The sequence below is a fragment of the Lygodium microphyllum genome, chromosome 25 (assembly GCF_053477565.2).
Source record: "Lygodium microphyllum isolate KBCC chromosome 25, Lygodium_microphyllum_v1.1.10, whole genome shotgun sequence".
NCBI classification, from domain to species: Eukaryota; Viridiplantae; Streptophyta; class Polypodiopsida; order Schizaeales; family Lygodiaceae; genus Lygodium; species Lygodium microphyllum.
Window position 1 is genome coordinate 6411092 of NC_141159.1, and position 144179 is coordinate 6555270.

General features: G+C 40.4%; 1 protein-coding gene across 2 annotated transcripts; it reads right to left on the reverse strand.

Annotated features, from left to right (window-relative positions):
- Nucleotides 1–9738: 9738 nt before the first annotated feature.
- LOC148013871 (uncharacterized) lies at nucleotides 9739–95485 on the reverse strand. Of its 2 annotated transcripts, XM_087666381.1 has the most exons (14): nucleotides 95210–95485; nucleotides 92763–92840; nucleotides 92605–92659; nucleotides 74047–74116; nucleotides 73774–73894; nucleotides 48398–48528; nucleotides 48200–48298; nucleotides 48058–48120; nucleotides 22690–22828; nucleotides 11247–11431; nucleotides 11030–11147; nucleotides 10677–10766; nucleotides 10484–10588; nucleotides 9739–10398 (listed from the first exon to the last, which is right to left on the reverse strand). In XM_087666381.1, exons 1-14 carry the CDS (start codon nucleotides 95393–95395, stop codon nucleotides 10213–10215), a joined length of 1626 nt encoding a protein of 541 aa, XP_087522507.1. In that variant the 5' UTR covers nucleotides 95396–95485; the 3' UTR covers nucleotides 9739–10212. The 2 variants fall into 2 exon arrangements, with proteins under 2 accessions (XP_087522507.1, XP_087522508.1); XM_087666382.1 differs by lacking the exon at nucleotides 48058–48120 and having other exon boundaries at nucleotides 9739–10401.
- Nucleotides 95486–144179: the final 48694 nt, after the last annotated feature.

Here is a 144179-nt window from a genome sequence, read left to right on the forward strand (position 1 = left end):
AACTCTTATTCAAGTTTAGTAATGAGATTTTGAGAAACCATAATTACAATTATCAAGATACTTCCCATCCAACCACTAGAGATTAGGGGCCTAAAATCCAATATGGCTTCCATTGGATAATGTATGCACACTAGTAGCGCATTCTTCAACACCTCCCCTTGTTGTTGCTAACATGGACTTTATCCAACCATTTGTTACCTAAGAATGCAAGGTCACCCCTTAATGCTTTCATAGCCTCTAGCCAAATAATATCACTAGGGTGTATTTGATTTCAAGAAAAGATTATCTAATGCCCTCCACTTTTCATATATATTTTTGTGGAATTCAATGATGTATTGATTCAATGGCTATAGTATATGTGCTGAGACCTTCTACATTCATCTTGTGTAAGTTTCCCCTTATTCTAACAACATATTTTTATCGTGATAACTAGTTCGGCCACATAATTTACAATTGATTTTGTTTTTGGCTCTATAGGAAGTTCTCTTTTTTTAGAGTACACACTTGCACTTAAAGAACTATGTGGATGAAGAACCATTTCTCTCCTTGAGATTTTCCTCCTACACATTTCCTATGTAAATTATATCCTCCTTTGTATGTAGGATATTTCTCAAAATGATCACAACTTGTTCAAACCGTTTATCATTTTTATCTAAACTATTTAGAAAGGGAAAGGTACAATTTCAAGGTCTTGAATTGAAATAATTTGTAAAGTTCATAAGGATACTTGATATTATGTAGTGCAACAATCTTCCATCAAAGCCTCCAATATTCCATGGGAGAGATCGACTAAGTCTCTCAGACCAACATGGCTCCATGGATCATGCCTATCTCTTATGTTGGATAGTGTATACTTTGTCATGTCTCATCACTGTAATTTTTGTAGCCTCTTGAAGAGATGGAAACTCCATGGATTCTAAAGAATCATTTGAATCTGTGCCAAACTCCTCCCTCCCTCCCTCCCTCCCTCGATCTACTGAGTAACTAGATCCATCTCTCTCCCTGGGAATCTCTCCATCCCTTGTGAGTATTAAGGACTCGAGAAACAAACTAATTGGTGGAGGCCTCAACTACGAGATCCATCTCGAGTGTTCTAGGTGCGCCCATCACTACCTCACAAGGTTGAGGGGTGTGAGCTAGCTACTCCATCCCATGGTGGGCATTGCTTATGGGATTTCCATGGGCTCATGAGGTTTGGAGGAGAGCCCTTAGGATAGTGTTTCATGGCACTACAAATCCTATGCTTACTACGTGGTGTGGGGGACAATTGCACGGGTCCCTGAGACAGATGCCCAACTTGTGGGTATGAGGACGTAGTGGGGTGTCAAGCTTATCTTCTCTTGGGGTAGCTTGTGAGTAGGACTTTAGTGCCAAATTTCTAACAGATAATGTGGACTCAGGAACTCCATATTAGAGAATTTGGGAATTTCTCAAGTCCCAATTTCAAATAAGTGATAAATATTTGACCACATGGCTAAATCTTGATCCATATTTGAAAGTGGGATTTGGGAAGGTAGCTTATATATAGTATTTAGGGTAGACTCCACCTTTAAGTAAGACAACAAGATTTGACCATGTGGTCAAATAATAAAGGTATTGGGGGTTCCCGAGAAGTGCATGGAAATTCCCAAATTCCGTAATATAGTGTTCAAGGGCATTTTCACAAATGGGAGCTCATAGCTAGCATTATTGCTTGGTACATATGGACAACTAGATGTAGCCATACTTCTTAGGGATATTGATAGAATTTTTACTTTTCTCTATAAAAAAAAGATGTGGTACAACATATCTCGAAAAAAACATCCCAATTTTCCAGGGTTTGGTCTTCTTGACATAAAATGGATCATTAGATCCTCCCAATTGATATTATAAGACATGTAAGATAATACATCTCAAGCAAATCATCCCAGGTTTCCAAGATTTGGCCTTCTTTACATGATCTGCAATGTAATGTAGCACATCACTTTATACTTCCTATGCAATCAGAACAAGGATGTTGCTATTTCTTTTTCATAAATCTACACTTTTTATGATTTTAGAATTCTCTTGATTTTCTGCTCAACTATTTCTATGTCTTTGTTGAGATCCCCTTAGTATTTGGAACAAATTCAAGGTCATTTCTAATTAAGATTCATCGATTTTAATGATGCAATAAACGTCAACACATTGAAAACCTCCAAGGACTAGGTCTTTTCCATGTGTGGATAATCTTGTGGAGTTAGTTTAAGAGAAGGCCCAAAAAAAATTTATTTGTTGCAATTCCCTAGATTTCTCTAAGCTATCGTGGAACCTTGTTTGTACATTAAAATCTTACATAGGTATGGACAATGCCTTGCTATAAACTGACTCAACTACTCGATGAAGAGTATGTATTTCATGAAATAACCAAGACTGCTATAAGATGGGATGATTAATGAGAGCTCTCTAGTTCACTAAATGAGTGATTTAAAAAATGAATATTAGGATGAACCTTTGGTCTACAATGAGAGATACTTTGATTTGATGAGAAAACCCAAGGATTAAATAAAGCAATTACTATTGGTGCATGTCAATATTGCAAGCTATGTTTGTTAATAATTAGTTGGAGTGACTAAACATAAACCTAGAGTAAGTGACATACAATTAGGCAAGATGATACCAAAAGATTGAGAGAAAAAGAAGCATTATTTTTATAATTCAAGAGTACCTCTTTACAAAGACAAAACACATCCATGCAGTCCAAAAAATACCTTGCAAAATTCTATGCCTAATTTCCCTTTCGAATCATGCAATTTCCCATATTCTTTGACCTTCTATGTGGTTGCAAATGCTCTAAATTCAGGTAGCTTAAGAATCAATTCATTATTGGACTTGCATTAAATTTGATTATCCCCAATTATGTTACAACATTGTACTATGTTACATTACACTTGCATTGACAATGTGTGCACTCTAACATCCATTTTCTAACATTGTGGTGGCTTAGTAAATGTAGAATGCCTTCTTTGCCACTAGATTAGGACAACTTTAGCATTTTGCAAGCTTCATTCATCTACATGTCACATGTTTATACATCAATATTTATTCATATATGTCTTCAAGAGAAAGAGTTACATAATTTTGCAACAATAAATGTGAGTGTAAGAGTGAGATAGAAGATGATAATCACATGACCTAGAGTAAAGAAGCAACCTTTTTATTATTCAAGGGCTCAACTTGTAGAGGCAAAGATACATACTTATAGGTTTGGGAAGCATGCCACAAATTTCCCAAAGTTATTCCCCTTTCTACGAGCCATTTATCACCAAAGTTCCTAGAAGGACTACTTGAGGTTGAGTTAGTTTACTAATTTTAGTTCAAACATTTTTTTCTAATAAGGAGCTCCTCAAACATCAATGCCTATAACCAAAATGCCATAAAAGAAAACATGGTGGAGATCATTTTAGTGGGCTCCTTGTTGTCAAGGTTTTCTTGAAGCCCAAGTTAGGTTACTACTTAGAATTGAGAATGATTCAAAATTCACGTTACCTTTTCTTAAGTAAGAAGATGCTTATTATTGATGTCTTTGACCATAACATGGTACAACAAAGAGTGCAAATTTTGAAATGCTTAGTTGCCTTGGATTTTGGTTGCGGTCTACAACATGGTATTGTTTAAGGGATGTATTCACAGGATGGATATGAAATGGTATATTTTATACATAAAAAATTCATATATAAGTGCTTTCTAAATTAGGCTTTAAACACATATGATAGGAAGGGCTTACAAATACTAACCTCTAAAGAATATCTCTAGGGTTTGATGTAATTTTTTGCGTGATTTTTCCATTTTCTCTTTTCGTGAATATTATTTTTCTCTTTTTTCAAGATATGTTTACTAGAATACAAGGGCTAGTAACTTCCTCATTCAAGAAATAGCTCTAGAGAAATAATCATTATAGTTTAAGGTCTCTATAGTACATACACTCATCCCAAGAATGATACCTTTCATTGGAACATGAGATTGCAAACAAGTGTGTGCTTGAAAGAGATGCAAAGAATGCTCAAATACAATGCAATTTAAAATAGTGACTTTTTTTGGCACTTTATTATAATTTTAAGAGTTGAGTCCATGATACTATGGACCTTAGAAGATTGTCAAGTGCTTAGGAAAGCAAACTTATAACTTGGAATTGCCCCTACACCTTAAGATTCATGACATATTCTATGTGAGCATGCTTAAGCCCTATGCACTTAGTCCCAATCATGTACTTACTAGTGAGCCTACTTAACCTCTATGTACCGAGTCCCACTCATGTTCTAAAAATAATGAGATAATTTTAGGGACTACTTAAGGTCCCGTAGAGATCTAGCTTGATAAGATATTAAAAGTTGAAGAAAAGTCTCTTAGAAATACGATAACCAATGAATATTTAGTTCAATGGAGGGACTACCTAGAAGAGCATGCTTGGTAGGTAGAAGAGTCTATTGTTAAGAAAGAACACTCTCGATATAATGACATCTCAATTTCTTTAAGGGAGAGAATATGTAATGTTTCCACATTATTTAATAACATCTTCACACCTTTCACCAATATATCTTATCCATCATGGAAAAAATACTTGAAATTATTAAGGATTACAATAAAAATGCATTTGTTGATCAAATTGATAATACTTGATATGTTTGATGCACTCTTGGTGAAAACCAAGCTCTTTATCTTGCACGAAAATAACTAAATTTGACTCTAGTACATGTGTCATGAGACTCAAGAGGGTAGGTAAGTCCACTTGATCCATTAGTTACATTAATTTAGTTTCATTATTCATTTAAGGTTCAACTAATTAAAATGGCTTACACAATATCAAATAAAAGACAAGCTTGGTATGTTAGGAGCCAATATAGAATATGGCTGTATTATAGAATAAAATTAATGAACAAAAGTGTTAATTAACATTGGTGTAAACATTGTAAGTTAGATGTAATTATAGGAATTAGAGAGGAGAGACACATAGTGACGCCCACATTAACATGTTAGCTTAACTAGGATATGCTTGTATACATAGTATGGGATGGTTGGAATATTGCTTTGTAATACTAGTTACAATCATGATAAAAAAGGATGAAGAGGTGAGTTGTCCACTATGTTATCCAAGAGATGGGGAAAGGGCTTATGATTATAAGATGATCCATGCATAGAAACATTTAATAAAGAATCTTGTGGAAATACGAATGATAACCAACTCATAAAAACATAGGATGAAGCTAGCGAGGAAGAGTGGATAGGAATATGCATTTTTCTATGAAGTGAAAATGCATATTTAAGAGAGATTTATATGAGTTAAGAAAATAGATAATTTAGTCCAAATATGAAGGGATGGCATATCATGTATAATAAGATTATATTAATTTCTAAAATGTCCAATTGGTCGAGCCAATAACGCTAGGTGTTTCTTTGTGCTTAGATAATTTTCACTATCCTAAGTGAGGGTAGGATTGTTACTTCCTAAAAACTAAGACCGTTAGGTGTTTTAGTTGATAGATTGAATGTATGTAAAGGCATGAAGTGAATATTTTGGAAGGTTTGTTTGGGTTGTATTTTAGAATCACTATTCTTTCATAAATTCTAATTATGGCACTAAAAATGTTTCTAGTTCCCCACATCACATGCGATACTAAACGTGCCTCAAGTTCACAAGTCATGCAACTAGAAAGATTTTTTTTAAAAAAAAACTACTCTATACATAGGCCAAAGGTCAAGTGGTGATCAATGCTAGCATAATGATGCAACTTTCCTTATGGCATACAAGGAGCTCAACAACGTTATGAGCCAAACAATCCTTATGGTTCTTAGAATGAAATCAATGATGTTTTCATTGCTTAGGAGTGATGGAAGACCTATTCTAGATGAGTTTAGTTTTAGAATCAAATGGGGAAAGGAGTCTACATCTTGGAAGGAGGTCATAAATAAAGCGGACGTAAGGAAAGGATGATTGATGCTTTTTGTTATAGACAGGAAAGGTGAAATGAATATCTTGTAAAAGGATTAATCAAGAAAGCTATTTTTACATGTTTCATAGGAAAGGTGAAATGACTATCTCATAAAATGATTAATTAAGGAAGCTATTTTTACATGTTTCATAGTGTAATACCATGCCCTGTTGAGGTAACAAATGCTAATGTGTGTGTTGGGCAAAGAGTGGGTGAATAAAATCCTAATGATTGTGTTGTACAAATGGGTGGAACCAATAGGTCTTGTAAACTTCTAGTAATGTAGAAAAAAAAGACTAGGAACAATGAGTAGAACCTTGAATGGACTAGGTTAGGGGAATTAGCTGTGACTATACCTATCAATAGGAAAGGAAGTCTCATATCGATAGGGCCACACTCTCTATGAACCAAGTGTAGATATAATTTTTGTGTGTGAACCTGTCAAACCTAAATATATACTATTCTCGACTTTAGATGCATATGCTAAGTTGGTGCCAAACTATATCCATTGGTAAGGTGATTCAAGTTTACAATTTTTCCGAGTAGAACGTTGAATGGACTATTTTAGGGGAATTAGGTGTAATTATGCCTCTATACTTCATAAGGCTATACTCTCTACTATAAGCAAAGTGTAGATTTGATTGTCATGTTTGAGCACACTCTAGTCCTAAAGAAATAACGTTTTTTATATTAGATAGCATATATAGACCATAAACTAATGCTAGGTTATATCCATAGGTAGGTCCATTTAAGTTTCCACACTTTGTGTGGGGTAGAGCTAGTGACCCTTATCAAGACTTTTGACTAAGTGCTTACATGTATCCAGATACTATTATGAAGGTAGTAGAACTCGATTGGCTCCTCAAATTATTACATGAGATTTCCCTTGGTATGCATACACACGCCTAGGCAAGGATGCTTTTTCAACAAAAGAATGTGTATAAACTAATATAGAGATAAAGGTTTTCGCATTAGAGGAAGGGTCACCCACCTCATCACAACACCTAAGATATAGCATGATGATGGAAGAGCTCTAAGTAACGTATCAAAATAGTGTATCAATATATCCGAAAGTATACGATGGGAGGTTCCCCTTGCTATTTATATAAACAACTATGCAAGTATACTCCTTTAATACCTAGAGCAAAGAATAAAGCTCTTGTAGGGCTAATAGAATCACAATAGGGCTTGGAGAATGCTCCAAAAGAGAGGGCTTCCCAACTTGATCATGACACTTGTGGTATACATATGCTAAAGCTCAATAAAATATGCTATCACCACATGCACCACACTTAATAAAACCTAATTCAATAGATAACACCCTTTTTATACTAAAGAGAATCACCCATGCCATTGATAGACTACAAAGTCAAGTACAGTCTAGGACTAGAATGGCTTAATAAAATGAGAACTTCTCACATACTTGGAAATACATTAGATCTAGTTTTGATATTCTAAATAAGGTCATTTATGAGAGGTTCTCATCAAAAGTTGGACTATTTATACTAGTGCCATTTTTGAAAAGTAGAGATGCAATGATCCCTTATGACTACTTAGACCATTATGATATGCACACATTCACAAAGCTATAGAAGAAGATGAATTTCAAAGGGGATACAATCAAATGCCTAGAGAAGACAAAGAGTGAAATCCTCCCCCCTCTTTCTCTTTCAAGGTTTTCTATTTGATAACTTAGAAAATAAAAAAATTGTGACATGGAAAGAGGATCATTGTTTGCCTAAAATCTATGGCTCAACTATTGAGCATAAGCTATCTATTGCCCAAAGGATTGGGTGCTATCTACTAGATTAATTAATAATCATTGTTTTGCCTAAGAGCTATGACTCAACTTTTGCACAAAGCTACAAGACAAGATGGTTTTCAAAAGGGATATGATCAAGCTATAGAGGAGACTATGAGTCAAGTCCTACCCCTTTTCTCTTGCAAGGTTTTCTTTTTTAAGACTTAGAAAATAAACAAAATTTTAAAATGGGAGAAAGATTTAATGTGACTTTGTAGATTTGCATTATTTCTTTGACACTATATCATGATCCAAGATCATTAGGAAACTACGACACATCAATATATTGGAGAAGCTAAGTAAAGAATATATGAGTTATCTATCCATTGTAAGAAAGAGCGACATGTAGAGTGGACACACTAGGAGGGTTATTAAAGAGAGTGAACATCAACATTGGGGCAAAACATGGATGCTTGTTGTCTATGGGACATCACACTACCCAAAAAATGAGTGACATGTAAAACAAGTCCACCAAAAGGGATTTTAGATTGATCGACCAACACCATTGGTTTGAAGCAAGGATGCTTATTATCATGCACTTTGTGTGGTCTCTTTATCGATGAGACATTAGATAATGTAAGTAGATTGGAATACCCTAATGGAAGCTTTGGCAAATGATATTACTCATCTTAGAACCTTGTAGGGGTTTGATGCAATACTTGGATGCCCTACAAATCTCTCAATGGACCTTGGAAAGACCAAAGTTATAGTGTTCAACAAAGGGGCTTGTGTGATTAGTTTAGAGCACCAACTTACGTTTGATAGAGAAGCAATTGAGATTGTCATGTGCAATATTTGATGTGAGATTCAAATATTCTACTCCTCCATGTAAGGAGTTGCAAAGTTTAGGCTAACATGAGATTTTATAGTACTAGGTACACTTGAGAGACAATATGAACATGTACAATTTCATAAGCGACATTATTGGCTTTTTCACAAGTCAATCACATTGGCATTTCTATATGGAATTGAAATTTGAGAGTCTAGTCTGTACTATACTAGAAGAAAGCTAGTTAGAACACATGATAGATAAAAAAAGATTCTATAATAGCATAGATGACTTGTAACATACCACTTAATAAGGCATTCAAGTATGAAAAAAGGACTTAGTGGAATCACTTATTGCTTTAGGGTTTATTGATACTCCATGACTAACCTAACTCTCAACTAGATTGCCCTTTATCCATGTGTAACCATCTCTCTTTGCCTACTTCACTCTATGTCCAAGCATGCATGTAAACAAAGAAAAGCACTCAAAATGACTACTAGTTATGATAATAGCATAGATGACTTGTAACATACCACTTAATAAGGCATTCAAGTCTGAAAAAAGGACTTAGTAAACCACGTATTGCTTTAGGGGTTATTGATACTCCATGACTCACCTAACTCTAAACTAGATTGCCCTTTATCCATGTGTATCCATCTCTCTTTGCCTACTTCACTCTATGTCCAAGCATGCATGTAAAACAAAGAAAAGGGCTCAAAATGGCATATAGTTAACCTTAGTATCCACTAATATAGTCATCTTGGATGGAGAGAAGCATTTTGATGGTCTCTTGATCCATGGAACAAGCTCGAATAGACTCCTTTTGATCCATGGAACAAGCTCTAATTAAATCCTCTCAATCCTTCTTACACGTCCCACTTATCGGCACTCTCAAGCAATCAAGAGAGAAGAAAAAGAAGAAAGAATACTCTAGATAGCAAGAGGATAAATTCTCACGCATTCTCACACATTCTCACCACACTTCATTAAGCACTCACATTTTAGTATGTCATAGAACATTAAAATCCTCACATGTTGCAAAAGGATATTCAACATATCTTTAAATTGCATAGCGTGATTTTTGAAATCATCTTAAATAGAGATTCCAAATTTACAAAGTAACTTTTGGCATTCTTTATTGTAGAACTTGGAAATCACTTTGAAGTTCTCTTCATCTTTTCGTCCTCAAACTATTGGTGAAATAGAAGTGGTGAATCTTAATCTCTTGTATATATTCAAAGCTTATGTTAATGAGCATAAGTCGTAATGCGATAAATATATTCCATTCACGGAGTTTGACATAGTATTCTTTAAACCCCTATTAATATACAACATTTAAAAAACCATGAAAACCATATTCATATTCTACCTATGGCTTCAACAATACACTCTCACCCTCAGGGTCTAGGGTAGAGCTATCTACCTATGAAAACCATATTCATATTCTACCTATGGCTTCAACAATACACTCTCACCCTCAGGGTCTAGGGTAGAGCTATCTATCAAGGCTTTCAAGTGCCCAATTCATGGTGCATTTCAGCAAACGACGTCTGGAAATCTACTGCTATGTTTTTATATGATCATTCTGTCTCTGCTGAAAAATATAGGCAACCTTCATACGTCAATGCATAGATAGCAAAACAAAATGATAAACTTTTGTCCAATGAGCACAGAAACATCCTATCATGTGTACATCAAGTATTTGTCAGCAACTCAAGAAGCTTCATCTGCCGGTCTGCAAGCTTGGTCATCTCGCAATCTAACTGCACGCCATCATGGCTGATGGAACTGTTTTGTTTTGATGGCAGCATATTGGAACCATCAGCTAGTTCCTTTGCCTGTGTCATTGAACCTTCACACGTTGAACGACTCCCTTTGCCCTGCTGTATCAATATGGGTTCAGGTTTGAATCTTGAATAATTGACGAATCATGTAGAGTGAGGATTGGGCATGCAAAAACATTACTTTGGAATGGATAACTGGTTTTTCTTTACAGCCTTGAAGATGTGCCTTCAATCTGTTGTAATCAGCTGTTATCGTTGCCAAGACTTTGTAACTCTGTTTCATTTTCTGATCAAAGAGTGAGAACAGGTCAGAAGTCCGGAAATCTGAAACTTAACGGGGTGAGTAGAATGAGGCACTTGCGTTCTCTTCTAACCTTTTTCAAGAGTTGATTTTTGGTGGCAGCCTTTGCAACTTTCTCTTCAGCACTCCTGAGCCTTTCATCTTTCTCCATTTCACATTTTATCTATTCCAACAACATGTAATCGAAAGACACATGGTCATCAACAACCTCATTGAAAACAAAGTTCATGCACTCACTGTACTCTTCACAAGGGCAGCCGCAAAGAACTTCACTGCTCCAACATGACACCCTAATGTAATCGAATGCTTCTGATCCCAAGAAGGGATAGGAAGGGTTGAAGACATTCGAATGTCAGTGCGTTAACATGGACCACCTTAGTACCTGCTGCAGAAGAAAACTCAAAAAATCAAGATTATAAACATTACCTGGCACTCGTTCAGCTTCCACAAGTAGTTGTTTTCATCATCCTTCCGAAGTGCCAGAAGTTTAGCAATGTCTTGTTCAGCTTCTGCTAACCTCTGTTGTAGCTGCTCATTCACACATCTACCAAGTGAGTAGATGAACTTGTCAGCCGCTTCAGAGGGATTGTACTATGACCGACTTCGAAGTAGAGTATTTAACTACGAGTTCTGTTTCCATAACCTGCAACTATCAGCATCCTGTTGGTATGCATATGCGTTCTGCAATGCAGCCTGTAGTTGCGCACGGAGTCCAGCAGCTTCGGCATGTACCTCTGTAGCTTCTCTTTGTGATTGCAAGGTTGTCTCTTTGATCAACTTGCATTCTTCCCTGATGTAACGGAGGTCCTCCTGGAGTGCAATGTTTTCCTGTCCAGAAAGTCAATTGGTAGAGTGAGTAAGTCAGTCACGCCAACGAACTTTAAATGGTTGTTTGTTCTATGCATTTTAAGGCACTCCTTGTGCTACTTTGTGAGGGTGGATGTGACGAACTGTTGTCCCATTCTTCTTTGGGCCAGAAAAGAAAAGGAAAAGGGAGCGTGCAATAGCCCACTTGGTGAAGAGCCCAGCATTAGGGATGTTTCTCTTTCTGGATTAGTAAGAAGGCCTTCCCACGCAATGGCTTTGTTAGCCTGTATGCATATAGTGCCCCTTCTTTTGCACATCTGCACAAGTAAACTATGCTCCTCTTTCTTTTCCTTACAGGGCAAAGTTACAAGCAGAAAGCATAGTTTCTATATTCCCTACTAAACTTGGCCATGTGTGAAGACCCCTCTAAATGGTTGGGATTTAGACTCTTCAGTTAAAAACCTAATCTAACCTTTAATTAACCTTTATTGAGCTGACTTTTTAATTGGTCCGATACCTGGGTATTCACAACATAAAGAATGAATATGGTCCCATCCCCCCCGTGCGCTGCCAGGGGGATGATATGTTGCAAGGGAAAAGGACTACTAGGTGAAACTTTGATAGAATACATCTAGGGGTTGTGCACCTTAAGAATGTCGACTTGTCCAACAAAGTGTGAGAAGTTCAGTATACCTAGACATGAAGCCCTCTAGGATTGTGCTATGTCGTAAGTCTCAAGTTTGGGAGATTCTCATACTAGATGTGGTCTATTCGGATGCTGAAGGTTATCTAAAGTTCTCATTAATAGTTGGGTTGTAGCATAAACTTATCACTTAAATGGTGTTTGGTTCTCGCTATTCGTCTCCCATCTACTACTCAATCGACTGCCACCTTTCCTTTTTTGAAACAATCATTATCAAACCAACAAAAAAGAAAAAAGTTCATTGTGGTTCCATCCACCTTTGCAAGAATTGGTAGGCCACTCGGCAGCCAAGGTGCACCCTTTGTCCGATGCCCTAGCCTCTCTAGGTGACTACTTTGACTCTCTCGGTAAGATAATTGCCTCTATAGCCTTGGTAGGCCACTGGGCAAAGCCACTATGCACCCTTTGTCCGATGCCCTGGCTACTTTGGGGTGGGATGCCTTGGGGTAAAAACACATAAAAACCAAAACCACTCGTATAAATTTTGGTTGGCCTTCCTTTCTAGCTTAATTTTTGAGCCTGAGATGGGGTATTGAGCTAACATAAGCATCACATGCTGAGTTAGTCACTTAAATAGTCCCAAAAATGCTTAATTAATGAAAACCCTAAATTGCTACGCAATTGAGAGAGTTTTTAAAATGGTGCTGTGGTACAAGGTCCCAAAACTTTCTATAAATAGACATGTTGTTCTCCATTCATTCTCAATCTCGTTTTTGTAGGTTTCAAGACCTCTAGCTTCATTGCCCACACCCCTTTGCAAAGGACATCTCATCCAAAGTTACCCATTGTTGTCTATATCAGTCTGGTGCCTGCTTCCATGGTCCAACCTGTTTGTTCTCTCTTTCTAGCCATTGCCTTGCTGATCCAGCCACACAATTGCTATGCTTGCTTCCTAGCGACCCCTCTCCAGAGTTGGCAACTACTTCTGGACCACTTTCTACTACTGGCAATCATCCAAACACTGTTGCCTTCCTATTTTTGCTATCACTTGGCTAGAAGGACCACATCAGCATTTGCATTTTTAATCTTTTGTTGCCACCTAGGCTGATCTCCACCTCTAGGTACTTACATTTGCAGCTTTTCTCTCTCCTCACTACCTGTCTGCATCAGATCCAGCTTCCATAGCTGCCTTTGTTGGTGTTTGACTCTCGAAGGCTGCCTTTTGCTATGTTTTGGGATCTATTAGGAGACAATACTTTCTCTCGCTTAGCACCTTTGCCTTTTTCCTCAAGACGAGTTCGGGGTACAATTTTCATTCTTGCATGGCTTATTTGCTGCATGAGTGTTGTATATTCAATATTCAGTCATTCATTTGAATTTCATTGTGTTCATTGTCTCCGAGTTATCCTAATCCTAACTGTATTCTATTGAGTTTATGCATTGTCATATGCTTTCATTTATGTTTTTGCATTATAAACATCATTGCATAAAAGTGCATTTTTCATCACTTGTACAAAGAGAGACATGCATGCTTTGGGTTTGTAGGGTGGGATTGTTTCTCAAGGAGAGATCACTAGACACTTGGGTTTGTTGGGTTTGACACACGCCTATGCTCACAGAGGAGTGTTGGTGATCTACATTGGGACACTGGGGCACTTTTTACACGCCTTACGAGAGATTTTTTTTCCTAGTTATATTATTTTCTATTTTATGTGTCTATGTTACACAATTCAGTCACTTATCATGTTTTACACCTTTCTGGTGTGAACGCACATTAGCAACCCTAAGGTCTAAGGGTTGTACTTTGTACTTTCATTGCACTCTTTGGAATTGCATTGGGAGTCATGTTATGTCTTCACTCTTACTCACTCTACTATCAACTATGTACTCTCAGCTGAGAGCTTCCATCTCCATCCTCACATTTGGTATCAGAGCTACGGGCTCGCACAGTTCATCTCAGCCTCTCGGAGATCTCAATCAATTCCAGTTTCACCCACTACCATCGGCTTGTAAACTCTATCCCAACCTGCTGTTGCTCGTACAGACCTCCAGCACCATCAGCGTTGCCTCTGCCCACCCGCCACCAGTCTTCAGCAGCGCCGCCCTGCTGCCAGTTGCTGTCACCGTCCAGCAGACGCCAGCACCGCCTCCGCCTACAGCAGCTCCTGCCCTAGTCCACTAGCCACTAGTGCAGCACCCCCGTCCTGGTCCCGCTGGCCACCAATGCAGTAGTCACTGCTTGTAGGCCTGCCACCTGCAGCACTGTCCTCTATACAACCTGCTCGCCACCTCTGCCAGCATCAGTGCCTCCTACTCCACTAGATCTATTGGCTCTCACAGCCAGCATTAGAGGTAAAGGAGACACTCATTCATTTTTTATTCAAAAATTTGAAATACACAAAGGAGCTTTTGCCCAAGAAGTTCATTTCCACTCCTAGAAGTGTCTTGGATACACTCATTGCAGAAATTTCTTGGGAAGCAAGTCAGAAAATTTGGGGCTTTTGGGTATTGAGCAGACATTGGCACGTGTACTACAGGTTCAATCTGAAATAGACTGAAATTGTGCATTTTGGATAGCAAAATTTTGGGGTTTTTGCATTGGTTGTATTACTGAGCAATGTTTGTGCATTGGATAGTGTGTATATTGGACAATTGTGATCAACTGTGACACAGATTTGCTAATTACAGCTTGGTGCATGCTGTAATTTCTGTGAATTTCCAAATTTCCATGTTGTTTTAGCTTTGGTTCTTGCTTTTGTCTTCTTTGAAACAATGACATTTACCATGGCCAATCAAGGACAGAATGATTTATTCATATATGTATCCAAGGAGGATAGATTGGATGGCAATAACTATTCTTTATGGTCCTTCATGAATGAAGAATGTGCAGATTGCAAAAAATCTTTTGGATTCTGTTAGTGGTGAGGAAGTCCGTCTTGGAGTTGTGGCTCTTGCAACACCTCCCCCAGGAGGATGTGATCAAAGACTCGCTCCGGCTCAGCCACTTTCCCAAAGATTAGCAGCACAAAAGGCTTGGGACACATGGGATGCTCAAGCATCGTCACTGATTGCATTGGCAATTCAACGGTCTATAATCCCACATATATGGTCTGTAGCTTTTTCATGAGAAGCATGGCTTACACTTGAGCAAAAGTTCATTGGAAAAAATGAGACACGCATCTTTTTCTTAAAAAAAGAGCTTGAGAATGTGAAGATGGTTGAAGGTGATGCCATGCAAGATCATCTTAACAAAATTCAAGACTTGTGTGAGCAGTTAATGAATGTAGATGAGTATTATTCTGATGCACAAATGACCTCTACTATGAATTCCTTGCCACCCTCTTATTTGGCCTTTCACATAGCCTTAAATCTCACCATGAGAATTTCTCCACAACCACTTTCTTCAATTGGTTAGTTTGCTCCTAAAAGAACAGCAAACAAGAAAGAACAGTTGGGTGGATGTTATAGCCTCTAAAAAGGCTCTTCTGGTGAGATAGAAGGGCAAGGACAACCATTCTAGAAATGCTCTGCAGAATTTTGGAAGTTCGGGTACTTCACAGATCAACAAGAAAGAGGAGGGCATACAAGCCAAGCAAGTGCCATTATTGTAAAAAGCCAAGTCACTACATCATGGAATGTAAGAAGCACATTGCCAAGGAGAAGGAGGAGTTAGAAATATCTGTTTCCGATGAACTTTCTACTGCTATAGAGTTCGCGTCTTTTGTTATAGACCGTGACTATTGTTTTTACACTTGTAGTTATGACTCTTCTTGGACCGATAGAGCATTTAGCTCTATTGAGGATGCTAGCACTTGGTTCTTTGACAATGGTGCTTCTAAGCACATTACGTCCTACAGGGATTTGTCTTTCTTTGTTGTTACAGCTCTTGTTGGCAAGTCTATGCAATGTGCCAACAATGCATCTTACCTTATTAGAGCTGTTGGGGAGATTGTCTTGAAAGCCATCGATGGATCTACTTTCTGTTTACAAGATGCATTATATGTACTAAGGATAACGAAGAATTTGTTGTCCATTTCTTCTTTAGGAAATTGTGGTATGCAGGCCACATTTGATGATGACAAATGCATGGTCAAGGGTAAAGAATTCTTGACTTTGGTTTGATTGGCACCTTACATCATGGACTCTATGAGTTAGATGTCTATTCGATTGATCAATCAGTTTATTTAGCATCTACTTTTACTCGTGCTATGTCACAGGCAGAGTTGTGCATGTTCGCATGGAACATGTTAACTATGGCAGTTTGATACTTATGCAGCACTCAAATGCTAGATGGCTTAGCTCTCATGGAGAGACCTCTTGAGCATATTTGTGAGGGATGCATTTTGGGAAAAATGCATTAATTCTTGTTTCCTTATGATGTTGCTTTTAAGGCAACAACCAAATTACAAATTGTGCATTTGGATGTATGTGGACCTATGTAGACAAAGTCATTGGGTGGATGTTATTATTTTGTCATTTTCATTGATGACTTTACTCGTTTTTTTTTTAATCTACTCATTGGTGAAAAAGTTAGAGGTGTATGATGCATTTTTGGCTTTTGTTGCACTTATTGAAAATCAATCTAGGTGAAGGATTAAGATTCTCCATTTAAACCGAGGGGGGGAATACATTTCTTTCTTGTTAAACAATTTAGACTGAGGGGGGAATGCATATCTTCCTTGTTAAACAATTATTTGAATTAGAAAGGCATTGTCCATCAGTATACTATTGCATATACTCCACAACAAAATGCAGAAAGAAAGAATTGGTCACTCATGGAAATGGCCAGATATATGCTAAAAGCTAAGAATATGCTACATGGTTTTTGGATGGAATTAGTTATGTGTGCTTGTCATGTTTTGAATAGGTGCCTTACCAAGGCATTGAAAAATGTCACGCTTTTGAGGCTTAGAATAGCCAAAAACCTTCAATTGGCCAATTTCATACTTTTGGGTATCTTGCATATGCTCATATTCCCGAAGTACTAAGAAAAAAATTGGACAACAAGGGTGTCAAATGCATTTTTGTAATAGGGTACAATAGTGAGAGCAAAGGATACAGATTGTATGATCCTATTTCCAAGAAAGTCTTTGTTAGTAGGGATGTGATTTTTGATGAAAAACAAAATTTTCCCTTGCTGGTTTTGATACATATAAGGTTGCCAATGATATGTTTTAAATGAACAAAATGTTCAGCTAGCTACTCCATTGAGCAATGCAGAAATTCAGCCTATGGCTAATTTGAATATTCAGCAAGATGCTGAATTTGAGGTTTAGTAGGAGCTTGTACATAATCAAGAAGCTAGGTAGATTCCTAGATGGTACTTGCAGACTATGAAAGATAGTCATTTGGATGCTCCTATTGCTAGTCGTACTAGAAGACAAGCCTGTTTGCATGATCATGCTAATACAATGGAGTTGTTATGGCAACACATACACTTGATGATGAGGAGCCTGATTTTTTTGAGGATGCACAATAGAGTGTGCATTGGATGGTAGCAATGCAAGCTGAATTTCATTCTATCACAAGGAATCAAACATGGGATTTAGTGACATTGCTTATTGGGAAGAAAGTCATTGATACCAAGTAGGTCTATAGGCTGAAAAGGAATGCAGACAGATCCATTGACAAGTGTAAGGCTACATTTTTACATGGGGAACTTCAAGACGAAGTGTATGTACAATAGCCCATTGGTTTTGTAGTTGAGGGATCCGAACAATTGGTATGCAAGCTGAAAAAGCTTTGTATGGTTAAAGCAAGCTCCACGAGCTTGGTATTCAAAAATTGATGCCTTTTTACTCAGCCAAGGGTTCATTAACAGCCCATCAAAGTCTACTCTTTACTATGCAAAGAGGGGGGATCCTTGGTTATTTGTCTTTATGTAAATGATCTTATGCTCACACGGACACATGCTGATGAGATTTCAACATTCAAGAAAAATTTGCAACAAACTTTTGAAATGTTAGATTTGGGGCCTTTGCATTACTATTTGGGCATTCAGCTCATTCATGATGCTAGAGGCATTGGATTATCACAGTTCAGATATATTGGTAGATTCCTTGAGAGATTTGGCTTCCAAGATTGCGAGCCAGTCAGCACACCGATGCACACTAGACTCAAGCTATCTTTGCATAATGATAGTGATTTGTTTGACATCCATACATATGCGTCTATGTTATACAATTCGGTCACTTATCGCGTTTTACACCTTTCGGGTGTGAACGCACATTAACAATCCTAAGGTCTAAGGGTTGTACTTTGTACTTTCATTACACTCTTTGAAATTGCATTGGGAGTCGTGCTGTGTCTTCACTCTCACTCACTCTACTGTCAATTGTGTACTCTTAGGTGAGAACTTCCATCTCCATCCTCACAGGGTTATCCCATCGAGGTGGACGTGACCCCTCTGGCATTGCTCAATTAGATGTGTTCATGGGTTTATAACAAGTTTACGTATTGGAACTCTCAATGCTAGCCTCTACATGTGTGACTCAAAGTTACAGAGATAGTGATGACAAGTGTGATCTCCTATTTCTTACCTTTGCTTCCTTGGACACAAAAGTCATTACAAGAATTGGTGCAGCACATCCGCTTTATGATATGTAAGAACCAGGGAAATCACTTAGGTCAGGTATGGGTCTCTTGGCAACTTGTTACATGCCAAAGGATTTGGGTGATGCCGCCTTATTGGATGTTAAGTTTCATATGATAGCTTTGTCAATGGCCTTAAATAGAGTCCTTATGTGAGCAGCTCATTCTTGGGAAGACATTGCTAGGGATTTTATTGAGGAAATTGGCATATCAATGGTCGCACTAGAATCCATGCCTCCTAGTGGCATGCCTTGCATTGGACTCAAAAGACCACAGTCTGTTCCGCCTTCATACATGATTGCTTCTTGCTAGGAGATCTTTCAATTCACTATTTGGAATCCCCCCGACCCTAGAAAGGAGGCTAATTCATTGCAAGCTGAGGTTTTGGCCACATCTAGGTTGCTTGATTGTCTTAATAAGCACATGAAATGCATAAGTGTAATAGGATGGCATGACTGGGTTTGAGAATTGTACAAGATGCTGTCATTCTTGGTCAACCTTGGGCTTATTCTTTCCATGGTATCCGTCGATAACTTTCACATTCCTTGGGATTATAGGCTGATTTGGACCAGCTTGGAGGAACGTCTTTGGTGGTGTTCACCTTTGCCTACATTTAACCTTCATCCCCATGGCTGGACTAGGCTTTTGTACAATGGGATGATCTCTTGAAACAATCAGCCAATGCAGATGGTTAAGGAGAGATGGGTGATTGAAAAAGCAAATAACGTTTGGTTTTGGTCAAGATAGTAAATAAAGTTTGGTTTTGCTAAAGATAGTTGTGGAGGTCTAAGCTTCCTTAGTAGGGGAAAGCTTTCTATGGTGGTCTCTTATTGGGGGTCTCCCCATAGGGGGTATGTTGCACAGTTGCAAGATCTCTCCAATGGTAGTGTGTCTTCTATACTAGATGTGATGAGACTCCTGTTTATCTTTCTATTTCTTGCCCAATTGCTAGACGAGTCTGGGTTTACATTTCTTGAGCATGAACTTCAGTGTAATGATTGCATACAATCATCCATTCTTAAGTTTTGGCCCTCCATGGTCACTTTACAGTTGGAACATCCTTGTCTTTTTCATTTTCTATGTTCGATTGGTCTTTGGCACATGTGGCTGACACACAATGCATTTATTTTTTATTACGCCTCAGGTATTTGTGGTCATGTGGGTTGTGTTTGAGGATTGTTATTATGGCAAGTTGGTTCCATGGTTTCAACTGATGTGTTCTTTAGAGAGCTGGCTGTTTAATGAATGGATATCATTTGCACCACCCAATAGAGGAGAGAGCCATGCTGGAATTTTACCTCCCTTTTGGAGCTGTTGACGTTGTCCAAATTTCCATCGGAGTAATAGCTTGAGAGGGGTCGCACAAATGTTTTTACGACTGCCATGTTGGATTGCAGTAATTATTATTCTGCACATCAGCATGGAGTCTCAGCATTTAAATGTCATCCATTGCTCTGAAAGATGGGGGAATGGAGTGCACTTGGGAATGGGCCCCAGAGTGCCCACCAAGCATGCAGGTAGTGTGCAAGGTGGATCCATAGGTAGGGATGGGCTGACTAGGCAGGGGTATGGTAGTTGTATGAGTAGCCCATGGTGGAGGTGGATGGGAACACGTGGAGTAGAAGATGGAAATCCCTGCGTAGGTGTAACCCAAGGTAAGTGGGATGACGCACCATAAGCCGAGGATGGAATCCCCTATGTCTGAGTGGTCATGTGAGAGGTGAATCTGGGGGTAGTGAGGGGGATGCCCATCACATCCATCCCAAGTGCTATGGGTGTGCTTAGGCAGGGGCATGGTAGTTGTATGAGTAGCCCATGGTGGAGGTGGATGGGAACACGTGGAGTAGAAGATGGAAATCCCTGCGTAGGTGTAACCCAAGGTAAGTGGACTGACGCACCATAAGCCGAGGATGGAATCCCCTACGTCTGAGTAGTCATGTGAGAGGGGGTAGTGAGGGGGATGCCCATCACAACCATCCCAAGTGCTATGGGTGTGCTCATTTGTAGAAAGGTGAGAGGCACTGTGTTAAAGGGTGGCATTCCCTCTGACGAAGTACCATGGTGCAAAGAGGTAGAGAATGGGAAAGAGAAGAAGGTGCTAGGAGCGAAGATGGAAGATCCAACCCTTAGTGTGTGAAGCAGATGTGGAGTGTAATCCAAGATTTCGAAAGAATGAAGAGAGATGATCAAGGGTGGAGGTAGAAGAGGGTGGGATGGGAGGGAAGTGAGAAGTGTATGTTACATGCTCAAATGAAACAAAAGCTATAGATGTACTTGAATTCTGTCAGCTGTGAGCCCCCTCTATTAAAGTTTACATACGCAAAGCCATCCGGATCCTGCACCTCAAAAGAAGAAACATGCGAGGGTTTTGATTCATTCAACTCAAAAGGGTTGTACGAACTTGACACTGGACCTGACTGAAATGATGAAGATGGATCGCCAGACGCTCCAAATGCCGTAAGTTCTCCTTAATCGAAGAGGTGGCCAACCTCACCAACCGGTCCAAATGTGGTAGCAAAGCTTGTAGGAGGGATGTAAACATTACTGTACTTGTTGTGATAGTACTCCTCAAAGTCCTCCTTTGTCATGTTAGTGAAATTTGAAATAGGAGTAGAAAAAGAAGGTGAAGGTGAAAGTGGAGTGTTGTCCTCCTCATTGAGTCCATAATGCCGTCTCAAGGCCTCTAGTGATGGAGAAGCCTGATAGGACATCATAGGAATTGGAGAAGGTGTCTGGGACATTGTGATTCGATTACGAGTCGTATTGTGTGCCTCGCACAAAGACTAGCTCTCCAAAATATCCGCAGGATACTCTTTACAAGAGCACCGGCTCTAATACCATGTGAAGAAAACTGCTAGGGTTTGCACTAAGGAAACACAGAGTGTATGACCACGATAGAAACACAAAGAGACAAATACAGACATAGAAAGTAAAACTCAAACCCTAAATGCAAAAATGTCGAATAGTGAAACCATCATCAGAGAGACGCAAGAAATGACTCCTGTACAACTCCATCCTCGATCCTAGAGGGAGTGGTGGATGGATCCATGTCCTTGTTGTCTCAATCCTCAAGATATCAGCTCTAATCACCTAGTTCAACTCTGATCGGCTGAGAGAAAGTGTAGGGCAGTCAGGGCTATAAACCAAAGGTGGAAGACGGTCAATATCCAAACCATATAGGCTCATCCAAATAGCCATCTACGAAAACCAACACTTATTCTCGCCTCCTGCTGCTAGTTTTCTAGATGAGGTTAGTGCCAATCTAGAGTATCTATGGCATGGAAGTTCCCATAGTCTGTGCCAAAAGGTCACTGCCTTGAAGAGTGCCTCCGTAACTATAGATGTTGCCCCTACCTCTGCTCTGACAATGGGATGTGGGGTGGAGGGCTTACTCCTAATCATGCATGCTATCATCATGATCAGTGGCCTTTCCATGCTATCCCAACCATCATAATAATCCCTCTCTACTCCAATTTGATCAGTGAGTGGGCTAAGACACCTATGGTACAAGCTGCAACCCCATACATCTGCTCCATATAGTAATGTAGCTGTGACTACGGTGTCAAACAACCAGAGTTTGGTGCGGGGCTCATGGAACTGTATGTGAGCACATTGACTCTCAAGTGCCCCTAGTGCTGCGTATCCACATGCCAGACGTGCCTCTGATGCCCCTCTCAATGAAAAACGTGGGCTAGAGAAGGGGACTCCCAAGTAGACATATTCCCTCACATGCCCCAATATGTCTCCCCCAAATGTGAACTAGTACATAGATCTAGTCACCCATGCTGCTGAAGTATTGAAAACCATGGTTTTGGTCTTCCCAAGGTTCACCGAGAGAGAGAGAGAGAGAGAGAGAGAGAGAGAGAGAGCCCAACCCCCACCGCAAAAACCCAAAAACAAGAAAAAGCCAATAACAATATACCTTCTGCAAAGATCAGTATGCACATCACACATTGAATCTGCACCATCCACTATTAAATGAATGCACCTATATCAACATCTTATCTTTACATCCTTATGGAACAACACTGCTTTAATTTCAAACCTTTTTCAAACATTCAACTGTCTCTGCATGTCTTAATTCAGCATCTTCAGTTGCTTGCTCCATTGCAGTGAGCATGGCATGCAAATCTGCCACCTCACCCCTTAAAGATTTACACATTTCTTCGTATTTTGTATTCTCCCTGAAAGGCAAACATTTGTGAAGAAAATCTGTGGATTAACAATATCTGTAAACCGCAGATAGAAATCAATGAGTATTTGATTGGTTTTTGCAAAGGATGCATTGCACATTTTCCTTTCCAAGAAAAACAATTCTATTAAAAACCAAACATTACTTAGGTTAAGTACAAGCTGTTAATGAAAACAAATAAATATGTTCTCTGTAGGGAGCATGTCTAGTACAGAGTTAGTCTGGCAGTCTATAATGCCAACTATATATGAAGTCCAAAGATAGAAGCCTATTTCCTCCTCATATGCTTGAACAGCCCTATAATCTGACTCTGCCTCTGATGGTGTGAAGGCTCTCTTTTTATATATGAGTGTCTCGAAATCTGTAATATGCTGCTGAACTGTGGCCTCACTGCATTTTCTTGTCCCTTTCTACCAAGCAGCAGTCCACTTTGCCTGAGGAAATTCAGAGTGTGTATACTCATCTGCTGACTAGTGATGTGATAATATATGCTCTCTGAAAATCACATAGCCGCATGCAGGCCCTCTGTCTGTAACCAATGTTACTGTTCCTAGGTTAGAATCATCACTCCATGAGTTGCCTGCAAAACTCAGAACCTCTAGGACAATCTCAAATGCAATGTCTCTGAGTTTCCTCAACTAGTATACAGCTCCAGCAAGCTATTGGCGTTCTACAATAATCCAGCGAGGTGCCTATTGCCAGATTCCTAAGTGAGATAAGCCAAAGAAAGCCAACATCTTTTTACATCTAATGTCCTCTAGCTTCCTCCAAAACTCTGAGAACAAAGGCTGATTAATGACCTGGTTATATCTATGCTGAAAAGCATTTGGAGTCACACAGATCCTGCTCATCTGATCCTCCTCTGCAGTCTAGTTGTGTACTGAAAGTTTGAAATGTCAGGCATGAAGTTCATACAGCATAGAGACAGGGAACGCCCGTTCCGGCACATAGGAACGGATTAACGCATTCCGAGGGGTTCGGGCCAAGGAAACGCTGGCGAAACGTTCCAGCCCATTTCTTGGCCTGTTCCCTCCCGTTCCAGGTCCGTTCCCTGGCCGTTCCAGGTCCGTTCCTTGTCTGGAACGGCCGTTCCAGCTCAAGAGTTTTTTAGTTTTTTTAATTTTTAACTTTTAACTTTTTTTTTCTGTTGTCGCCCGCGCTGCCTCGAACTGCCCGCGTGTCGCCCGTTTCGCGCCCGTTTGTCTGGACTCTATCGCCCGTTTCGCCTCGCCCACGTCTGTCCTCGCCTATGTCGCTGCACTCCCATTTCGCGCCCGTCTGTCCTCGAGGCTCGCCTACGTCGCTGCGCTCCCGTCTGTCCGTCGCCTGCGCCCGTTCGCCTGCGCCTGTTTCGCCTACGTCGCTTGCGCCTGTCCGCCCAGTCCGCCGAGTACCCAGTCCGCTTGCCGACTATCCCATCCCACTCTGCCTGCTCCGCCTGCCCTGCCGACTGTCCCCGCCCACTTCGCCTGCTCCGCCTGCCCTTCCGACTGTCCCGCCGACTATCTCGCCTGCCCCGCCTACCCCCACTGCCTAGGCCCTACTCCCACCTGCTCTCGGGACTCGTCTACCTCTCCCGACTATCTCGTGACTTCTCCCCGGGATCAGGTGAAGTCTCAAGGTCCGAGGATCATTATCTCGATTCTCAAATTTGTCATTGTCCCAAATTTGGGAGCTGAAAATGCGCCAAATTTTGGGGCATTTTCAGCAAGGAATTGCAGGCTCGAATGCCCCAAAATTGGGGCATTTTGAGTCTGTCATTGCCCCAAGTTTGGGAGCTGAAAATACTCCAAATTTTGGGGCATTTTCAGCAAGGGAATGTTCAATGCAGGCTAGAATGCCCCAAATTTGTGGCATTTTCAATAAAAGGAATGCAAGCTGGCATTTTTAGCATTGCTAAAAATTTAACACACACATGTTGAAATTTTGGCTGCAAATTTTTGCAATTTTATTGAACTTTATTGATTATTTGTCACTTTTATATAGATGGCAGCATTGACATCTATGGGATCTTCATCATCCTTAGCAGGTACTTTGTCAACAACTGGACGAAGTCGAAGCACTACTTGGTCATGGTGGGATGAGGTAGATGCAGGGGTGCCATTGAGAGGTGGAGGGGCTCGCCCTTGGAAATGCAAACTTTGCCCTTATGCTCGCACTAGTGGGGCTGATAAAGTGAGAGCCCATCTTCTACATGAGGAGGGGAAAGAGGTGCGTTTTTGCACCAATGTATCAATTGAGAAAAGGCAGGAGTTACTTGACCGCATAGCCACATCTATGGGGAATTCACATGCCAGGAGGACGCCAAATATAGCAGTGGATCCAACAACATGGACTCCAAGACCAGCAGGGCATGGTGCTTCATGCAGAAGACCACCAGGATTAGTGGCTACGCAACCTTCTCGTGGGCCATCAATGGCAACAGGTCGTGGTGCTAAACAGAGTTCATTGCACACTTCATGGGAACCAAAGAAAAAAGAGGAAACAGATGCAGCAGTGGCATGCTTTTTTTACCATGACCATATTGCATTCAAATCAGCCAGGTCACCTTATTTTTTAAATATGGTGACAAAGATTGCAGAGTATGGACCCACATATAAGTCCCCTTCATCAGAAACTATCAGGACTACATTGCTTCAAAAGGAGAAAGTAGCCATAGAGATTGCAACAGCAAATATTCGCAATCAATGGGTAAGAAATGGAGTGACATTGATAGCAGATGGATGGAGTGACACACACCATAGGTCCATACATGGTATTGTTGCATATTCTCGTGGAGATGTATACTTCATTGGTAGTCATGATGCTTCAGAGACTGGAAAGAGTGCAGATGTATTGGCATCCGAGTGGTGCGAGGCAGTGCAGGCTGTTGGGGCAGAAAATGTAGTGCAGTTTGTGGCAGATGGTGAACCTACAAACAGGGCAGCAGGAAACATTTTAATAGCAATGTATCCACATATCACCTTTAGTCCATGTATGGCGCATTGCTTGAATAACTTATTGAAGGATATTGGGGACTTGCCATGGATTGCATCTCTTGTTGCGAAAGACAACAAGATTATCACATTTATATGTAATCATCAGTACTTGTATGTTGAGTTTCGCAAGAGAAGTGACAAAGAACTTACTCGGATACACGATTTGCATATAACTTTCTTATGCTTGATCGATTGCACTATTGCAAAGATGCAATTAGGGAGCTATTTGCTAGTGATGAGTATGAAAATTGGACTAGGGCTGCCACTGCTACTGCTGTGTTATGTAATGCATATGTTTCTGATAGAGATTTTTGGGATGAGGTTAATCGCACCAACCAAATGGTTGATCCTATTATGCACATGTTGAGGCTTGCAGATGGCATGGATCCATGCATTGGGAAGATCTATGAAAGTATGGATCGCATGATTGAGAGGTTGGAGAGTTTGGAATCAAATGCAGATAGGTATGAGCAAATCAAGGAGTTATGCATCAGCAGATGGAATGAGTATGACTCTCCTATGCATGCTGCAGCATATGTGCTTGATCCTGAGTTTCAAGGAAAGATGCAAGAAAGAGACCTTGAGGTGGCCAAGGCTTGGAACACATTGCTTGCAAGGCTTTATCCTAGCCGTGAAATGCAATGCAAAATTAAAAATCAGCTCTCTGTATATCGACAAACATTAGGGATGTTTGGTACAAAGGATGCACTAGAGGACAGGACAAATATTGGGGCTGCTTTATGGTGGGAGGACTATGGGGCAGAAGCTCCAGAGTTGCAGAGTTTGGCTATTCGTATTCTTAGCCAAACAATTAGCTCTTCTTGTTTAGAGCAACTATGGAGCTCCTTCAATCACATTCACTCAAAGAAGAGAAATCGTCTTGGTACAATGAAGACGAATGACCTAGTTTATGTGAGCTCCAATCTTCGCTTGCCAGCTCGTACATCAGTTGCAAAGGCTGATTCTTTTATATGTTGGGAAAAAGATGACGATGATGATGATGGTGATGATGATGGGCAGGATGTTGTTCAGCAGGATGAGCATTCAGGCACAGTGGAGCCATCTTCCATGAATCAGAGCACTTAGTAGCTAGCCTTTTGGAACTTTAGAGTATTGACTTGGAAATTGGAGCTCTTGTAACTTGGATCTTTACTATTTAGGCTTTAAAGTTTACTGTTTAGTGCATATTTTGTGTTTTTGCAATGCACACTTATTGCCAGTTGGACTTATGCAACATTGTTGATTACAGTGTTGAATTATGAATGCGACAATCCATTGCTGGTTACAATGTTTTGAATCCTTATTATTGTTGAAAGTTGAAACTTGATTATTATGTCTCTAGAGTCTAATTTCATGAATTATAATTCATGGTTGATAATAGATATGATCTGTCTCTCTAGATTCTAAGACTAGTGTTGACTCTCTCTCTCTAGAGGATATATATGTACATCACAAATACAATGGTTGTGTAAACAACCAATCCGGTGGGCTGTAATGCCAAACCATATAAGGGGCAGCCATATGAGGGGCAATATGGAAGAAAGCGCCTGAATTCCATGTCCACAGAAAAGCCTCTCTTCTCTTCCTCCGCGTCTTAGAGTTGCCTTGCATCCTCTCCCATCTCCTGTGAAGAGTGTGAATCATCTTTATCCAGATCCTTGATAGAGTCTCTGCTGTGGATACATCCAGAAGGTCAATAGCGTGGCTGCATCTCGCAGTCCAAATCAGGACCAGGGATTGCACTCCTAGCAGCCTCCTCCAAATAAAAAGGGGTCTTCTATATGTACTCCAATTGGTGCTTCCTGCTTCTTGCTGTGGTTCTGGATTCTTGCTCCATGTCTTGCCTAATGGCGACCATTGCACTTCTAGATTGCTCTTACCCATGCCCAGAGTTCCAATTCAATGGCTATGATCTTTGGACTCCTTAACAACTTCCTAACATTCCTTTCCCCTTTCTTGAATCTGGTACTAGGTATGGCTAAGAGTCCTATAGTTTTTGTTGACGATATTTTTGGAATCTAAATGACTCCGTGTATCTAACGCTACTTAAATCTGGTCTAGGGATGAACATCACCTCTTGATTGCCAGCATGTTTGGGTCAATTTTGTGCCATAGGCGCTCTGGCTTACCAGTCGACTCCTACTTCTTTGGGATGTCATCATCACCTCCCTCCGTCTCTTTGTTTTTGCTTTTCCTCATGGAGATTCCTGATCATATGGCATCCCTTGTTGCATCAATCACTACCTTTCCTGCCTTCCCAGTGCTAGCGGGTCACTTTTCTCAAAAAAGTGCACTTGGTGTCTCCTCAGTTTTCTCTGTTCTACTGCAATAGGAATTTGTGTGGCAATTGAAGCTGGCCTTAGCTAACAGGACACAGCAATGAGCTGTGGCCATTCATCCTTGACAAGGAGTTCCACGTGGCAAATCCTGGTGTCCAGTGATTTCCCGCTGCTTCATGTATCAAGTTCTGTGCTTAGCTTCTCACTGTGCTTTAAGGGCAGTTGTTCTTACAGATGCAGATGGAGAAGATTATTGTAGTTGCCCATCAAAGTGAATTGATGCTCTTGCCAGTTTTTAAAGGCTGTGTACAAAGTGTCCACTAATTCAAGCAAGTTCTTTGTTTGATCTGACCTTGCAGTCAAATCTGCCTCTCACAGTGTCTCCTTAAGCATCTTCATGTTCTCCACCATTTCCCTGCACAAAGTCCTATTCTGCACTAAAAACACACACTGTCTTCTGCATCTGCTGGCTTTAGGATGGCTAAGAATAAGGGTGAAAACAAGATGGGTAGGTCCTCTGGTTTTGGCAGCTACAGCATACAGAAGTGGAAGGCTGTTGCGGAATTGACTCATGATTTCCAACATAGAAACATAAGAGGAGGGATGAGAATGGAGTTGGGACTGACAAACTCAAGTAAGGTGGATGGAGGGATGGAACAGCATGTACAAAATGTGAAGACAAGATCTACAACTATTCATATTGTTTTTGAAGGCATCATATAAGGATGAGCATTTCAACTTTTAAAAAATGAATGTTTGAGTGTACATTATAAAATAAAATCTGAATATGTATATGCCAAACCCTTCTCCATCCTAGATTGGCGGAAGCATCCCTTGGCCATCCATTTGTTAGAGGCAAGATAAGGGACATCCCCCAATTTGAGACCGTGAAACCAGCCGTCCTTCCGTGGATAGGTGGTAAATCCCTGATTACAACTTAATTACAGTAGCAAACAATAAATGCAAATCTGAAAAATACAAATTTACCTACTAATCTTGGACAATGCACACCCGATTGGCCCCAAAATTGGCACCCCTTTCAGTATTTCTTTAGCTTTAGTGAAGAACAAGTTGATTTACAATGGGGTTCTCCCAATCCCCTTCGCAATCCAAACTCCCCTTGCTGTCCAAAGTGACCAGCAGGCCTTCAATCTGATTTGCCCCTTGATTTAGGCACTTAATTGGCCTTCACCCACTTCATAGACAATGGAAATGCCCCAAATTCAATGGCTGGCTAGTCCACCAGAATTTAGCTGAAATTCACTTTCAACCCTGAAAAATCCAAGTCTTGGAGCTTCCATTTCTGGGAGGCTTTGTGAAGCTACTACTAAACCCTTGTTTCTGTTATAAAGTAGGGCTTACAACAGAGAAATTTGCAATTTCTCAACCTCCAAGGGTCCAAATGTTGAGATCTTGGGAGCAAGGCTGTGAAATTACTGGGAGATGAGAAAGAAAGCTATAGAGAGAAAAAATCTAGAGTTTTGTCACGAAGAATGACTGAAAATCAGTCAAATGCAGTTACTACGGTGCCCAGAAAAATAATCTGACTGGCCAATAATTAAATTGGCTAGGTATCTTCCACTCCCAACCTTTAATTATTGAAAATTAATCTAATAATTATTTCGGTGCCCAAAAAAATAATCTGATTGGCCAATAATCTTCCACTCCCGAGTCTCTCTATGCCATCTTTGACCATTAGATCGACATTAGGTACCATTAAACGCCACATCTCTAGTATCACCAATTGACACTTATGGCCAAATGAATGACCTAGGCCAACAATTGATACCAAATACCACCAAGTACATGTGCAACATAACTTATAGCAACTTTTGCCTTTGACATCCCGTGATTTTTTGGAGTCCCGAGCTTGTAAATTTACTCTAACCCCAGTTGCACCTCACATGTGCAATATTTACTTAATCATGTAATTAAAAATTAATCCACATATTAAGTGAGGTTTCAAAAATACACGTCATCATGACAGAGCCCCCACCCAGTTGTGGATCCAAATCCTCACCGTCGCAACTCTCAAAACATCGGCCTTGATGACTAAATCCAGGTCAGGTTAAGGGCGGGGGGGGGGGGGAGGTGTGAGAGGTGTATTAGCTGAATCCATTGTATCTGGTCATATCAAATGGCCTAGAGTGCTATGCCCCTCCTAAGATGCCTTTCTCAGGACTGTGCATGTACTAATTTGCCCTGCACACAGAGAAAGAAAAGAAAGAAAGATCTATTGATGTCTCTAAAAGGCCAAAGTGGCCTATGAGACCATAATCAATATAACTAGTATCATCATCTCTCATCAGATAAGAAGAAATAAAATGTATATGTAAGTTTACATGGTATATTGGAGAGAGAGAGAGAGAGAGACGATGGTGAGAAGCTCATGAGGCTGCCGCAAGGGTTTCTGCCCTATCCACTGTCTTGGGACTGACTGTCCCCCACCCCTGAACTGCTGTGACCTGCCCGTCTGCTGCTTCTGCCCACCCTGGGGTGCCTGCCCTGCCTATGTCGGGGGCTGCCCTGCCGCACTCCCTGTTCTGGAGGCTGCCCTGCCTGTTTTGGAGGACTGTTACCTGTGAGTAGCCTGCTCTCTTCATCGTCTGCACTGCATGTGAGCTAGAGGAGTCTTCTGCCCTGCACGTTGTCAGAAAACCATGACCTAGGGCTATCTGTCCAGGCTGTGCAGTTCTATGCAGGCTGAGCAGGCCTGTCTTGATCGTTCACAGGTCCCGTGTGGGATCTATATCAAACAGGACAAGACATTAGAAGTGTGAGAACAGACCTGCAGCTCGACAATATTTTCTGGAGAACCCATTTTGCATATTGAGTGGCCCAAGGAGGAGACAGAAAAGGGAGTTCAGTGCTGCCATCTGATCTGTGACAAATATGTCCAAGCTAAGCACTGCTTTTATCGACTCAGTTGTGGAGGCTTTGGGACCCGATTCAGATGATGAGAAACAGGAAAAATGGTTCCCTGTACTGGGATGGAGGTCCCTTTTTCTGGGGCTCTACCCAGTCCCGATGCAGGGCCACCAATTGAATGCAGAAAACATGCCTCTGATGCTTTGATGGAAGAAGCTAATGAAGTGATTCTTTGTGATGTGGTCAAGCTTTGGTGTGCTTCTTGCACTTTTGTCTTCTTGTCTCTATTCTATCTCATTTTTGCATCATGGCTTACAGCCACACTGCACCTTGTAATCTTATACTCTTTTCGTAAGAATTATAGTTGGGGGGGTGGGGGGGAGGGGTGTTTGGTGGTGGGGGGGTTGTGGGTGTGGAGGAGGATATTGAACGATGGCCAAGAAGATGCTGCCATCTGCTCATCCGTGTCTGGCGCTGCCTTCCTTGTGACCGGTGACATCCCCGAGGGCTCACGGACCTAGGTGGCCTGCAGTCTTGCCCATCCACTATCCCCTGCACAACGCTGCCATGCTTCTGCAGGGCCACACACACAGCCTGCACACTGTTCCTGTGCCTGGTCCTTGTGTGCATGCAATCGCCTGTCTTTGCAAAGAAAAAGAGAACAGGACAGTGCATGAACATCTACCATAAGATGCAGCCTTGCAAAGAAAAAGAGAACAAGACAGTGCACGAATGTCTGTCATAAGACGCAGCCTTGCAAGAATCACCTTTTTTTTAATGCTGCTGAAACCAACCTTCCTTCTATGGATGGGTGGTAATTCCCTGATTACAACTTACTTACGGCAGCAATATTTATTACAAAACTAAGAAATGCAAATTAACTCACAATCTTGGACAATGGACACCCTGTTGGCCCCAAAACTGGCGCCCCTATTCGGTACTTCTTTCACTTAATTGAAATAGGAGTTGATGTACAATGGGATTTTTCCAATTCCTTTTGGTATTCCAACTCTCCTTGCTGTCCAAAATGACCAGTAAGTCTTTAATTTGATTTGTCCCTTGATTCGGACAATCAATTGGCCTTCACTTGTTTTGATAGAGATGGAAAATGCCCCAAATTCATTGATTTGCCTGTCCCTCTACTTGAATTTGACTAAAAATAACTTTACCCTTGTTGAATCCAAATCTTGGAGCTTCCAATTTTTTGGCATGCTTCTCGAGGTTGCTGCTGCTAAACCCTAATTTCTACTCTGTAGATTAGGGTTTACAATAGAGAAATCTGAAATTTCTCAGCCTTTGGTGATCTCAAAGCTGTAATCTTTGGAGCAAGGTTGTAGAAAGGCTAGGAGATGAGAGGGAATGCTGAGGAGAGAGAAAATTCAGACTTTCTGTTTGTGAAGAACTAAAGAAAATTAGTCATTTATTATTGTTGTCCTGTCAAGCAATTGTGAAAGCTGTCACCTACAACTTAGGATCACCAGATAGACTACTATCCCATTCTATATGCTATCATCTACACCAAAAGGAGCTTGGGCTCCTGTCACCTGCTCCTAGAGGTCTCCAAAAATTACTATCACTTCCATAGGACTGATTCTTGGTAGCTGCAAATCACATTAGCAACCTCTCATTACTCTGTAACAGCCTCTTTCTCTCTCAAATGGTTGGAATAGACTTCATCAGCCTCTAAAAACGTTTTTCCCATTTGCATGGGCAAGTTTTGCCAAGTGCCAGCCTTCTAATCCCATTTTTAGCATTTTTCAATCTATTAAATATTAATTTTTAGTCTTTAAATATTGAAAATTGGGTGTGGTCGGTTGGTCAAGCGCCAAACGGGCGATACGGGAGCAAGTTTGACTGGCAGGAGACTAGTCTTGGTCAACGCTAGGACAAGCCCACTTTCTTTTTCTCCAATTTTCTTTAATTTCTTTCATTTTTCATTCTCCCCTTTGCCAGGCATTCACACGCACAAGCACAATGTGCAATTTTGACCAAGAAAATTGGAGCTTTTCCCGGATTTGGACACTTCAACGCAGAACAAGACAATCTGACTTAGAAATTACACATTTGTACATTTGCCCGAGAAATTTTGGGGCTTTTCACATTTTAGTGGAATTTCTTCAATTTCACAGAAATCTGTGCACTCCAGACCTAAGAAAATTGGGGCTTTTGCAAAATCCCCTCAATTTTTGCAACAAATGTTAGGTATATGCACTTGGGTATATGTATTGATGCAATCCGGACGGATTTCCTTCTGAAAATTTGGGGCTTTTGATCAAATTTGTCACATTTGTGCCCAGGAATGCTTTTGGAGCAGAAATTGTAGTGAAATTTTAGGGATTTCACAAGTAATTGGTGCCTTGGTCTCCAAATGGGTCAGTAATTGCTTGAGGAGTGCAGCAACAGACACTCTCTAATTCTGAAAATCTGTTTGTAGATCTAAAATTTCTGCAATCTTGGAATTTTCGTTGCTGGTCGGTACTTGTAGTGTACGGTGGTTACTTATATGACATTTGGGCCAGCCTACAAAGAAGAGCAATGTGAAAATAGAAGAGGTAAATGTAGTCACTCATGAAATTGACAATGATAATGATGTACTTTCTACTTCTTCTTTTAGTGCACATGCATTGATTGTTGATTCTAAGGATGACATGCACACTTGGATACTTGGGTTTACGTGCATCCTTTTATGTCACACCACATCATGAGCGGTTTTTTGACTACAATGGTGGTACACATGGTGTTGTCCACTTGGGGAATAACTATACATGTAAAATTACATGCATTGGCAGTGTGAAACTGGAATTTCAGCATGGCTCCGTGTTTGTTTTGTATTATGTGAGACGTGTACCTCAGCTCTAGAAGAGCTTGATAAGTACAGGGCAGCTAGATGATGAAGGCTATCACACGACCTTTGGGGATAGCAAATGGAAAATTTGTAAGGGCTCTCATATTGTTGGGTCCAAAAGTGATACTTTGTATCCTTTGCATGTATCTAGTGTGCGTGACCATGTAGTTGCTATAATCGAGCAGCCAAGTGTTTCTTTGTGGTAGAGCTAGTTGGGACACATGAGTCAAACTGGAATGAAAGTACTTTCTTGCTTGGGTTATTTACCGTTTTTGAGGTATGCTGATTTTGAACAGTGTGATCATTGTATTTATGGTAAACATGCTGAAACGTCACATAAAAAATCTCTTTCTCTAAAGTCTTCACCCTTAGAGTTGGTACATTTAAATGTATGTCAAATGCCATGATTAGCTTTAGGGAAAAAAAAGTATTTCATTACCTTTGTTGATGATGCCACATGCAAAGTATGGGTTTATCCAATCCATCACAAATACGAGGCCTTAGATAAATTTAAAAATTTCCTGGAACTTGCTGAAAATCAGACCAGCAAGACATTAAAGTGTCTTCACTGTGACAATGATGGGGAATATGTGTCCAAAGACTTTCAGGAGTTTTGTGATAGCAAAGGGATTAAAAGAGAACTCATCACTCGTAATCCATCCCAAAATGGTATTGCAGAGCATATGAAGAGGACCATTCAAGACAAGGTCTATACAATATTGTCGCATACTGCTTTGCCTCATGGATTTTGGGCAAAGGTTGTTATGGCAGCCGTACACTTGATTAATCGATCACCAAATAGGTCTTTGGAAGGAAAAGTCTCTCAAGAAGCGTGGTTGGGCAAGCCACCTTCATATGCTCACTTAAGAGAGTTTGGCTATGAGGCCTTTGTGTACATTCACAAGGAAAAATGCAACAAACTTGAGCCAAAGTCCTGTAAATGTATTTTCCTAGGATATGGTGATGAAGGTGAGATGGGGTATCGATTATGGGATCTGAGAAAAGAATAGTGTGCAGCAATGATGTTATCTTCCGGGAAGATCACATGCACAAACAGCCCGAAAAGATAGAGGAGGTCAAAAGGGTTGTATTCCGGGAGGATGTATCGATTGGATAGCAAAAAATGCCATTAGACAGCAACAAATACCTGCTGTAAGTGTCCCTGAAAATGCAGGGAATGATGCTGAAAATGATTAGCAAGATCTTGCCCATGATGTACCACAAATTCAGCAAGAACAGATGCCTTTGGAACAACCAAAACCGGCTGTACAGCATGTTGAACCTGCATAACAGCAAGCTGTTAATGCAGATTTGCAAGCTAAACATCCAGTAAATCTTGACCATTGCGTCGGTAGGTCGACCAAAGTGCAAAGACAGGCAGATAGGTTTGTTCCTGGTGTCAATAATGGGGCTGATTATGTCCTATTGACCGATTGTGGTGAGCCATCATGCTTCTAGGAAGCAATGGACAGAAAAGATAGTAAGAAAAGGCTATGTTGTCAGAGATGGAATCTCTCATGAAAAATGGCACTTGGAATTTAGTGCATTTGCCTAAAGGACAGAAGGTGCTACCATGCAAATGGGTTTACAAAATGAATGTCACTTCTCATTCTTTGCCAAAGTACAAGGCATGACTAGTTGCTAAAGGGTACAAGCAAGAACATGGAATTCATTTTGATGAAATATTTTCTCTTGTAGTCAAAATGACTAGGTTGCAAACCATCTTGGTCTTAGTTGTATCTGAAGATATGGAGCTTATACAGATGGATGTGAGAACCGCTTTCTTACATGGTGATCTACATAAGGAGATCTATATGCAACAACCCGAGGATTTTACTGCATACAGGAAATAGCACATGGTATGTAAGCTCAACAAGAGTTTGTATGGGCTGAAGTAGGCACCACGAGAATGGTATCATAAATTTGATACATTTATGCAATCTCAGGGATTTCATCGCTCTCAAGTCGATCATTGCTTATACACCAAGAAGGCAGATGGCAGCCTTATTCTCTTGGTTTTGTATGTGGATGACATGCTGATTGCAGGCAAGGATGTTCATGCCCTAGACTCCTTGAAGCAAGTTTACACAATAGCTTTGATATGAAGGACCTTGGTGAGGCCAATCACATTCTTGGCATGCGTATACTTAGAAATAGATTGAAGGGTCTTCTTTATTTGTCACGGCAAGAGTATGTCACTAAGGTTTTGTAGTGTTTCAATATGGAGGGGAAAAAACCATTGGTATACCATTGCCTCCATATGTGAAAGTTAGTGTAGATGACAACCCTACATCTGATGATGGAAACGCTGAAATGGCCAAGATACCTTATGCTTCAGCTATTGGTAGCTTGATGTATGCTATGGTTGCTACACGTCCTGACATGGCATTTGTAGTGGGAGTGGTTAGCAAATACATGGCATATCCTGGAAAAAAGCATTGGGAAGTAGTGAAGGTATCATGAGATACCTTAAGGCACAAAGGATTTCTGTATTTGCTTTGATAAGCAGAAGTCATCTATTGTTGGCTTCATGGATGTAGACTATGATGGTCATCCTAATTGCAGGAAATCTACTTCAGGATATGTGTTCACATTCATAGGTAGAGCAATCTCTTGGATATCTAGGCTGCAGAAGTGTGTTGCATTGTCTGCATGCAAAGAAGCTTTATGGCTTTCACGCTTAGTGAGAGAGCTTGATATTACAAAGGTTCCTATCCTCCATTGTGACAATCAAAGTAATATCATGCTAGCACGAAATCGTGTCTTTCACGCAAAGACAAAGCACATACAAGTGAAGTATCATTACATTAGGGATGTACTTGACAACAAGAGCATTAAACTTGTCAAGGTACATACAGATAATAACCCTACAGACCTTCTTACGAAGGGTCTTCCAGTAGAGCGGTTTGCTCATTGCCGCTAGATGATAGGGGTTGGATAGTATATGTGTATTTCACCTTTGTACATACATAGACCTAGCTTATTCTTTTCTCTACCTTTCGGTGGGAGGTTGTTGGGAATAAAGGCTCATCGTGCATTTTACGGTGTTTGGGTGTAAATGCACCCTTACACTCTTGTACTTTATATATTATCTAAGCCTAAAGTGGTACACCCGTCATTGTATCAAATATTGATTGTGTCGTGCTCTCTCTCTTGCTGCTCACTCTTTCTACTCTTCTTTTCTGCACTCAGTCTGCATAGCACTCAGTCTCGATCCTAGCTAGGCTATCTTTCTTCATGGATCGGATTCCCAAGCCCACCAAGATCCATCAATGGCTGACCTCTATTCTTCAAATTGACTATGTGGAGGGGATCTTTGCTGGTGGTCCATGTGGATTTTATGAGGTCCTGCTTCTCTCTACTTCGGCCCAAGATTTCCTTATCCAAAAGCAGCCCCTCTTCTTCAAGAAACAGTTAGTGCACATTGTCTCATGGTGTACACTATCCAATATGGTTGGAAGTGGAGAATTGTCCAGCCATCTATTGGGTCCTTCTCAAGGATGCAATGGCTGCCAAAGGTCATGTGTTGGTACCCCTCAATTTGAAGGCAGCCAACAAAAACATACTATGCATATTGTGGGACACTACCAAGAAGCAACCCAATTGGTTGCGTCTCAGTTGCACAAGCATGTGGCTTCTCTGGTTCCGACTTAAGTGGGGTACTTTTGCTGGCCATTGTTTCTCCTATGGCCAACTAGGTCACTTCATGGCTGAGTGTCTAAATTGCAAAATGCCACTACACATGGCTCCCCATTTTGCTAAGCAACAGATCATTCAGCCCAATCAGCAGTCCAAAGGCAAGCAAGTTGCTGCTCCTTCAAATTTGGAAACACAGATTCGTCACTCTAAGGGAAAAGCTAATGAGACTTCTTTGCCTGCAATGATTGCTGAACCTTCTTCTTCAAAGGACCCCCTTCACACTTATTTGTGTCGTCAAGACAAATCCTCGGATGCACCTGCTCACATTCCCACTATTGCCAAGGACCCACCGCCCCCTCTAGAGCAATAGCAACAACAACAATCAACTCAACCATCCTTGCACACCTCTGAGCCTCTAAGCTCAGCTGGCTTTTGATGCTGCTAGTAGAGCCATTACCCCATGGGATTGCAAGTGTCCTCCTCGCGGGCTGACCACCAAAGGGTCAATCCTTTTTGCAGTGTTGGGAAACTTCTTTGAAGATGGTGTACTAGAGACATTGGTAGTGAAGGCCCAAGCTCACATGAAAAAATCTCACCAAGACCCTTGATCCTTTGTGCCTGTCTAGTCCCAAGATGCCTTTTGCTCTCGTCTTCTGCTCCACTAAATCCATTGTATTTGGTTCACACATGATGGCTTAGAGCCACCTTGCACTTGGTAATCTTAATATCTTGTACCTTCTTTCATAATTGATATAATTACTCATTATGAGAGAGAGAGAGAGAGAGAGAGAGAGAGAGAGAGAGAGATGAAATGATATATTAACATTTGCAAAGGGACCAAAATGACCCATGAGACCATGAGTTACATCTTAGAATTTGCCAATTCTATGGGCAATGCCCAGTGTTTCAGTCTTTAGTTCTTTTTCAATTCTTAGTGTGAACACAACTAAAGTTATAAGTTGTCACCACTCTTAGAGTTAGCAGTGAGTATACTCTACTCTTTTATTTTAGCACACTCATTGTCTCTCTTTTCTCTCGTCCATAGCTGGCTGTCATTTTCCAACATTTGGTATCAGAGCAAGGTTCTACAAGTGGATTCAATTCAGGCACTGTCAGCCAGTGCCGCCCCACCTAGGGTCTTGTTACTATTAACCAGCTCTGTGCCTAAGGAAGAGAAGGACGAGCTGCTGTTGTTTTCAGCCTGCACGTAGCCCTACACACCCCAAGGAGCTACTGTTTTGGAGGAGCTGCTGCTGTTTTCAGCTCTATCCCTTATTTTCTCACCTCTATTCGCCATATTCTTAGTCTTGCCTACGATTTGTGCAAACCCTAATTTTCAAATTTGGGATTTTTTTGAAATTTTTGCAATTTTCCATCCATTTTGGCTATCTGTTTCTGAATATCAGCTCATGTTGCCCAAAATTTGGGGCTTTGTCAATTTTTGCTCCTAGAGTTTAAATCGACAACCAATTTGAAGAAATTTCACAATGTCTTTGATATCCCTGCCAAAAATGTTGGGACTTTTGCTCGATTTTTGCAGTCCCACATGCGAATCTTCATTGAAAATGCTAACATTGCACAATTTCATCAGTATCTCTGCAAGAAATTTAGGGCTTTTTGTCCTAGAGGCTTTGGCACACATCATGAGGCAAATTCTAGTTGCTATTCACTGTTGCCATGCACCCCGAGGTGACATTGTTGTAAAAATTCAAGCTGTAAGGTATAAATTTCTTTAATTTCTTTAAAGTTTTAGGAAGAAATTTGGAGCTTTTGCCCGACACGCATTCCAAGGCAACAAACAAGCAGTACATTAGCATTTAATTGCTGTTACAATCAAATTGAGCAAAAAAATTTGGAAAATTCAAGCTTGGTAAGAATCGGCATCAAGTTGTTGTAATTTGTACTTTTGAGGGCACGCATTACGAGGCAGGTGTGGTACAACAATGCATTGCTGTTATTTCTTGGCTCAGTGTTGATTTGGATCAAATTTGGCACACTTTTGCATTTGTGTGACAATTTGGTACTTGTTGTATAATCCCAAGGGGATTTTTGGTATTCTAAGGAGTACAATCTATACTTCAGTAGAGAAGTATTTAGTTGCAGATTTTTGTCCATTACTAATAGCATGGTATGTCCGGGGACTAATGATCAGAGCAACATCCTTGGTGTTCTCATTCAGGAGGACAAAATTGATGGATCAAACTACCCATTGTGGAGTTTTATGGTCCGCAACCTTCTTGTAGCAAAGAACTTAAGGGACTATGTTATAGGTGATTTGCAGCGACTAGGAGGTCTTACACCTCAAACACCTCAGCGTAATGCTAGAGGACAAGCTGCAGGTGTTGCTGCCCCTCCTCCCCCTCTTACTGAGTATCAGAGGAGATGGGACTCAAAAGATGCACATGCACTTTCTTTGATTGCCTTATCAATGAAAAGATCGATCATTCCACACATCAAAACTTGTAAGATCTCAAAATCAACATGAGATATACTTGAGCGTATGTTTGCAACACATAAGGAGACCAAATATCTTATCTCCATAGAGAGTTGGCCAATGTGAACATGGATGCCGGAGCATGACAAATCACCTTACATACAAGATTTGTTCAAGCAGTTGCTCAATGTGGATGAAGTCATTTAGGATGTTGAATTGGTAAACATCACACTGAACTATCTTTCAGAGTTATATCTTGGTCTCCGCATCTCTTTGATGTTGTCTTTGGGGGGGCGGGGGGCGCTGGGGATGGAGGCAACAACCCCTTATATTTGTGGAGTTGGAAAGCCTCTTGTTGCAAGAGAAACATACTCCAAAGAATGTTACATTGCGTTCAGGAGATGTAGCTATGCTTTCCAAGTTTAAAGGCAAAGGAAAAGTCAAGCAAAGTGCAAAAAATCAGCAAAATTGTGATACTGGACAGTCATCAAATAAAGCTGTCCAAGACATAAAAGAGTCTAAAAAGAAGGAAAAATATCATTATTGCAAGAAGCCAGGTCACTATATTGATGAATGCCATAAGAGATTATCCAAAGAAAAGTAAAATGACTCCTATTTGGCTGTTCAAGAGACATCAGCCAACAAATCTATTGATGGTGATGCTTTAGCCAACTTTGTGGAGCAGGACTATGCATTTCCGACTTGTAGTTATGATTCTTCAATGGTTGATTCAGCATTTCATGCTACTGAAATGAAACAAACATGGTATTTTGATAGTGAAGCTTCAAAGCACATCACTTCTAGGAACTATTTGTTTTCCTTTTTGCATTCAGCCCTTGCTCTGGGAAGCGTGTTACATGTGCGAACAGCAGCAGTTATGATGTTTGCAGTATTGAGACAATCACTATTACTGTTGCAGATGGTTCTGACTTCATGCTTCTAGATGTCTTGTTTGTGCTTGGCATTACAAAGAACTTGTTGTCTATCTTTGCTTTTAACAAGCATGGCTTTTAGGTCATCTTTGAGGATGACAAATGCACTGTTAGAGACAAGGATATGGATTATGCACTCAGACTATTTGGGACCCTATAGAAGGATTTGTTTTTGTTGGATACCTATGGTGCACAGTCTCATGATGCTTTGGTAGTCACTACTCTATAGCCCACTATGCAAAATGCAAAGCTATGGCATGCTTGCTATGGACATATGAGTTTTGGGAGTTTAATGACGCTTCAGCGGTGTCATGTGGTAGATGCATTGCCTCTAGTGGAGACTCCACCTCCTCATGCATGTAAGGGATGTATTATGGGCAAGATGCACAGATTTGCCTTCAAAAAGGATGGTGCAATGCGTACTATCCAGAAATTGCAACTTATTCATTCTGATGTTTGTGGTCCCATAAGGACATGTGCACTTGGAGGTTATCTTTACTTTGTTACATTTATTAATGACTACTCTCCATATACATGGGTGCAAAATCTAATGTGTTTATGTATTTTAAGCATCTTGTTGTAAAGCTTGAGGCTAAAACTAGCTTGAAAATGCAAACTCTTCGCACAGATAGAGAGGGGAGCACATGTCTCGTGCTTTTAAGACATATTTGCTTGATCATGGCATCACACATCAAGCCACTGTTAGAATGACTCCTCAGTAGAATGGTGTTGCTAAAAGGAAGAATCACACTCTTATGGAAATGACTCGTTATATGCTCAAAAGCAAGAGGTTGCCTCATAAATTTTGGTTAGAAGGCCTTCAATGTGCAAATCATGTGTTGAATCATGCACCCACTAAGGCACTAAAGATGATCACCCCATTTGAAGCTTGGCATGGCAAGAAACCCAAGGTTGACTACTTTCAGGTGTTTGGTTGCCTAGCCTATGCACATGTTCCAAAAGAGCTTCATGGGAAGCTTGTTGACGAGGCTGTAAAATGCATATTTATTGGCTATAATTCAGAAAGCAAGGGCTATCACTTGTATGACCCATGCACAAAGAAAGTTTTTGTCAATAGTGAAAGGTGAGAAGGATCGAAGCTTGCTTGGAAGAGCTATAGCGGAAGAGCAAGAGCAAGAAAGAAAGAGAGACCAAATGGAAACTCCAACAGTCACAATGTGTGACTGGGCCTTCCTTTATTCAAACTGTCACTGAAATAATAAAGAATAAAGTGACGGTGACGGGTACCCGCCACCTGCAATGTGCAGTGGCGGATACTATCAGTGTAGTAATACACGGGCGGTTAGGCAGAGGCGCCTTTACCCCCAACAACCTCCCACTTAAAGGGTAAATTTGCCCCAATGAGTGAAAAAAAAAAAAGATAGTACAATGTATACATGTATAATATGATGAGAAAAAATGTCATCTCATCCAATGCCCATCAATTTCCTGAGGAAGGCAAAGTGCTGAGAAGTGAGGCTTTTCGTGAGCAGATCTGCAAGATTTTCGTCAGTAGAGATCTTGACAAGGTCAATAGACTTGTCCTCCATGACCCCATGTATGAAGTGATACCTCACCTCAATGTATTTCATCTTTACATAGAAGACCGGATTCTTGGCTAGCTGAATAGCACTCATAGAATCCGAATGCAGCATAGGTATAGAATCAATTCCAAGGTCATGAACCAAACGGACCAACCATATGGCCTCCTTGCAAGCCTCAGAGGCTATAACATACTCCGCCTCAATGCTTTTTGTAACTCCTCCGTGTCTTATGCTACTTTGAAAAAAACTTCTACGTGCTTGTTAGTGAGATTTTTCCATGCCTTGGCTATTATAAGTTGCTAGGGGTCCTTTTTCCTTCACAAAGTAAGGCCCATGGATATGAAGGATATGCTACAAATACAAGAGAGTAATAATCATTTTATACCATTGAAATTTTTATCAAAGAAAACTTAGATTAAATATTCTCTCTTACCAAATAAAATGTAATATTCTTTTCTCCCCAGGCCTTCTTTATTGCTTGAATAAGATTTGTAATCAAATATTTGAACTCTTTTGGATATTTACATGCTGTCTTTTGTTGCTTGAGGAGCTTCACAAAGACATCAAGGTGTCTCCAAACCTCCATCCTTAGAAATGTAAGTTTTAGTGTGCTTACAATATTTATCATTATCCCACAAAACTCTCTCAAATACTCCCAAGTAATGCTCACCTATTTTCTTGTATGATTTCCTAAAAAGCATTTGGCTTTTGAGCCTCCCATTGAGACATCAACCATAGAGAGCCATACACTTCTCGACCCTGGACATCCAAGAGAGAGCACCTCCAGCATAGGTGAATACATAGCCAGAAGTGGACTTCCTACTATCTGCATGTCCTGCATAATCGGAGTCGGTGTACCCCACAACTCTTGTATCTTGGCTGCCATAGCAAATACACATATCTGTTGTGCCTTTCAGGTATCTCATGATACCCTTCACGGCATCCCAATGTTTCTTGCCAGGTGTAGCCATATAGCATGCCACAACACCAATTGCAAAGGCAATATCTGGATGAGTGGCTATCATGCATACATCAAACTGCCCAAAGCTGATGCATAAGGGACCTTAGCCATCTTGACCCTCTTCTGCTCATTTGTCATCAGACTGTCTGTAGACGATCGGCATGTGAGATCTTTACATAAGAAGGTAATGGACAGCCAATAGGCTTCACGTCCTACATGCGGAAATACTCAAGGACTTTATGAATGTACTCCCTTTGTGAGAGGTAGAGTAGTCCCTGATGCTTGTCGTGCTTAATGTGCATACCAAGAATGTGAGAGGCCTGTCCCAAATCCTTTATCTCAAAGCTCTTGCCTTCTTCGTGTAAAGACACGAATCCATAGCACTCCTGCTTTATCACTGTGATTGCATAAAGGCATAAAACTTATGATACCACTCCCTAGGTGCATGCTTCAAGCCATAAAGACTTTTCTTCAACTTGCACGCTAAGTGCTCATTGCCAGGTTCTGCAAGCCCTTGAACTGCTCCATTTAAATCTCATCATGCAAATCCCCATGCAAGAATGCAGTCTTGACAAATTTTATACATGTCTAAGTCAAGTTGCGCGACTAAGGCCAAAATCAAGCATAGGGTGGTCATTTTGACCATAGGAGAAAAGACTTCATCAAAGTTAACTCCATGCTCCTGTTTAAAACCCTTAGCAACAAGTGTTGCCTTATAAGCCGACTTGGGGTGTCCAGGGGTACTTTTTAGCTTGTACACCCATTTGCATAGCAAAGCCTTCTTATTGTGAGGCAGTGCAACCAAATCCCAAGTCATATTCTTATGCAAGGAGTCTATCTCAGACTGCATAGCCCTCTCCTAGGAGTAACTGTCACCCTTACGTATAGCCTCATCATAGGTGAGTGGTTTTCTTGCATTTATAACCAAGATATAATGCATCGAGTGCTCAAATCTATCAAGTGGACGTCTAGCTCTAGTAGACTGTCTCACTGTAGGCTCTGCTGCCTATCCAATATCCTGGCCATGTATACCAACTGCTACTGCAAGTTGTCCAACTGGCTATGCATGAGCACATGGCTCCTCTTGGAATATAACCCTGCGTATCTCTACCACCTTCTTAAGCTACCTATGCATATTGTCTTCATGGAAGACTACATCATGGCTGCAGATGACTTTCTGTGCTTATGGATTCCAGAGACGGTAACCCATCTCACCTACATCTCCAGAGCCAAGGAAAATGCATTTGACACTCTTAGGATCTGACTTAGTCTGCTAGTCCTTGGACACATGGCAGAATGTCTCACATCCAAAGACATGTAGATACGCATAATTCAATTCACCCAAAATCAACATGGTATCATCGTGTCATAGTCACAATATGTGGATAAGCTATTATAAAGGTTTAATATGCAAGATTGCAAACTTATGTGCACTCCTATGAAGCCCGGCTTAAAGCTATCTATGCATGATGGTGAAGAGATATCTGATGATGCAATTTACAGCTAGGCTATTGGTTGTCTTATTTATCTTTGCAACACACGCCCTAACATTCAGTATGCAGTATCTCGAGTGAGCAAGTATATGCATAGTCCACGGACTATACATTGGCAAGTTGTTAAGCAGATCTTCACATACTTGTAAGATACTCAATCACATCCATTATTATTTCCCAAGGAGGAGACTTGCAATTACATGCTCACAGTAATTCAAATTGGGCTGGTGATGTAGACACTAGGCAGTCTACTAGTGGACACTGTTTCTTTCTGGGCTGTTCATGCATTTCATGGCTAAGCAAGAAACAACCTACAATGGCTACCTCGTCCTGTAAGGCTAAGTACAGGGCAGCCTTCACGGCAATAGTGGAATGTGTATGGTTGCGTAGATTGTTGGCTGATCTACATTTACCATTGAAGGGTCCTACACCCATTCTTTCTAACAGTCAGAGTGCTATTACAGTGGCACAAAATCCTGTGTTTCATGCTCGTACAAAACATATTGAGGTGCATTACCATTATGTCAAAGAGAGATGCTATGCACGAGAGATTAACTTGATGCATGTTTCTACACAGGAAAATGTTGTAGACATTTTCACCAGGGCACTACCCCGTGAGAAGTCTGAGGCTTTTCGCAAGTCCTTAAACTTGCTACCCCAATGTTTTAGTCTTTAGTTCTTTTTCTATTCTTAGTGTGAACACAACTAAAGTTATGAGTTGTGTCACCACTCTTAGAGTTAGAGTTGAGTTAGTTAACTCTAGTTGAGTTACAGCTATGTCTATCTTAGACCTATCTTGTACCTTTTATTCTCATTCTTTCAGTTCAGCAAGTACACTCTACTCTTTTGCTTCAGCACACTCTCATTGTCTCTCTTTTCTCTCCTCCATAACTGGCTTTCATTTTCCAACATTACAATCATTTATATAATGGTACAATTGTCTAGAAAGAACAGTAAAGCAAAATGTAATAAACAATACAAGGAGACTAAAAGCTAGAAGTAAGGAGAACTCTAATTAAGAAGTAAAGAGCTCTAGTTGACACAATCTCATGGGGATGTAGATGGCCTAGCTCTAGCCTGGGCAGTATTTGCCTATGGAAATGTAGTCAGACACCCATGTTGGGATCTATGACAATTGGATCCGCTAAGCTAGACACCTCGACTAATCAATATCCCTCGCATATATATAGATGATTGAAACTGTGACTATGCTGAAACTCTTGAGTCTCTCCCACAAAGAAATCTATAACCGACCTCTAGGTGGGACCCCGACTTCCTAGAACAGCTATACTCCTAAGGAGCGAATCCCGAAATCATCGTATCTCCTGGAAGAAGAGACCAAGGCACTACTAGTCAGTGAAATCCATGACTCTAGATAGTGGCCCAAACCCATATCTATATAGACAGTGGAAACGGCTTCGGATCTTGTAGTATATTGAGCATTGGCAAACATAGTGCTCCTCTATCTTTGACTCTAGCTCACAGATCTAGCATATGCACTCTTCTTGTAGTATGGATCTGTATATCTACCAATCTCAATCTCTAACTGGTATGAAGAGGTACACAATTGACCAATAACACATCTAATACCATGTGAGAGGTGGGTGTCCATGTATCTTGGCCAAACAATAAATCCATCATCTATAGTATGGAGAAGATACTCTCTATAGAAAGCCATCTTCGTCCCTAACTCTTGTATTGGTGCCAACCATGTCCTCCTAATGTCTAGCTGGGTGAGATCCATCTTGATAACCCTGCCTATCTCTAAGCCACCCAAGGCAAGCGATGGTGCATCAAGTGAGTACTGGAACGGGGGTAGCTTGTCCATGCTAAAGCTATGTAAATCAAACCAAGCTAACATCTATGCCCCTCCTTGGCAAGCTATCAAGAGGACTCAAAAGTCAGTGGTGTATATCTATGTCTGGGTAGATCCCATAGGCTGTGTATATATGTGATCCCATAGCCTTTTATGAGAGAGAGATCATCCTCTTCTCACTCATAGGATTCCAATGCTTTCCAAGATCCATGAATGATTACACTTCATCTTGCAAGGGGATTGTATGGAAAAAATCTTTGTTGGCCCACAAGGCTTTTATAAGGTAATGCTCAAATTGACAAGATATCAAGATGTTCTTCTAGACAAAGTTTTTGTTTTTCAATAGATTCTTGGTTCATGTTGTGGCTTGGAGATCGTTGGTGGATTTCCAATTTTTACTCTAGCAGTAATGCTTGGTATGGGTTGAAGTGGAATGTTGTCCTCCTTGTGGTAAAGCAATCGCCCCTTGGGAGCATCATTATCCAACGGCTACCTAGAAGCAAGGAAATGATCCCTCCACGTCCAAAGTGGAGCGTAGGGATTTAGATTCATTTGCAGTATTGGCTGATTTTCTTGATGAGGGCACTCTTGATATTCTAGCTGAAAAAGTACAACTGAAGCAAAATCAGCATCGACATTGATCCCTTCTGTCATGATATATGAGGTTTTCCACTTGGAATGTGATCCCACAGTAAGTAACATGACATGTGGCATATCTTGCATTGATAATCAATGGGATGTGTTATGTGCTCTTGAGCATAAAAGTCTCAGCAATGATTCCCAGATTTGTAGGTCACCAAGAAGGCAACCAAGAGGTACTTCTCATGGTAAGAGACATGATGGAGAAGGAGAATGGCTTGTATTTAGACTTGGGATTTCTTTCCTTATGACTTTTCATTGAAAGTAGTTTTTCTAAATGTGATCTCGCATATGAAACATTCTTTATAGATTTCTAACTTGGCAAGAACTTTCTGTCAGAGCATTGCAAATGAAGATACAAAGGTAGAATATTATAGAGATTTGTCAGGAGTGGCTGACAGGAACAACAATACTTGGCCCAATTACAGAAGCCCATTAGGAGTTTCAGATTTCCATGAGCCAACAAAATGAACTTCAGGTGATACAAACCTACATCTGGGGTAAGCCTTCTAGGCCCTAGAGTATCATATCGTCAGAGGCCACCCCTCAGTCTCATCCTTACAGTCATTTGCAGGCATAGAAGGCAATAGATAGAACCAGATATCATCAGCATGAGTGTGAGAGCATGCAGCATGGGATGCTTGTATTTGATCCCCCAAAATATGCAACTGGCATAGTTGTTTTGCTACTATGCTTTCATGATTCAAAAGAAGTAGATGAATTCTTTCTTTGAAATAGTAAACAGGGAAATGCAAGGATGCATACAGTGTATTTGTTTTACTCTCATAACAACCTCAAGAGAAGTCTAGATGAAATCAAAAGATTTGACAGACACCAGTTAAAGGTGTCACCAATGCTGCAACAGAGGAGCTATGATTCAGCAATCTGCATGTCATGATGTAAAAGAGTTTGAGTGCTTGTCCAATTGGAAGAACCTCTCAACGTCAGCTATCAAATTCTGCAGCTCCAACTTTTCCCCATTCCAGCTTTTTTGAGCATCAGATCTTTCCTCTTGGATTATGTGAATGTCCTCCCTGCAAAACCAATGGGACAGCCTTAGTACAAATGCAGGAATATATTGGTTTCAGATCTCATTTGAAAAGCACATATATGCTGACATAGAATCAACTTACTCAAGCTTTCGTACAACTTGTTCAAGATCAAGAATTGCCATGTCTTTTTCATATGTAACTTTCAAAAGTTGTTCATGAGCTGCTTTACCAGCCACACAAGCACTCTCTAGATCAATTTCTAAATATTTGCACTGCCAATGACATAGAGAGGTGAGACATGGTGACTAAACACCATTCCTAAGGTATTTAGTAATACTTCAATATTAGCGAGCACATTATATAATCTAATTGTCATATAAGTACAATATCTTTTCCTAGAATACAAGTGAAGATAATAGATTTCTGCAGTAATAATTTCAATATTATTTTGGAAGGCATTTTGTCTAATCCGTTAACTATTATGGTTATTGGCCAAGTCATTAATTAGCTCTCAATAAAAAAATGAGATTGGATTAAGGAGCAGCTAGTTATTCATTTGAGAAAGCTGATCTTGGCTATTTGGGGTCTTCTTCTCTCTCATTTTGAGAAGCACAAGTTTGGAGATGGTCATTCTTCTCTTCTTTGCTGCAAAATCTGTAGTTTTCAGCCATAGAATATGAGTTCATAGTACATATGGAGTTGGGATAGTAGCCAATCTTCTCATCTTAGCATGGGGAATGCATTGGGCAGCTCTATAACTCCATTTGCAACAAGGTATGCTGTCATTTTTAACCTAAATCTTAGAAAAATAGGTTATTACAAACATATGGATTGATATTCTCTTTTCTCCTTTGAGATCTCAAGCCTAATGCACTTTTTGGGTAACTTTGTCGTGAAAAAGTGATGTTCTCACAGCTTCATCACAAGGAATCCCTCTATTTGTGAGATGAAAACTGTGGGATTACATGGGAACTATGCAATACAACTGTCTAAGTAAATGCTCTATGAAATTGGGCTCAAATATGGCTATCATTTTTAGGGTTTGGCAGGCTGAAGTATTCAAGTGTATTTTTGAATACTCTATAGTTGGTTGGAGGCCACCATTAAAGCTGACAAGATGACTACGCCCCTATGGATCAATTGTGCCACGTAAAATTACTGAAATACAATCATTCTATCATAAGAAATGCATGGGAAAATTAGGGGAATTCAAGGCAATACCTAATGGAATGGAGCAATTTCCCTTTGTTTTAGGTATGAATTCAATGTTGGTTTGGTATTGCAACAATGTAGATCTGAAGCGTAGATCTCAATTTACTCAATTTGATAGAGAATTAATTAGGTGTGCAAAGGTTAGGAGAAAGTGCTACGATTGATGATTGACTAGGGCTGAGGCTTTGTAAAGAATATTAGATTAGTTTGAAATTGAGTTTTGCATGAATTACGCATTGTTTGCAGCATAGAGCAATGTGGGACTAAACTTACACCTCCAATGTCACTTTTGAAAGTTGATTGGATTGATAATATCATGTATTGAAATGAATTATACTTGCTAAATGCTAGTTTGTGAGAGCAAGTTCTTTGTGGTTTATGCAAGCTTTGAATAATGACAAAGAAATACCGAAAAGGATGCCAACCTTTGGGGCCTATTGTGTGTCCTCTACCATACAAGAGCATTCTAGTCCTCCTGTGCAGTGAGTAGCCTACCTTGCCCACAAGGTGCTAATCCTAATGAATATGTGTGCACTTTGAAATTTTCCACATAACTAATAGCTTCATACATAATCCTAGCAGTACTATCAAGTCCACGAACCAATACCTAAACCTTGAAAGCTATATAAGCCAATCTAAATCCTACTTATATTCCCTTTCATCTACTTCATGTGTGTGCAACTTATTTTACATTTGGTGCCCTTTAGATTATTTCTGAAAGCTAATTTCATGGTTTCTAACCTTGAGATGCTATTGGGTGTCAGCAACAAAAGTTGTAATAAGTTGTACTTAATAGATATAGGGTGGTACCTAGTGACAGATTCTGGTCTACATAATTTTATTAGCTATTAATGTTAGTGGTGGCATTAGAAACTAGACATTAATTAATTAATCAATGCCAATTCTAAGGCTAATAACTACTCATGAATACTTGGGTGACAAATTAGCCAATTTAATTGTTAGTTTTAAGAAATATTTTTCTAAGTAATAATTAATGCTTAGCTTAATTTTCAAAATTAATATTCTGAAAACTAATTTAATTGGGCTGAAAATTGCTCAAATTTGCATTTAGAAGGCTCTCACTTGGCAAAACTTGCCCATATCAGTGAGGGAAAGGCTACTAGAGATTGTTGAAGCATCACTCCAGTATTGTGGAGGTTGTTGTTAGAAGTCTGAAACAGAGACAAAGAGGGTTGGACTCAACACTGTAGAGCAATGAGCTCTCACACATTTCTACTATTCTTCCATTCCACACATCACTAAAGAGAATAGTTACAACTTAAGGTTTAGGACCATTCACACCAAACAGCTAAGTCCCAACCACCAACTTATTTAATGTCTGCATCATGTAGTACAGCTGGATAACTCAAGTGTCGAGTATGGTCATACCAAAGATAGTAGATCGAGCTTGAAGTCTTAACACTCCCCCTCAAGCTCAAGGCAGCATCTGCACACCAAGCAGCTGTCTAAAAACACTGAACTTATCTTTACCCAAGGACTTGGTAAAGATATCCGCAACCTGCTCATCAGTCTTTACATGCATGAGATCAACTCGTCCTGCAAGAACCATCTCTCTGATGAAGTGGTAGTGTACCTCTATGTGTTTCGTTCTGGCATGATATACTAGATTCATGGCCAAGAGTACACTACTCAGATTATCGCATAGTAATTTTACTAGAGCATCCACCTGTATGTCCAAATCAGCCATAAGCTTGAGTAGCCATGAAATCTTGCATGCTGCCAATGCAGCACCCCTGTACTCTGCCTCAATACTGGACAAAGCAACCGTAGGCTGCTTCTTGCTGCTCCAGCTAATCACACTGCTACCAAATCCAAAAGCATATCCACTCGTAGATCTACGGTCATATGAGCATCCTGCCCAATCTGCATCCGTGTATCCAATGAGTTTCAAGGGCTTATCTCTGACATAAAACAGCCCATACTCTACAGTGGACTTAACATATCTCATAATGCATCTAACTGCATCCAAGTGCAGCTTTCTGGGCTTCTGCATAAACTAGCTTATGAGCCCTACAACATAGCTTAAGTCAGGCCTAGTGATGGTCAAGTAAGTCAGACTGCCAACCATCTGCCTATACATAGTCACATCCTCTACTTCAACTCCAGTGCTCATGTCTAGCTTGACATTCTGATCAAGAGGTGTATCCAATGGTTTGCATTCAGCCATGCCATACTTCTTCAGCATTTCCATAGCATAGTGCTTCTGCATCAGCCATAAACCATTTTCAGCCGGAACTACCTCAATGCTCAAGAAATACTTCAGTTCTCCTAGGTCCTTCATGTCAAATTCAAATTTCAGCATCTTCATTACATGCTGTATGCCCAAGTCATCATCACCAGTGATTATCAAATCATCAACATATATGACCAGCACTACCAAGCCACTGTCAGTCTTCTTTGTAAATAGGCTGTGATCAGCCCTACCAACAGCAAATCCCAATCTCTACAAGTAGCTACTGATCCTAGCATGCCAAGCTCTCGGAGCCTGCTTCAGCCCGTACAATGCCTTTTTCAGCCTGCATATATAATGCTGAAAATCAGGGTGAACATATCCTTCTGGCTGAACCATATAGACATCCTCTGCTAAGTCACCGTTAAGAAATGCATTCTTAACGTCCATCTGCTGCAATTTCCAGCCTCTAGCAGCAGCCAAAGCAATCACAGTGCGTATGGTTGCCATCTTGGCAACAGGGCTAAATGTTTCCTCATAATCAAGTTCATACTGTTGGGCATACCCCTTAGCAACTAGCCTGGCTTTGTACCTTTCCACACTGCCATCCGACTTACATTTGATTTTGTAGACCCATTTGCAGCCAATGGTCTTTTTCCCTTCAGGCAGTGACATAAGATCCCATGCCTTATTTTCAGCCAAGGCATTCATTTCTTCATCCATAGCTGCACACCAATTCTCATCTTTCACTGCTTCATCATATGTACCTGGTTCTTTGATCTCCATCACTTTTGTCATGTAAGCATAATGCTTTGCAGAGTAGCCACTGTACGTCAATCTATCAACAGGGTATCTGACTCTCTGTGAGCGCCTAGGCTGTGGTGCACTGCTCGATTCCCCTCTCTCATGAGGCGGAATGTACCTACTCTGCCTTGTGCCAAGCGTATAGACAATCGGAATATCAAGTTCACTGTCTAAAGAATCAGCAGACTCATAGCCAGAAGTCATTCTACCAGGTGTCATCATACCAGATGCATCCTCAGTAGCTTTCTCTTTTCCTTTGTTGTCCAAGACATCATATCTTCCCCTCATTGATATACTGGTGTCAGTGGACAGTGAGCTCCCCAATCTTCCTGTCCATGGGAATACTCTGACTACTAGGTCCTGTCATAGCAGTGCTCTGTTGCAAATCAACTGTAGATACATGAGTGGAAGGCATATCCAATGGCACTACAACCGGTGATACATACCAAGAGCCCATCTCATCAAAGATAACATCCCTGCTCACCAAAGTCTCCCTGGTAGAGGGATCATAGCATTTGTATACCTTCTTCTCCTACGAATATCCAATGAAAACACACTTATGCACTTTTGGATCCAACTTCCTCATTTTCTTATCTGGAATGTGCACATAAGCAAGACAGCCAAAGACTTTCATGTGACTTACATCCGGCTTATAGCCATACAGTCTCTCAAACAGTGTCATCTCATGAATACCTGCAATGGGAGTCCGATTCAAGATATACATGGCTGTCATAACAACCTCAGCCCAATAATAGAGCGGCATCTTCTTCTCATTCATCATGGCACGAGCAGCTTCCATCAAGACCCTGTTCTTTCTTTCAGCTACCCCATTCTGCTGAGGAGTGTAGCTACAGGTGAGCTGCCTACGTATGCCATTTTCAGCCAGAAAGTTGTCAAACTCATTTGATATATACTCCCCACCGCTATCTGATCTCAAGCAAGAGATATAGCAGTCAAATTCCTTTTTAACCTGATTTTTAAACTGTTGAAAAACAGCAAACACTTCATCCTTTGTCTTCAGAATATAAACCCAAGTATAGCGACTGTAATCATCAATGAATGTCGCATAATACTTCAAGCCTCCCATAGATATACCTGACAAATGGCAACCTTGACTGCTACCAAACTAGGAAGCATCGCATACATGACCAATATCTGAATATTGGAACTTGGGTAAACCTGTAACAAGCTGTTTTTTTTGCATAATTTGCAGCCTTTGCAAATTCACATGCCCTACTCTCTTGTGCCAAATTTCCAAATCTCTGATAGTGCCAGAACCATGGGCAAACATAGCTGAATTCAGCTCTGGTAACGTAGTATCAAGAGTAAACATTCTGCCATTCCTGTGACCGCGAGCTATCAACTTGCATCCATTGCCAAACTCTTCAATGAAGCAGCCATGCTTATTGAATCTAACCTGCAAGTTCTGCTCCGTCATCTAACCGACAGACAGTAAGTTCTTCGTAATCGAAGGAACATGCAATACATCATGCAAATTTTTCTTTCTGCCATCATGAACCACAATAGGCACTTTGCCTTTATGCTCAATGCTATGCTGCGTGTCATCACCTGTACAGACATAGCCATGTTTTTCAGCCACCATATCAGTGAACCAATCACTGCGAGGGGTCATGTGGTTTGATGCCCCTGAATCAATGTACCAAACTGCATCATCAGTGGATTTTTCAGCAGTTCTGTCTTTTACATACTGCATGGTAAACAATCTATCTCCTGAAGTATTATCTGCCTGACTAGACGTAGTAAAGTGTCCATGTTGTTTGCCTTTCTGATTGCTCTGCTTCTTCCAGCAGTCCTTGGCAATATGCCCATACTTCCCGCAGTAGTGACAATCCTTATCCCTATTGGGATTGTCAAATGGGCGCTGCTGCTGCCAGGAGTCTCTGCCTCTAGGGCCAGATCTCCCCCTGTCTCTAAAGTTTCCACTACCTCTTGCATTCGATATATGTTGGTTGTTATTGCCATAGGATGCATTCTGCTGGCCTCCTCTGCCAAATTCATAGCCTCTACCTCAAGTGCCATGGCCACGCTGATTCGAATAAAAAACTGCATCCTTATTTTTAGAACTGCTTGGCCCTGTAGCCAAGCCAAGTTTAACCTCCTCATGGATAAGCAATGCAACCAGCTCATTGAAATCAGGCATTTCAACCCGCACAGACACAGAAGTGTCAAAAGACTTATACTCAGGCCCCAAGCCATTCAAAGTCACAGCAACCATATCTTTATCTTCAACCTGTGAACCAACAGATGCCAGCTGATCCGCAATGGTCTTAACCTCCGTGATATAATCCTGTATAGATCTACTCTTTCTCTCCATGTTGTTGAACTTCTGCTTCAACTGTATCTTCCTGGCACTTGTGGTTGTGCCATAGTACTTGATCAAAATGTCCCATGCATTCTTAGGAGAGCTGCAATTCATTATCTGCATTACCATGGCATCTGATATACATAGAGACACCCAGTGCAACACCCTACGAGCTCTTTTTGTCCAAGCTCGGTGTAGTCATCTCTGATCAGCCGTAGGTCGCTCTGGGAGCTCAGGTTCAGCTTCTGCTCCAGTCACCAACTCCCAGTGGCCTTTCCCTATTAAGAAGTTCTCCATGCGGAACTTCCATATGGTATAATTGTTACTGTCAAGCTTTTCCCCCACAATCTGGGTTATGTTGTCGGTTCTTTCTGCATTTGCCATGATGTTAACACTGCTTGACTTCCTATAAGCCAACAAGTCACTCTGACCAACTTCAATCCTTAACTGTTTATGACAGTTTTCTGCAGCTATTCTCTGCAAAAAACCAGGAAATTTCAGCTCTTTACAACCTCAAAAACATCCACAAACATGTGGTCTAACCCGTAGGTATAACAGCCAATACATATGCTATGTAGTTGCTTCAGCTTAAACTCCTACAACCTCACTGCCAGGATAAATACATACAGTCTGAAAACTGTAAACTGTGAGTAACCAACAGCAATTTCAAGGCCAAAATCAATGTGTATACATGTCATACATGTCCCAAACCCTCCAAAATATCTGCTAGTACATGTGGCAGTCCAAACATAAGCATACGGGTACAAAACAGTGCATAACCAGCAAGTACGGTTGTCAAATAACTTGTCCACAGATTGCAGTCAGCAAATACTCAATGAAATCAAGCCTTTTTAGCTCCAAAATAGCTCAAAAACATGCCATACATCCACTTTGAAGTATCAAGGTCACTGCATGACCATATGGGCACCCATAGACAAGCTGTCTTCAATAGCTAGTGGCATACATTGCATTTACAGTTTGTACCCAGCTAAGACAATGTAAATGCATTCAATTTCAGCTTCAGATTTCAGTTTTTAATCATGCTCAATGCCCGATTCAATGCTCCAAGCTTCCCAGACGTATTCCCAATAGCATACAGTTGTTAGAGATCAACAGTGTCATAACATGCTTTAGTAGAAGATGATGCTTGCTGCCCGCATTCAATGATAGTTTTTAGCCTGTCAATGGCTTCCAGATCAGAATATTTCAGTCATAAAAAACCAGCTCCAACACATGAGAACATGTACATATGGCCTCCAAGCAAATGTCGAAGTCTTGTTGATGCTTTTGGGCATGACCAGGAGCTTCTGTAGCTCAATGATGATCAAATGCAAGCTGTCCTTTCACTTTCGCAACAGTCAAGACTGTTTTACAAATCTGTATACTCTGATTCCAGCTCATAATAGAGATCCAACACAAGCAATAGCTTCTTGTAGTCTTCAAGTACCTTCCAAAGAGTGCAAACATGCTTTATAGCACTTTGTAGATGATCAATGGCTTGATTTTCAGCCAACAAATGCAGCCTTCTGTCCTGGAGCAAACACGCAGCCTACAGGAATGTCTTCAGCAGCAGCTTCTCTTCATAATGATGACCAAGGTCTTCTTCCAGGTGCTCAACCAACCCTCCTCAAAGCTCCAAATAGGTCCTGACACACTTTCCTTCAAGTATAATGAAGATACATTCAATACATACCTCTGCAGAAACAATGACAGTCAGTCCTTCTACACAACAGGTGTTTTTCCTTCAATCTCTAGGTCTTCTTCCATAATGCTATTCTCCACAAAGCCCAGTCATGGGTGCTCTGATACAATGTTAGAAGTCTGAAACAGAGACAGAGAGGGTTGGACTCAACAGTGTAGAGCAATGAGCTCTCACACATTTCTACTATTCTTCCATTCCACACATCACTAAAGAGAGTAGCTACAACTTGAGGTCTAGGACCATTCACACCAAACAGCTATGTCCTAACCACCAACTTATTTAATGTCCGCATCATGTAGTACAGCTGGACAACTCAAGTGTCGAGTATGGTCATACCAAAGATAGTAGATCGAGCTTGAAGTCTTAACAAGCCCAACCATTGGAGTTGTTCCCAATTGATTGTGAGGCCATCAAAGGTAGGTGATAGCCCCTGTAGGATGTCTACAAGGAGGTGATAGCAATTTTGAAGCTTGCAAGGGGAGGCGACTGTGTATGGGGCTCCGATTGATGGTGGGCTGGAGTAAATCAATCATTCACAAGAGGGCAATATTAAATTTTAGCCAATTTTGGCAATAAAAGCCTAAAATTTCTCTCTCCAACTTCCTTTCCATTCTATCAGTCAATTGACAACTTTCCTCAAGAGATCCCTGTCAAATTCAGTCCTAGGAGGGTGCAATTGAAGAATTTCTGCTACTAAGGCCTATTTACAGCCAGCCTCGGAAGAGTGTTCAAAATTCAAGGCCTATGTGAGAAGAAGGCAGGATCGAAGCTCAGCACAAAAATCAATAGACAGTATGAGAGTGAAGCACAACACCCAATGCAATAGACTGAAAGAGTGTAGTTTGAAAGTACAAGGTACAACCCTTAAACCTTAGGGTTGTAGGGGGTGTTCACACCCGAACATAGTAAGTGTCCGTAAGTGTGTCTCATAAGCACATACGAAATAATACCATAAGCCTGGGGGAAAAAACCTCTCCTACCAAGAGTAAAAAGTGCCCTAGTGTCCTACTGATCGCCGACACTCCTATGTGAGCGTAGGCGTAAGTGAGGTGTGAGTGAAATACCCAGCAAACCCCTCTGGAGTGAAGAGTGATCAAGAGTACAAGGATCATCTGCCACCAAAGGAAATCAAATTTAAAGCATTGCAAAATGCTTCAAATTTGTCATGAGGAAGAGCTTTGGTGAAGATGTCTGCCACATTACTGGTGGTAGAACAATAGACAAGGTTGATATCACCTGCATGTAGCCTCTCTCTGACAAAGTGATAATGTATCTCAATGTGTTTCATGCATGCATGAAACACTAGGTTCCGTGCCACTGCAATGGCACTCTGACTATCAATGAACAAAGGAGTAGGCTCCATAATAGATACATCCAGATCAGCTAGCAAGCCTCTAATCCATACGCATTCAACTGTGGTAGTGAAAGCTGCCTTGCATTCAACTTCACATGACGATGTGGCAACACTGGACTGTTTCTTGCTAAGCCAAGATATGCAAGATGAGCCAAGAAAGAAACAATTGCCACTAGTGAAGTGACGTGAATCATAGTCACCAGCCCAATCAGAATCACTGTTAGCATGTAACTGCAGTGGTCCCCCCTTGGCAGATCTAGTACCCTGCAAGTAACGGAAGACGCGCTTAACAGCTTGCCAATGTGGCATGCGTGGCTAATGCATATATCTCTGCTCAAGGCTGAAATTGCAAACTGTATATCCGGCCTAGTGTTGCATAGGTAAATAAAACATCCAACTACTGGAGCATATGTGTATATATTAAACAAATCACTATCATCATGTAATGACAGCTTTAGTCCAGGTTCCATTGGTGTACGACTGCCTTGCAATCCTGTAAGCTAAACTTCTCAAGAAGTTTACCAATGTATCTTGACCATGATAAACCAATACCTCTAGCATCATACATGAACTGAATGCCCAAGTAATAATGCAAAGACCTCAAGTCTGACATGTCAAAAGTTTGCTGCAAATTTTGTTTAAATGCTGAAATCCGATTAGCATGTGTCCTTGTAAGCAAGAGATCATCAACATATAGACAAATGATCAGCATGGATCCCCCCTCTTTACATACGTAAAGGGGTAGACTCATATGAGTTGTTTATGAACCCTTGGCTAAGCAAGAAAGCGTCTATCTTTGCATACCAGGATCTAGGACCTAGTTTCAAACCATATAAATCTTTTTTCAGCTTGCGAACCAAGTGTTCTGATCCCTCAACTGCAAAACCAATGGGTTTCTGTATATATACTTCCTCATGAAGTTCCCCATGTAAAAATGCAGTTTTAATATCCAACCGATGCACAGTCTATCCATAATGAGCAGCCAAAGCAACCATAGACCTAATGGTCGTCATGCGGGAAGTAGAAGCAAATGTCTCCTCATAGTCAATGCCTTTCTTCTGTGCATAGCCTTTAGCTACAAGCCTTGCCTTGTATTTGTCAATGGATCCATCTACATTCCATTTCAGCTTGTAGACCCATTTTGTTCCGGCAGAGACACTAAATCCCATGTTTTGATTCTTAGTGATAGAATCCAATTCAGCTTGCATTGCTGCCATCCAATGCATACTCTATTGTGCATCCTCAAAACATTCAAGCTCCTCATCATCAAGGGTGTTTGTTGCTATAACAAACTCCATGGTATGTGCAATATCATGCATACGATCTTACCTTCTAGTGTGACCAGTCATGGGTGCATCCAGATGACTATCTTTCATAGTCTGTAAATACTATCTAAGCATTTGTCTTGCCTCCTGACTGTGCATAAGCTCTTGCTGAATTTCAGTTTCAGCACTTTGCTGAATATTCAGATCAGCCCATGGCTGATTTTCTGCATTTTCCAAAGGAGTAGTTGGCTGAACATTGAGTTCACTTGTTGAAAATCCAACTGAATCACCAAATGTAATGGGCAGTAGCCCTTCAAATACATCATGGGCAGCCTGATATGTGTCTAAACCAGTCATGGACAATTCTGATTTTTCATCAAATAGTACATCCCTATTGACAAACACCTTTTTAGAAACAGGATCGTAGAGTCTGTAGCCTTTGCTCTTACTGCTATATCCCACAAAATGCATTTGACAGCCTTGTTATCCAACTTTTTTTTAAGTACCTATGTTATGTGTGCATATGCAAGGCACCCAAAGGTATGAAAGTATCCAACAGAAGGTTTCCGGCTGTTCCAAGCCTCAAAAGGTGTAATTTTCTTCAAAGCTTTAGTGGGGCATCTGTTCGAAACATGGCAAGCACACATGACAACTTCCATCCAAAAACTGTATGGCAAGCTCTTTGCCTGTATGGCAAGCTCTTTGTCTTCAACATATATCTGGCCATCTCCATGAGTGATCGATTCTTCCTCTCTGCAACCCCATTTTGCTGTGGAGTATAAGCAGTAGTGTACTGATGGACAATGCCCTTCTGCTTCAAAAAAGAATTGAGCATAAAGGACATGTATTCCCCCGCTCGGTCCGAACAAAGAGTCTTAATCTTACAACTAGACTGGTTTTCAACAAGTGCAATAAAAGCCAAGAATGCATCATACACTTCTGACTTTTTAACCAAAGAGTAAACCCAGCAAAATCGAGTAAAGTCATCAATAAAAGTCACAAAATAGTAACATCCTCCCAATGACTTTGTCTGCATAGGTCCACATGCATCTGAATGTACTAACTGCAACTTGGTTGTTGCTCTAAAAGCAACATCACAGAAAACGAAAAACGATGCATTTTTCCCAAAATACATCCTTCGCACAAGTGCTCAGGAGATCTCTCCAGTGGAGGTAATCCATCTAGCATCTGTATACGATGTAAGAGCATCAAGCTGCCAAAGTTCACATAGCAGGAGTATATCACTATGCCTATATCATAGCAGAAGTAAGAGCGGATGCCAAGTATGTTGACTGATCAATTGAAAGAGCATCCAACTCGTATAACCCATGACATAAAGTGTCTGTCAAGACCAAAGTCATGTGTTCTTTGTCTCTCACCATACATCTGTCATCATCAAATGTGACCTGCAATCCACAGCGTGCCATAGAAGAAATAGAGAGCAGATTCTTCTTTATGCCTGGCACGAACAAAGCATCCTATAGGCGGAGAATAGAGCCATCAATGGCTGTGAGCACAATCTGCCCAATACCTTAATAGGGTATGATGTGCTTGTGATGTGCCAGAAGTCCCATAACTTTGCGGAGCATTTTTTACTTAGTTGCCTTTGCCTTTCTGTCTAGCCATAAAAGCCTACTTAGAGGCTATGGCATCCACACCACTATTTCTTCTTGTTTGCTCCTCCTCTAGAAGCAAACTCACGAGCTGAAGAAAAGTGATTGGTTGTGTGGCAATCCTCATGGTGAGGTTTAAGGCCATATGAAAAGTCAAGTACGAAGAAGGTAATGAGTTCAAAGTGGTAGATATTATCTGTGCATCTGAATAGTACTCATCAACAATCATGAGTTGCTCTCGCAAGTCCTAAATTTTGTTCAATTGATCCTGAATAGAATCACCTTCATCCATTTTCAATGTCTCTAGCTCTTTCTTTAAGAAAGAGATGCAAGTCTCATTCTTGCCTGCAAACATCTGCTCCAAAGTTAGCCAAGCTTCTCATGAAGAAGCTGCTGAACGAAAGTGGGGAATGATTGACCGCTGAACTGCCAATGCAATTAGCGACAAAGCCTGTGCATCCCATGTATCCCATGCTTTTTGAGTTGTTCTTCTTTGGGGAAGTGGCTAAAGTGGAGCAGGCTGAGGTACCCATTGTGCACGTCCTCCTGAAGGAGGAGTAGATGGAGTCACAATTCCAACTCTAGCTTCTTCTTCACTGACATAATCCCAAAGATTTTTCGTCACAAGTACATTCTTCATCATGAAGGACCAAAGTGAATAGTTATTTCCATCCAATCTATCCTCCTTGGATATATACGTGAAGACATCTCCTCCCTGATTTTCCATGATAATCAATTACCAAAAGAAGCAAGAGAGCAATGTCGAAGCGGGACTAAACTGAAAATCTGAAAATTTCCAGAAATTGCAGGAAATAATTTTCTGCAGTTAGTATATAGAGGTACACTCTGTCAAACTGTCTTTAATGCGCGCAGATCAAGGTGCAATCAATGTTTAGCAATAGTGTAACAGCAAAATTTACAAAATTTCTTACCCTAGATTTGTTCAAAACAGTCTATCAATGACTATAACTACAGTATATATGCCAATGTCCTCAAAAAACATAAAAGCTCTAAAAAAATTTATGAATGTGCCCAAAAATTTGCATCCAATGTGTCCCAGATACGTATCCTGAATTCTGTGCCTACTACGTAGGAACCCCCTCTTCCAAAAATTTATTCTGGAATAAAAGAATAATTTTTTTTTAAATACCTTAGTAATGACGGGTTATCACTGACCACAGGCGGGTGTCAGGGGAGTGGTCAATGTGACTGACATGAGGACAGTCAGGTTGGACACCACATGCGATGTCAAAGGCGGACAGCGCTCCCAGGCGAGCTGGCAGGTATAGGTAGCGCTGCTGGTGGACGTGACAACTACAGGTAGGCGGGAACTGGCGACTGCTGACGGGCATAACGACTACAAGCAGGTGGCGCTGGGGCTTTGTCTGACGGGCGGCATAGAGGACATGACAAACTGTGCTTTTGGAGACATTTTCCATAGACAAGCTGCAGAGGCGAGCAGCACTGGCGGGCTAGCGCAGGAGGCTGCATGACTGACAGGTTGTGTTGTCAGGACGGGCAGAACTGGACTGAGCAAGGAGCTCCCACTGATTGAGCGGAATCTGGGCTTCAATTGAACAGAACCAATGATGCTCTGATACCAAATGTGAGAAGAAGGCAGGATCGAAGCTCAGCACAGAAATCAGTAGACAATATGAGAGTGAAGTACGACACCCAATGCAATAGACTAAAAGAGTGTAGTCTGAAAGTATAAGGTACAACCCTTAAACCTTAGGGTTGTAGGGGGTGTTCACACCCGAACACGGTAAGTGCCTGTAAGTGTGTGTCATAAGCACATACGAAATAATACCATAAGTATGGGGGAAAAAACCTCTCCTACTGAGAGTAAAAAGTGCCCTAGTGTCCTACTGATCACCGACACTTCTATGTGAGCGTAGGCATAAGTGAGGCATGAGTGAAATACCCAACAGTCTAGAACTTGAAATTCAACAACTAAAAATTTTGGAATTTAGAGAACTCAAGAGACCAACTTTCAAATATTAAATTTGGGGTAGAATTTGTTTTCCAAGGAGCAAATTGAAGGCCAATCCCCAAGTAAACCAAGGGGAAAATTGATTTGAATGCGGCATGCTGCTTGTTATGGACAGAAAGATGTGTTGAAAATTGAAGGAGATCAAGTTGGATTTTAGCGTACTTAAACCTTTAGCAATACAAGTTCAAGAAATACCATAAGGGGCACTAGTTTTGGGGCCAATAGAGTATCCAACATCTAAGACTACGTAGTAAAATTTGTATTTCAGTTTATGTGAATTTTATTATTGTGTTAATTTATGCTTAATTAGATAATTTACCACCCTATCAAAGAAGGAAGGTTAGTTTCATGGTTCCATTATTGGGATACCATCAACTTCCTTGAATTGGTGGGCCCATGGCACCTAATTGGAAGTCAAAAGAAATCCTTTAATGCTGAATATATAATCAACTGAGCAATTCAACAAGAATATCCTCATATAGTGAAATAGAACAAGGAGAGTGATGATGCCTCTCAGTCTGAAAATTCACAATGTGTTGGGAGAAATGCAATGCCTGATCTTGGACAAGGCATATAGCACGGGCAATAAATAGGTAATATTAGTTTAGACCAAAATGTGGGTCCTTCTAGACCTATTGAAGCTGATGACTAGCGAGAGAGAGAGAAATCTAATAACTAGTTTAAAGATTAGCTGAGGACAATAGCTGAAGTGTCTATGTAATTGGCAAAAGATCCTCAATTCGGTTCTTGAACTCCTAAAGGAGTGCAACAAAGGCAAAAAGAGGAAATTGTCTTCAAAAGCTCTAGGGTAGCAAGATGTACTTAAGGAAAAGCCAATACAATAGCACGATGTTCCAAATGTAAATAATGAGCATTCGCAAATGATGCCAATGGAGCAAGTACTACAAATGCAAGGCCAACTTGGAAGTGCTAGTCCAATGTTTTTTGGACAGCAAGGCATCCATGCTATGTGGGACACCCACAATACTTGGGTGGTAGTTTGAATTATCCAAGCAATGGATGATAATGCTTCGGCCATGGGGATGCAAGAATTAAATGAATTTGGTATGCATCCACCTATACATAGTATGCAAGGCCCAATGTATCTAGGTATGGTAAGCGGAATGAGAAACCAATGTATAGCAATGTTGGCATGATACTAGGGTACAAAACAACAAGTTTGGCAATGCATATATGTAGCTCACTGTATTTGGGATTCATGGTATTAATGTTGCTCATGCAAATGCTCCCTATAGTGCTAGTCATGAGGGAAAATTCAGCCAATGAACCTTTTTGGCAACAATGTGGAAGTTCCAAGGATCTATGTGGTCCAAAGAGACAAATACCTAGAATCTAGTGGAGGTTTCGAGGAAAATGAAGTTAAGAGGTAAAGTTCCCATGTGCTTCTTGGTGAACTTTTGGGCTTGTTTCACCTATAGAAGGATGCAAATGGATGGAGGAGGTTGACTTGGCCGATCCCTCAATGTTGAACTTTACCTTGATACATCCTAGCTAGAGATGACTTTGCAATCAGACTCATTTCAAGTTCAACAAAGCATAGAAGGTCTAGAGTATTGCCTAATGCTCAAGGGAGAGGTAACATCTCCATCCCCTAGTCATGGACAACTTAGTTATGTAGTGGACCTTGGATATATTGAGTTTGTATCCAAGGTACTATATGCTGACAGTATTTGCGCCATTGGGATCACTAATTATTGTACTATTCACTGTTACTTGATGTGCAGATGTATATGGTTTGCACCTAGGCTCTGAAACTATACATTTGCAAGACCATGGACATATATGAAGTATATGCAATACACGGAATGTATATTTAGATGTGATGTATATTTGCAAGGCATGTATTGGTTACATGGATAGCATACAATGTGCAGTTGCAAATGATGCAAAAGAAGTACAATTGCATAAGTTACATGTGGTTTGTAGTTCATGTATGCTCTAAATGGCTATCATGTGGTATGCTCAATTTATGCATTACAATGCCTTGGTGTCAAAACAATGTTGGATTTTGGTATATAGATGCATCCCTTATGGTTCTAACAATGGTTATGATTCTTGTGTATGGATCGTACTAGTTTAATTAAGTGGCTGGATTTTCATATGTAGAGGGCATGAGCATGGTTGAGCAATAGGTATACATCATGTTTAGCTATGATCTCAACATGTATTTCCAGTAGTAGCAGCGGATGCTTTTGACAAATTGTAGTGCAATCAAGGGCAATTGCAAGAATTTCAAGAAGGAACACAAGGAGGGAGGGAAGGTCTATCACAAGGATGTGAAATTTTGATTCTTTGCTTAGCATTTGATTAAGTATTAATCAAATGTGCAAATGTGAGGTGCAGATGTGATATGCCAGTTAGTTATTCAACAATGATGGACCAAGGATATTGAGATCTCACTGGTCAATGGATGTCAAAGACAAAAGTTGTAATAAGTTGTACTTGATAGGAACTAGGTGGTCCCTAGTGACAGATTTTGACCTAGATAATATTTTTAGCCATTAATGTTAGTAGTGGCATTAGGAACTGAGCATTAGTTAATTAATCAATGCCAATCCAAGGGCTAATAAATACTCTCAAATACTTGGGCAACAAATTTGCCTAGCCATTTTAATTGTTAGTTGATATTAAAAAAATTTGAGCAAGAATAAATTATTAAATTGATTTTCAAATATTGGGCTGAAAATTGCGTTAAAATGCATTTAGAAGGTTGCCACTTGGCAAAACTTGCCCATGCAAGTGAGAGACTCTTTATATTGGGCGTTGCATTAATGAAAAACAAGCCTATTGGAGCCTCATTCCAACCTTGTGGAGATTAGGAGAGGAAGAAAGAGAACTACTACTAAAATTTTCCAACCATTGGAGATTGTCAAAGTGCTGCCCCTAGCTGATCAGGAGGCCTTTGGAGATAGGTGATAGCTCTTGTAGGCTGTCTATAGGCAAGTGACAACAATTTTGGGACCCACAAGAGTAAGCGACTGCATGTTGAGCTCCTGTTGATGGGGAGACTCTAGTAAATCAATCATTCACAACAAGGTAACATTAAACTTCAGCCAAGTTTGGCGATGATACTCTGAAATTTCTCTCTCCAACTTTCTCTCCATTCTCTCAACCAATTCACAACTTCCTTCCATAGATCTTGGCCAAATTCAGTCCTCGGAGGGTACAATTGAAAAATTTCTGTTGCTAAACCCTTATTTATAGCAAAAATTAGGATTTACCAACCACCTAGGGAAGAGTATTCAAAATTTAGGGCATAGAACTTGAAACTCGGCAACTGAAATTTGGGGATTTTCAAAGATTTTCAAGAGGCTAGCCAGCCAACATTAAGTTTTGGGCAAAATTTGTCATCCAATGAGCAAATTGAAAGCCAATCCCCAAGTAAACTAAGGGGAAATTTGGTATGAAGGCTTGTTGGTTGTTATGGACAACTAGATGTATTGAGGATTGAAGGAGATCAGGCTGGATTTCAATGTACTTCAACCTTTGGCAATACAAGTTAAAGAAATACCCCAAGGGGCGCCAGTTTTGGGGTCAATCAGGTGTCCAATGTCCAAGATTAAGTGGTAAATTTTGTATTTTAGTTTATGTGAATTTTATGCTTGCCGTAATTTGTGCTTAATTTGGCTATTTGCCACCCTATTCAAGAAAGAAGGCTAGTTTCAGTTCTACTGCCGAGACATCACCATCTTCCTCAAGGAGATAAGCTTGTGGTTATCTCAAGGAGCAAACACATATATTTTGGCTTAGTGTAATTCAGTTACAGCAAGGTCTATACTTGCTAAAAACAATGTACAACAAGAAGCAAACGATAAAATATATCACATAACAATAGTAATAGGAGTGAGGAACATGAATCCCCTCCAAAAGGGAACTGAACACATGGTTTTGAGTCACCAAATGCTGAAAATGCTTCAGGACAGGAGCAATAAATGTGATCAGTGAGTATGCAACTCAATCACGTGCACCTCTTCAAGTCCAAGGTGCTTAGGAATCAAATGCGATGTTCAACTCATGGTTTGCAAGTGGTGTTATGAACTTGGAGCAATTAATTCAGTAACCTCAATTTGCTGAATTTATGCAGTTGGTTCCTGATGTTAAGGGGAAAAAGGTTGCTTTACATTCTCAACACCCAAGTGAGGCTCATGGGCAATCTTTTTGGTCAAAAGTATTACATACACTAGCACTTGTAATGCTGAATGCACAAGGAACTCCAGTTCAGCAACGTGTTCATCCATTTGGAAATAATGTGCAGCATATTCCTTAGAGACAGCAAGCAATTCCTCAATCATCTATGCATTTAGGTTATTTTGGGGTGGAACAATGTTTCACGCTATGGATGCTACTATACCCACCAACATTGGTGTGCAAAATGCAGCTGATTTTCAGTCACCTATGCTAGGTGTTTAGGGGAATTATCATGGGGCATTGCAACCCGAAATCCACACTAACATATATGGAAACACTAGTATGTAGAGTGCAGGGCACTAGTTGCATGATTGTCTACCTTGACTGGAATGCTTTTATGCTTAACATGTGTCACCATTATGGCCCTGAAGTTGGGCTCAAATGTTGCATGTCATTTTTAGGATTTGGCAAATTGAAGTATTCATGTGCATTTTTGTTTGACCAAGTGGTGAAATTCAACTCGTTAATATGACTCTTATTTATAAAGGCATTCTTTGTTGTAGCAACATGAGTGATACTGCTATAGGATGGGTAAGGTAGGTAGGTTGGATAGGGTGGGAAAGTGAAGTACACTTGGGAATTAGATGGAGTGTCACCATGCAAGCATGAAATGTGCACTATAGATGCAAAAGTGGAAATGGACTAACTAGGCATGGGTATGGTGAGTACATGAGTAGCCCATGGAGAAAGGATAAGGATCAATCATCATGTACACATGGGGTAGAGGATGAAAATCCTTGCATCTAAGAGGCCTAGAGATGGGGAGGTGAGTGCCCAAGGGAACTGCACAGGATATCCATTACTGTCATCCTAGGGTAAAAGGATATATTCACAAGTATGGAAGGCACAATATTAAGGGTGGCATTCCCCCTAACAATGTACCAGGGTGCAAAGTGGCATTCATCTAAGGATAGGTGACATGGGGTGTAGAGAAAGCGAAGGAACTAGGACCAAAGATGGAAAACCAACTTTCAACGTGCTAGATGTAGAAGTGGAGTGCAATCCTAAATTATTGAGTGCAAAAGAAAGAGATTCGTGAGACGAGAGTGGGATGGGAGGGAAGTGTGATAGAGAAGTGTCAACTCCATACTCATAAGAAACAAAAGATACAATTCCAAGTATACTTATAGATGTATACAAGGCATGCATGCTATGATGGAGCAGCCAGGATATTTTGGTGGAAGTACGATTTTTCATGCTATGGTTGGACAAGGACCGCATATGGAAATGTATAGCACAAATCCCTATGGTATACGGCAGCCAATGCATGGTATGCAAGGCCCAATGTATTCGGATATGGCTGGAAATATGCAAAAACCTATGTATGGCAACATTGGCTTGATGCCTAGGGAGCACAAAGTAGCATACTTGCTAATGCATCTGCAGCCCCGAATGCATATGGGGCTCAAGGAATGAATGTTGGCCATGCAAATGCTCCGTTTGGTGTTGGTTTTGATGTAAATTCAACAAGTGACCCCTTTTTTCAACATTCAGTGTATGACAACTGGACACCCAAAGGGGCAACAGAAGACTATGATGAGGGTGGAAAAGCAATGAAGTTTGAGTCCTTCACAGGTGCACAAGATAGGATGAAAGCTTTGATTTTCATTCAACAGTTTGATGCAGCTTATTCAGAGGAAAACTTCACCAAGTCCTTGAAGATTCGAAAGGCAACCACTTTCTTAAAAGGGAATACATTGTAGTGGTGGTCCACCCTCTTAATGCAAGGTAGAGCACCATCAACATGGGTACAATTCAAGCAAATGTTTGCATTAAATTGATTGACAAGTACCTTTGAAATGGACATCATGACAACTTTTGGATGCTAAGGAACGTAGAAATTTGAAGCAATATAACAAGAAGTTTTGGGATGCATTGCTACCTATTACTTCTTATTGCCCTGTACCCCTTCATAAGCAAGTAGAAAAATATGTTTGTGGGCTGCCCAAAGAAATCAAAGATTTTTGCATTAAATCCACCGTGTCTAGCATGTCTTAGCTCATAGAGACTACTGCTACAGCCAATACTTTGCTATGTGGGAAGTATTTGGACTTCCTAGAGAGTGGGGGGAAGCCCAATAAAAAGTTGATTAAGGCTGAGGAAAGGGGAAGCTCTGAAAATCAGCCTGTAAAGAGGCCAAAACAACAAAGAAAGGGCTCAAAAATATTGAAACAACATAGGAAATTGATGGCTGTAAACAAATGTTTTATTTGTGAACAGGAGGGTCACATTGCAAGGGACTGTCCCAATAGTTAGCAAGCTGAAAAATCAAAAAATCAAGGAGATTCTAAAGAAAAAAAGCCCAAAACATCGGTGGAATTACTACCCGATGTTAGTGATTAGCCCAATGATGATGCTACTAAGTTGTGCAGAGCATGGGGCAAAACTAAGGATCAGCATGCATTGATTTTCTTTGATAAGGGGACACGAGTCAACTTCATCTCTATAGACATGGCAACTCGTTTAGGCATCGGAGAGAATGAGATTAGACCCATGGGAGAAGTTAAAATGGCATGTAAAGGCCATGTAAAGCCACACCGCTCATTGGAAAGCTTCAGTTGCATATACAAGGATATGTGGACAGGAAGGTCTTCACGAGGACGTAAAATTTTGAGATTAATCAAATGTGCAAGATTCTTTAAGCACATGTGATGCACATGGCAGGTATTTCATGGTAACACGCCAAGGACGCCGAGGATGTAGTGGGTGTCAAAGAAAAAAGTTGTCATAAGTTATGCCAGCTGGACTTTAGGGGTTAATTGGTGCCAGTTTTGACCCTAGGACAGTTATTTGGCCAATAAGTGTTAGTGGTAACACTAGGGACTAGCATTAATTAATTAAATAATGCCAGTCTGGGTCAACTGAGATTAGGGACCGCTCCAGGTTGCAAATGGTCTAGCCAATTTAATTATGGATGGATACATTTAATTTTGGGCAAGATCAAAAGGGTTGAAAATAATTTTCAGGATTATTTAATTCTGAAAATTAATTAAATGGCTAGATAATGCTGAAAAATGGGTTTAGAAGGCTGCCACCTAGCAAAAATGCTCATGCAAACTAAAAAAACGTTTTTGGGGGCTGGTTCTCAACCATTCAGTTAGTTTACAGCTAACGAGAGAGAGAGAGAGAGAGTGAGTGAGTGAGTGTTGCTGGTCCATTTTTGAATCAAAGAAAAGCAATTTGCTGTAGAAGACAGCTATTTGGGGACCTCAACAAGCAGGGGACAACATGGAGTCACATTCCAAGGCCTGGCAACAGCATTGCTGATCAAGTAATAACATTTTGGAGGTGCCTAGCAGTAGGTGATTGCATTAAATGCAGGCTAGAGCAGGCAGCAAGCAGAATTTAGGGTTTTCTCACAAAGAAAATCAGATTTCTCTCTCATCTTGGCTCTCTCTCACCTTCTACAACCCATTCTTAGGAGATCTCGGCCATTTTGAGTAGATCTCAGCCAAATTTGGAGAGCAAAGAGATCTCTGCTGTAAACCTTGAATTTCTACAAAAATTAGGGTTTGACATCCACCTCGGGACCCATGCCAATTGGTGAAGGCATCCTACACTAAATTCAACACCTGAAATTTGTGTAATTTCAGGGAATTCAGATACCAGCCCATTCCAAAAATTTGGGGCAGCATTTGGCTAGTTGGTAGTTCCATTTGTGGAAGTCTTGGGTGAAAAGTCAAGGGGCAATTGGCCCGAATTGATTGTTGATTATTGCTACAACAAGGAGGCTTTTGGAATAGCAAAGGAGATTGTGAATCTCTGCTTGTACTCATTCCATTAGCAATCAATTTAAATAAATACCGAAAGGGGCACCAATTTAGGGGCCAACAAGGTATCCAATATTCAAGATTATTAAGATAATTTGTGCATTTTAAGTTATATTCATTTACTGATTGCTGTAGTTAAGTGCTTAATCAGGGAATTGCCGCCCTTTCTAAAAAGGAAGGTTGGTTTCAACTACAAGGCCGCATACTGGATAACAAAACACAAGCTGTAGTAGACGCCAAAAGGAGAAGCAACCTATCACCTAGCTCCAAGGGCTGAAAACGCAAGGCTGACAACTAAGAAGATGGCGTGGACAACTGATGACTTCAAGTAGACAAAAAATAAAGCAAGCTGAAGACTCCAAGCAACGGGGCGGTAGCTATAGGCACATTGCCAGGTGTTGGAGGAGGAACGGCTATAGTCGCCAAGGGTTGGATACCCTCGGTGGTGGTTGATGGTTGAAAACTGCATAGAGGAGTGAGAAACCTACATAAAAGGATAGGTTGAATGGTGGGCCGCATGTCTATCTATAGATATTGAAGGATCCTCCCAAATTAGGGTTTTGCTTATGGGACATAGAAACTCTCTAGGACTATGTCCTATTTAATGGAACTTTTGGTAATTTACATGTTTTGGGGCTTGTTTTAAAGAGCTAATCAATTTTTAATGCATTTTTAGCTCAACATTGTGGACCTTTCCAACTTACCAAGAAGATAAGTAGTTTGTCTTATCAATTGTATTTATCTCCGGACATTGAACTTTACATAGTATTCCATATAAGTTGTTTGAAAGAATGAATGGGACAATGTGAACTAATCATTTCGATCCAGGAAATCCTGTGTGACTAGAAGACGTTGCTCATTACATTCCACTTAAATCCAAATTGGTTCTCAAATATAGGACTAAACAATCCTGTCAAACCATTTTGCAATATTTAGTCAAGTGAAAAAACTACTGCGAGATGGAGGCAAATTGGCAATAGATACATTCATTGAAGAGTCACTTTCCTAACACTCATCTCTGAGGATATTGTTGAGAAAAATAGTCATTCATAAAGGGGGGATTGTTACATCCTCAGATATCTAGATGGACACTAGCAGCATTGGCCATAGTGGTCATAAAGTGATCTAGTGTGAATGCCATGGGGGCACTTTACAATGAGGGCAGCTGAGTCGTAAATTAACCATATTATGCACATCGTCCTATGATCACTACTCTTGGGCTCTTGGTCAACACGCTGAAGCGCTTGCTCACTCAAATGGTTTGGGCTAGTGTTGTCGAACGCTAGCTCTTGGGACATGGCTGCAACCCTTTACACTACTAGTTCCTAAGCTGGGAGACATCACTCTAATATCCATTCTCTTTATGTTCTTTGCCATGGGTATGACTTGAGTTGTGTCTTCTGTGCAAGTGGGATCCTAGGGGGATGTTTCAATTTTCATCTTGGAGGACCTAAGTTCCCATCCCTCTCATTAAGCCAAGGCATAGGAGATGAAAGGGGCAATGCAAGGTATCATGCAAAACTAGATGAAATACAAAATGTAGTTGTGTTGCTTGAGCAATGCCCTCATAGGTGAATTATTCACTTGCCGATTTTTTTACAAGAATGGTCATTAAGATGCAAACAGATAACGATGTGAATGCATGAGTACATCAACATAATGATCTCCCTCTCTCACCATGGAAAGGTGGAAGGAGAAGCAAGCGCCATCTCTTACCCCATAATGTTTAAAGGGGGAAGATAAGCACCTAATGAAGAAGAGTGAAGTAGGTGGCCAAATGGAAACCTGTGAAATGAATGACCCCTTGTGGTAGCCCCAAGAAAAGCTGTAACTTGGCCTCTAGAGGAAATGCCTCCATGCTGGTCCAAGAATGAACCTTAACCAAAGTAGAAAAACTAATCTGGAAGTGTCAAACCATCCAAGTCTCCACCTTGATCAAAACCAGTAGGTTCGTGCAGTTGTTGGTTCCTACCTGAAACACAAGCAATAAGCATAAGTACCACATGAGAACATAGGGCATACATACCTAAACTTTAATATAGATGCTTTAGGTGCTTCATTGTTAGATTGAGATTTTCCACTACCAAAGGGTAGGCAAGCTAGAGTTGTAAGATAGTCAAAGAACTAATGTACAGCGGAAAAGTGAATACAAGCGTGAGTGAGCCCTGCTAGAATCAAAGATACATATGGGGAAAGAAGGGTAGCTTCTTGGTTAGTGCCATGGGCATCTAACCATGAGAGGTGCTATGTTGTACAATCCTCTAGACTGGAGGGTCTCAAGGACATTGGGCTCAGCTATAGTCCAGTGGTGATATGACTTGCATGTCTTCATTGATCAAAGTGAGCACCTTGTGGGCTTGGTGGATAAGCCACACACACTGGAGCATGACCACCTCTTGCCTGTGAACGAGGGGAAGCATTGCCCTCTCATGTGCTCGAGGTCTGAGGTGGAGTAGAGGGTCAGGATTTGGGCAGCTGCCTTGGCCTTTAAATAAAATTTTGTTATCAAAATCACTAATCTTGATAATGTTGGCAGTAGCTATTATCCTGGTGGGAGGCACCTTCATCCTCACTAGCCAATTGGGTGGTGCTGTTATTGTTCTTCCCACCCAAGGCCTGCTCTAAAGTTGACTAAGGGGATTTCTCTAAACCTGATCAAATAACTTTGTGTCCCACATTAGTTGGCATTCAAATTCATAAAATGTGGAGAATTGCAGCTATGAGATGGTGTAATATATGAAATTGAAGTATTTGTATGGTATCTTATTCATATACAAAGTGACTTGGTCATCGTCTCATTTTGGTGGGCCACTAGTGCGAATTTTGCAAGTAAACACTGATATTCAGCCAACTTGATGGTCAAGTCATCCCTCTCAATGATCATGAACTCTTGGGGCACATGGTCAAGATTGATACATCAGGTACAATCACAATCTACACAGCGGTTGACCATATTTTAGTTTCAAAACCTTTCTTTCAGCTCTGTGGAAGTGGTACATCCAGATTTAAGTTGTATACACTTTCAGTTCATCAATTTGCAATCATACAAATGGAGCAAATGCAAAGTTCAATGAATGCCACCTTTTGTACAATGTCCTCATCTCTCAATCGAAAAGCTTTCTCTTCTCCCACTAAAGTGATCAACTTAGAACATTCCACCTTCACTTTGTCTATTTCTGCAATTGCCTGGTCTCTTTCACTACTGCAAATTTTATAAATCACTTAATTGCTATAAGCATTCTAAACAGGTGTGTGAACATCCAAACTGAATTATGAAAAACCAATTCTTGTGCATTAAAATCTTCGAAACAAATATTGAATGTCACAAAAGTAAAAGTTAACTTCATCAGATACCGTAGAATGTCAATCTCTTTGACAAGGGCTGTATTTTGATTCTCTATTGTTCTCAAACATGATTCATCACCTTCATAGCATGACACAAAATTTAAACTCACCACTGGATCAGCTTTTGAACAATATCTATTTAAAGCACTTCGTTTTGCAAATGAACATCTAAGCAGAAGAGGGGGGGGGGGCGATGGGGGGGGAGCAGGCAATGGAGGGGATGTATAAGGTCGAATAAGTACATAAACAAAGTATTTGATGCATGCATGCACAGTTGTGATCTCATAATCAATGGCATGTCTGCATCTGGCTGTCCAAATATATCGTGCCATAATGCAATTGGCTTTACACAACTCGAACAGAAGTTCTATGTTGCAGGATACCCATAAGCCTAGGCGCACTAGGAGACAGATTAAATGGTATCAACTTAAACCAGGTGTTATTGTTGGACATTGCTTTAATTGTGGAAAGTTAGGACATCTCACTTCACAGTGTCATTAGAAAGAGGTTCGGACACACATTCCTTAGAACCCCGTGAGACTAATTAAATAATGTCCCCAACAGGTACCAAGAATGCAACATCTTGATTTTGATGGTGCCCAGGTAAGCCAATTTCAAAAGCTTCCATGAAAACTTTATCTTTGCTGATCCAGCTCATAACTAAGAGCAAGCAGTTCATATGGATTTTCTTAACAAGATCATTTACCCACGAAGAGACACTTCATACAACGATGCAGACTGAGTATCCTAGAGGGAGACAAAATATATACAAATGCCAATATGGCTGTAAACCAAGAATTGGGAATGGGGGGACAGTCATTGTGCAGGACAATACTGCCAAGAAATTACAAAATCAATGATCATGCTGCATCAAGAAAGGGCCTGGTGTCCAGGCAGTAAGAAAAGCCCTGTGGCACTCCTCAGCACAATGTTGCATATCCATTAGAAATATATGTTGATGATCCCTCATATGCACAAAATTGGGCAAATTGTGTGTCCTCATAGGCAGGGCAGTTCCAGTATCTATAAGCTAAATATCTGCACCCCAGGATGAGGATAGACGGGAGCATGCCGAGGAAAATGCTCAAAAGATACAAAGCCGAACCTTTCCTGGTGGGCAGGGGATAGAGCTACAAGGGCAAGCTGATGGACCAAATATAGTGTGCCTACTCAAACACACAGTAAAATTTTAAAAAAACATGTGCCTGATTCAGGCTAATCTGTGGAACATGCCAAAACCACCCCCAGGATCTCACTGCTGCGACATTGCAGTCATTTCTCAAGAACCCAGAAAAGCCAGAACCAAGGTATAACAAGGATCAGTACACCACTGTTTGTGATCAGGACTAACAATTCTGACATGGTGAATAGTGCAACCATGGTACTCCACCAAGGTCAAAGATAACAATGTGAGAAATCCATAAGGATCCACACGAATACAACAGATCTAGAGAACCCAGTTCTTAGCTTATTCTTCTCATATAAAGGTAAGCAATTTACCCTTCTATGACAAAGCATCTCCCCAAAATTGCATTACAATGATTGATGGGAACTATTAGAATATCCGCCTGATCCAAGTAGTCCCCAATATGATAAACAAACAATGGTATCTCCCCTTGATCTCATAGTATACTGGACATCTACCAATGTAATGCTCCTCTGATTCTACCTCCTTGACAAAGCTTGCATAAACTACCTTTCTAGCCACCGGGCTACTCTATTTGACTCAATCTGAAAGATTCAATATCAAGGGAGTGAGTACAAGTAAGAGGTACCTTTATTGTAGCCTCCCATTAAGAATTCAAACCTGCTTCAATTGTGTATGTACTTTGTGCATCTTCATGGTTTGTCATGTTGATCCAATCCCTATTATGGGAACCCCAAAAATGTGCAGGGAGCCCACCAGACTCATATGTGAAACCCCAAAATGTCACCTTATCCATAGATCTAACTAGAGGTAAGGTTGGAACTTTAGGTGGAAATCCCTTGGAAATAATAGAGGTGCCATATGATTCTCATACAAAGAGAACCTCAACTTTTTAAGTCATTGATCGAATACATAAAGAATATGCTAATACTAAAATAGAACTAGTTGATAATTTCGTGTTGGATGGGGAAGGCATCTAGTTGGAATAAATTTTGGTCAAAGGTAAACGTTGTGTGGCTTTACATAAAAATCGGCATGTGTGTTCAATGGTATAGACCTTGTTTCTTTTCAAATCAAGTTAACAAGGGATCTTTGCCGCTCTAAAGTAATAAGTACTTTAGTTATTTTTCTAGGACAAAGTATCCCGACGCACTATACCAAAACAACCTTATAAGAGACTTTCAAAAGAAACATAATAGCAAATACAAAAAAGTGAAAGTTTATTACAAGGCTTGAGTTAAGAGCCAATCAAGAGGTCAATGATGCCAAACCATGTGTGGCTGGCTATGAAAGAAATTGCCAAAATCCTAGATCCTAAGAAAAGCATCTCTCCTCCTTATAGTCTCGAACCACCTTGTCTCCTCTTCCATCTCATTCAGAGACTTGAGAGAATCTTTGCAGTGGATATGTCTGTGGTATGGCTATATTTGGCTGTCTAAATATACCACACAACATGGCAATTAGACTCAATAGCTTACCCAAAATGAGACAAGAATGACTCCCTTGTATATCGTCATATTCAAAGGTTAGCCTCTGTTCCTAATGTTGAGCTAAAATATGCATTACTTGTTGATTAGCCTCTTAAACAGCCCCAAAACACACTAAAAATGCTCTTTTAGAGTAAAACCCTAAAACGGGGAGCGGTTCGAGAGAGTTCAGTAGTGGAAACCCTAAAATGAGGAGCGGTTCGAGAAAGTTTAGTGGAAACCCTAATTTTTGGGACGCCCTTCCACATCTATAAATAGACAGGTTGCCACCATTCAGCAATTATCCTTGTTTGCAGGTTACACCAGCCCACACAACCTCTGCTGCTGTTGGCGCCCAGTTTCCAGCTTGCAGCCTGCCTCCATCTGCTGTCCAGCCATCATCGACTGCAGCCACATCATCTTCAGCCTGTCCATTGCTGTAGGCGACAGCTCTCAGCTGCTTGTGACTGCTCCAGACTGTCCCAGACTGATGTTCAACCTGCTGTCCATCATCTCCAGGGTCAGCCAGCCTGCATTTTCAACATTGCACGCCCTGACACTCTCAAACACTGTTTCAGCCTGCTGTTTACAGTAGATTGTGTATAGTTTCCAGCCCCCAATCGGTGGTACACTGCTGCGTTTACCCAGTTTCCAGCCTCCAGACTGCTCCGTTTTGGTGACCAGCCTGCTGCCATTCACTATTCAGCACTCCTACACTCCAATTGGTAGTCACAGACTTGGGATCCGTCTTCGGCGAACGTCACACTCCGACATTGCTTTGCCCTTGAGCACACTGTACACTCTTACATTCATTTACAGCATTCATTCACTTCAGAGTTGTGTTCTCTCTCTCCCTTCTTCTGTTTGTGTTTGAGTTTTGAGTTTTGCATTTAGGGTTTGAGTTTTGCCCTTTGTGTCTGTGTCTGTGTCTTTGTGTTTCTGTCGTGGTCGTACACTCTGTGTGTCCTCAGTGCAAATCCTAGCAGTCTTCTTAACATGGTATCAGAGCCGGTGCTCTTGTAAAGAGTATCCTGCGGATATTGTTGAGAGCTAGTCTTTGTGCGAGGCACACAATATGACTCGTAACCGAATCACAATGTCCCAGACACCTTCTTCTCCAGTTCCTATGATGTCTTATTAGGCTTCTCCATCATTGGAGGCCCTAAGACGGCATTATGGACTCGGTGAGGAGGACGACACTCCACCTTCACCAGATTTCACTAACATGGCAGAGGAGGACTTTGAGAAGTACTATCGCAACAACTACGGTGATGTTTACACCCCTCCTACCAATTTTGCTACCACATCCGGACCAATTGGTGAGGCTGGCCACCTCTCTGATCATGAAGGACATACGGCATTCGAAACGTCTGGCGATCCATCTTCATCATCTCAGCCAGGTCCAATATCAGGTTTGTACAATTCTTTTGTGTTGCAGGAATCAAAACCCTCGCCTGTTTCTTCTTTTGAGGTACAGGATCCGGATGGCTTTGCGTATGTGAACTTCAATAGAGGGGGCTCATGAAGCAGACGGAATTCAGGTACATCTACAGCTTTTGTTTCATTTGAGCAGATCACACACACTTCTCACTTCCCTCCCATCCCACCCTCTTCTATATCACACCTTGATCATCTCTCATCATCTTTCCAAAATCTTGGCTTATACTCCACATCTGCATCACACACCCTAGGGGTTGGATCTACCATCTCCGCTCCTAGCACCTTTTCCTTCTCCACCCCATTCTCTACCTCTTTGCACCATGGTACTTCGTTAGGGGGAATGCCACTATTTAACACAGTGCCTCTCACCTTTCAGCAAATGAGCACACTCATCACTCCTGGGTCAACTGTGATGGGCATCCCCCTCACTATCCCCAGCTTCACATCTCCCATGACCACTCATACACAGGGGTTTCCATCCTCAGCTTAGGGTGCGTCTTCACACTCTCCTTGGGTTACACCTGCGCAGGGATTCCCATCTGCTCCCCGTGTTCCCATCCCACCTCCTTGGGTTCCTCATGTGGCTACCATGCCCATGCCTAGTCAGCCCATCCCTACCTATGGATCCAACTTGCACACTACCCGCATACCTGGTGGGCACTCTGGGGCCCATTCTCAAGTGTACTCCACTCCCCCATCCTACCCCCACTACACTTTTTCACACTATCCATCTCCAAGCACTACCACTCCTGTTGCAACGGCCAAAAATGCCTTCACAGATAAGACACGTTTTAACGGGTCAAATTTCACTACTTGGTTGAATTTCATGCAACAAGTGCATGAGTCTCAGGGTCTTTGGAACCTCGTCATTGGTCTAGAGCCTATGCCGGACCCTCGACTAGCTCACCCTAACTACATCCGTCAATGGAGAGTCTGCAATGCTACAGCCAATATTGAGCTGATGCAGGGATTGCTTCTTGAGTTTCACTCCTAGTTGCAGCACTTCCCGCTCGTGTCAGAGCGTTGGAGTTACCTTCTCGACCGCTATGCGGCTCATGATCGTACTCGGTGCATCAATCTCGACTTTGAGCTTCAAGAGTTCTCTCTTAAGGAAGGGGATGATCTGAAAGACAAGCTGGCTGACTATAGTCGGTTACTTGCCGAGTTCGCCACTACTGGCTCTCCAAAGTCAGATAACGATCAAGTTACATTCTTCTTAAATAAGTTGCCCGCAAAATACTTCAATTTCATTCAACACATCATCTCCCAACCTCGATTGCCAACCTTCTACGAGTTTTGAGTGCCAGTTCTTGCGTTACGCAAGGCTGCATGATCAAGTCCACAAGAAATCCTCATCACAGCCTTATTCAGAGCAGAGGGGTTTGGTTGCTTCTTCTTCGAGAGGGAAAACCACCAGTGGCAAGAACTCGCTAGATGCGAAGGCAAGCCAATCAAAGGGTGACTCCTCTTCCTTCGATGGAACCAAAGAATCAAGATCTATCTGGCAGCAACTCCCTAAGAAAAACCGGTTTTGCACACACTGCCAGAGAGCAGGCCATGTGGACGAGGAGTGTCGCTCCAAGGCCCAAGGTCTTCCACCTAAAAAGCCTCAGCAGACTGCTGCGACTTCAGAGTGTAGTGAGGCTACGCCTTCCGCTACTACCCCATCTGCTCCTCTAGCCCCCACATCGACTGTTGGACATGTGGCACCTGCACAGCCTCAACGGCCATCCTTCTCTACTCCTGAAGGATTGGTTGATTGGTCTGCAGGTTCTGATCCTGTTGCACTTTATGCATCTATCTCACCTTCCTCCTCACCTCATCGGGCATTTCCTTGGCAAATCCCTGCTACTGGACATACGCGATAGTGGCCACCTTCTTAGACTAGCATGTCTCTAGGTCCTTTCGGATACCCTAGGTCAGTCTAGCATTCATTTTTCCCACTCTTAGAGTCAGGCCCATAGAACTTTTGTCTCTACATTTTAAGTCTTCTGCTGCATTTACTCACACACACATACACATTTGCATCTTTGCACTTGTTCCTTCAGTTAGCTTTTCATTTTTGTTTTGTTTTGTTTTTTGGAGCATCTCACTATTGACCTCTGTGATTGCAAACTTTGATCTCGTTTGCAGGTTTTGTTTTCAATGTAGGGCTAACATGCAGGTTTGCCCAGTCCTACCTGGGCTGGAGACTTGGGATGTGCGCTGTTTCTTCATAGTTTCATCATCCTTGGAGTTTTGCTCTTCTACCAGCATCAAGGCTTCCCCTCTCGAGGCGGATTGTGCAGCATCTCTCTTGATGCTATCATGGTGGTGACTTCTACCTAGCTCTTTCAGCTGGGATGCTTCCTCCTCCTCTTCATTCCTTATGGTTCTCGGCACCACACAAAGACCGACATCAAGCTCCTCTTCCTTCTTCAGCATCTACATCCAGGTTGAGAGGGGGTTCCTACCCTTCTTGATATTCTACAAGCTTCAGCACTTTGTCTTCGACATCGGCTTCTCCCCCCTGTTGTACCTTACCCTTTGCATTGCATGATTTCATCATCTTTATACTAGGGCGCTTGGGCAAGTGAACAATTTTCCCATGAGGAACACTATCCAAGTGGCACCTGCTGCATGAGCATTCTTCAGCATGTAGCATACTTTGCATCTCATTGTGCAAAGCACCACTTGAGCGGATCCTAGGCTATTTCCACCAACGGCTGTTGTTACCACACCACTATCCTTCTTCATCACATGGATACCTCATCACCTATTTTTCCTCGTCATCGACACCCTCAATGTATGGGTTAGCTTGTACTGTTTTGTAATGTGTTGGGTGTACCCTCCCTACATCTGTCTTCTGGGTCACTATTTCTCAATCGGCCGCATCCCATAAAATTTACCACACTTATTCAAAAAAAAAAAAAAAAAAAAAAAACAACACACAAAAGTTCCATCCGCCTTTGTGGGGCTTGGTAGGCAGTTGGGCAGCCAACGTGCACCCTTTGTCCGATGCCTTGGCTGCTTTGGGGTGGGATGCCTTGGGATACATAAACATCACCATGGTTGGTCTCACCTTTCGGCTCAATTTTGGGCCTGAGAGGGGGTGTTGAGCTAAAATATACATTACTTGCTAATTAGCCTCTTAAACAGCCCCAAAACACACTAAAAATGCTCTTTTAGAGTAAAACCCTAAAACGGGGAGCGGTTCGAGAGAGTTCAGTGGAAACTCTAAAACGGGGAGCGGTTCAAGAAAGTTTAGTGGAAACCCTAATTTTTGAGACGCCCTTCCACATCTATAAATAGACAGGCTGCCCCCATTCAACAATTATCCTTGTTTGCAGGTTACACCAGCCCACACACCCTCTGCTGCTGTTGGCGCCCAGTTTCCAGCCTACAGCCCGCCTCCATCTGCTGTCCAGCCATCATCGACTGCAACCACATCATCTTCAACCTGTCCATTGCTGTAGGCGACAGCTCTCAGCTGCTAGCGACTGCTCCAGACTGTCCCAGACTGATGTTCAGCCTGCTGTCCATCATCTCCAGGGTCAGCCAACCTGCGTTTTCAGCATTGCAGGCCCTGACACTCTCAGACACTGTTTCAGCCCGCTGTTTACAGCAGATTGTGCACAATTTCCAGCCCCCAATCGGTGGTACACTGCTACGTTTACCAGTTTCCAGCCTCCAAACTGCTGCGTTTTGGTGACCAGCCTGCTGCCATTCACTATTCAACACTCCTACACTCTGACTGGTGGTCACAGACTTGGGATCCGTCTTCAGTGGACATCACACTCTGACATTGCTCTGCCCTTGAGCACACTGTACACTCTTACATTCATTTACAGCATTCATTCACTTCAGAGTTGTGTTCTCTCTCTCCCTTCTTCTATTTGTGTTTGAGTTTTTGTGTTTGAGTTTTGAGTTTTGTGTTTAGGGTTTGAGTTTTACCCTCTGTGTCTTTGTGTTTCTGTCGTGGTCGTACACTGTGTGTCCTCAGTGCAAACCCTAGCAGTCTTCTTAACACCTAACCCATGCAACCATCCTCTGTAGCCCTCCTCCAAACCTGTAGTGTCTCATGTCTTGTCCAGCTCCTTGCATTTGACACAAGTGACTCTATCTCTACCATAACCAAGCAAAGTGCCACTGCCAAGCTCTTGTGCCTACTAGCCACAAAAAGAGAGAGACCTTTCTAGGTCTAAAGTTACCCTCCAATCTCCTCTAGAATCCATACAACAGATTGTATGATACATAGATGTGTGATAGAATCGTATCACTCTAATCTTGCTCATTTGTATCCTCCTCCCCAATCTCATGGTATATCCAAAGAAGGGGCCATCCCTCAATGCCTCTATGAATGGATCTCTCCAAACTCAATCCCCAAGGTCCCATTGTAATCTTTGAAGAGACCTCCTCCTATACCCTCAATCCCTTCATCCATCCATCATGCAAGATACAAGATCTGGGTCTAGATGCCAAGTCTTGTCACAATGAGCAATAACCATAATCCTTTGCCACGAGCATCCTATAAAATCTGATTGGTCTAAATCCTCTCTCTTGTATCTGCCATTCTCATGTACCGAAAAATTCAGCACTCTCTCTCTCTGGTGATAGTAACAACTATGACAAGTATGTCTCTTGTCGTGAAGAGCCCGATATATGTCTAAGAGGTGTCTACATCAATCCCCCACTTCTTAGCATTTGATTATAAGTTAATCAATTGTGCAAATGTGACTTGCACATGTGAGGTGCATGTAAATTATTTCACAATGTGGGACCCAAGATATGCCTAACAGGTACTAGGTGGTGCCTTGTCTTAGATTTGGACCTACACCAATTTATTGGCCACTAATGTCAATGGTGTCATTAGAAACTATTAAACAAATTTTCAAGATTAATATTTTAAAATTTAATTTAATAAGCTAGATAATGCTAAAAAATGGGATCACAAGGCTGCCACTTGGCAAAACTTGCCTATACAAGCGGAAAAAACGTTTTTAGAGGCTACTAGAAGTCTGTTTCAACCATTGTGAGAGAGAAGGAGACTGTTAGAGAGCAAGAAGATGTTGTTGATATGATTTGCAGCCACCAGGGACCATTCCTACAGTAAGTGACAACAGTTTGGAGCCCTCCAAGGGCAAGTGATAACAGCCCGAGGTCCTTCTAGTGCAAGTAACAACATACAAGAGGGGGTAACAGTCTTTCTAGTAGTCCTAAGCTATAGGTAACAACTTCCATGGCTGTTTGAGCAGGGTGACAATAATTTTTTCAGCATTTCTCACGATGAAACTCTGAATTTTCTCTCTCTATAGCATTCTCTCATCCCCTAGCCATCTCTCAAGATATCTTAGTGAAATCCAACCATTTGAGTCATTAGAGGAAGAGGTTTCAATCAATCTCTACTATATCCTAATTTACAGAAGAAATTAGGATCTAACAACCACCTCAGGACGCGTGCTCAGAATTAAGGGCCTAGGACTTGAATTTCAACATCTAAAATCGAAGAATTTTAGGGAGATTCAGGAGGCCATCCAGTCAATATCAAACTTGGGACTGAATTTGTCTTTCAAGAAGCGGGGTAAAGGCCAATTCTCAAGCAAACCAAGGGACAAATTAGTTTGGAGACAACAAGTGACACTTAGGATTAGTGCAGGTCAAAGGATCTCAATTGTACTCCATCTATTTGCAATACAAGTTAAAGAAATACCACAAGGGCCGTCAATTTTGGGGCCCACATGCTATCCATTGTCCAAAATTAAAGTGGTAAAGTATGCATTTCAATTTATGTAAATTTTATGCTTATTATAATTAGTGTTAAATCAAGTTAGTACTACCCTATCCAAAGAGGAAGGCTGGTTTCAATATTCCATCATCAGGACACCATCAATTCCCTCAAATTGGTGGGCCCCAAGTACCTGATTGAAGTTAAGAAGCTTTGCTCTTGTGCTGAAATTGGATACAATTGAGCATTACATCAAGAATATCTTCAAATAGTAAGATGGGATTGAGTAGGGATGATGCCTCTTAATCTAAAAATTCACGAAGTGTTGGGAAAAATGCAATGCCTAATCTTAGACAAGGCACTCAGCATGGGCAGCAAGCTGAGAATGAGGAAATTGGACAAGAGGTGGGTTCTTTTAGGTCTCTTAAAGATAATGACCAGCAAGAGAAAGAGGAATTTAATGACCAGTTTAAAGATCAACTAAGGACATCAGTTGAAATGTTTGTGCAATTGAAAAATGATCCTTAGTTCATGCAATTTTTGAACCCCTTAAAGGAGGGCAGCAAAGGCAAGAAGAGAAATTGTCTTCAAGAGGTTCAGGACAACAAGATGCACCAAAGGAAGAGCCAATACAACTGCATGATGTTCCAAATGTGAGTAGTGAACATAAGCAAATGATGTCACTGGGGCAATTGATGCATATACAAGGCCATCTTGGTAGTGCCAATCGAATGGGTTTTGGACAGTGGGGCATGCATGCAATGATGGGGCAGCCATGGTACTTTAGTTTCTATGCTACAGGGATCAAGGATCACACACGAGAATGTATGACACAACTCCTTATGGTATACAACAACCAATGTGTGGTGTGCAAGGCCCAATGCATCCGGGTGTGGCTAGTAATATGCATAACCTCATATAGAGCAATGTTGGCATGATGTTGGGGCACAAAGTTGCAAGTTTGGCACAATGCATATATGTAGGCCACTGTATTTGGGGACTTCTCATATTAATGTTGGTCATGCAAATGCTCCATATAGTGCTAGTCATGAGGGAAAATGCAATTGGTAATGCCTACATGAGATAATATAGCTATTAGTGCATGCAATGTATGGAAAAATGTATCTTGGTATAGCTGGTGTATTCAAGTTTCCATGCACAGTCACATTGTAAAGATCCAAAGTATGCAGATAAGAATAATGCCTAATGCACTAATGCTCCTAGCATGTCAAGTACACATGAGGGGCTAGTCAATTAGTTGCAATGTTGCATATTAGTTAAGTTGGAATTGCAAAAATGTTAAAGTTGAAAGCATTGCAATGCTTAAGAGGAAAAAAGGCCTAGAATCTAGTGGAGGTTTTGAGGCAAGTTAGAGGTAAAGTTTCCATGTGCTTCTTGGTGAAGTTTTGGCATTATTTCACCTATGAAAGAATACAACTGGATGGAGGGTAACCTAGCAAATTATCCTCAATGATACACTTTACCTTGATGTGTTTTAGTAAGAGCCAACTTTGGATCGGGCTTTTTCAGGTTCAATAAAGCATAGAAGGTCCAAAGTATTGTCTAATGCTCAAGGGGGAGGATGCATCTCCACTCCCCTAGTGATGGATTATGGATAGCTTGGTTATGTAGAGGATCTCGGATGTACTTAGCTTGTATCCAAAGTATTGTGCGCTAACAGTATTTCTACCAATGGGATCACTATTGAGTATACTAGTCATTGTGAGTTGGCATGCAAATGTGTATGGTTTGCACCTAGGCTCTAAAACTATACATTTGCAAGGTTGCTAGCATGTATGAAATACATGGAATGTACATTTGGATGTGGTGTGCATTTGCAAGGCATATATGGGATGCATGGATGGCATGCGATACACATTTACAAATGATGCAAGAGAAGTACAATTGCATAAGTTACATGTGGTTTGCAGTTGATGTATGCCTTACCTGAGTATCATGTAGTACATCATTGCAATGAGGCATTGGTTATGTTAATTTATGCATTACAATGCCTTGGTGGTCAAAACAGCATTGGGTTTTGGCATGTGGATACATCCCTTATGGTTCTAACAATGGGTATGATTCATGTGTGTGGATCATAACTCATTTAAGTGATTGGAATTTCAAGTATATAGAGGGTATAAGCATGGTTAAGCAATAGGTGCACATATTGTTTGACTATGATACCAACATGTATTTTCAATAGTGCCAACTGATGTTTTGGCACATTGTAGTACAGTCGAGGATAATTGCAAGGATTTCAAGGGGGTGGTCTGTCACAAGGACAAGAAATTTTATTACTTTGCTTAGCATTTCATTATAAGTTAATCAAATGTGCAAATGTGACGTGCATATATAAGGTGCACGTTAATTATTTCACAGTATGGGACCCGAGAGATATTAGTTGGTGTCAAAGGCAAAAGTTATAATAAGTTATACTTGATAGGTACCAGGTGGTACCTTGTCTCAGATTTGGGCCTAGAACAATTTATTGCCACTAATATCAGTGGTAACATTAGACACTATGTATTATTTAATTAATTAATGCCAGTCTAAGAGCTAATAACTACTTAGGGATATTTCGGAGACAAATTGGACTAGCCAATTTAATTATTGCCTGATAGAATTATTCTTTTGGACACTAGAATAATTATTAAATTGATTTTTAGTGAAAAATGGGATTAGAAGACTACCAATTGATAAAGCTTTTCCATGTAAGTAGGAAAAACATTTTAAGGAGCTAGTGAAAGTCTATTCTAACTATTGTGAGAGAGAAGGCTGTTAGAGAGCAAGGAGATGCTATTGATGTGATTTGCAGTTATCAATGACTATTCCTGCAACAAGTGACAATAGTTTGGAGCTCTCCAAGAGTAGGTAACAGCAACCCAAGGTCCTTCTGGTAAAGTGATAGCATATAAGAGGGACAGTAGTTTTTCTGGTTGTCCTTAGCTGTAAGTTACAACTACCATGGTTGTTTGAACACGGTAGCAGTAGTTTTTTCAACATTTCTCACAATGAAACTATAAAATTTCTCTCTCTACAACCAACATTCTCTCTCATCCCCTAGCCATCTCTCAAGTATCTTAGCGAAACCCAACCATTTGAGTCATTGAAGAAAGAGATTTCAATTAATCTCTGCTATACTCTAATTTATGACAAAAATTACGGTTTGAGAGCGACCTCCAGATGTGTGCTCAGAATAAGGGCCTAGGACTTGAATTTCAGGGAGATTCAAAAGGCTAGTCAATCAATATCAGATTTGGGACTGAATTTGTCTTTCAAGGAGCAAGGTAAAGGCCAATCCCCAAGCAAACCAAGGGGCAAATTGGTTTGGAGGCTTGCTTGTAAGTTTTGACAAAAAGTGGCACTTGGATTAGCAGAGGAGATTGGAGGATCTTCATTGTACTCCATCCATTTGCAATAAAAGTTGAAGAAATGCTGCAAGGGCTGCAAATTTTGGAACCAACAAGCTGTCCATTGTCCAAGATGAAAGTGATAAAGTGTGCATTTCAATTCATTTAAACTTTATACTTGTTGTAATTAGTGTTAAATCAGGTTAGTACCACCCTATCTAAGGAGGAAGGTTTGTTTCACCATGGCCTAGTTTTAGCATTATTATTATCACATTATCTACTTTTGTAGGATGAATGAACATATAAATGCATAATCATGGAAATCTCCCTTGCCTTCATGAATGAGTGCATCATTAGCAAACATGATTTTACTTGTCTTCTTCCATGTTCATCTCTTGTTTGTGAAATACAACTAGAGTATGGCAAGGACATTTAAAGCTCTGACAAACTCTTCATCCATCGCTCTTTCACATGTGACAGCAATCTTCATCATGGGGAGATCTGGTGGAAAAGTAGGGTTTCTCAGCCCGCATAGATCAGTCCTTGGCAACCACTGTGGCACAGCAGCAGTCCGTTTCTCTCCTCTCTAGGTTGTGTGATATCTGGCCACATATACCAGCCCTTGTCCATGCATTATGAGAAGACCATCCTTAAGAACGTAATGTTCATGCCTGCGCCCATTGCATAGCTTTATCATACACATAAGCAAAGTCCTTTCAGCGGCATATTGCTCTTTCATGGCATCCAACTCTGAATGATATGCCATAGTCACTTCTGAAGTCTATGGTTTTCTAGAGAGTGCATCTACTACACATTTTTCTTACCCTCAGTATGTATTAGTTGAAAATGAAAGACACACTCCCCATTGCTTCATGAGTTGAGCTTTGATATAGGCACCAAATCCTCTTTCTCTTGCTGATTTTCAGCATCTTGAAGCCATGAAGTACCAGCTTCATGGACCAACCTTCAGCATTCTGCTCATGTTGAATGCCCATTCCATGGTTGGGCTCCTGCAAGTTGGTCGGCAGTTTCTAGGTATACCGTAGATTTGACTATGTTTGCCATTTATAGGTGCAAAGGTTATAGATTTCAGATCTATAAGCTCTTTGGTAATTACTATGTTGCAGACACAAAGCACATATGTATTAAAAAGGTTATAATTGCAATACTAGAAATCACCAAAATCTAGGAAACCCTATGATTGATGAGTCACATGTCAATAATGCTCCAACCTTTAGCCCTCAAAATAGAGGCTTTTGCTCCATTTTGCATGCTTTATCTACAATGGATATTCATCCTGCAACTACAATATTGCTATTTCAAGACTTGATTGTGCATTTGATGGGAAGTCTTTTTGAGCTGTGTGAGCAATGTTCGGCTAAATTGTGGAGATGTGAGACTCAAGTGTAAGGATCAGTTTTGTTTGGTAAACATTGTTGTCAAAATGGAAAAGTAATGTTGCCACCATTGCAACATCCATTGCAACGGTTGCATGACATACAGCCTCAAAGTAGAGTATTCAAAAATAGTATACGGGCATATAATTTTACAAATTGCAATTATTCTTATATAGTTAGTAAAAAATACTATAATTTTTTGTTGTAATGTACCTGGTATGGGCTTGGAGATTGGTAGTTTTGCAAGGTTGCTCGTTTTGTCAAAATGACTGACTTGTCATGCAATGCATTATTTCCAATGTCTTTTGATTCCTCCAATAGAGAGGCATCGCGATAACAAGATTCATAATTGCTTGAAGACATGCTTGCTGAATTTTATCACAGCTGAGAACAATTCCAGTAATTTGCTTGCAAATTGGGTGCCATGGCCACCTACTCAAGGGAGTTGATGTATTTTGGCAATAGAACCATGAAAATAGGCTTCCTTGCTAGAAAGGGTAGTAAATCCCTGATTTACAAAAGATAGCAGCGAGGAAATTTTACATAAATTAATAAAATTCGGCACTTTACCAACTAAAGAGACAATTCAACAACATTGGACCCCCTTGCAGCGTTGCTTCTTGATTGATTCCAGAAATTGAAGAGATACAACAGAGGGAGACTGAAGCTCTAGAATTTGAGACCAATTTGAGAGCTCGAAGCTCTTCAAAGATCCATTAACTGAAATCTCCCTTGATGCCAAAAATCAAGACTCAATCCCTGACAAACCTGGATCAATTTGCTGTCCTATGCAACCAGCAACCCTAATCCTCAATTTTCCCATTAAGTTGAGTGCCCGGGAAAGCCAGTTTGAGTCTTCTGCTGCATGCAATTCAACCCTACTGTAGACCATAAAATGTCTTCCACAACCCACAAAATGTCTTCCAATCTGCTGCCAATTGACTGAATTTACGATGGCAACCCAGAAAATTGACTAGAACATGCATGTGCACATCCCAAGGCATCCATGCAGCCTCTAATTCCTGCTGGTTACACACCTGGGATCAACAAACTCCCAACGGCAGCACTTCCAGTTCAGCATTGCGGCAGGCAACAAGAGTTTCTCCTCCAAATCAGGCTGGTGACAGCAATTTCTGCCCTAGATCATGCTGGCAACAGCAGTTCCTGGCCGAGAACAGGAATGAGAGAGAGAAGAGCAGCAGAAATGAGAGAAAATCTGATTTTGCAGTCCCTAGAACGGGCCCAACAGCAGTTACCCATCTGGTGCCCTGCTTTCCGGGGCCTTTCCTCTCCTTGCATGGCCTGGTAAAGGGCTAACTGACACGTGGCAGGTAGCCCCTAACATTTGGGCAAAACCTGCCCATGCAATCCCGACGAATCTCTGTTCTCGAGAGGGTTTTGTCACAAAAGGTGACAATCATGTGTGCCTATTGGTGGTGTGGGAACCATGCCATTACTTCTTGACCATCCTCATTGAAGCTCTCTAGTGGAAGTCCTACATGTTCTAGGTTTGTGCTTTCATATTCTCTGAGTTTATGTCCTTACCAGTCTCAGTACCCTTGTCATCTTCATTGAGCAAGCCAAATTTGTCAAGGATGCTGTTCAAGGGCCATTCTTTCGACAACTTGTCACAGGCATGGGCTTTATTGTCTCCATTCCGCTTTCTTTAAGCAAGGTTGTCCTTGGCACCTCCCCTTTGCCACACCCATTAGGCTACCATCCACCCCAACAGGTTCCATCCTATCCCCCACCATCTTCATTGGTGGTTCCCTTGCCACACCCATTAGGCTACCATCCACCCATACGTTCCATCCCATCTCCCACCATCTTCATTAGTGGTTCCCTTGGACCTCCTGTCACTTTCAAAAAAGGATACCCAGGATTGTGAGTTCTTTCAAGGATTCTCATCTTGCGAGCCATCCCATGCCCTTTGGTCCTTGATGTTAATCTCTAGTGGGAGTGCTTTTCAACATCTTTGATAGCTTCTCACTATCTTCTAGTTGGGCCAATGATTTGGCTAATCCATTCCCAACTAAGTACCTTCTATGTGACCTTTTTGAGGCCTTTCCACTCCCATTGGCAATTTTTGCCACCCATTTCTTTGGATTTTCATATTGAGAGTGGGTGATATTTCTTGGTTGGTTTTCTTCATCCATGGACTCCAACAACAGTGATGTGTTTTGATCTTCCATTAGATCCCTGAACTCTTTGGCCTTTACTCACACCCAAGATCTAAGATGGGGTGTTACCAGACATGATTTTCTCCATCTTCTTCCATATTTATCTCTTGTTTGTGAGCCTTAACTAGATTCTTGCGAGGACGTCTAGAGATCTAATGCAATCTCTACCCATCAGTCTTTCTCATGTGACAGCAGCCTTCATCATAGCCACATTTGGTGGAGATTAAGGTTTTCTAGCCCTTCATAGATCAGTCTTTAGAAACCCATATGGCACAGCAGCTGTAGTGCACATCAGGCGGAAATCAGGGTTCCCTAGCCCTGCACGGATCAGTCTGGAAGACCACATCACAAAGAAGAAGCCATTTTCTCTCCTCCCTCCATATCATGATGCCTGGCCACACATTCCAGTCCTTGGTGCACATTTCCAGCATGGGCAGCACACTTAGACTGCTCAGTGAACATTTTCAGGTCTGTTTGTGGGCAAAGAGGACCTTACTGCAATAATGAAGTGTGCATGTGTGCAGCATAAGGGAGACAGACAAAGGAAATCACAATGAACACAAAGTGTGGAAGAAAGAACAACAGATTTGGCATCATGTGGTTGGCCCACCATGTGATCAAGGGACCAGTTTTTATAAAACTTAAATTGACAGATTCTGTGCATCCACATGTGAAGATTGTTTTCCACTTTCTGTGTTTCTTGGGTTGTTGGCATAACTGGACTATCGAGAATACATTCATTTCTTCCCGAGTGCGCAGTCACATTACCCATCTGTGAGATCTTCTTCATTGGCTGCTTAGCATCATTCAGCCTGCAGGCATCCTTCACAGGGATGATTTGCTTTCTTGGCATGCTGCAGTTTCTTCAGTCCTTGTCAGCCATATAGTCTTATTGTGACTCCTATATTGTCGATCATATAGGTCACTTGTATTTTTGTGTTTCTGGTAATTAATACAGTTACCATTTGTAGAAAGAAAACAATGGATCTATGTCCACTGGTCAAATAATCTGATGTGTATCATATAGTTGGGTGGATATATATGACAAAGTAGACCACCAAAATATGGGAGTACGACAAACCCTCTCAACAACATTTAGAATATAGTTGGGTGGATATATACAACAAAGTGGACCACCAAAATATGGGAGTACCCCAAAACAGAAATGGACAAACACTCTCAACAACATTTAGAAAGAGAAGTGTGAACCCAAAATGTGCAACAAGTGAATAGAAAAGAAAAGAGATACATAAAAATGGATGAGAGAAGAACAGAAAGCCCCTCTTAGATGGGAAAAGAAGATGAATCCCCAAATGACAAGATGACTCTGCAGAAAGTGCAACAAATTCAGTCAGAAGGAGTGGTCAGTGTGTCCTAATGCTGACCCTGTAATGAAGAAACCTTGTGCTCATTCTGGGATTTTAAAGCTAGAATTGTGGATCAACTCCAATTTGGACTCCGATTGAAATCCTCAATCATCTTGAATATGGAGCCCAGTATAAGAGGAGTCTTCCCGATGGTTGGAAAGTTGAGTCCCAGCTATATGTTGAATCTACAGAAAGATAAGGAAATTTTGTCCAAATATGTGATGGCTCCATGTGAATTTAAGATGAAATTTGCCACTTTGTCAACAAGACCTCAAAAAACTATTTAATCAATCTTCCATTTAAATAGTCAAATCACCTCATGTGAGCAATTTCTATTTTGTGCCCAAGGCTATATAGGGAAAGCTAAAAAGCTAAAACAATGGCCATAGTAAAAAGTGTTAAGTTCAAACACTTAGGAGAACAATCCAATGACAAATTTTTGAAAATTAAAAGAATCACTAGCACAGTTTACATTGAATTTTTATGAATTTTTGAACTCCTAAAATCTTTTACCATAAACTTTGCTGCGTCCACTTTCTAGTACCAAGGTTTTTGATTCAAGTGCAACCTGGGAGGAAAGAGACAGTTTAAAATACAAGCAGAAATTTAAATACTCCACAATGAAATGATTGAGCTATAAATCCATATCTGAAAAAGATGTAAATATCTACCTTTTCAGATTGGAGTTGCCTACAGGCTTCTCTTATATGATGGTCCACTTGCAACAATTTTAGGTAAAGATTCTTAAGCTGCATAAAAGCAATCAAAGGATTCAGATATGTTGTCAATTGCTACACCGAAACCTCACCTTTTCTTCACATGAAAATTAACACCCAGATTGGTACTAATCTATTCTAGCAAAAGACCAACAGGTTTATGTTGTCGTGCAAAGGTGGTGATTGACATCAAGTATCAAATGATAGTTTATTGTTCCAGTGAGAGAGTATGGCATCTCTTGACTGGCCAGAGAGACAATTGGCACAATGAAAGTGTCCTTCACAAGACAATAGGTCTCTTCCTCAAGCACAATCTTCAAAAGAGACATCGCTTCTTAAACCACGCACTTTTAATCTGTATTATGCCCCACTAAATACTTCAAACTTCACACCTTTACCACACTCAATGTAATCTTTTGCTTTGCCTACCAGTGCCAAGTTAAAATAGGTAGGTGGCTGCAAAAAGGATACACTTGCTATACCAACATTTTGACCAGCACTAAATGGAGCATTAACATAACCAGCAATTGTCCTAAGTTCCAAACATACTGGATTGCATGGATGCATTACCAAACATGTTAATTTGTACCCTGAGCATCATGTCAACATTGATATACATTGGATTTTTAATTCCATTGACCATACCTGGATACATTTGGCCTTGCATGCCCTTTGCATAGATGGCTGCAGCCTGCATACCATGTACATTCGGTCTATCCATTCCCATGGCTAAAGTGTTTTGAGCCATTATATGGAAAGCTGATTCACCTCCAAAGTAGCCCGAGTGATCCACATTTGCATATATGCCTTGCTTTTGATCATCAAATGGATTGGCGCTACCAAGTTGGCCTTGTATTTGTATCAATTCCCCCATCAATACTAATTGCTTTTGCTAATTGACTATGTTGGGAGCATCATGACGCTGTTTTGGCGCTTCCTTCAATATATTTCATTGTCTCAAAGCTCTAGAGGATGACTTTCTCTTCTTGTCCTTATTGCCCTTCGTTGAAGAGTTCAAAAATTGAGTCAATTGAGGATCCTTTGCTAATTGAGCACGGATATTAACTAATATCCTAAACCGATGTTTAAATTGATCATCATATTCTTCACTTTTATGCTTGTCATCAATATCATTTAGCATAGAAAGCCTTGCATTTTGGTCTACACCAATATTTTCAGCTTACTGCCCCAATTGTGTACCTTGTCCAAGATTAGGCATTGCATTTCCTCCTTTACCTTGTGAATCTCACTATATGAAGACATTCTTGTTGTAATGCTCAGCTGAATATAATTTCAGCACTCTATTGATACTATCAAAATTGCTAACAAAGCTACTATCCAAAAGATAGTCCTTTCAACTAATTTTATCTCTCCTGCTTTAACATTCTCTCAGCAATTCTCAACATATTCCAACCATTAGTGAAGAGTGATTCAAGAAATTGCTACTATCACCCTCATTTGGAGCAGCCGTCAGGCTTTCTACAACCACCTTGGGATCCATGCCATACCATTACAATGAAGGCCCCATACCCCAAATGACTGACAATAGAACACAAGTACGAAATAGCAAAGCATGCCAATCACAAGATTTCAAACATAAAAGTTTGGCTTTTGCAAATTTAATATGCACTCCAACAACTAGCCCAAATGTAGACAAGCTTATATATGACAAGCATAAGTGGCATGTGCATAGACACAAGGGAGGAAGACTGAGACAGTGTGTGGGAAGGGTTGATGCCCAAAACTAGTGAAAGTTTACAAGTGTGCAAGTTAAGGACCAAAAGATGCAAGGTTGTGAATCTAAATGGCATGCCTACTAGCAATTATATATGTTCACCATTGAGAGTGTAAAACATTGGGGAGTCCTAAGTCCTCACTTGGAAATATTACTTCACAACCATTGGTTCTATTGAGAAATCAAGGAGCTTATTAGCTCATTCTTTGCCATTGTACTTAATGATGAATGAATATCTTAATTCTTCTTGTATGAAGACTTTACGTCTTTCAATGCATCTGCAGCCTCAGGCCATGTCCCTTGGTGTTTGACATAATCTCGTTGCATCTCCTCCTTTACATTATGTGGAAGGTAACTCTTAACATGAAACTTTGAATCTTGGAATCTGGCTTGTAGAAAAGTCCTATCCTTCTTGTGTAAGTTTAATCGCATCCTTGGCATCATTTCTCTGTCGTTTTCCCATGACATATTTAAACTTCTCCGAAGCAAATGAGAAGCCGATAATGACATTGGATTGATTCCTACATGTTCGTGGTGGAAAATTGGATGGCCAAATTAGTATAAGCAATCATATTAAGCTTTGAATGAGAAACACACAGGCCTGCATCAATGGCAGGCAATGTATGGCCGATCAGACTGCCAAACATAGTGTTAAGAAAGAGCCTGCCTGCTCAAAGTTATGGCAAAGAGCTGCGTTATGGCGAAGCAAGCGCTGGACAGTTGAGTTCTTGTCCTCTTTAATCTCTCCATCAGCACCACTACCACCACCATCCTCTGCAGCCACGACCGCCCTTCCCTCCTCCTCGTCCTGCAGCTGCTGCTCCTGATGGCCCTCTTCTTCTCCGGCGGCCATGGTCAGGGCTCATGACTGCACAAACATTTCCAGTCGGGTTCTCTTGATTTCGTATGCCCTTTCCGCAGAACACGATGTTCGTTTTTAACAGTTAGACCGCACACGAGGTTGACAAGTTCAGCAAGGTTTAGTTATGTTATGAATTATATTATTGCTTTTAGCCATATGCTAGGCAAAATGGATGCATGGCTTTTGAAATATATATGAGAATTGAATGCATGTTTTTAATGGAACAAATTCATTCTGTTGAATTCAATGTGTTTTGAACTATACCTTGAAAAAATAAACACATTTTTTAAATTATGCATGAGATGAACAAGACTCGTGAGCTTCTGGAGCTAATTAGATTTGCCTAAAAACTTGTCAAATAGCTCCACACATTGTGTTCATGAAGAGTACCTTGCGAAACATAGAACCAAACGCCAAAATTTTGCTTGATCAAAGCTTGAGAAGGAATGGCTTTAACATTTCACTATTTTTTTGGTTAAGAATAAATTTATAACTTCGTAAAAGCATATAATCTTTTTTAAAAAACCTATGAGCATGCTATACAAGCAGCATGTTGAAAAGCTGGCACAAGTCTCTTCGTTGTTTCATAATTATGGGAAAAAATGACATTCCCCCATCTTTCAAGAAGATATGCACTTTTCTTTGCTTTTCTTTACTGCTAACCTTGTGAAAGAGTGTATTTATGAAAATCAAAATCCACTTTGCTGAAGTCAAGCTTGGAATGATAACATAGAACTAATTGAGTGGTCCAAATTAAATCTAGCTTTAGAACACATTAGTTTCATGTTCAAAACTACTAATAACTAATTAATTGATTATTTTAACTAATACCTAAAGTATTTAGAGAAGCTTAGGGTAAGAGCTCATGACAAAGATTTACCATAGTATACTAGAGACAACTTGACAAGTAAAAGAACAAATAAATTCATAGCTACATTAGATGATAAGGATCATAAGCAATCTCTAAATAGGTATGGAGTATACATAGTAACTATCTATCTTTTTTTTTTTTAACAAGTTGGATGCTAAGGCCAACAACATTAGCTATTATATTCATAACTACAATACTCATACTCACACATCAAGACTGATTGTCACAGTCATGGTCTATTTATGACATGGTTAATTAACTATAAGATAGATGAAGGATACTAGCCCTTGCCCATGTAACAATATTATTATTATATATACTTATGAATATATATTGAACCAACCAATCAATCACTTTAGGTATTTTAACAATCAATAATGCATAATAACTATTTGGTTTGTGAAAACTAATTTAATAACCTAACGACTAGTAAATCTTAAGTAATTTAAAATTTAAAAAAACTTATGTAATTACACATTTAATAATGAATCATATTTAATTATATATTACTTAAAACTAATTTTTTATCAAATAACCTAATAACCAATATCTGATTGGTACTTTAAAAATTACAACATTTAGTTTTAGTTTAAATAAATAACTAATTAACTACGTCCTAAAACTAATTTATATATGGTATAAAATTAATAAACTAACTAGTTATCAAATAACCTACCAATGATCAACTTGTAAGTACTTAAAACCTCACTCACTCCTACTTCTCATGATAGCTCTCGAATAGTTGTAGTTTACAATTAGGGTATTAACTAACTATCAAGGTACAATCAATAAAGCTATTGGAATCATTTTGTCAATAAGCTATTGGAATCAACTCATCAATTCACTATTGAATTACTATATATTAAGGATCTTAATACGTTTATCTCATCAAGCTACTTCTATGAGGTGATATTTTGATGTTAATCATGGCTCATAATCATGATTGTTGTCAATTCAATCCAATAGCGGCTTGCAATGCACCACAAAGTTTGTTAGTCAAGGTAATCACCACCAAGATAGTAAGGTTTTATCTTGATGTGTTGGCTAATGACTTTGTGAAGGTATAATTGATTGGTCTAAGTTGAAAGGTTCACCAATATTTGACATCAAGTTTTGATGATTGCTCAATTATAAAGATCCTTCATTGATGTACTACCATTTCATGCAGTTTGTGAAGGTAGAAGCATTGATAGAAAATTTGAGGATTGATGCATCTAGTGACATCAAGGAATAGCTTTTGCAAGCATTTGTGTGAGAAGGAAAATCCTTGAAGCTTTTACAACTCTTTGTCCCCTTCATTGTCATCACATATTTGACCGGGGTGAGGTGACCCTCCATGCTTATCACATCACAACACATTGATTGTTGGGATGATTGTCTAGTGGTATAATCGTTGCTACCACCTAGAGACCGTGGCCAATGCTAATGTTGAGCCTCAAAGTTGCATCCTTCTCGATGTCGCCTACTCGCCATGACATCGAAATAAATAGTAAACAAAAAAAGTAAAAAAATCAACATTGATTCAACTAAAATGTACAATTGATTTTAACTTTAAAAACCACAATGAAGATTTTTAAAAGTCTGCATTAGCTGCAAGCTAATTAATTGAACTCCTATCCACTAATTAAAGTAACTACCTAATTACAGATATAGAAATGGTAATTAGAGTTGGATAACCTCACATGAACTAACTTATTGATCGAAGTAAGTAAGTAATCAAAAACTATTAGTGCAAACATAATCAAACTATCATGGTCGCCCTCCTCAGCATGTTGTCTAAGCACTACCATGGTCTCCCTCCTTTGGTGCCCTCATAGGCACACCATTCACATTGCTTTGTCCCCCCCACCTCCTTTCTACCAGCCTCCTTCCTTTCACATCTTGCTCCCAATCCACTTCCTCTACCTATTTCTTCGCTCCTACTTCTCACCTACCCATGTTGTTAGCCAAATACATGGGTGATAGCCCTCTTAGTGTCACTATCATGTAGCATAGCTTGCATGCGGGGCCTTAGCCACCTTGTGCCTACAACCTTTGCAAACTAACTAACCTAGCTCAACATCCATGCCCTTTGTATTGTCAAAATCCATGACTTTGTCCCTAAAGTGCTCGGCACATTCCTCAACATGGGTCTTGCCTACTTGGACCTCCCTCTCCACCACTACCGCCACCATTATTTCTAGTGGTAGAAGCTCTTGCTCACCATTAATGTCACCCTACCTACATGTAGGTCCAATTGCTTTATGGCTTTGACCCCCTCATGATCACACTATTTGTGAACTATCTTGACATTTTCTTATCTCCATATTAGCTCTTGGTACATCTTTTGCTTCTTTTCTACAAATTTACAATACACATTGCTCCAAACATAATCCCTTAGCAATAGAAGCTCGACAATACACAATGACAATATGCATAGAGAGTGTGCATTCATTATCTTTTTTAGGCTTTGCTTTTTTAATGATTTCTAAGTTTCTTTTTTTTTTTGAAATACATAAGATAAAAAATCAAATTGATGCGAAAGAAGATAAAGAAACCCCCCCCCCCCCCTTTAGCTAAATTGTAAAAAAGGAACACCAAGTTAAGGCTATTCCTTTACATGGTTAGTCCATCAAACAAAAATAAAATATGCCAAAAGGTGCTAGATTTTTTTTATAACTTACCCACATGATTAAAAAATCAATTGAAAAGAAATGGAAACCCTTGGTATTACAAACATCATCAATTAAGTTGGACATCCTTTCTATATATTATTTGAAGGTTTGGCTTGGGGATCTTGAACCAACCAAAGACTCCCAAGCCTATGTGGCATATATTATTTGAAGGTTTGGCTTGGGGATCCTAACCAACCAAAAGACTCCCAAGCCTATGTGGCATAAGGAGGTTTGGTATTTTAGAAATAAAGAGAGCTTTTTTTAATACTAGTGGGGGTTATACTCTCTCTCTCTCTCTCTCTCTCTCTCTCTCATATTTTGAATCAAAAGAGGAATGTGATTAGTTCTCCTAGATAATGATGGAGTCAACTCACCTTCACTTTGTCTTCTCTCCGTGCAAGGAGCAAAGTATATGCACACTCTCTTTCTTTCTCTGTGTGTGTGTGTGTGTTGGGGGGGGGGGGGGGGGTGTCAAGACTAGGCTCATGTAGTTGGAGGCAAGCAAGAGAGGGAAAACAAGGTGGCCAGTGGGCTAGTGTGGATGACCGGAAGTAGGGAGAAAAGGAAAATCTTGATTTTGACTTCTTGCACTAGTAAAGGTGACTTAATAAGTTCCACAAGTGCAAAATAAAGAAGGTAGCAAGAATATTAAGGATGCTATGCCAACCCAGGTTGCACTAGAAGGGAAGCTCATGATAAATTGGGTAAGCATATGTATTTCAATGGAATGCATGCAAAGAGAGAAATGGAACAATATATGCCTCCATTTTTCAAGCACAAACTTTGATAATCTACATATTACATATGAAGGAAAGCTTTTGATATTTTATATAATCATCTAGGCTCATGATAGGGGTTACCCATATTTGTTCTCCTAGAGTTGCTGCTTCAATCAAGTCAATTAGTATTAAGACTATGGATGTAAGTGCAGTTTTGCTATGACATGCATGTGTACTAAAGATGGTCTTTATATTAACACATGGGAGCACTCATACCCAAGGACATAACATTGTAGATAAACAAACACACACACACATAAATATACATATGAGAGAGAGAGAGAGAGCTAAGAGAGAGAAGATAGAGGAAAAGAAAGAGAGTGATATAATATTGATTAGGAATACTAATCATTAATTATTCATAATCCAATTCACTATTAATAAAAGATGTGTATTTTTATTTCAATTAATGTATTATACATATATGACTATGTATATATGTGCTTAATTATTAATTATAACAAAGGGAGAGAGAGAGAGAGGAAGAAGAAGAAGAAAAAGTAATTCTCAATATAAATTATGGGTATTCAAATATATGGCTATATGAAACATGCTCTTGAACCCTGATGCAAAGCATCGAAAGAAACCAGTGTGAAGCATTGGCAAGACTAGGTGCGAAGCGCCTAGTAAGACATGATCCATGAAAAGGGGAAAGGTGAGTCTTTGAAAAATTGTGTGTGGCTCTCTCTCTCTTTGTGTGTGTGATTATGAATTCGATTCATTGCTCGATAGCTTATCAAGGGGAGGGGGATACCACAAATTCAAAACCCACCCATCCCACCACATTCTTCCACTGCTTTTGCACTTCCATTTACACCATTTACATTCCCTTTTCAAACACCTTATGTTGCACTGCACATCACACCACGGGGTTATGGAAACATAAGCACCGCCTTTAGGACCTCATCCTTTCCTCAGTCGGGGTGGTGTTCCACCTTCTTCTCACACACTTTCGGGATCGTTGCAGCCTAGGTATCCCCCCCAATCTCTCCCAAGTGTGGATTAGTTGGCACCACAACTTGCTTCTATGGCATTACCTAGTGGACCTTCTGGTCATTTTGATGTGCCCCAACCAAACTTTGGATAGGGCTTCCATGTCCAAGTGCCTCCACCTTCATCTCCATCTTATGGAAACATTCATGTTCCAGTGCCTCTGCCTCAATTAGCACTCATTGGATACTCACATCCTAATTCTGCCTACCCACCTCTTCCTCTTCCTCCTTCTATCAACCAACTCCACTACCATCCTCTTACCCTCCCCATCCATCTTACCCCACTTTCCCGACACCTCATGGTTCTACCTCATCTTCAGCTAAGCATGCATTCAATGAGAAGACTCATTTCAACGAGTCAAACTTTACCACTTGGTTGAACTTGATGAGACATGTCCTTGACTCACGGAACCTATGGGATATTGTGTAGGGGTTGGAACCCCAACCTGATCCTGCACTTGTTCCATACGAGGTCGTCTACTCATGGAAGGCTAGGAATGCCTCCATTATTGTCGAGTTGATGCAAGGCTTATTGCATGAGTTTCATTCTCAGCTTCAGCATTTTGACTTAGCATTAGAGTGATGGGCACACTCGACTGACTGTGTGCGGCTCAAGATAGGACTCGTCATATAAATCTTGACCATGAGCTTCAAATTTTCAAAATCTCTGACAAGGATGACTTGAAAGTCAGATTGACTGAGTATTAGTATCTTCTTGTCGAATTCTCCACTATAGGGACTCCCAAGTAGTTTGACGATCAGATTACACAGTTCTAACAAACTCCCTAGGAAATACTTCAATTTTGTGGAAATTATAGTTTCCAAGACCACCATGCCTACTTTCTATGAATTTGAATGTCAGTTGTTGCGTTATGTACGGTTGTTCGATCAATTGCATATGAATACTCCCTGAAGGGCTCTTGTTGCTCATTCTTATCAGAAGGGGCAACAAGGGAAGGGTAAACAAAATCAAACTTCCACTCAAAAACAAAATCAGTCTAGGGATTCACAAGGAAACTCCCAATCAAACCCAGATGGCAAAATGTACCTAAAAAGAATAGGTATTGTCAACAATATCAACAGGCTCGCCATTTTGACGATGAGTGTCGTTCAAAGGCAAGAGGTATGACACCAAAACCTATCTTAGACCCCAATCCCTTAGTCAGGAAACTCCTAGAAACAAGGGAGGCAGGGTGATGGAAAGGGGCAGTTTAAAGGTCAGACTTATACTACCACCGCTCAGCCATCTCAATCGACAACATTCTCAACTCTAAAGGGCTTATCTGACTAGTATGGAGAGGCCCACATCATCTCCGTAGAGATAGCATATGTGAGTTTCATTCATATCTGTGAGTTGCCTCCCGAAGAGGTTACCACAGTGGCCCACTTGTCATAGCCGAGCACTTCAGCTCCATGTTTGGATTGTGGACAGTGGAGCTACCCATCACATGACTTCTATAGAGGACATCTTCTGTACCCGAGCCATTGCAGCTAGGTGGGTCTGCATAGGAACAACTCCTCGGTCAAGATTCAGGCTTAAGGTTGCATCAATTTTTGCCATTGACAAGGGTCGGGATTTGGTTTCACTGGACAATCTATACCATGTCCCTCAGCTTGGGGTGAACTTGTTATTTGTTCAGCAGCTTTGCCGGTTGGGGCAAGCAGTTCTCTTTTACAGGGACCATAGTCAAGGTCCTTGACTCTCAGACTAGTTTAGTGATTGCTTGCGATGAGGCACAACCTAATGGCCTATACCCCATGACACACTTTCTGACTGAGCTGACAACCGAGGGGTCCATGTTCCATAGCTTCCAGGCCTTAGCCACATCTTGGGAGCCTATGAACAATGAGTGTCTTTGGCATTTTCTCTTAGGGCATCTTGGTTATGACTCTCTTTATGAGTTGTCACGCCATGCAGTAGTTGAGGGCCTTCCATGCCTAAAGCTAGCTTGAGATGTCTGTAAAGCATGCCAACTCGAGAAGTAGCACCATACCTCTTTCCCTCAGTAGTCCACACATCATGCTAAGGCGCCTCTTAGATTGATTCATGTTGATCTTTGTGGGCCGACATCCACTGCCGCCTTGAACGGCATGTTGTACTTCTTTTTGATAATGGATGATCATTCTAGATACATGTGGATGTACTTCCTCAAGCATAAGTCATATGCTTTCACATATTTTTCTGCTTAGATGTTGCTGGTTCATAACCAAATTGGACATCATGTTGGTTGCATGAGGAGTGATAGTAGTGATGAGTTTATCTCCCATGAGTTTTTTGAGTTTCTCCAGTAGCATGGCATATCTCGCTAGCTCACCTCTACCAACTTCCCCTCTCATAATGGAGTTGTAGAGCGTAGGAACCGGACAGTCATGGAAATGGCATGCTCTATGTTGTTCGCAATAGAGCTCCGTGAGTGCCTTAGGGTCGAGGCTATTAACACTTCAGTGTACATCCTCAACCGGTGCCCCTGATTACGGCCTTCCTTAGAGGACCCCATATGAGGTATTCTTTGACTCTCGGCCTATCATTTTCCACTTCAGAGTCTTTCGGTGGCGTGCCTACACACACACACACACACACACACCCTAATGATAAGATAGGAAAGCTCACTCCCTGAGTTGATCTCCTTATCTTTGTTGGATGTTCCTCTGAAGCGAAAGCCTATCATTTGTTCTCGATCCTCAGACAAATAAGGTGATCATTCGGAGGGATGTCATTTTTTATGAGAGGGATATCATGCAGTCCTCTCTATCGGATTCCGATCCGATTCCTCCTTCCACATCATCGGAGATCATGCCTACTGAGCCTCGTCTACTTCCCACTCCTCACATTCCTGTAGATTCTTCAGCTCCTAGGTCCCCTATGTGAGACTCGTTACCTCACTAGTACCAACAAACCATGCAAGATTCAGGGATCCTCCCACCAGATTCCACTTCGGAGGGACCTAGAAGATCTGTCTGGCTTACATAGTGCATTTTGAGCTAGATACATAGCAAGAGGCTCTTCAACACCCTCAATGGCAAGATGCCATGGAAAAGGAGTTTGAAAGTATTGCTCGAAATGAGACTTGGACATTGGTGGATCGTTCAAGGAGTCACAAAAAATTCATCGGGACAAAGTGGAGTTATAGGACCAAGCTAAAAGCTGATTGGACTTTAGACAAGTACAAGGCTTGCCTTGTAGTACAAGGGTTTTGACAGAAGCATAGCATTGATTATGAAGAGACTTTTGCCCTTACTACACGGTTGACATCTTTTTTATTACTTCTTGTGCTAGCTACTCACCATGGTTGGCCGATATTCCAGATGGATGTCAAGAGTGCCTTCCTCAATGGTTATTTGGAGGAGGAAGTCTATGTGGAGAATCCACCAAGTTTTCCTTCAAGGAACTCGAGGGATAAGGTATTCTGCTTGCAAAAAGCTCTTTATGGGATGAAGCAAGCACTGCGGTCTTGGTTCCACAAGATGGACAAGTTCTTACAGGCTCACGGATACCATTCTACCCCTTATGACCTAAACTTATATGTTCGATCTACTGTAGAGGGGGTCAACTATATCTTGCTATATGATGATGACCTACTTATCACACAGGCTCAGATTCTGCTGCCATAGTAGAAATTGAGGCCAAGCTTAGTGCTACCTTCGAGATGATAGACCTTGGTTTGTTGTTTTATTTCTTGGGGATGGAGGTAGTTCAATCTTGGGGCTGTCTTTTTGTGTCACAGTAGAAGTACATACTTCAGCTCCTGGAACAACACGCTTTGGATTAGACATGACTAGTGGCCATGCCTCTTGATCCTACAATCCACTTGCCGAAGGATATCCTAGGTTAGCCCTTTGATGCACATATCTATTTATTTTTTAAAGGGAAACTTCTTTGGTTGATTCACACTAGGCCAGATTTACCTTACGCAGTTAGCATACTCAGTTAGTATTTCACAGCACTTAGGATGTCACATAGGATTGTATGTCTTCATGTGTTGCATTATTTACGGTGTAATTCTTATGGCCTGACATATGGTTCTAGTTTATGTTTGCAGGGATACACTGATTCTGATTGTACAAGAGATCTTGACATTCCACGTTCCCATGGTGGCTACCTCTTTAGCTTGGGCACGGCTCCCATTTCCTGGCCTAGCCATAAATAGGAGATGGTGGTGGCTTCCACGGTCAAGGCTAAGTATAGGGCTCTCTTAGAAGGCACCACTGAGGCCATCTACTTAAGGAGCTTACCATAGCGGCACTTCATTTTCCTAGTGACTCTCCCATCATTGTTTATTGTGACAACCAGAGTACTATTGCCCTTGCGGAAATCCAATCGCCACACTACGAACTATGTATGTGTGGGAGTCCACTTCCACTTTTCTAGAGAGCAAGTTGAGCTAGGCACTATCCACCTAGAGTTTGTGCCTTCGTCTAATAATTTTGCAGACATCTTGACCAAAGTGGTCAACCGGCCGGTTCTTCAGTACTTGCTACCCAGGATCGACTTGGGTACACCCTCCCCTACTTCTTCCGACTGACAGGGAGAGGGTGCTTCCCTCTTGCTTTCCATTCTAGTTTGCAAGGGGGTAGCTTCTACTCTTGATAGTGACAATGATGATGCTTACAATTTTTAGACATTAATTCATTGATTCTTTTGTATTGTATTATGGACATTTGTAACTTCATCTGCACTATAAGGATGATATGATTGTAAAAAGGGTGCTTGGGCAAGTGAACAATTCCCCTGTGAGGGCACTATCCAACTGGTACCATTGCATAGCATTTTGCGTGAGCATGACAACTTGCATCTCCCTTTGTATTACCCCATGCATTCACATTGTGTTTATGTAAACATGAATCTGTGCGCATTTATCCCTTTTCATTCTTTTGGAGTGGTCGACTCTGGATCCACCATATTCGTGGCATTGCCCATGGCAATCTCCAAGGCAGTTTTTTCTCTAGCTTGCTTTGTTTGTCTCGGTTGCTTCACATATTTGCTAAACCCACACCTTACCCATTTTCCTTCTTCATTGCCACACCCAGTAATGGTAGGGATAGTATGCTTGTTTTGTGAAGGTATTCGATCTTTTCTAGCCATTTCTTATCACTCTCCCGTATTGGGGCTTGGATACTCAATAAACGAAAATTGATTTGCAATCCTCATTTAATGCTAAATATATCAAATCTAAAAAGCTCTTTTTTTATAAAAGTCCATAGTTGATTCCATCCACCTTTGTAGGGCTTGGTAGGCCACTAGGTAGCCAGGGAGCACCCTTTGTTCGATGCCCTATCCTCTTTGGGGTGATCACTTGGGCTCCCTTGGTAAGATAACCATCGCCACTGTAGTCTTAAGAGGGCACTGGGCACTCGACACACACCCTTTGTTTGATGCTTTGGTTGCTTTGGGATGGGACACCTTGGGGTAACATATAACGAAAAAGGGCTTGGCTAGCCTTCCTTCTCATGGCTCCGTTGTTGGGTCTGAGAGGGGGTGTTGAGCTAAAAATGTGTTAGCTTTAGTAAAAGAGTCCCAAAACATGCTTAATTAATGAAGAAACCTTGTTTATTTAAAAAAATGCATTCCTAGAGAGTGTATGTGTTCCATAAGCACAAACCCACTTGGTAGGGCCCAAACTTTCTATAAAATTATGCTGCCCTCCATTCAGCCCTCAATCTCATTTTTGTAGGTTTTAGGTGTTTCTAGCTTGCTGCCCACACCCCTTTCGCGAAGGACATCGTAATCTCAGTTGTCCCTTGCTGTCATCTACAGTCTAGCACCTGTGTCTAGCCTTCCACCTGTAGTTTCTAGCTCTTTACAGTAGAGCAACTGTTTTGATCATTGTCCATTCAAAAAATAATCTCATTTTTGCATATTTCAGGTATTTCAGCTTGCTGCCCATACCTGACATGGAGGACATTGTGGTCTATAATAATCTAGTGCATATTTCCAGCCTACCACACGTTGTTCGAAGCTGATTTCAGCATATTGACTACTAATGCTGGTTTTTCCTAGGTTTTAGTCTTTCTCTCTCCTACAACCTACGTTTTTAGTATTTCTCTCTCATGCACTGCCATCTACATTAGATTCAGTCTTCCTTGGTTGCATTTGCTGGTGTTCAACATCGTGGTCCAAGTTGGCCATGGAGGACATTGTGGTCTATAATAATCTAGTGCATGTTTCCAGCCTACCACACGTTGTTCGAAGCTGATTTCAGCATATTGACTACTAATGCTGGTTTTTCCTAGGTTTTAGTCTTTCTCTCTCCTACAACCTACGTTTTTAGTATTTCTCTCTCATGCACTGCCATCTACATTAGATTCAGTCTTCCTTGGTTGCATTTGCTGGTGTTCAACATTGTGGTCCAAGTTGGCCATTGCAGTCTATAATAATCTAGTGCATGTTTCCAGCCTACCACACGTTGTTCGAAGCTGATTTCAGCATATTGACTACTAATGCTGGTTTTTCCTAGGTTTTAGTCTTTCTCTCTCCTACAACCTACGTTTTTAGTATTTCTCTCTCATGCATTGCCATCTACATTAGATTCAGTCTTCCTTGGTTGCATTTGCTGGTGTTCAACATCGAGAGGCTGCCTTGTTGCGATTTGAGATCTGTTCAAAGTACCACACACTCTCTAGCTCATTACCCCTGCCCTGATCCTTGAGATACAGGAGTTCGAGGTTTGGTATTCATTCACTGTATAGTGTGTTTACTGCATGAGCATTGTATATTCAGTAATCATATCATTTCATTTATTCACTGTGTTCATTGTCTCTGAGTTACCCTAACGCTAATTGTGTTCTTTTATCAGACTGTGCTTTGTCGTACGATTGTTATTTGTGTTTTTGTGTTAGGGTATTTCTTTACAACCTATGTGACACAAGAAGATTTGGTATTCAAGAAATAAAGAGAATATTTAAAAAAAGCATGAGTGAGGTTATATTTGTTCTCTCTCTCTCTCTCTCTCTCTCTCTCTCTCTCTCTCTCTCTCTCTCTCACACACACACACACGTACACACTCTCTCTCTATTTTTAAAAAATATTCAATATAAGATATGATTATGAAAAGGGGAAATGTGAGTCATTGAAAAATTGTATATATCTCTCTCTCTCCAATTAGAGTTTCATTCCTAGCTAGGCAACTCACTAACAAGGGATAGTTTGTGGACATAGATGAGTAAGTCCATCAAATAAAAATGCTAAAAGGTGCCATTTTTAAAAAAAAGGTATTACAAAAATTCATTGATTAAGTTGGACATATTTTCTATATATTATTTGAAGGCTTGGCTTAGTAATCCTAAACCAAACAAGCCTATGTGCCATAAGGAGGTTTGGTATTTAAGAAACAAAGAGATTGTTTTTAAAAAGCATGAGCTAGGGTAATACTTATTCCCTCTCCCTCTCTCTCTATCTCAATTGTACACACTCACATATACACACTTTCTCTATTTTTTTTTCAATTGAATATAAGATAAATCATGAAAAGGGGAAAGACGAGTCTTTGAAAAATTGTATGTGGCTACTATTTTTATATGCATTGTCAAATGGTGATCACTATATAAATTATATATTTTATTATATTAATAACATAGATATCATATATGTATTATATCAATATTATATTATTATCAATTATTATATCAAATACATATCTTATTTTATATTAATATTTTATCATGTATTATACATAATATATTATTATAATTATATCATATTAACATATTATATATATCTCTGTGTGTGTGTGTGTGTGTGTGTGTGTGATATGATAACATATGATTGAAATGTATTATAATAAAATGTATCGTATTATATTGACAATATACTTTATTCATTTGTAGTATATAATAGGTAGATATTATTATTTTACTCACATATTATTATATGTGTTGCCCATAAGCCGTTATAGGGCGCATATATATATATATATATATATATATATATATATATATATATATATATATATATATATATATATATAGAGAGAGAGAGAGAGAGAGAGAGAGAGAGAGAGAGGGAGGGAGTGAGTGAGTGTGCTATTACCACAGGGAGTATATGTTAAAATGTAAAGTGCTTTAACTATTATTAAAACCAGTGGAGAGCACTAGCCATGAGAATCTAGGTGCAAAGTTCTTAGTATTTTTAATGAGATGTAGCTCAAATGGTAGGGGCAAGTGTGTGCATTCAAACGAACTAGGGATTGATTCCCTCTAATGGCACAACTCCATGATAATCTCCATTCTTTGAGATGGCAGCTGCCCAATGTTTGAGTGATGTCCCAATAAATAAGGTTGCATCGCACACATCTTTTTTTAAAAAAAAGCTTGGGCGTTTCAATCATCACAAACCTACAGCACCCTCACTCTCCAAGAATCCGCTCATTACTATAGGCGATGGGCCCTACAACCACCCAAAAGTTAAGAGGCCATAACATTGTCCTACTTACCCTAAACAATTAGGTATCACCTCAAAAGTTAAGAGGCCATAGTGTTGTCCTACTTAACCTACAATTAGGTATCACCTCAAATGTTCATTTGCAAAGAGCATCCAACATATTTACCATACCATTACATACATTTGTAGGTAGGGTAATTTGTGGGGGTTTGTGCATGTATCGAGCCAATGGGTGTTTGGGTGTAGAGTTTTGTGTTTGTGCACATGCAAGCCCATATCTCCATGAATACCAATGGTGGCTAAAATCTAATTACAAAAATTCACATTTTTGTCATGCTCAACATTAAAATTCAACATGGTATGGTTTTAGGTGGTACAAAGCTATTCACATTATCAAATGTCCAAAATATACACAAATAATTTTTTGCAACAAATAAGCTCTTTGGAAGTGATTCTTTGGATATTATTGAGATGTTAGAGTTGGTAACCTGGTAGTACCTTGTCTCAGTGGAACAACTTCACAGATTCCTTTGCAAATTATGCTTATGTTGAAGATAGGTTTTCCAAGTATGCTCTTGAGGTCATATTTAATATTTAATATTATCAACCCATGGCTACTTTCAAGGTTACTTGTCGTTGAAATGTCTTTCTTTGGTCATTGATGGTTACTATGGGTGATGAGTCAAGTGGTGGTGAACCATATTCCTATTCTTTCTTGGATGCATAGGATGTTGAATGTCATATTTGTTCTCCTTTCTTTTTATGTGAGGGGCTTAGCCAATAACTTGATGCATCTAGCATCGAGGCCTAAATGGCCCACCCCTTGGTCTATCGCACTATGTTGTGACTATTGTGTTGTCTTTTTGTATTTCATTAGGCCAAGGGGACCATTCCATTTCCTTTCTTGGGTGTGGGTGATCTTAACCTTGTTATTGAGTTTTGTTGTGCAAGTTGTCTAGTTTGTATTCATAGAGGGGTCCAAGCATCTTTGTCACCTTATCTTTGCATTGTTTCGATTTGAGGTAAGGAATGGGGATTATTTGTGATGTGCTACTTGGATCTAATGCCAAGATTCTGGCTAGGGATTGAGTGCTATCTTTGAGAGGGATGTATTCATTTCTTTCTCTTTCTTAAGGGTACTCATAAGTTGAACACGAGAGTCATTTTAGCTAGCGCAATAGTTAATAGGTGTTAGCCTTTCTTTTGCAAGGTAGTTAGAATAGGTATGAGTTATTGGTTAGTTACATTGAATAATGAAGTCCCAGTCTATGAGGGGTTGGGGTTTGAGAGATTTCCTACGGGCTTAAAAAACCAAAAGTCACATAATAGAAACAAGGGGAAAAAAGCTAAAAGATACTCGTCGCTTACGAGGGCTTGGTAGGCTCTTGGGTTTGAGCTAAGGCGGCTTGGGGTTGATGCCTTGTCCTCCTTGGAAATTCAATTATGGAAAATGGGATGCCAATTGTGATCGAACATACTTATCATCACTCTACCACCTTCCACACTTAATGTACTCATTAGATGTGGTACCAATATGCCCCATCGCTCTACTACTTTCCACACCTAATGTGCTCATTAGATGTGGCAGCAATATGACCTATCTCTCTCATCCCTTGCTTAAACATCCTTGAAACTTGTCCTCCTCTAATGTCATGATATATTTTGAGTAGATTTTTTGGTCCCACTTCCATGTGGGCTCATCCAAGTGGCACAACTAGGCCCCACAATACACAATAAATCTCAGATTCACCATGGGATGGGCACTAAGCTATACCCACCCCTTTCTCACACTTTGGGGTAGTTAAGGACAACAATTGGTGCCAATTGAAATATAAGGAGATCCTCTCAATCTATTAATGGTGTTGTTGGAATTATTAAAGTTTTAAAGAACTATGAAATTAATATGTCTTCCCTTTTGACTCACCTTCTACCATTGCATTTCAAAAAAATAGCACTCCCCTCTTTCCTACCCAATGCTCTTCTCCTCCATTCAAAAAGGCACCCTCCTCCCCCATTCCCCTGTATTCAACACACAATATGTGACATATCAAAGCTACCATTTTTTGAAGCATACCAAAGCATCCATGTTTTAGAGCTCCATTTTTTAAACATAGCAAAGATGCCCTTCACACCAAATGTACTTACACAACCATCATTCCCATCATTTTAAAGCATCCTACACTCACTATTGCAAATAGACAAATTAATGCTTAGAGCACCAAGTTAAATTATTAACACATGAAGCCAAGTGATCACCAGTTAGATGATTAGGAAGCGAGAAGCTATGGATCTTGTGGATGATTTCTTATGTATTTTACTTGATCAAGTGCTTCACACAGACTAGTGCAATCAATAGGTAAAGATTGGCAACTTAGCTTTTACCTTTGCATATCTTATTTGCCTAATTTTTATGATTTACTTTCCAGGGAATGTGGGTTTGAGCAACTTACAATTTACCACAATCAAATCAAGAGACAAATGGGAGCATTGACCCCTATCATGTTATTTTAAAATCACAATCTCTTACTAGATGTAACACAATTCATGGTCAAAGATTAGATTCGCACCAATAAAGTCATCACCCCATTATCATTTATATTATTGGTACCAAGATATGTTGAAGGAGAATTGAGTTCAAATTTTTTAAAAAATATCTTAGATGTTGTTGCGAGCCCCTACAACATGCACAATGAATCCTTGATGATGATGTTGAGCATAAGGTTGCCATGGTAAATAGCCAAAGCAAAAATGACTCATGACACAAAGTGAAGAATGCAAATTGTGTCTTGCTAGATTACTCATGCAAGTGGGCCATGTGTGGCATTCTTTGTAAACATCAAGCAAAGGTTTTGATGATTGGTGGTTTGCACTTTTCCCATGTGATCAAACCATCCATGGACTTGTATGATTAGTTCAACAGAGATATACCATATGAATCAGTACGTTCTTTAACAATACCTTGCTTTGTTTTGCAAGTAAAATTGCCAAAAGTAAGTACACTTTGAGAATTTTGGCAAGTCATGAATTCTTGTGCCAGTCATACCTAGTCGATATTCAAGATCCACTTCCAGTGTCTCCCCATGGTGTTGATTAAATACCAAGAACTCCAAACCATCATTGTCGAATTGTTGCAAGTTAGCATTTATTAATGGAAAGTAGTTTATTACAAGGCTTGTTGATGACATCAAATGAGGATAAGTTGCATAAGCATGCCAACTTGTTGACGAGGGGCGGTAAAAAGGAAAAATTTCAAGGGAAAGGTGTAGGGCAGGACTGGCATGTCAGATTGTTGTTCCAAAGAAAAAAGGATGCATTCATATGGAAACACATCCATTTGACAGAAAATGGTTAAAAAATTAATAACTCAAAAACCGTCAAGCGGAACAAGGGTTGGTAAAAAGGAAAAATGGTTAGTTCAAAGGGATGAACATGGCTAGAGGTTGGATGTGGATTCTAGTGAATGTAGCATGTGTTCACATAAAAAACTGCAAAATTAGGAATAAAGGAAAATATAGAAGGAAATCCCCAAGGGTGGGTTGAAAGTGGACAAGTGGGTGGGAAAGGGACCCCATCAAGGCAAAAGCAGGTCATGGTATAGATGCATGATCAAATTGAGGCATATGCAGGGAGTATACATCATAGATGCATAGGGATGCGTCCCCACACTTAAAACCTTAAGGGGAAGGGTAAACCGAACATCAAGGACCTAGGACCACACATCAAACCAGATGCTAACATCCCCACACTTAATACCTAACCATCAATAATAAACAAAAGGTCTAGGGTTAGAAAAACTTGGCCCATGTTGGAGAGAATCGAGGTTGATTGTCGATGTCGCATATTGTGTCACAGTCGAATGCAGGAGAGACCAAGGTGTCTTTGTAAGCATGTACACGTCTAGTGGGGTAGGGACCATGCAGTAGCAATACCCAAGGAGGCAGATTTGTTGAGGGAATTGCAAGAAACCGTTGATGGCAAAGAATATTGCACTTAGCTCACGATCACTCAAATGGAATGAAAGAACAGTTACTCTCCCCAGTACTGATATCACTTGAGTGAATCATGATTGAAACCCAAATCTCACACCCAGGTTAGGAATCGACAAAAGGGAGATGGTACAGAGGGAGTATGTTAGGGTGCACAGTTGATGGTGCATTAGTGCATCTAACCCCATCTGGCATAGGTGCAAGCAGGAAGGCCAGGGAGCCTTGTTGTGCAATGTACATAACAAGGTGATGTGTCCTATGGTGATAGTAGAGACCAATCCCGTGTGTGCATAGGGAAATGAGAACATACCTGACTCCAATTGTCGTAACGTCTCTCATTCCTCACCTCTTAATAATTGATTTAGGAAATTCCAATCACACTCAACCCCCCTCTGACTGACACTCTGTTGGAGAATACAGGAGGGCAACTCAATCCTTATACCCATTATTGTTATCCTCATAATCGGTTGTGCGAAGGTTGTATGCCTTATGTACATTTGATGGTGCTACAACAGTGTATCCTGCCCTATGCTGGTATATAGTGCGAGAAGGAAGGCTAGGGAGCCTTATAGTACACTGCACATAAACATATCGTGCTTTGTGCATTGAGAGGCCCAACCCGTGCATGCAACACTCCATTCACACATCGCACCTCTTTGTTAAATGTAAAGGGCAAGGACTTGTCACTCACCCCACCCTCTGTCTCACACTCTGCTGATAAATACAGAGGATAGTCCATACTCATAGCCCATCTTGTTAGAATGAAAGCTCACATTACTCCATTGTTGATTGATGAAGATCACTTCGTCTATTATTGTCATCAGGGTGTTGAAGATGAGGCATACCCATGGAGGCAGCCAACACGTTTGGTACTTCGATTGGATTGGAAAAGAGATCATCTGTTGAAGGGGTCAGATGAACCAATGAAGTTGCAGAGATAGTGCACCAAGGGAGGTGGCTTGAAATTGTATCTGAAGAAGGTCTGCTGGTGAGTCAATTATCCTGAACTATGGGGTGTTACCACATTTTTCACATCCAGCTTCCTGTCCAAGGGTATTTCCACCTTTTCTTGGAACGAGACCTGCTATGACAGGAAATTGCTTCCTTTTCTCCCATAATAGTTTGTTTTTGTTTTCTTTTATATTCTTTGCTTTCTTTTTTTTCTCTTCTTTTCTACTCACGAGAGTGTTTCCACAGTTTCTCAAAGACTAGGTCGGTATGAGAGGGACTTAAGTCCTTTTCTTCCATAACCAATATATTTTTTTTTCAAAAAATAAAGAGAATAGTAGAAATACCATGTGTCAGGACCATCCTCACCACCACTCCTCGATCAAATGAGAGGAGAACAGAGTAAGGATGGGAGGTGTCTAGGAGGGGCTAGTAGAAGGATGTCACCTCATAAAGAAGAGCGTAATGGCTATCAGTAGCATAAGGAGAAGGACAGTGCGACTCCCAAAAGGAAAAGGGTGGGTCGACTGTGATTGTCAAGATCCCCAGGGAGGGAAGTACTTCTTTAAGCGATAGCCATTGATTAGGAAGGGATCATTAGAGTCATCAACCGTCTGGACTTGGACTGAGCCATTTGGATTGATGGCAAGTAGCTTATAAGGACCCATCCATCGTTGTTGAAGCTTGCCTGGAAACTTGCCAAATCGGGAGTCATAAGTGAGAACTCAGTTACCTTCCTTGAACTCCTGCTTGATGAAGCTGTCATGATGAACCTTCCTGTGAACTTGTGTGGCTTCTATGCACTATAGGGCCATCATGCGGATCTCATCGAGACACTCCAAGTGTAAAAGATGGCATTACAAGGACTCGTCATCTCCGAAGTGTTCGTTGATGGCCACGCGTAGAGAGGGTAGCTCAAGTTCAACAGGAAAGACGACTTCTACTCCATACACCAACTGAAAAGGAGTTTGTGATGTAGCTCCCTTATGGGAGGTTCTGTATACCCAGAGGGCCTCTATAAGTCAATCATCCCAATCACAACGATGTGTGACAATCCTCCTTGTTAGGATTGAGCAAAGGATGAAATTGGTGACTTCAACTTGGCTGTTGGCTCTGGGGTAATAGGGGGTGGACTTGCGAAGGTGGATCTTATACAGTTATGTCAATTCTTCCATGATTCTGTTAAGGAAGTGGGTACCTCTATCACTAACAAGCCCTAGGGGACTACCAAAATGGGTGATGATATTCTTGTACACAAACAAGACCACACTATTACCATCGTCCCACTTCAGAGCTTTAGCTTCACACCACTTGGTGACATAATCCGTACATATGAGGATGTATCTATTCTACTTCTCTCTAGTGGGAGGATCGATTGGATCCACAAAGTCGATGCCCCACTTCTCGAATGGCTTCAAGGGAAGGATAGGTTGCAGTGGCATGGCACTGGTCTTGGTGGGTTTCCCCATCCGCTGGCATGCATCGGATTGCTTATATTAGTCATAGGCATCATCCTTATGGGGGGTCGGCCACTATTATCCTACTAATAGAGCCTTTCTAGCTATGGCTTCTCTTGCAAAGTGGCCTCCACATGGCTTATCATGGCAAGCCTTCAATACTATGTCGATTTCTTCTCTTGCAACACATCTTTTGAGCACTTCATCTTTAGAGGTAATTCTACATCCTCTATTTCCTAGACCTTTGGTCCTATCTCTGTAACTGTCTCTATAGCTCTCTGTGGCTCTGTAGTGCTATGTACTTATTTTGGATTACATTGTTCTGCTTTTTTCGAGGAAGGTTGAACTTCATAGTCTTGGCAGAAGGAACATTCTCTTTTGGAACTATGGATTCTCCTTTCTTTACTCGTGTTATTATGGCCACTTTCACTTCCACCAAATTGGAAACAGGTTCTTAGGTCTTCTATTGGGTATTAGAAGTAGATTTCACAAGGGCTGGACTTAGATAATCTTTTGTAGTGTGGCCTTCTACTTTGCATCGACTGCATTAGGGCTTGTAATCCATAGACCTTCTAGGGTTTTGACAATTTGGTGAGATATGACCCTTTTCCCCTTTGTAACATTCCACTTCTGATCTCTGGCCATCGCCAGACTATCCTCTGTAACTTTGAGAGAAAAATCTCATTGGACCAAAATTAGGACCAAAATCCCTAGGCTTTGGTCAAATGTCCTACATTGTCATTTTGGATTCCAACAAGTTGAATCTTCCGTCTTCATTTTTCTTTCTTCATTCGTGTATCTCTTTCAAAGAGCAAATATCCTCTATATAGTTCTTCCTCAAATAGAATAAATAGAAGGCTCTAAGAATGGTTGGTTTTTGGGTACATTCAGTGGCTAAATGTCCCACTTGATGGCACTTTCCGTACCATGTATTAGAACACATCACATCTCTCCCACTTCCTGCAAGAGTGGATATATTGGTGGTATTCACCTTAAGCATCTATAGCTGCTCTGCAATCACATCCATAAGCTCTTTCTTAGTACTTGCGACTAAGTTGGATAGGTAGTCCTTCAGATTTTCACCTCCTGGAGTACTTGCAATAGGGTTTTGGGAAGCTTCTATTATTATTGCATACACTGGTTGGGCTGATCTAGAGGGTCCGCTATTCTAGTTTTGATTGAGAACTCCTATTGAGACTTGGGGTTTTTGATTCCAGTTGGTAGAGTTCCACTGTTGTTGAGTCGCCATTGGAGGAATTATTTGAGACCACTGCTGTTGTGGTTGAACCATCATTTGAGACATTGTCATCTGCGGCCACTGTGGATTAGGTGCATTGTACTACGGCAGTATTTGCATCTGGGGGTAGGGGTAGGGAACTATCCCTGGGACTGCATTTGGTGGGTATACCATTCCTGGCATGGGAGGAGGTAAGACTCCTCTTCCTGAGATCATTGATAACCTTGCCTCAACTTCATCATACAATCTTGCACCTTCCACTACAGTTTGTAGATTGACTGGTCTTCTCAATTCCACGAACTTGTGAACTTCTAGTTGTAGGCCTCTGAGAAACACTCCTTTCTGGATACCTTCATCCAAATGATTATTGGTGCATCTCTTCAGAATAGATTCCATTCGCGAGACATAAGCTTTTACTCTTTCTCTAGAGGACTTTGACTTAGGTTTATGAACTCCTCTTGCATCCTCTCTTCAAAACCTTCACGCCTAAATTAGTGAGGAAGACCAGCTTCAGGTTGTCCCATGTGCCAAAAGTTCCTGCTGCTTGTCTCTCATACCATTGAAACGTCATGACCTTGAAAGTGGCGGGGAATATCACTAACCAATGCTCAGGTGTTCTGACATTGTTAGCCATGCATGCTACCATAAACTCTGCTACATGAAGATCAAGGTCTTCATTGTACTCTCCCCTAAAAGTTGGTAATGGAACTACATTTGCTATCCTGTCATCAATATTTCATGTACGAATTTGACTAGGAAGGGGACCTTGACTCGCCACAGGGACTTATGTAAAGACTACTTTTAAGGCGTCAAAGGAAGCTTCTATTGCAAGCTCGTTCTCAGCTTTGATTTTTGCCTTCTCTCTTCTCACGTACCTCTAGACTCATTCTAGTACTTGCCTCTTGATTGCATCATTCATCATAGGGTTAGGTCCAACCAGTTGGTCTGTACTCAACACAACAAAATCGAAGGGGCTTTAGTCTCTGGAGGACTCTCTAGCCAACATCTCTTCTACTTCCTTCTTTTCTATGTCTCTAAATTCAGCCTTCAAACCACTACAGAGGGGGAGATATTCCATTCTGAAGGTATCAAAACTCATTCTTCTGAGAATCGTTGTTGTTCCATCATCATAATAATGCCAGCTTCAGATGGTTTCAATAGTGTGTGTTGTAAAGAACACTCTATATACTAACTTCCAGTGGGTTGCTAATTTGACAAACATGAGATTGTCAGTACACCATGCATCCCACATGTCCTACTGCTGAGCATCTACGAACAAATTCCAACTCTTTTCTTTCTTGTTTTTGTGAACCTCCACTAACCACGACTCCTGAAGCTTCTTCATGATCTCCCACTTGATGATGTCTAGAAATATCTCAATGAATACCAAATCTTCCATGGATGGTCATTCTCTTTGTTTCTGCACTTCAGTTTGTTCCCAAACAATTTTCCACCAAGATGCAAGTTTTTGCTGCTTCAACAGGAAGAGGAAATAGTCCACCACGTAGAGCTTGCATCATGATGGTAATATGCTTCCGCCATTGTGAAATGAACTTCTTGTAGAAAGTAGTCTTGGTAGTAAGAATCTCCAATTCTTCAGTGGAAGAAGGAACTTTGCAAACATCCATTGAACTCTTCTATTCTTGGCAATGCCATTTCCTTCATTTTCAGCCTCTTCTGATGCTTGTTGATGACAGTTTTCCCCAATTGTGTACCAAAAACATGGAGCCCCAAGAGAGACACTAAGGAAAAAGGGTTTCTATTGCAAGAAAATCTATCTTGTAACATCAAAAAGCTTTTTTTTCCTTCTTTAGAGAACCACAACAAGGAAAAGAACAAATCTTCATGCAATATCATAAAAACAATTCTCCCACCACGGCTTTATCTTCAACAAAATTCATCATTCTCTTCATATTCTTCATATTTTTCATTAATAGAAAAAGATAACACAAGAGAAACACAACTTTGAATGAAAAAATATCACATATGATTCATCTTCATTGTCTTCATAGTTTTCTCTCACAGTCTCTCATAGATAGATACATTGTCTTGCATAGAATTGGCTATCTCTGACTCTCTCTTTCTCTCTCAATCAATAGTACATCATCTCCTCACTACAATACTCAATAATCACTCATAATAATCCTTCTTAGGTCGTGGATGCCCCTTCCAAAAGGTGTGGCTGATATGAAAGGTCACCAAAGCCACTATAGTGACTCTTCATAGCTCACTACTATCACTTCACTTTAGTCCTCTTTTGAGTCTTCAGCAGCTACTTCTTCCACTTCCTTGAGTTTTTTTGAACTTACATTCACCTCTTTTCAAGGCTAGAAACTTTTTCAAAATCATACATACATTCTACATAACACTTACATAGATCTACAGAACAGAATAGAGCAGAAACAAAGGCTCTATAGAAGCTCAACAAAAGGTCAATAGAAAACATCAAACCTCATAACTCATACCAAAATCATTCAAAACTATCAAAAACTATTAGATGAGATTTCAAAAGACCTCAACCTTCATCAATCATCAATCCATGCTTCATACAAAAGAAAATCAAAACAAAATAGAAGCTAAACAAAAGGTATTAGAACCAATCAAAACCTATTAGAACATCACATAACCCCATATTTCTACTGAGAATCATCATGAGCTTCCAAAAACACTCTCAAACATTTCCCAAAACAACCAAACATCACTCAAAATCCATAAAAAATCAACCATTCAGGCCTAAAAACAACAAAAATCAACCAAAAAATCTAGTCATTTCAACATTCAACACCCATCAACTAGATGTCATGTGTCACCCTCTCAATTAGCCAACATGTGCCACATCATCAGCCAAAAATCATGCTAGCATCCCATTATACACACATCCATGTCACCGAGCAATCTTATCACCTTGCAAGTGCCACTATAATATTCTCCCTTGCATTCCTTAAAAGTATATTGTTTCACATTTTCTTATTATCAAATAATAATACTCACAAATCAACCTTACAAAGTTCAAGTTTCTTTTTAATCTTATCAACATATTTAGATATTACTTTATGTGGTCCATATGGTTCACCTTAGCCTGCTATCCTTCCTTCGTATTATCACAATCCACTACTTTAACTCTCCTATTCTATAACCTTACCTTCTTTAGGATGTAAATGTCATTTTCAAAGACATTGCACACAAATCAAAGATTAAAGCAATATAAGTGATATAGCTTCTATTAGCAGTATTTTGTGAAGGCTAAAGTCAAAGAAGGTCAAAGTAAAGTCAAAATGCAAGCGCTAGTTACTATTTTCTAAAAGGATTATAATTTTGTGGAGCTTCATTGTATTATTTTGGACACTTGTGTAATATTGTTGTACTCATGGACACTAGATTATCATGGATATACTATTTTCTGAGAGTTGGACAGCTCATTCACAGTGCACATTGTATTTATTGCACTTGCAAATGTTGGGTTGCACACATGTATTTGTGATTAGATTAGCATAAGTTTAGTCTATTTATACTAAGATATATACATGTTATGAAGATTGACTGGCCTAGATTTGATAAAGTGGGTAGGATGCCCAAAAGAGGGTGCAAACCCTAATTCACAGTAGTGAAAACCCTAAAATGTAAAAGGGGTGAAAATCCGAAATCATAGGGACGCAAACCCAAAAAAAAAGTGGGGTGTAAACCCTAACCCTTGTGCCATCCTAGAGAGGTGACCTAACCCTAACCCTAATTTGTGTCTATATAAGGGTGGGAGGTCTCAGTTGTATTGACCCTTTTAGTGCATCCATGTTGCAGAAGCTCTATCAATGCAAATATTCAAGCTTTCTATTCTCTTCTTCTATTCTATCATCTTATCTCCATTGTTGAGAGTGAATGAGAGAGAGAGTGTGTGTGAGAGGTGTGTTGAGTGTGGGGCTAAGGGAAGGTAAAGCTCTTCATCATCTTCTTACTTTTCTCTTCTTCTCGACTAGCTTCTTGACTCATTGGTGTGCTTGGTGGTGGATGTGAAAGAGTAATGCCATTGGATCATATTGATCGTGGTCACAGAACCATCTTTGAGGTTTTCAAGATTTTGGGATACAATGCAGAAATGTAAGTTAGTGAGTTTACTACACCCCAAAGCTAGTATTGTGTTCTTGCTTTCTTGGTTTCGAGAGAAGGATGTTTGGTTAGTTAGAGCAGAATGTTGAGGTGAGAGATGGTTTTGGACCCTCAAGTGTGGGACAATACTTCAAGCTTGACCCACCTCCCAATTCCATCTACATATCCACAAGTCACCATACATGTAAGTAAACACATCCCTTAGGGAGAGCACAAGTTGGCTTATAGGATTTTCGTAGATGATAATTTGAAGGACTAAAGCCCCATCAACATTGGTGGCCTCTACATCCTCATCCTTCCATGTTTTGTTTCTCTTCTTCTATATGCTATCAATGATTCTTCATGCAAAAATCATATTCTAGTAGTTACCAATTTGCATTTTGTATTTTGCCACATTGTTTGTTTAAGCACGAAAAGTTTGAGTTTTGAGTTTTGCATTTTGTATTTTGCATTTTGCGTTTTTTTGAGTTTTGTTGTGTTTTTGAGTTTGAGTTTTGTATTTTTTTTCCTATCCTAAAAAATTTTATTGCTTGAGTCTTATTCCTCAATCTTAATCCAGTGGACTGGTTCCTTTCAATTCGGCCTTCCTAACCTAGCTAAATGGACTTTAAAATGCTAGCCACAAATGTGGACGATCGGCACCCCATTGATGATCCCATGCACATCCGTGCACAAGCCTCCTATTCCACCATACGGGAGGAGTGTGAGAACCTCAGTGGTTGCATCATCCTTGGTCTCAATAGTGGAACCAAAATGTTGAGCCAAATGCACAACAATCATAACTTTGGATGACAGACTTCTATTGTTTTAGAAGCTACAACTCACTTCAACGACAATCTCTCACCTTGTCTCTCAAAACTCCACTCTAACTAACAAGCATCCTTCTCTCCAAACAAAGAAAGAAAGTCCAAGAAAGGTGGATATAGATCCCTCCATTGTTGACAAACACCAACCCACAAAAGTTGCTAGTCCTTCAAAATAGCTTATGTCTCCTAATAATCAATAATCTATCACCCAAGCCAAAACAAAACATCCAACAGTAGGATCTTAGTGCATTTGCTTACTTCACTAAAGAAGTTTGGCAAGGGAAAGCCAAGAAAACATTACAGGATCAATGACCTCCCTCTAAGAGTGTTGTTAAGAAAAAATCTAGAAATTTTAAGACCAAGACTACCTCCCATGAGTCCGAGGATCCTAGTGTTCCATAAATTTTTACTGACACAATTGACCAATTCACCACCTTAGAAGTTACTACTTCCAATTCTGAGGTGGAACCCACATAGTCCCAACCCTTAGCTACAAACAACCTATCACTTCAACTAAGGACCAAGCCTCTAGTACTTCAATCTCACAAAAGAATACTAACTCTACACCAAAGAGCACAATGAATCCCATGATTCAGAAATCTTGTACTTTTCAGCTAGAAGCTCCAGTGCGTTTAAAGCTAGTTAAGAGATCTCTCATGGAGGCTTTAGAAAATATGGGGTAACAAAAGAATCAATCCAATGTTACGAGTTCCACGGAACTAGATGAAACGCTATTGACTTCACTCACTTGTGCACATATTCATACTAACATTGGAATCCAAATTTTTGAGGATGAGAAGTTCTTGGAAAGGCTTTTGACATGGATACAACAATCACAAATTTGTTAGAGAAGTCATGAAGAAAATGATTAAGGCAAGTAAGAGAAGTATCACTTGATTCATGTGTTCCACCTCGAGCAGTGCATGGCAAGCAAAGAAGACATTGCGACATTAGCCAAGAAAGTTGAAGGTCAAAGTGAGTCTGACAGGAAATTGTATTCTACTCGAGGTTTAGTTGCAAGGTATGGTAGTCATCTAATGACTATTGTTGAGCAGAGAAGGGCACTCAAGACTTCCATGCATGATCCAACATATGTAGCACCTATATCTTTAAGAGTGCTTGTGACTATCCGCGATGTCAACATTTCTAAACTTGCTAAATTAGACCCCTTATATGTGACAAACTCCTTTTAGAGAAAGAGCTCCACATTGTGGGTCGGATTGGGACAAAGCAACATGATGATGAATGTCATTAGATATATTTTCTACTTCACACATGACCCATAACTTCTGGATGGCCATGCTTCCTTATAGTACAATCCCAATTTCTTTGACTAGTTTATCCTAGGGCTAAATGATACAGCACGTCATCTTTCCTTTACTTCTAATACCACACAAAATGACTCTTTGTCGCATCATGTGAAGCAAAGTGATGTGCATAAAACTTCTACTAACAATTACACAGTGGCTAAAAGTCTCCTAAAAGTAGTGTGCTTGAAATTACAAACCCTAAGGGTGTAGCTATTAACATCCCTACTAACCCACATTGCTAGTTCACCCAAGTTGAGCCAATTGAACCCCAAGATGCTCCAAAGAAGGTTCTCAAACTCACCTCCATACCAACCCTACTAAATGTACCCCTTCTTCTAGTCTCGAGTCTTTGCTTGTCTATCAACCACTCAACATCATGGCTATTAATTTGGCCAAGAAATTCAATTCCTCTAATTAAAAATGGCTACTTCAATTTGATGCCATACTCACTACTTATGTTAAGTTGTTTGAAATGATAGATTTAGGCCGTCTGATGATGAGACGATACAAGTTGCTTCCAAATAGCATCCCACTTGGGAAAAGAGTGAATACCTCTACTACAAAAGCCTCTTGGTTCAAATGAAAATTCTAAAATCCTTCTTTAAAAGTAATTATAGTCATATCGACTTATTCCCTCTTATGCATCTGTGACCAAATTCCAAAACTAGTCAGCACTTGATCAACTTGAACAAATTGCAATTCCTCAAGTCCATTCTTGCAGAAATGGTTTTATCATTGGCTTGAGATCTCTTGTGATGGTAGTTTTCCTATGACAATGATTGAGCAATGTCATATAGTTAGTATGCTTCAATATGATGTTGGAGATAAAGGCTCTTCTGCCTAGCTTCCAGTGTATTACTACACTGACAGGACCCGCACTTGTACACTATAGGTGGTAGGCGCCCATCACTGTCACTTCATTCTTTATTCTTTCAATGAAATTTGAATAAAGGAGAGGTCGGTCACACATTGTGACTGTCAGAGTTCCCACATTTGGAGTCTCTCTCTCTCTCTCTCTCTCTCTCTCTCTCTCTCTCTCTCTCTCTCTCTCTCTCTCTCTCTCTCTCTCTCTCTCTCTCTCTCTCTCTCTCTCTTGCTCCTACTATTTCCACCATAGCTCTTGCTCTCGCTCGTGCTTCCACTTTAGGGCTCACCTTCCTTCAAGTGGTATCATATTCTTCTTCTTTGTGAGCTTTTGAGCTTGGTCCGGCAAACATTCAACACTCATTCGAATACCTATAGCTATGTCTTCACTCTTGGCAGCCACCATAGCTATACCTTCGAGCTTCCGGTCAGTCTCATCCTTCTTGGGCACCCTTAGGGCATTCATTTGAAGGTACTAGAGCTCTATTTTGTTGCTTTATTTCAATTCACAGGGTATGAACAATATGGCAACCATGCCTTTTTGATTCTTGTGAAGCATACACCTTCCCGTTGCATTTACCCTTCAAGAGGGAGCTTCCCTGGGTCCTTGGGGTTCCCCACACCTAGCCAAAGCCTTGTTATACCTCCCTAGCCCCTCCAAGTTTGAAGAAGCCATCAGTGTGGCTGCTCACATGCCATTTTTCAACTTCCCTCTAGTCCAGAATAGCTCTCCTAGGCCTTGGATAACACTTGAAATGGGTTCATCTAATGCATACAAATCTACATAGAGCTTGGCATTTAAAGGCTTTGATCATTGCCATTGGGTTTGGACAGATATACATAAGTTCCAAGATTGTTATAATAAGAGAAGTAGAAGGAGAGAGAAAAAAGTAGAAGGAGAGAAGAGAGGGAGAAGAGGTAGAAGAGGAAGAGGAGAGGGAGAGAAGAAGAGAAGGAGAGAGAGAAGGGAGAAGAAGAAAAAGAAGAGAAGAGGGAGAAGAGGAGAGAGAGAGAAGAGGAGAAGGAGAGAGAGAGAGAGTAGGAGAAGAAGAGAAAAGGGAGAGAAGAAGAGAAGGAGAGAGAGAAGAGAGGAAGGGGAGGAGAGAAGAAGTGAAGGAAGGAGAAGGAGAAGAAGAAGAGAAGAAGTAGAAGAAGAAGAGGAGAGAGAGAGAGAGAGAAGAAGAGAAGGAGAGGAAGAAGAGAGAGGGAGTAGAGGAAGAGAAGAAGAGAAAAGAAGAAGAGAAGTAGTGAGAGAGAGAGAGAGAGAAAGAAAGAGAGGGGGTGAGAGTTGATGTGTAGCCTCGAGGAGTCGCGTTCATGAAGCCAGCCTTTTGGCAAAGGAACCCCCCATCTAATGACCCTTCCTACCCGAGCCTATCGTCCTGAAATCCGTTGAGGTCCGGATTGTCCAATCTCCGCAGGCAAATGGCTCCCAAGAAGAAAGTCGCAGGAAGCGTAGGTGCCAAAGCTACCATTGGTACCAATAATGCGGGACAGGCAAGCGGTGCGACCAACGTGACGAATGCCCCTACGATCACAAATCAAACCCAGGTTCTTTACGATTTGTAATTAATTACGTTTTATTTCTCATGAAAGAAATGAAGGGGTTAGCTACGTGCATGGAACATAGACGAGTCTTAGGCACTAGGTTGCATGCACGAAATGATAGAGTATGGAGTTCGCATAAGTTTGTATGCATGAAATGATAGCTTTTACACACATAAAATCATAAGGTTTTCGCATTATTTCACATAAAATAATAGCTTTTAACCTAGTTCAGTGCATGAATAGTCATTTAGAATTCATGTTTTGCAATCATGATTAAAAGTAACACATGAAATGTTAGTTTCCGTTCGTAAGATACATTTGCACCTTAAGAAAGAAACCTAGACTTTCATATACTCCCTTATAAAAAAAACGGAATAGCATCCTAAGATTGCAAACCAGTTTTTCATGCGCAAGGATGATAGAGTACATTAAAGTAATAGTTAGATCATGCATATGTCGATATATGTTAACTCGTACACTCAATGGGATCGCATGATAAACATTGATAGAACAGTAGTTCTAAGTGAAATTCCGTTTAGAGATCCTTGTTCAAACTCTAGCCGATAGATGAAGATTGGATAACCTATGGCTAATCAAGTTGGAATCTCGTTAATGTACTCTTGATGATGTACTAGCAATATGGGTTAGCACTTGGTAACCTGTGATATTAGATAGCTACCCTAGGAATTGGGTTGAATGATCTTCTACCCTAAATAGGTAGCCAGGATTAATGAAGGTCAAGATGAAATCACTTAGATCATTCAAAGGATCTAGAAGGAATATGTTAAATTGTCCTTGTGAAGCCCTAGCCCAAGGGGGAGAGCAGACTTTATGATAGTTGATTTATGCTAAGCATGCTACTTGGAGCTATTGAAATGGTTTTAGCGAAGGCCGATCTTGTTAAAGATGGATTGTTGACCCAAGTTATGCTTGGTTGTTTGAAAGGTTGTAAAAGTGTTTTGATACATCCAAGTTAAATTCTGGTTGTGCATGCAATGGGATTGCGATGCCTTGAAGCAAGAGGTTGTGCATTCAACCGTTTGTTAATGTGGTTTTGGATGTTGACCCAAGTGGGGTGTGGTTGATGATTTCATGACCGGGTCTGTGATAATCGATTGCCATGGGAACAAAAGGATGTTTTCCTAGTTAAAGAATGTTAGGCTGGTTGCTTCAGCTATGGTTAATCTTCTAAAGGGTTAATTAAGGAAAGATGGCGCTAGCTACCCCCCGCAAACCGCCAAAACCTAACCAAGGGGGTTATGAATCTGTGCCAGGAATGTGGACCAAACCCGCTGCGAGAGGTCTCTCCATGAAAATTACTTGGCGTAGGAGGACGTTTGGGTGCTAGTGGGGGCTCTGGCCGTAAATCCCAAAACCTCCGGGCCCTACACAAGTGTTCTACGTGACTCGAGATGGGATCTTGAGGCCTTGATATTAGTTACAAGGTGGCAGAATCTTGGGAGGATAAACCTTCGGGTTTTATTGTCGGAAGACGGAAGGATTTTTCTGCAGAGGCAGAAAGGAACACCTAATTCTCATGTATGGGCGGGAGACAAACATTAATCTGAAGATAAGTTAAGGAAGTGTTTGATCTTCTTTTATCTTGCTTTCGTGTTAGTGCCCTAAATTACGTAAAGGAACCTATGATTAACGGGTTAATTAAGGAAGCTACTTTTATGTGTCAACATAATGTGGTAGGTAATTAGATAACTAAAACAACTCTCGAGGGAAGCGTGGTGGATGTGACCAATGGGTCTATCCTACGGAAGGGTGGTCTTGGTTAGTCGAGAGCTTTCCTCAAAGGAAATGTTAACGAGAAATGTTAGGAAAAAGTCGGTCTATGACCTTAGACAATATTGGCTAGGAACCCGGACTTCAGGTCGATCCTAGTGGGAACGGCCGGATAAGTTCCGTTGCAGAGCAGACTCAAAAGACCCTAGGTGGCAAACCCCGTGTCATTCCTTGGGAGTGCCGGGCGGCGTCTTCTAGATATATCTCTCAACGGACTGCTAAGATGTGTCCCGCGATTTGAGGAGCAGGCACGTTAGAGATCCCTTACATGTATATGCTCTTGATAGATACTTGTCTACATTGGATGCTTTTGGGTTGATTAGATATGTCTTCTCTTTGAGCATACACCGACCTTTGTCAAGTCCTGTCAGTTAAGCATACACCTAGCTTAGCTTATTCTTTGAGTTCTTTATGCTAGGGGTTGTATCCTCCTAGTGACATCGATTGCTTTGGCACATTTGGGTGTTTGGCTCATGTTTCTTGGCTGCTACAATGTTTGTTACATGCACGCTTGTTGATGCAAGATCTAACCTAGTAGTCATACTTGACTTTGGATCACTATTGGCTCATTGTTTGCTCTCTTTTTCTCATTACTATGATTTATTACAACAAACTATTTTATGCAAAGACTATGATATATTTACTGAGTTTAATCATGTCATTTTGATGTATTTTTTATACTATTTGGTGGTAGCTGGTCATTTTAGTAGTTTCTCTTATTTTTAGCTTATTTTGGCAATGGTTTTGGATGTTTACTGCTATTGTAGTAGGTTATTTTTTGCATAGTTTGCCTTTGTTTGACTCATTATGCCTGGTCATCTCAAAGATACGACTTTGTTTAACATGCCAAGTTGGATGGCACCAACTATTGCTACTAGAAGTCTCAAATATGGCAAGTTTTACTGCAAAAATTGTAGGTTAAGCCATTAAGAAACAAGGCAATTAAACCTAAGAACATGGATGATGATGACTAGGCTGATTTAGATGCACTATGCAAGTCCATTGTCATTTTATCACTCTCTGAAGAGGTCCATAATAATATTGTTGAAGATGAAGATCAGAGTGCATGGAATCCATGGAAAAAGATTCATGAAGTTCATGCAAAGCAGAGCTCTGGTTCGCAGATGTATTGGCTTAGTTGACGGATCTCTGCATGAATGAGGGGATCCCATTGTCTGCTCACTTTAGCCAGTTTCATTCTATCATGAAGAATATGCTTCAACAAGGTATTGAGTTTCAAGATAATCTGCATCCTTTATTTATGCTTGGCACTTTGCCTAAGTCATGGGATGTATTTTGCATTGCTATCTGTACCAAAAAACTTGATGGACTAAAATTGAAAGATGTAGAGAGTGCTCTGATTGAGAAATCAATAGGATAAACAATTATGCTTCTCATAGTTCACAGCTTTATCCATTAGAGGTGGAAGAAGTGGCAAGAAAGATAATGATCGTCATGGGAAGGACTCTCAGAAGTCCCAGTCTAAGTCACGTGGACACAGCAAGTCACGTGGACATAAGTTTAATCTTACATGCCATTATTATGGAAAAGCACGACACATACATCCGTTAGTGCCATAAGATACATGATGACAAGTGCAAAAAGAAAAGGGGAAAGAAAAAGTACAGGAGAAATCCAATGATCGTAATATTATATCTACAAAGTCCAGCATAAAGATTAAGGAGATAAATGTCATACTGCCTAAGAAATCCAATGGTCACTACATCTTAGTAGCCTCTTCATGTGATGCCTCTTAGCTAACCGAGGCTCAGTTTATACATGCATAATGTTAGCTCTTGGATTCAAGTGCACCTTTTCATGTGACCCCCTACCGTGAGTGGTCTCATATCTATCATAATGTATATGGCTCTGTGCTCTTAGGTGATGATCGGTCTCTTGCTATTGTTGGCCTTGGTGATATCACTCTATAGTTTTCCTTTGGTAGCACTCTTGTTCTGCATAATGTTGACTAAAAGCCTTATATCTATTGGGCAGCTTCATGATGTAGGTTATCATATATGCTTTGGTGATTCTGCATGGAAGATAACTAGTGGCAGGCTTGTTCCTACGAAAGGTGCCAAGTCTAGCAGCCTCTACCCCTTGGTTGTATTTGGTACTATTGACCATGTTTTGTCAACAGGTTCTATCACACATGTATCTCTCTGGCATTCTCATCTTGGGCATATCTCGAAGGAAATAAAAATTCTTAGTGCTTTGCAGTATCTTCCACATTTTGACTACTTGCATTTTGAGTCTTGTGATCACTGTTTATACGATAGGTAGACTAGGAATTTGCATAAAAAGTCTAGAATTCCATGCATGGATTAGCCTTTGGCTCTTGTGCATTCAAACGTATATGGACCCATGCCCTGTCAGTCCTTAGGGGGTGTGAAGTACTTTGTTACATTATCAATGATTATTCAAGTAAGGTTTGGGCTTATCCCATAAAGTAGAAATCACAAAGTAGAAATTTGATATCTTGGTAGTCTTTCAACGTTGGCTTGGTCTAGCAAAGAACCAATTTGGGCATATACTGAAATGCCTACGGACAGATGATTGAGGTGAGTATGTCTCATGTGCTTTTGAGAAATTTTGTGACGAGTGGAGTATTAAGCATCAATTGACCGCCCCTTACACCTCCCCAGAATGATATGGTTGAGCACACGAATAGGACTATCTAGGAGAGGGTCTGTAGCCAACTTAGCCATGCTAGCTTACTACAACATGTTTGGGTTGAGACAGTTACTATTGTTGTACATATCATTAATCGATCGCCTTATAGTGGTATTGACTTCTAGGTTGCAGAGGAGGTATGGACAAGAAAGCCTCCCTCTTATGCTCATTTGTGTGTCTTTGGATGTGAGGCCTGCTGTCATGTGCCCAAGGATAAACACAATAAGATGGATCCTAAAAGTGTGAAATGCATTTTCCTTGGTCATGGAGATGCGGGTGAGATGGGATATCATATTTGGGATCTGCCAGTGGCACGGAAAGTGATCCATAGCCATGATGTTGTGTTCCATGATGATACCCACATGGTTATTTTTCAGGAGGAGTCACCTGCTCCCGTACAACCAGTTTGATAACCTGTAGCAACAGTTGATGCTCATGGCTAGGATGTTAGATAGGATGCTAGACAAGAGATTGGATAGATGGCACAGCCTGCATTGAGGCATTCTACTAGAGATAGACGGCCTCCTCATTATTATGAGCCCTCCATAAATTATGTATTGGTTATAGATGTAAGAGAGCCTCTCACCTATGATGAGGCTATGCATAGTGGTGATAGTCACTCCTTGGGAGAGGGCTATGCAGTTTGAGATTGACTCATTGCATAAGAATTGTACGTGGGATTTGGTTTCCTTGCCTAGTGGCAGAGAGCTTTGCCTTACAAGTGGGTGTACAAGTTGAAAAGTGCCCCAAGACACCCCATGCTAGTATACAAGGCCAAATTGGTAGCAAAGGTTTTTAAGCAGAAGCATGGTATTGACCTTGATGAGGTCTTCTCTCCTATGGTTAAGATGACCACCCTATGCTTAGTCGTAGCTTTGGTTGCACAGCTTGGCTTGGACTTGTATCAATTGGATGTCAAGACGGCTTTCTTACATGGAAACTTACATGATGAGATATACATGGAGTAACCTAAGGGCTTTGCAGAGCCTGGCAAGGAACACCTAGTGTGTAGATTGAGGAATAGTCTTTATGGCTTGAAGTAGGCACCTAGGGAATGGTACCACAACTTTGATGCATTCATCCAATCACAAGGCTACAGCCATAGTGCTATGGATCAGTGCTTGTACATGAAGAAAGCCCATGATGGTTCATTACTAATTTTGGTACTCTATGTGGATGACATGCTTTTAGTAGGTAAAGATCATGCCCTTGTGTAGAGATAATGTGGCCTAGAAGAACTCTTGATGGGACACCAAAGACTCATTTGTCAGGGTTGAGAGAAATCCCATACTCTTGTACATCTATCAAAGCACTACTCTAGGTGTCCCCAATGCTCACGGATTAGGCTGTAAACACAAAAGTCATCAAGATACATCTCAATGAAATCATACAGATGGTTTTAGAAGGCAGCCATCATCACTCATTGGAAAGTAGCAGGAGTGTTACAGAGCCCAAATGGCATCACTCTGTAAGCATAGGTTCCCCATTCTGTTGTGAAGGTCATTTTGAATTGATCCTCTTCTGCGATTTAAACTTGATTGTATCCATTGAATCCATCCAAGAGAGAATAGAGTTCATGCCTGCCACTATGTCCAACACATATCCGGAATTGGAAAATGATCCTTCTTTATCTTGGAATTCAGCTTTCTAAAGTCCAAACATATTCGCAGCTTTCCATTCTTCTTGGGTACTACCACTCCTCTTTCAGTGGAGACTTAGCTTTCTCCTTGGGAAGCTGAAAAAGTATTAGAGTGGTTTCAGATTTGGTTTGGGAATGAGTTATTTCTTGGCTCGAGGACTCATCTTCTTAGGATGCATCAAAGAATGGGAATTCTATTTTGAGCTGCCGAACTAGGGGTTGTTGGCAAGGTGCATCGTCATCATCTTCTTAATCCATTTCTTATAGAGGCTTTGCTTATGACATGACTCATTAATTAGTCCAAAGGGTACCAAATTCATTCTACCAAAGCAGAAAGGGATCTTTTGCTTCTAACGCTTTTGGAACTTCTTCCTCATCTCTGCCTTCTACGAGGAGGATAGACTCTTTCTCTGCATTATCATTTTTGTCCTCTTCAGATTGTGTTTCTACCTCTGTGGGGGCTCTGTAAGAGAAGAACAAGCTCTTTGTTATGTCTTCTGCTTCTGCTTTTGTCTCTATCTCTGTGTCTGTCTCTACTTATGGCTCTGTCTTTGCTACTGCCATGTAACAGGGAGAACAATAAATCCATGCTTCTATCTCACTGTCAGAGGTGATTTCAAAAGTGATAAAGACTTTTTTTCCTTCGGTAGTTGGCTTATAGTGCCCACCACTATTAGGAACTATGCCTCTGTTTTCTTAGGAAAGATCTATTTGATGGTATCTTTGTCTCTTGATGTACCCTCTATTGTTTCATTGGAGGAGTCTACTATGACTCTGATGGATGTAGATCCATTGTCTTTTTGAGATCCATACAACTTCAGTACTACCTTGTTGGGTCCTCTTCCTAGGGTTAGGGTTCCTTTGAACCAATCCGTCGTCCTTGCTCTTGCTTTGAAAATCCAAGGTATTCCCAACAACACAAGGTATGAAGTCCCATAGGAATTTGGTTTGACCACTAGATATGTCAGCCAATAGTCTCTTCCTACAAGGGTTGTCTTAACGTATGGGAGAATGCCCAACGGTTTGATTCTGCTTTGGTCTACCAATCTCATAAACCACTGCCTAGGCTGCATTCCTTGCAAGCCTAGATCCTTCATTGTCACATCCTTCATTATATTTATTGATGAGCCTCCATCAATCAATGTGTCTTCTATAAAGCATCCTTCGATCCATACGCCAATCGCTGGGGTCCCCGGATCCAAGAAGGCGTTAGTCACATCTACTTCCTTCACAAGTTCTAAGGCTCTATTGGACTAGTTGCCACAGAGGGAGCAATTATTAGGCCTCTTCTTCTTGTCAGTATGCTTTTGAATTTCCTTCGACAACCAAGAGACAACATCAGCAATTGTTGGAATGTTAAGTTTGGTTTAAAAGTGTCTAGATCCTTGACCAAGTCATATTCTTTGATAGGATCCATAGGCTTCTTCAATTGGATAGGAAATGGGGCAACACCCACTTTTATCTTCCCTTTTTCTTCTTTGAATGGCAACATTTATGCTTCTTTTCCTTGAGGAGGTACTTTAGCTTTGTGACTCTCTGTCACTCTATAGTGCTCTATACTACATTGTTCTATATTGCACTGTTCTGTTTCTCCTTGGAAAGGTTAAACTTTATGGTCTTGGCAGAGGGAACGTTCTCTTTTGGAACTACAAGTTCTCCTTTCTTTGCACACATTATTGCAACAACTTCCAATTCCACCAAATTGGAAGTAGATTCTTGGGTCTTCTATTGGGTATCAGGAGTAGCTTTCACAGGATTTGACTTGGATAATCTTTTGTAGTGTGGCCTTCTCCCTTGAATTGACTGCATAAGGGCTTGTAGTCCATAGACCTTCTAGGATTTGAATAGTTCAATTAGATATGACCTTTTCTCCACATATGTAACACTCCACCTCTTATCTCTAGCCACCGCCAGACTATCATCCTCCTTGAGGGAAACCTCCTTGGACCAAAATTAGGACCGGACTCCCTAGGCTTTGGTCCAATATCCTCCATTGACATTTTGGATTCCAACAAGTTGAATCTTGTGTCTTTATCTTTTTTTCTTCTTTCCTGCATCTCTTTCAAAGAGCAGATATCCTCTATATGGATCTTCCTTAAACAATATGAATAGAAGACACTAGGAATGGTTGGCTTTCAGGTATGTTTAGTAGCTAAATGTTTCGCTTGATGGCACTTTCCACACCATGTATTAGAACACATTACATCTTTTCCACCTCCCGACCAAGCAAGAGTGGATATATTGACAGTATTCACCTTTAGAATCTGTAGCTATTTTCTATTCACATCCATAAGCTCTTTCTTGATACTTGCGACCAAATTGGACAAGTAGTCCTTCAAAATTTTGCCTCCTAGAGTACTTCAACAGGGAGAGGAAATAGTTCACCACATGATGTAGGCTCTATGTGGTAGACTATTTCCATAAATGCTAGGTTCCGATAAGTAGTCCACCACATAGAGCCTACATCATGATGGTAATATGTTTCCGCCATTGTGGGATGAACTTCTTGTGGAAAGTGGCTTTGGCAATGAAAATCTCTAATTCTTCAGTGGTAGGAAAAACTTTGCAAGCATCCATTGAATTCTTCACTTATTGGCAATGCCATTCCCTTCATTTTCAGCCTCTTCTGATGCTTGTTGATGGCACTTTTCCCCGGTTGCACACCAAAAACATGGAGTCCCAAAAGGAACACCAAGGAAATAGGGTTTCTACTGCAAGAAAATCTATCTTGTATAATTAACAACCACCTTTTTCATCTTGTATATGTCAAAACAAAGAAAAGAACACCAGGAAAAAGAAATATTCACACACCTTCATAGAAACAATTCTCCCATGGCTTTAACTTTGACAAAATCCATCATTCTCTTAATATTCTTCATATAATTCATTGATAGACATAGAAAACACAAAAGACTACACAACTTTAAACGGAAAGATATCACATATGATTCATCTTTAAAGTTTCCACAAATTTCTCTCACAATCTCTCATAAATAGATACATTGTTTGACATAGAATTTGCTCTCTCTCTCTCTCTCTCTCTCTCTCTCTCTCTCTCTCTCTCTCTCTCTCTACATCAATAGTACATCATCTCCTCACTACAATACCTAATAATCACTCATAACCCTTCTTTGGTCGTGGATGCCCCTTCCAAGAGGTGTGTCTGATATGAAAGCATTAGGAGAAATATAGACTCTCTTTTTTTTCCCTTAAGGGGTTTCTCACACCTCTCTCTCTCTCCAAAAAGAGATTCCAAATAATATTAGAATAAGAGATCTTCTACAATCAAGCAAATATTATATTTTTATTTTTAATATATTTTACCTATTATTTTATTCTCAAACTGTAGGATAATGTTACTTTTTCTCAAAATCCTCATAACTAAAAAATACAATTCTATTTTTTGTAAAAACGGAGCCAATCATTAATATATGACTCTTTAATGCCCTCATGACTTTTCAACAAGAAAATATATTAGAATCCATCTCATTCTTGCTTCTTAAAAGAGTGGAAGTTAAAAAATGATATAAAATGACATACATGTCATATTTTAAGATTATTTTTTACCCAGAGACACCTTTTTGACTCGAGAGTTTTCTTGTAAATTTTTATCATTTTTAGACAAGTATACGTCTATTTTTGGGCATTTCTTCATTCCCTCTCAAAGCTCTAGTTTTGTCCAAAATTTTGTGTACTCTTCTCCTTCCCTCCTAAATATGGTTTCTTATATACGAATTCTTCTGAAGCAACACTCAGTACTATCTACAATACTCTCTATCCCACTACAAGCAATCTCAGGAGTGGTTTTGATAGTATTTGCTGAAATCAAATAATCTCTATCTACAATACTCTCTACCCTGCTACAAGCAATCTCCCTCTTGAATACTGTGCTATAAGATATCTTCCTCTTCAACACTCTATACTACAAGCAATCAAGTGATAATGGAGGCATCTTTATTTTTTAAATCTATGTGATGTTATTATTATTCATAGTTGTTGTTTAATCCTTAAGTGCCAATTCATAGAGAGAGAGAGAGGGAAAGAGAGAAGTGGGGGAAGAGAGAGGACTGCATGAGATGAACTAAGTGATAGAGCGACAGAGAGTAAATTAGGGTAGAAGATAAGATGATATTGTTCTCCACTAGCCAAGCTTATGTATAAATGTGTTTACATATCTTTGATCAATTATTCTTGAGGAAGAGAGACAGAGACAAAGACATAGAGAGACAGAGAATATTATACTGTGCCTGCCCATTGGCTATCCAGGCACGCTTTTAGCGGTCTATCGAGAAACAAATCTAAGCATCGCTGCTTGGCACTCCCAGGGAATGTTCTGAGTTTTGTCACCTAGGGTTTCCTGAATCCGCCTTGCAACGGAACATTCACAGTCGAACCCACTAGGATCGACCTGAAATCTGAGCTCCTAGTGGCTAAGGTCTCCTAACAGCATTCTAGCGTCGGATCCTGGACATCCTACTTTACGCAAAGATACCCAAGCTGAAGCAAACCCATGCTGCACTTGGTTTAAAGAGAATGGGAAACGAGAGGGATGCCTCGCTCAACCTCTCTGCCTGTAGGGCATAGTCCCATTCCGGTCCCCTAAAACGGCATGAATCGAGGTTCTATCCTAACAATTTCTAAGGTCAAAGACGGTAAACCTTGTGAGAAGCCTTCCAGTTCTCTGGGACCACTCTGCCATAGGACAGACCCATCAGGGGTTCTGCCCACCCACTTCTCTCAATAGCTTTAGTTTTCTAATTAGATCCTACCACATTTATGTGTGACACTTAAAGCCAGCTTCATTAATTAAGCCTTTTAGGGAACATGGTTCATTCGCATAACTTATAGCATAGACACGAAAATAGAGCAAGAAATCTATTGACAAACAAGTTCAAACAAGTTCCTTAACTTATCTTCAAGTTAATGTTTGTCTTCTACCCATACAGGAGAAATTATGTATCCCTTATGTCCAACAGAAGTATCACTTCTGCCCTGCAAAAGTGACTGGTCCAAATCACATGGCACCACAAATTGAATCCTTTATCTAGAATAGGATCTCCCAACATGCCCAGATGTTGGGGGCCACAGAGTTCTTCAACTCCATTCTAGACCTAGCAAGGGGTGTCTAGAGCTCCAACTGACCCGCAAGCTGTCTAGGAGTGAAACATCATTCATATGGTTGTCTTTTCACCACTCGACCTTCGGTCCATAAATCGAGTAGTTCCCTCTTTGGGTTAATCTGCAATGCAATCATGGAGGTGATCCACCCATGCAAAATAACCTTCCTTAATTAAATCCTTTAAGAATCAAGCACAAACAAGGCATTCAGCCCTAATATCATTTTCTAAGAAAACATTCCTTTATCCCCATGGCAACTTGTCATCACAGACCCTTGCCATGAATTTACCATAAATCACAAGCACTTGGAACAATCATCCAAACAACAAACTAACAACAAGTTGAATTGAAAAGCATTTAGGATGTTGTTAGATCAACCAACAAAAAAAAACCAATTGTATTCTTGCCAAACAATGCAAGAATAGTCGCGATAATATTTTCATCGCATATCTACTCTTCCTCTTGGGATCAAAGAGCAATTCTATGTAAATTTTACTTAACTCTTGTATGCACAATTTTAATGTCATGACTATGCTATTCATAAACCCTAACCAATTTCCCCTTGCAATTGCTCTATCAACAAATAAGCCATATGCCACTAGGGGCAATTAACTTTCCTTAATACATATACTTTGCAAGCTCGATATTTTGAATACGTGAGATAAAATTTATCTCTTCTGATGACCTATACTCCTGAATCATAGTATGGGCCTAACATATCTCATACGATAATCAAAACAAGCATCTATCAATTTGGAAATACATTGCTTACGATCGGTACCGCAATTGGATTGACGGTGATGCCTTCGTCTGAAGCTTCGTTGTTGGTTATGGGATTGCCATCCACACGCGGCATTCTTCGCTTAGGGGCCATCGTCCGCAAGTAGAATCAGGAGATTAAGAAGGTGGAATAGATTCGAGATGGGAGAGTGTAGGAGAAGATAGCTAAGTTGAGGATCGAGATAGAGGGAATTGAGCTAACTCTCTCCCTTGTAGCCTCTCGGGGTGACCTCTCTCTCTCTCTCTCTCTCTCTCTCTCTCTCTCTCTCTCTCTCTCTCTCTCTCTCTCAAGCACTCCCTCACAATCTCTTGGAGGGGTATCCTTTTCTCTACCTCTCTCTCGCAGCCTCTCAAGTTCTCCTTATGCTATCTTGTGCCTCCCCATGCCTCATATTTATAATGAATTAGAGAAGAGGACTTGTGGCTGAGAAGTGGAGCTCTTTGTGGAGGGGGATCTTGGAAAGATTAGTGATATCTGATGCTCAAATCATAAATCTAATGGTTCCATTGGCTCCAAAAGGGGAGTAAAACTCTAAAACACTTGCTTAGAAAGATCTCAGTTCACTCCTTCTTTTCTCTACTGCTTGTAGACTATGATCATGGCACGCACGATTTCACAAATCCTTTCTTTATTTTTTTCTTTTTATAAAAACTCCAAACTAACTAAAACATCACTTACCTTTTTTTTTAAATAACATCCAGCTCTAGAAATCTCCATATCTTTTTAGGATAATATTTAAAATATACTAGTTTTGCCCAAAATCTAATATTTTTGGACCATCCAAACCATACACATTAATACTAGTGATTAATATAGCTCATAAGTCTCGTTCACGTTGTAACTTACGTGAAGGGTGGCTACGGTCCTTGTCAATCCGAGAAAAATATATAATTTACTCAAAGGCCACCACAATTTGAAGAACTTACATCATTTGTAAAGTTCGTTTGTGAAGGCAATGAAGGATTGTATGGATACACATGCAAACTTGTCAGACAAGGATTAGCAAGGGTTTATCAAGCTTGACAAATATACAGACAAGATTACAAGGGAATATGCAATCTTTGATAGAAAAGGATAGATTATTGGCTGAGAAGGATAAGGAGAACTAGAGCTTGTAACAAGCAATGTCTGTCATTGAAGATGCTATGTAGGCTACACACGTGCAAAATATGGAGTTATAGTCTAAAGTTATGGACTTGGAGAAGGAAAATCAAAACATAAAGAGGAATATCACAAAAAGTTTGGAGATTGGGTCCACTATAAAAACCAAAGAAGCACGTCGGTGCATCCGATTAGTTAAACCGATTCACCAATCAACCAAAGGAAGTGGAGAATATCATAGACGCATATATGCTTAATCTACTACAATGACAAATATGTTCCCTCATGCAAAGAATGATACTATTGCCAAAGTCCTAAGTAAGGATATGGTAAAAAATGCATTGGAAAATCGTAGATTCAGGGAAATTGTAGATGGTGTCACAAATGAACATCTTAGGGATGTTAGCAACTTGTTTACTGCTATAGACGCTCAGGGATTATGTGATAAGGTGGGAATGCGTTTTGAGTCATATAGTATGCTCTATCAACAATTGGATATAGGATTTAAGCAAGTCTTCAAAACTAAGCGAGTAATGCCTCTACCAAAACCATTTCACATGAAGAAGGCTTGAAAACAACTAAATGAGAAAGTTTTAGAACTAATTGGTGAGCCAACATGTCTAGAAAATACACAAATATTGAAGTATGGTTCCAAAGAAGTTGTATTTGTATTGAATGCATCCAACAACTTTGTATTGGATATATGTAGGGTTCAAATTGCTATGGTCAAGTTCTACAATATGTCTATGAAAGAATGTAGAGGCAAGCTTAAGTTTGTCCTCAAACTTGATGAGAGTGAGATTATTAAGGGGCAAGAACTTGAACGTGTGAGTATAATACTTATAAATCAAGCATTGGATCCCAACATCGATGAAAACCATCATTTTTATTTCAATGTACAGTCAGAGAATGAAATATGGTGGCTTGCAGCATTTGAAGTACCAAAGGAGGACCATGAAGTACTTAAAAATTTTTTTAACCTCACTAATATACCCAATGTTATTCAACAACAAAATAATGGAGCAATTTTATACATCGAGGGGTTTGGGGACTATCAAGTTGAATGGCATCTTGCAGGTGATTTAAAAACTTTGAAGTATATATTTGGTTTATCAAATGCAGCAAATGCAAAATTTTTGTGCATATACTACATGCAAACTAGGAAGAAAGGAAAAGATGGAAAGAAAGAATGGCTTACCAAGGCAAGACAACAAGGTGCTCTAACACATGATCAAAAAGTCATGAGAAATTGAATGCCAGTTTCAGTGGATCCAAATTGGTGCCCTATTTTGGAAATACCACTAACAAGGGTTCACTTTTGCACATTGCATTGTGTGGTTAGAATAATTAAGAAGCTAGTATATAAATATATATGCTTTGCATACAAGATGTAGCATGTGTCAGAAGTTGATGCTACATGCAAGAAGGTAGAACAAGTCCTCTCTGAAGTTGGATTACACAAGGGCCAAGTAGAAATAAAAAAAGATGAGAAAAAATCAAGAAAGAGTGGAAATATCCCTTGTAAACCATGCTTTGGAGGACCTAAGGCGAGGAAGTTTAAATCTCCACCTCGAGATGAGGAAGGAAATATACTTGTAAAAGAACCAGAGAAGTATGAAGCATGGAAAAAGTTGCACCTTGCTATTTTGGATTGAAGCAATGGGGGACGAACGAGGATTGCAAAGGCAAAAGTGTGGATACACCTAGATAGATTAGCAGCTCTCTTACAAAAGTTGAGGTTTAGGGATGGTAATGCCAATATATTTAAAGAGACAGTTGCTAAATTTCATAAGTCCATGGTGGAGGCATGGACTACAAACAATATAACACATTACATGGTCAGTATTTTCACCATTACAAAAAAATATCATCATTTCAAATTATTTTGTGTTTCTAATCTCTCTTCTTGTGCAACATATACTTGAAGCACATGATCCATACTTTACATATTAAGGAAATTTGGTAATATGGTCAACTCAAGGCATGGAATGATCTCATTGGCAAGCTCACTGTGCTTTTCAAAAGGCAACTGATCATGGAGGTGGCATCAATGATTCCAATTCTATAAGGCAATTATTACAATGGTGGAATAGGAGATTAGAGATATGATACGAGGAAAAAGAAAAGAAATCCAAAACCTCTCGGGCACAATTTATAAGTAGGGCAATACATGAAGTGAGAAAAGCAAGATATGAAAACAACACAACTAGACAAAGCCACATAGAATGGCTAGTAACCCAAGAGAGAATTGCAAGAAATGGAGACCTAGATAAAGGTTATACTTTTATGGCATTTAGAGTCCATGAGAGAGCATAGGTACCTAGGATATGACACATCAATACTCCTATCTTTAACATGAGATGTCTTGCAAATTTTGTTTAAAATTTTGAAGGTTTGTCACTATGTTTTTCAAAGTCGATTTCAAACTATGTTTTTTAATTTTAAACTTTATTTACACCATAATAAGTTTAAAAGTTTCGTACTTAAGTCAAGTCTCTTCTTTCATTTTTTCCCATTACTCTTCACTCTACCCTCCATCTTTCTATCCTTTATCATCACAACCATGGCACATTCCAAGCTTCCTATCAAGAAGGCACCTGTAAGAGCAAGAGCTCAACACTATTTCGAATCTAGTGAGCATACTGTGAGTGACAAAGGTCCCTTGGTGGCCGACAACAGTGGCCCTACTGCAGCTAATAATGGTAGTGCTACTATGTCCATCAATGGTGGCCCTAGTATGGTCAATAATGATGGTTTGCCATTGTCTAGAAATGGTGGTCCACATGCTTCAATTGCTCCACCTCCCACTACTGCTCGGGCTGGTAATACATGTCCTCCAACACATAAGAAGTGAAGATGGAGACCAGGCACATCTGCGCTACGTGAGATAAGGAAATTCTAGAAGAGTGCCAACTTGATTATTCCTAAGGCACCATTCTCTAGGTTGGTGCAACAAATACTACAAGATTTTCCGTTAGGGCATCATCACAAGTTATTTTCAATGAACCAGGGAAGGAATGTGGGGTGATGGTCAAGCCAAGCCTTGCTTGCTCTTTAAGAAGCAGCTGAAAGTTACTTGATTGATCTAATGGGTGATTCTCAACTTTTAGCCATTCATGCCCGATGTATCACTATTAAGCCCATAGATATGGTTCTTGTTCGTAGGATCCACAACAACAAGGATGCATTTAATCATAATGCCAATAATATACTTTGAGAAGCTACCTTGTAATTGGATCTATGTTTTTAGCTCAAGTTTGGTTGTAGATTGTAAGGAGCTTAGTTTTGGTTTATGTTTCCAATAGATCTTCAAGTATTTGATAGCAATGGTCTACAAATGGAGCTAAATTTTGCCTAGCTCTAGTTGTACTTGGTGCAATGAACTATCTACTGTGTATTTCATGGTTTTCTAATGCCAAATCTGATATTTGATCTTTTATCTTGCCATGATTTGCATTGTGCGTATTTCCAAGTTTCTAATTTTGAAAGTAGTTTTGTTAAGGATAAATTCAATGTGCAATCACACACACATTAGTGATCAATTGTACATAGGCCGATGCACTGTATCTTTACTGTATTTAGTGGTTTGGCAACATTATATTCAATATGCAATATTCCATTTGACCCGTGACTTATTTTTTGTGAATTTTTAAGTTTCCAATATTTCACATACTTTGGTTGACAACACATTTAATATGCAGTTGCACACACTCTATGTGGTGGTGAGTTTTTCTGTTATTAGTGAAGTATAATCCACTTAATGCATTTTCAAAAAATGATTGAATTGTCAATTTTATAAATCGAAATCTAGTGAAACTTCACCCACATGCCAAGCATAATAAAAACTCATGGATGTTAAAAAATTGGCCCCATCAGAAGTCTCTGGGACACCCGTCCGAAGGCTCATGTCTAGGGCCCTAAATCCCCAGCCTCCAAATAGGTGTCCCAGAGACCTCTGATGAGGTCTTTTTTTTTGGGTAGATGATGTACCCTAGAGGAGTCTACATGTAAAATTTCACATCAATCGGATCACTGGTCATATTCTTCCAAAGCTTGGACACATTAATTTAAGTTTAAGGGTTTTTTGAAAGTTTTTCTATAAGTTCAAAGTTTCACCTCATTTTACACATTTCACTTTTGAGTTTTGAGTTTCCTCTCCTAGAAGACATGGCACGCACCAAGCAAACGGCCCAAAGACACCCCCTAGAAATCCTATACAGAGGCCACTTCCCCCGGCTCCACCACCACGACCACGACAGCATCGCAAGCGTTGATGGAAGCCATGCACAGTGGCCCTTTGTGAGATCTACCATTGCCAAAAGACCACATACTTCATGATACCAAAGGCTCCATTCCATAAGCTAGTGCGTGAGATTATGGATGGCATACTCATTAAGAGCAGCAGGAGACACTTCCCGGATGGAATAAGCTTGCAACTACTCGATCGTTGGACTGCCCAAACCCTCCTTGCACTATAGGAAGCTATCGAAGCTTTCCTCATTGACTTGTTCGGAGACTCGGTCTATATAGTAGTGCATGCAAGGAGAGTCACCATCACCGATAGGGATTTGTGGATAGTGAGGTTCTTCTAGCGATGAAAGGATAGTCCTCGCGGAGATAAACAAAGATAGGGGTGTACTACCAAAACATATACGGAATGTAGCTTCCAAAGAGATTTTGTAAAACCTTGGTTGTAATGGATCCCATGTAAAATGTTATAAATATGAATATAAATTTTTTGGTGTATCTTATTTTTACTTATTCACTTATTATTTGTTTTATTTATGTCTTTGAGTCATCATTATATGCATTCGAATGAATACATGTTGTGCACGAACTCGATAAAGCACTATGTATTAAATTTAGGGTACGAATCGTATTGCGTATAAATCCAATAAATAAGCGTAAGATTCAAGTAAAAAACAATAATAAATGACACCTATGACAAACTACATTACATGCAAATCCAATAAATATCGATTTTCATTACTTCAAGAGAAGATTACAAATTATATTACATTGGTGATGAGATATCATTTGGCAAAGTATATCTACCCTCTCCTAGGCTTCTTTGAGATAGACTCCCCATGGTTCTTGATCATAGACAACAACACATTTTACCCTAGTAGTTTCTGTCTAATGACGTTGGGGTCTTCAAGACCAGCAACCATGCCATGGGCCACCATGGAAAAAAGTGACCCAGTACAAACCTAGTAACGTCAAAGCAACACTACTTTCTCCAAGCTAGAGTTTGTTGGGATGCTCTTTAAGGGCCAAGCCTTCATTAGTGCCCTCAACTTCAAGAAGTTCTCAGCAAAAGTCGAAGAGCATGTCTTATGGAATACAATAATGTCACTCACAAGCTGGCTGATATACTCCTTCAATGCCAAGTCTTGCACCCTTCCTTGGCTACCAGATCAGCCACCTTGTTTAGATGAAAATTCAACTATATAAACAATGTCATGCATCACACAAGTTCAGTGTCAAACTTGCTACGCATGGAGTGTGCTAAAGAAATATACATCGAATTCACATAAAAATTTACCAGTAGGGCCTCTAGGGCATCAAGAGTGTGCACATAAAATTTTGTCAGGATCGGGCCCCCAAAGCTGCCCTAGCCGGAGGCTCGCGTCTGGGAGCCTGAATCTGCGCACTCTCGATACCCTAGAGGCCCTACTGGTAAATTGTTACCCAAATCCGATAACATTACCTCCTCAGCATCATCCATCTACTCTATTGTAA

Coding starts and splice junctions, on each gene's coding strand:
- LOC148013871 (XM_087666381.1), bottom strand. CDS start 95,395: ATGGCCGCCGGAGAAGAAGAGGGCCATCAGGAGCAGCAGCTGCAGGAC. Junction 73,895..74,046: donor AAAGAGATTGACATTCTACG/GTATCTGATGAA, acceptor TAAAATTTGCAG/TAGTGAAAGAGACCAGGCAA. Junction 22,829..48,057: donor TCATCTAGACTTCTCTTGAG/GTTGTTATGAGA, acceptor TTTGCCTTTCAG/GGAGAATACAAAATACGAAG.